The sequence below is a fragment of the Lotus japonicus genome, chromosome 5 (genome assembly GCF_012489685.1).
Source record: "Lotus japonicus ecotype B-129 chromosome 5, LjGifu_v1.2".
Classification (NCBI taxonomy): Eukaryota; Viridiplantae; Streptophyta; class Magnoliopsida; order Fabales; family Fabaceae; genus Lotus; species Lotus japonicus.
Window position 1 is genome coordinate 2,540,704 of NC_080045.1, and position 115,658 is coordinate 2,656,361.

The 115,658-nt window shown below is 35.3% G+C and overlaps 12 protein-coding genes across 15 annotated transcripts; 8 read left to right on the forward strand and 4 right to left on the reverse strand.

Annotated features, from left to right (window-relative positions):
* Positions 1–6,175: 6,175 nt before the first annotated feature.
* LOC130717400 (uncharacterized) lies at positions 6,176–6,692 on the forward strand. Its single transcript, XM_057567619.1, has 2 exons — positions 6,176–6,450; positions 6,542–6,692. The coding sequence occupies exons 1-2, from the start codon at positions 6,176–6,178 to the stop codon at positions 6,690–6,692; spliced, it is 426 nt and encodes a 141-aa protein (XP_057423602.1).
* Positions 6,693–14,144: 7,452 nt separating this feature from the next.
* LOC130718819 (protein WALLS ARE THIN 1-like) lies at positions 14,145–18,941 on the forward strand. The gene is made up of 6 exons (XM_057569446.1): positions 14,145–14,504; positions 14,679–14,741; positions 15,107–15,223; positions 15,625–16,066; positions 17,336–17,487; positions 18,445–18,941. Exons 1-6 carry the CDS (start codon positions 14,278–14,280, stop codon positions 18,635–18,637), a joined length of 1,194 nt encoding a protein of 397 aa, XP_057425429.1. The 5' UTR covers positions 14,145–14,277; the 3' UTR covers positions 18,638–18,941.
* A 9,640-nt stretch (positions 18,942–28,581) lies between these two features.
* LOC130717402 (dehydration-responsive element-binding protein 2B-like) lies at positions 28,582–29,385 on the reverse strand. Its single transcript, XM_057567622.1, has one exon. It carries the CDS (start codon positions 29,383–29,385, stop codon positions 28,582–28,584), a length of 804 nt encoding a protein of 267 aa, XP_057423605.1.
* A 2,503-nt stretch (positions 29,386–31,888) lies between these two features.
* LOC130721095 (probable GTP-binding protein OBGC2) lies at positions 31,889–37,859 on the reverse strand. 3 transcript variants are annotated; one of them, XM_057571828.1, is made up of 10 exons: positions 37,673–37,859; positions 37,123–37,565; positions 36,251–36,342; positions 35,846–35,929; positions 35,309–35,386; positions 34,687–34,887; positions 34,117–34,224; positions 33,591–33,665; positions 32,522–32,703; positions 31,889–32,383 (listed from the first exon to the last, which is right to left on the reverse strand). In XM_057571828.1, the coding sequence occupies exons 1-10, from the start codon at positions 37,756–37,758 to the stop codon at positions 32,305–32,307; spliced, it is 1,428 nt and encodes a 475-aa protein (XP_057427811.1). In that variant the 5' UTR covers positions 37,759–37,859; the 3' UTR covers positions 31,889–32,304. The 3 variants fall into 3 exon arrangements, with proteins under 3 accessions (XP_057427811.1, XP_057427812.1, XP_057427810.1); XM_057571829.1 differs by having other exon boundaries at positions 36,251–36,336; positions 37,123–37,568; XM_057571827.1 differs by having other exon boundaries at positions 37,123–37,568; positions 37,673–37,857.
* Positions 37,860–39,321: 1,462 nt separating this feature from the next.
* Positions 39,322–48,332, reverse strand: LOC130721097 (uncharacterized). The gene is made up of 7 exons (XM_057571830.1): positions 48,182–48,332; positions 46,464–46,605; positions 40,469–40,616; positions 40,313–40,388; positions 40,115–40,226; positions 39,899–39,990; positions 39,322–39,652 (listed from the first exon to the last, which is right to left on the reverse strand). Exons 1-7 carry the CDS (start codon positions 48,212–48,214, stop codon positions 39,605–39,607), a joined length of 651 nt encoding a protein of 216 aa, XP_057427813.1. The 5' UTR covers positions 48,215–48,332; the 3' UTR covers positions 39,322–39,604.
* Positions 48,333–49,436: 1,104 nt separating this feature from the next.
* Positions 49,437–50,132, forward strand: LOC130717403 (uncharacterized). The gene has a single exon (XM_057567623.1). The coding sequence runs from the start codon at positions 49,437–49,439 to the stop codon at positions 50,130–50,132; it is 696 nt and encodes a 231-aa protein (XP_057423606.1).
* A 7,933-nt stretch (positions 50,133–58,065) lies between these two features.
* Positions 58,066–59,837, forward strand: LOC130721098 (thioredoxin H-type-like). Its single transcript, XM_057571832.1, has 3 exons — positions 58,066–58,249; positions 59,163–59,285; positions 59,488–59,837. The coding sequence occupies exons 1-3, from the start codon at positions 58,160–58,162 to the stop codon at positions 59,638–59,640; spliced, it is 366 nt and encodes a 121-aa protein (XP_057427815.1). The 5' UTR covers positions 58,066–58,159; the 3' UTR covers positions 59,641–59,837.
* Positions 59,838–60,054: 217 nt separating this feature from the next.
* Positions 60,055–66,765, reverse strand: LOC130721094 (beta-galactosidase 5-like). Its single transcript, XM_057571826.1, has 18 exons — positions 66,429–66,765; positions 66,217–66,312; positions 65,894–66,006; positions 65,617–65,683; positions 65,416–65,508; positions 64,817–64,966; positions 63,997–64,085; positions 63,776–63,881; positions 63,590–63,677; positions 62,950–63,068; positions 62,675–62,839; positions 62,363–62,541; positions 62,066–62,178; positions 61,862–61,971; positions 61,613–61,723; positions 61,412–61,525; positions 60,957–61,159; positions 60,055–60,557 (listed from the first exon to the last, which is right to left on the reverse strand). Exons 1-18 carry the CDS (start codon positions 66,600–66,602, stop codon positions 60,416–60,418), a joined length of 2,232 nt encoding a protein of 743 aa, XP_057427809.1. The 5' UTR covers positions 66,603–66,765; the 3' UTR covers positions 60,055–60,415.
* A 19,341-nt stretch (positions 66,766–86,106) lies between these two features.
* On the forward strand, positions 86,107–90,803 carry LOC130720581 (BEL1-like homeodomain protein 7). Of its 2 annotated transcripts, none has more exons than XM_057571234.1 (5): positions 86,107–86,264; positions 87,575–88,504; positions 88,861–89,213; positions 89,316–89,376; positions 89,727–90,803. In XM_057571234.1, exons 2-5 carry the CDS (start codon positions 87,710–87,712, stop codon positions 90,399–90,401), a joined length of 1,884 nt encoding a protein of 627 aa, XP_057427217.1. In that variant the 5' UTR covers positions 86,107–86,264; positions 87,575–87,709; the 3' UTR covers positions 90,402–90,803. The 2 variants fall into 2 exon arrangements, with proteins under 2 accessions (XP_057427217.1, XP_057427218.1); XM_057571235.1 differs by having other exon boundaries at positions 86,112–86,264; positions 87,526–88,504.
* An 801-nt stretch (positions 90,804–91,604) lies between these two features.
* On the forward strand, positions 91,605–97,762 carry LOC130720582 (uncharacterized). Its single transcript, XM_057571236.1, has 13 exons — positions 91,605–92,087; positions 92,179–92,324; positions 92,931–93,047; positions 93,999–94,113; positions 94,616–94,753; positions 94,997–95,092; positions 95,249–95,362; positions 95,702–95,770; positions 95,947–96,017; positions 96,129–96,222; positions 96,654–96,782; positions 97,106–97,195; positions 97,372–97,762. The coding sequence occupies exons 1-13, from the start codon at positions 91,692–91,694 to the stop codon at positions 97,468–97,470; spliced, it is 1,674 nt and encodes a 557-aa protein (XP_057427219.1). The 5' UTR covers positions 91,605–91,691; the 3' UTR covers positions 97,471–97,762.
* Positions 97,763–100,958: 3,196 nt separating this feature from the next.
* Positions 100,959–103,617, forward strand: LOC130716617 (peroxidase 9). The gene is made up of 4 exons (XM_057566591.1): positions 100,959–101,413; positions 101,898–102,089; positions 102,510–102,675; positions 102,996–103,617. Exons 1-4 carry the CDS (start codon positions 101,150–101,152, stop codon positions 103,406–103,408), a joined length of 1,035 nt encoding a protein of 344 aa, XP_057422574.1. The 5' UTR covers positions 100,959–101,149; the 3' UTR covers positions 103,409–103,617.
* A 997-nt stretch (positions 103,618–104,614) lies between these two features.
* LOC130718578 (uncharacterized) lies at positions 104,615–109,091 on the forward strand. Its single transcript, XM_057569188.1, has 6 exons — positions 104,615–105,117; positions 105,764–106,035; positions 106,172–106,326; positions 106,851–107,113; positions 107,423–107,485; positions 108,111–109,091. The coding sequence occupies exons 1-6, from the start codon at positions 104,734–104,736 to the stop codon at positions 108,357–108,359; spliced, it is 1,386 nt and encodes a 461-aa protein (XP_057425171.1). The 5' UTR covers positions 104,615–104,733; the 3' UTR covers positions 108,360–109,091.
* Positions 109,092–115,658: the final 6,567 nt, after the last annotated feature.

Consider the following 115,658-nt stretch of genomic DNA (forward strand, 5'->3'; position numbering starts at 1 on the left):
TGGTATATGTCTCCTAAGGGGTTTAATGAATTGTTTTGCAAACTGCTTCTTGTGTTCTTTCTTTTTATCTTTTGATTCTTTTGTAAGTTTTCTGGGCAGCATCAGTGGTACTTCAATGTGCTCTGTTTTGTGGCTGCTCCTTTTGTCCTTTCACTTTTTATTAGAAAAAATTAAAGTACAGGTGTTGAAGTGTTGAACACAAGAATGAATTTCAACAAGACAACAATCACTACATTTAATAATAAAAAAAGGTAGATAGGTGTTGAAAGTATTTGGCCCAAGCACCAACCATTAATATCTTAAATAGCTTAAGTTAAAACAATTTAGTTTAAGGCATCAACTCTAACTACCTATCCGCCCCTTCCCTTAGTGCTTAGTCGACCTTAATTTAAGGCATCAACCCTAGCTACCTTTCAGTCCCTTCCCTTAGTTCTTAGTCGCGCTTAGTTTAAGGCATTAACCCTATCTACCTCTCTGACGCTTCCCTTAGTGCTTAGTTGCGCTTAATTTAAGGCATCAACCCTAACTACCTCTCCAACCCTTCCCTTAGTGCTTAGTCGCGCTTAGTTTAAGGCACCAACCCTAACTACCTCTCTGACCCTTCCATTAGTGATTAGTTGCTCCGAGTGTGTCATCAACCCTAACTACCTCTCTGACGCTTCCCTTAGACCTTAGTGCTTAGTTGCTTTGAGTGTGTCATCAACCCTAACTACCTCTCCGACCCTTCCCTTAGTGATTAGTTGCTCTGAGTGTGTCATCAACCCTAACTACTTTTCTGACGCTTCCCTTAGTGCTTAGTTGCTCCGAGTGTGTCATAAACCCTAACCTAACTACCTCTCCAACCCTTCCCTTAGTGATTAGTTGCTCCTAGTGTGTCCTCAGCCCTAACTACCTCTCTGACGCATCCCTTAGTGCTTAGTTGCTTCGAGTGTGTCATCAACCCTATGTACCTCTCCCACCTTTCCCTTAGTTAATAGTTGCTCTGATTGTGTCATCAACCCTATGTACCTCTCCACCCTTCCCTTAGTGATTAGTTGCTCTGAGTGTGTCATCAACCCTAACTACCTTCTAAAATATTAATATATTTTTTCTAATGAAATCTTAATGTTGTATTTATTTTCAAAATATTATATTCATTTTTGCTAATGAAATCTTAATGTTGTATTTATTTTCAAAATGTTATATTTATATTTTCTAATAGAATCTTAATGTTGTATTTATTTTCAAAATATTATACTCCCTCCGTCCCTAATTATAAGCTAAAGTTGTAAAAATCACACTTATTAAGAAAGCCTTAATTGATGCATTGGTTTTCAAAAAAAATGTACAACTTTCTATGTTTACCCCTATTTATGATAACACTTTTTCATCATTGTACTACTAATGGTGGTGCTCCACTACCAATAAATGCAAGGGTGAATATGGAAAGAAATATTAACTTTTGCAAGGTTAGCTTATATTTAGTGACACAAAAAAAGTCTCAATGTTAGCTTATAATTAGGGACGGAGGGAGTATTATTTTTTGTAATGAAATCTTAATGTTGGTATTTATGTTCAAAACATTATATTATTTTTTCTAATGAAATCTTAATGTTTGCATTTATTTTAAAAATATTTTATTTACTTTTTCTAATGAAATCTTAATGTTGTATTTATTTTCAAAATATTATATTATTTTTATCATAGATATACTGTTTGCATTTTGTTTTTCAACCATCACGTTATTTAGTTTACAATTTCAGAATAGAAACTAGAAATAGTCACTTTTCAGATTTAAATGACCATAGTATGGAGAGAATTAGGGATCTACGGCAGCCTCTCCCAATTCCTTCTACCGTTTCTTAAGAATTAGCAATGGATTTGTCAATTCAGTTCACAAAGGCAGCTTATTTGCACAAACAATCGATGAGTTAGTTTCTTCTGAGTTCATCTCCATTTTTCTTCCTTTATTCTCTCCTACTCCTTTTCAAGATTCATCATATTCACCATTGCTGTACCAGATTAAGGTTAACATTCCCCAATACTCCCCAGCATCCCAAAAGCTTCATGTTCATCATCCCAAAATCTGCTTTTATAATTGTTAAGTTCATGATTGAAAGTGGAAGCTTTATTGTGCGGTTTTTGAACAATATTACAACAAATTTACAATATGAAGAAATTAGTTCTGGAAATTGAAGTTTCGCGTTTTAGTACAAGGAGAATTAGGGGCTTATCAAGATATCAAAGGGCCTTAGAGAATAGAAAAAAACTATAAACCATACACAACATAAACAAAACCCATCTTCATCTCCCTCATCCATCTTCATCATCGAACAACAAAAAACCCAGATTTAAATTAACTAAAATAATCCAGTCTCCAGAATCTCAAACCCTGAGCTTCAATAACCAGATCTAAGCTTCATTAAACCAGAGTTCATGAGCTTCATTGAACCCATCGTGGTTGGTGGCGTAGGAGGGGCGAGATCTGCGAGAGGTATAGGATCTTGAGCTCGTCGTCGTCGCGGTCAATGCGGTGCGACTGCCGCTGGAGCGCAGCCATCGTCGACAGCCGCGGGGTTAATGCGACGATTGAAGATGGGTTACTCAGTACCCAGAGATGGAGAAGATGAAGATCTGGTACGAGGAAGAAGGAATTTGTTTGGTGTTGGTTCGGCTATGGCAGATCTAGTGGTGGTGGTGGTGGTGAGAGGGAAGAAGATAGTGGTGTTGGAGGTGGAGGAAGGAGGGGACAGTGGTTGTTGTGGGTGGTGGGTTCGTGGGGTTTTGGCTGGTGGTTGCCGTGGGATTGATGGTGGCTGGGTGGCAAGGAGGTTTCAGGGAGTGGATGAGGTTTGATTTGAAGATGGTTTGAAAGCAAGGTGAAGTTTAGTAAGAGGAAGATGAAGGAGAAAATATTAAATCATGTTTAAAGTATTGGGAATACAATAAGTTACTGAAATCTAACTAGGGTTGGTTAACCATGGGTTAAGAAAAATTATTTTCCAACTTTTTAATATTAAAATACAATAGAACGAAAAATGATAAATTAAACTAACCCACTTAAATTCTACTGGTCCACATCAGCTCATGTATCATACCCACAATCTTTCTTGTGGTATGGTAGCAAGCACCATAATAATATATCTTATACGATATGATTACTTATATCAATCGTGAGATTTTATAATTAAATTTCACAATCATATAATTACTTTATGCAAAACAAATTTGTATGTACGTATAAATATATCTAAACATAAATCATTCACTTTTAGCTCACTTGGCTTATAATTTTTTTTCCAATCCACTCACTTTCTCCTAATAATCAATTTTGTTAAAATCAAACTATATCTCAAATCAATTTTCAATTGTTGATTCAAATACACACGTAGTGTCGAAGCCTGGTGTTGGTACGTGGAACCTTCATCATGTACCAAAAGTTGCATGCATAAAAGCAATAAAGAATCACTAGTGGGTTTTTATCTTGCTGCTGCAGCTAGAGATCGATCACGGAAACGTGTCAAGAGAGAAGAGTGAGAGCACGCATATAGAGGGGAAAAGATCTTTCTAAAGGATATGCGAGGTTGTTTGGTTAAAGGCTACATCTCTTTGATCTCCCATTTCTCAAAGGCACTTCACTTGTAGTAATTTGTATTGTATCATATCCTAAAATAGCTATAGATTCTGGGTTAAAGTGGTACTTTAGAAGTTTGGAGTTTGAACTTAACGAAAATGATCAAACCTATTCTATTCTCCCAGCGCACCTAGGCTGAACATGTAATATATGCATGGGTTAAAATTTAAATGAGATGACCAAATTTATACCATGATCAAGTTCAGCTTTTCCTAGTTTCAAAAAAAAAAAAAAAAAAAAAGTTCAGCTTTTCCTCATCTCTTTTCCTCTATTTTCATGTTTTTTCTTTTGTTCTGCTACCGTTTTTTTTTTTTTTTTCTGTTTCTCTATATTACTCTCTTTGTATCTAAGGGTGGCACCCCTTGTGCCTTTATATTAATATCATACTATGGCTTATCTAAAAAAAGTTCAACTTTTGGTGTAAAATACACTCACCTCTTAAGATTTGTTAAAATGACACCTTATTTAATTTATTTCTGTCTAAATATACACTACACTCCACCCTTTTTAAGTTTTGCAATAGAATCCATTTCAAAAAAAAAGTTTTGCAATAGAATATCAGAACCTGTCACAAAAACCTTGGATAATGAATAATAGAAACAAAATTAGTGACAAATTTCATAAAAGGATAATTTTCGTTGCAAAATTCATCACTAACTTAAATCCCTCTATTTTAGTGATGAATGTTTTACAATTCCAAAATTTGTCACTAATACGTCACTAAAGAAAGTTGATTCTAGTGGCATATGCTTTCTGGCGGTCTTCTTTAGACCGCCAAAATTTGCGCTCCTTTTCAATTTGTTTTAGTTAAACTTATTAGTTTTTTACATCGCACGCGATTCGCGCAATGTCTTTTGTGGTTTGCGATCCTTTCATCCGTCAATGCCTTCTCCTTCTCATGGTGCTCTCGATCCATTTACGATTTACCATTCATTTCTTCTCAAGATCTTCAATCTGCAATATAATGGAAGTCTCTTCTATTCTTCATCTGAACTTTGCATCAATCATGGTTCTGGAGCCCATTCAAGTGAGCTAACTTCAATCTTAGGGTTTTATTCATGATTGGAAAATTGTTTATGGTAACTTGAAGGATTGAATTTAGGCTTTGATTTCTGGTAAGGGAAGCTAAACATCATAATTCTCATTCAATTTCGACTTCAATTTTCGCCCCGTCATTCTTGCACATCTCTTAGTTTTCCAGATTTTGTTGAAGATTAGCATGATTTGATTTAAGCTGATATGAGCTTGCTAGCTAGTAAAGATCCGAGGAGGAGAAGAAGAAAGTGATGCTTTCTTGAGAGTTGAGGTCTCATATATGGGTCGGGAAAGACTCTAGTTTACATGTGCGTAAAAATAACCGTCACTAATTTTTTTTTTTTTGGTAATGCATGCAAATTAAGTTTAACAAATATTTGAAATTATCGACATAATTTACACATGGAAATATATACAATCTATCGCTAAATTTATCCATTTACAAAATTTGTCACTAATTATGTGTTTCTTTGAATTTTAATTATAAGGGATTCTAATATACTGTTGCAAAAGCGGAAAGAGTGTGAAGTAAACTTTATGGGTTGTCCAAATGACCCATGAGAAAGTTTGAGTTAAATAACTCATCATCCAATCACATTGAAGATAAGTGAGTTGGAATTTCTATATTTTATTTATTAATTTAGCTCTAATGTGATTGGATGATAAGTTATTTAACCCAAACTTTCTCATTGACGTGATTTGGACAACACCAAACTTTATATATTTTATTGTTAATATTTTGTGCTAAGCAATAAATGTAACTTTTAAAAGGCATCTAAGCAATAAATTGTTTACTTGTGGGTGTTCTTAAAGGTTGTTAGAGGTTTTTGCTGTAGAGGCTGAGTTTATCCTGGCTTTTGTTGGCTTGAATAATGAATATTGTACCCACCCATTGTTGAGAGGGTTATTTCTCAACTTTATGTATTTTATATATCTTTAACTTAAAAAAAAAAGGTTGGCTTTTGTATCGTCAAAACTATCAAAAGCTAGCGTTTCAACGTCATCTTTGAGCATGAAGAGGAATAGCGCCACTGGGAAATTCAACTGATAATTGATTTGATATTTGATTCCATTTCTGATCTCCTCTTTTTCGACATTTCTATCATTGCTGTTTGGCACTGCGGCATGCAAATCTTCTTCAAACTAATTAACGACCAACATATGCGTGCAATTTGCGACTGGTTTCATATAACATTATTATTACAAACTAATAATTTGCATTAGTTGACTGCATGCAGAATTTCTTTCATTATTAAATCGGAAGAGACTAGTTGATAAATTTATGTGGTCAAAGTTAATTTACTTTACTTTGATGAAATTATGATATTCATGAGGGATTTTGTGAGTAACTTCTTTTGGCTTATTGCGTGGTGTTTATGCTCGTCGGTTCCTTGCTGGTTTATGGGAAGTGTGGAAATGGCGGTGTAATATGTGCCTTGACACTCAACCGTGGACGGTGGACCATGCGTGGAGACGGTTGTGCCTTGACCACGATGAATTCTGCACAAGTTTATTAAACCTGGTTCAATGGATAGCGATCATGCTTGGCTGAAGGTTGGTTGGAGGCTGCCACCGTCAAATTTTCTGAAATTAAACGTTGATGGGAGCTCTGCGACAAATTCTGATCAGATGGGCTGGGGAGGTGCAATTCGTGATGCTGCAGGGAATTGGATTCAAGGTTTCCAGAGTAACTCGAAGCACAATTCAACATTTGTGGCGGAGGCCATGGCTCTTCGAGATGGTCTCACTACTGCCAAGAACCATGGATCGCGCCAGCTCTTGTGTGAATCCGATTGTAACACGTTGGTTGATATTTTGAGTGACCCATACCTATTTATTCATCATGTTCAAGCTGAAATCTTACATGAGATTCACCAGCTTTTAAATCGGCAGTGGAGAGTGGATCCATCGTGATGGTAATGCTACAGCTGATTGGCTTGCTAGAAGGGGCTGTCGGGCAATCAACCAAGGAACCATGTTGCTCAACTCGCTGCCTCCGGAGTTGGAAGTTATCCTGTTGCAGGATATGTTTGGTGTAGTGTAAATTTTGTTTCTGTTTAGTTCTTTTCCGATGTATAAAAAAAATGTTTATATAATCCCAAAATGATAGTTTAAGTGCTATAAAGTGAGACATTTTTTTGAGGCCTTTTTTACGTGTTAAAAAAGAATTTAACTTAGTATTAATGCTTGGTTTTTTGGGACATTTTTAGCTTAGTTTAAAAAAAAATTGGGGTCTAAAGCCCTTGCTTGGATAGGCTTACCTTTGGTCCCGGCCCTGCTAAAAGTCATCTTATTAAGATAAGTGGATTATAAATTTTATAATTTTTTACTCCAATTTTTATAGATAACCATATTTGTTCACTAAGGTGATGTTAAATTAGGGTTGCACATGGGTTGGGTTTGATGGATTTACAGACTAATCAAGACCCGAACCGATCAAAACTGTTTGGGTTGGGTTGGGTTGGATTTTGTGAATTTTCACCTACGAATCCGAACCAACCCAATCCGACAATCTTCGGGTTGGTTTGGATGGATTGATTGGATCGTTATATTAAAATAAAAATAAATCTGAAATATTGAAAAATATTAAAAAACTAGTACTTCAAGTCTCTAACATGCGATTACATCATAAATTCATAACTACTGTCTACACACATCTATACAACAACACATAACTAAACAAGTACTTCAAGTTTTTAAATGTGACAAGTAATTACAAACAAATTAGTCTCCAAGTCTCCTAAAAATCACTTAAATAGTAGGACTCCAGGTCTCCATAAATTACATACCCTACTAGTAGGTTAGGTAAAAATTAAAATTATCAAAAATATATATTAAATAATATATTATTATTACATGATTGGATTTCGGGTTGGGTTGGATTGATTATTACAGAATCTGATATCCGATCTAAAGATGATTGTATCGTAATAAAATTCATCCGATGGACCCGTTTGCCCAATCCAACCCACATTTTACCATTGGATCGGATTGGGTTGGATGAATTTATTGGATTGACCCGGCCCATGTGCACCCCTATGTTAAATAACGATTATGAGTAACTTGGACGACCCAATCTATCTATATAATTTCTAATTATTACTTTGTATATTTAACATTTTCCAGCGCAAACAATTACAAAGATTGATAGAGAATGGTTTGTACAGGGAAGTTGCACTCCTCATTCCATTTCCAAACCTCATGCACTTCTTTTCTAAATCAATTACATTAATGCAATTCAAATCAACAATAGTGGTCATCCACACCACATTACAGAACACAACACAATGAGAGTAAGAGTGCTCCTCAAAAGCAAAATGTGTTGAGAGTCAGGCCAGAGCAGAGGCAGGGGAAGAGGAGACAACCCAGATGCTGATCATCTTTTGAAGATTCTCTCGTGCACATATAATAGTTGTCTGCAGTGTACTTATGCAACCAAAAAGGGAGAAAGCTCGTGAAAACTCAATTAAGACCACAAACTCGTTCAATAAATTGTGACGCTCTCTCCTAATAAATGACTTTTTCAAAGTTTAAACTTACGTTCTACACTTTCTTGAGAGAAAACTTCACACCTTATAATACATTCCGTTTTTCTTATAGGCTTAAATAAGTTTTTGGTCCCTAACCTTTATCAAATGCTTGGTTTTCGTCCTTCGCCGGAGCAAAGGTGGGTTTTAGTCCCTAACCTTTGCCACAAGATTTGGTTTTGGTCCCTCCGGAGCTCTGGGTCAACGCCGGAGCTCCGGTGGCCCATGTGGCATGGCCACGTCAATTTAATAAGCTGACATGGAATTTTTTTCTTTTCATTTAAATATTAAAAAAAACATAATAAAAAAAACATATATTCAGCTCTCATTTTCAACCTCCAACCCACCAGATCCGTACTCATCTTCAACCTCAGCCCCCACCACCATCTTCAGCCTCCACCCCACCAGCCCCATGCCACCGCACTCATCTTCCTCTTCTTCGTCTTCTTCTTCTTCTCACCACCGCACCATCACCCAAATCGCCTCTTCCTTTCTTGTGTTGTGTGATTCCATCTCTTGTTTCACGTTTCCTCTCCTCTGTTCCTTTCATCCGGATTCGAGATTTCTTTTCCTGGAATTATGTTTTCTTCATCTGGATTCACGATTCATCTCATGATTTGTGACTTTTTCCTCTAGGGTTCGTGATTCCTCCATTTAAGGTTCGCGATTCTGTTTCCCATCTGGTTCATGATTCTGTTTTCCATCTGGTCTCTGGTTTTGTGGTTTGTTCGAAGGTGGGGACTGTGTAGGTGGGGAAAGGGTTGGGTAACTGAGGCGGTGGTGACGTCTTTGGGCAGCGGTGGTGCGACGCGGTGGTGTGGTGCCCTTTCACGGCAGACGCGGGAGTGACGGTGGCCGGTGGTGGTTAGCGGAGGTGGTGTGATGCGGTGGTGACGTTTGGGGTTTCATGACAGAGGCGAGAGCAAGGTTTGGGTTGCGGTGATGATTCTCTAATTTCTGATCTGATTCATCTTGTTTCTCCTTCCATTAAAGAGGAAAAATGAGATTTGGCTTGTGTATGCTGTTTTTTGGCTTGCAATTGCTACTGCTGTTCTTCTTCTTCATAGTTTCTGGGTTTTCTGGATTGCTCTTGAGTTGAGAGGGTTGTTGGTGGATTGGGGTTGGATCTGTGTCTTCACTCTTCAATGCAGGGTTTGGATGAGAAGTGTGGCAGTGGGGTTGCATTATGTTGTTACTGCAGTTTTGAGAGGGAAAGAGAAGAAGAGAATGGTCGAGAAGAAGAAGAAGAACAAGGAGGAGGTAGGGTTGCATTCTGGGCTTAAGCTTTTGGCTATGGGGTTTTGAGTGTGATTGGTGAGGAGGAGAAGAAGAAGAGGAGGAGGTTGAGAGTTTTTTATTTGATTATGCTTTTTTTTATTATGTTTTTTTTAATATTTTAAATGAAAAGGAAAAAATTCCACGTCATATCATTGAGCTGACGTGGCCATGCCACATGGGCCACCGGAGCTCCGGCGTTGACCCAGAGCTCCGGAGGGACCAAAACCAAATCTTTTGGCAAAGGTTAGGGACTAAAACCCACCTTTGCTCCGGCAAGGGACGAAAACCAAGCATTTGGTAAAGGTTAGGGACCAAAAACTTATTTAAGCCTTTCTTATAATATAATGTAATTTAGCAAAGCATTGATGGGTGTAGTTTTTTTATTTTGGTTTTGGAATGATTAAAGGTCTGATATATCAATCAATTTGCCTCTTTTGTTTGAATATTGGAATGATGGTGGTCGCATTTTAGGGGAGGCAGCATGTCTGTTAAAGTGAGGAGGTTCATTTCAGGATCCAACCCGCACACATTGTGATAACTTTTGGGAGTGGGAACCTAAGTGGAAAATACTTCTTTAACTTCAATCTTTTTCTATTTCTATTTCTTCTGAAAGTGACTCAAGATTTTTCTTCTTAATTAATTAGTTAATTACCCGACATACATATAAATTAATGTAAAGAAGAGATCGTATATATATTAAAAAAGATCACGAATCCTGGTGTTGGCAGGAAGCTGCTACTCTTTTCCATACCAATGGATACCTAGTTAAAAAAGAGCAATATCATCTGATTAAACTAATTTATTGAAAGAAATTTAAGTATAAAAATTACTAATAAGTAATGTAAGAACAATGAGTAAATAATCTAAAAAACTTAAATACTAAAATAATTATTTAATATTTAATCAGTGAAAAATAATCAAGATATAGTTTAATTAGTTAAGGGAAAATTTTCTTAATTCTTGTGAAAAGAACATATTATTTACCTTACAAAAGGAAATAATTATTATACACAGAAAATTAAGAATTTAAATTATCTTTTTTCAAAATATTAAACATAATTGTTTTGTTTTATAAATTCAAGACTTGTTCAAATCACGGACATCTATTGGCAGGGGCGGACCCACGTAGGAGTGAGGGGGTTCAGTTTAACCCCCTGAAAAAAAAGAAAATTCTACTTACCCCCTTGTATTGATTTTTTTTTGAACCCCTGAAAAATTTTATTTGCACCTATGACCCCACTTACACCTCTCTCTCTCTCTCACACAATTAGAGACAGACTCACGGTCCTCTCACCCAGTCTTTCTCTCGAAATTCACAGTCTCATTAGGTCTGGCCGCACTGAAGCAGTCGAGCACGGCGCACCGCCGGCCACCAACCCACCACCACCACCGCGCGCCTCTCAAACTCTGTATCTCACGAGAGGGTAACTCTTAGTGCTCTGAGTTGCCAGCGTTGGGAATCTGCACTCAAGGAGTCAAGGTTTCTTTCTTTCTTATTTATTTTGGTATGAATGTGAATATGTGATGGTCAGATGGTGGATGTGGAGTTTAATTGAGTTGGTTTTGAATTTTGATGTTTTGTAGAGAAATGGGTTTACATATGTGTTTTTGTGCAATGCTAGTTTGAATGGTTTAGAAATTAGATTGATAGAAATAGAATGATAGTGTTCAGATTGATTGGGATTTAGAGGCACCAATTGAATGGCGAGCAACTTTTGGGTAAGAAAGTGAGGGAGGGGAGGGGTTCCAGAGAGATTGGGGAAAGGAATAAGATGATGATGGTGTGTTAGAGAGGGGACGGTTCCAGAGAGGGGGAAGGGAACACCAAATCTGGTCTTATTCTGGAGTTCCCAGTTCAGAAATGCAAAGTTTGATGTTGTGAAATTTGAGCTGTTACAGAACTACAAAATTGGTGCTATAATGGGATTGTGGACTGAGGTGATTAATTCATATTTTAGCAAGGTCATCAATAATTCAATATATATTTGTTCTCTCTCACTTCCTGGGCTATTGTTAAGAAAATTGATATGCTTTGTTACTGTTGGCGTGTGCTTCTTTCTCCCTGGGGCCCGTGAGTTTGTATTCATGTTTTTATCTTCTCTAAGATGTTGCAGCAACTATCTTGGTGCAGTTTCTCCACTACATCTTTGCTGGTTTCTTGTCAATTTCTATGCTATGCTGGCTTGCTCGCCTTATTGGAGATTGACTAGGTGTTGCTGTTTTCTTTTCTAGTTAGTTGTTGTACTAGATAGATTGGTTCTAGCTTTCTAGTCTTTTTGTTCTTGTTCTGTTTTTTCTGTTTTTGCTTTGTATCTTCCTTTGTTGTTTAACTCACTTGAGAGAGTATGTTTTCAAGATCACTTCCTTTCTAAAATATTTTCATTTTCAAAAAAAAAACAATGTCCAGAATTATGGAACATCTTATCTGCTATACAAATTTTCACAATATTGTTTTTCTTAACTTCAATGATTTCTTTTGCCGTCTTCTCTGTATACATGGGGTAATCTTCATGCTGTTAGACTTGTGTCTCATCTAATGAATCTGGGGATTGAGATTTGGGTTTCTTCATAATTCTATTATATCCATATCCAAGAGAACCTCCACTTGATTCAAATAGCTCCGAGTTCTTTTTAAAATTAAACGTGAGAGTGATTTTTCAAGTGATTTTTTTGTTAGTGTTTTTGTGCAATGTCCCAAATGTTTTTAAGTTGTTTTTAATTATATTTTTATCGATGTGCTCATTTGAAAATTTTGAACCCCCTGACCCCGGGGTCCTGGATCCGCCACTGTCTATTGGGACTAACTCTCATAATGTTGTTAAAAACAAACTCCCCACCGCCCCATGCATGAATTTAACCATAGTTATTTATTTATGGGATCGACTATGAGATCGATCATTTGAATCAGCTTGTGGAATGCCAACCTTATATATGTGAAATCATGATTATATCCTGCTTTATTTTTTCCGGTCTATATACTTCAAAAATTCTTTTTTTTCATATATACATATGTTACTAGCTTGAGGGCATACCCTACTGCATTTTTTTTCCTGGGCTTGAGGGCATAGCTCTATTGGCCTTGTTGGAACACTAGTCTCTGTTGTCACTGCATATAGGCCCCGTTTGAAAACACAGCTTAATTAAGCGCTTATAGTCATAATCACTTATAACATAAGGGCTTATTCATAAGCTATTTTAAAATATTTATTGAAATAAATTAAAAATAAGTTATATATAAGCATAAGCTCTTTTTCATAATTAAGCTATCCTGAATAGCTTATGAAAATAAGCTAAAAACAAAATATGGTAGGCCATAAGCTGTTTCCATAAGTTCTCACAAACACTGACATAAGAGCTTATGCTATCAGATAAGCTCAAATAAGCTCTTCCAAACGGGGCCATAAACTACTTGGAGGCTGCCTTTGGCTTCTCAATCTATGTACTCTTTTTCCTTTTCCAGATTTTTCCCAAGTTTTTCTGGTAAGGATTTAATAAGGCATAGTTTTAGTAGACTTGCTTCCAAGTGGTTTTTCTTTGTTTTTATGTGTTGTAATTCTTTCTTTGCTTTTTAGCTTCTCTTGCTACCCTATCTTTGTATTGGGTTGAAGTACCTCTTATACTTCATTCAATATATTTTTCCTTATAAAAAAATATTACTAGAGATCATTATTCCCGTCAAAATACTGAAAAAGAGAGCATTATTAATCTAATAATGATTACCCATTCTAGTAGAGAACTTTTTGATTTAAGTTATTAAAAAATTATTGTTTTTAGAGTATTTTTTGATTTAAGTTATTAAAAATTTATTGTTTTTAGAGTATTTTTTATGGATTCACTGCATTTCACTTTGAGAAAAAAATTTAATTACTACAACAAACTGTGCATCTTGCGGCGGTTGTAGGAGGATTTTGCGGCAGTTTGAACCCCCGCTAAATGCATCTTGTGGCGGTTGTCAAACTGCCTTCGTTATAGGCGTCGTGGTGTTTCTTGCGGAAATCGCCGTAAAATAGCATTTTGAATTTAGCGGCGGTTACAAATAAATTGATTCGCACTCAGCGGCGGTTTGAACCAACGCAAATGAGTCGTATTATAATTTTTTTATTTTTTATTTTTTGGCGGCAATTCGAACCGCCCCTATTGTTTTTCTTTTTTTAACCTCAAACACATTGAATGTGAGCTTGTGCGTTCTCCACACTTTAAACCTAAAAATATAAGTTGAAACGAGATTTTTGTGTGATAAAGCATGTCAAACCCTTATCCAACAACTTAAACTTTTAAGATAAATAATAGTATTCATAAATTACTCCCAAAAGCCTATATCCATAATTGAGGCTTTAAAATCAATCCTAGAAGATTTAGAAACATTCATATTCTCTTTGGTCCCTCTTTCTCTCCCTTTCCGTACTTGCTCAAACACACTCCTAGGTCTTCTTGGCTGAGTAGGCTCTCTCTTTATTTTCAATTTTAATCAAAGAGCATGCAGTGCGGGTTGTCCTGTCAGCCAAGCCAAGCAGGGTGGGATTAGTAAAGAATGTGGGAGACAAGCAAAAACATTACAAGGCTACCAACAGTTGACATGACTTCTTTTTAGTATCATTGTGGGCCACACCTATTGCTCTACCTCTACACTCCAATTTTTCCTTTTCACTCTCTCTCTCACTCTCATCACTATATTTATATCCCCCTTAGTAGCTTCTTCTCCTCACCACCACTTCTTACCTTAATTTCTCCTAAACTAGCTAGCTAGGCCTCAATTATTATTTGGTCAAGTTAGTTAGTTAGTTATAAATCTATAGTCACACTCACATCACACACACGTCTTCAATGGCTGATTTAGGTGGTGGCTCAGCCTCTTCCAAGAGAATATGGTGCTCTGTCCCTGAAAAACTCCAGCTCCATGGGGCAATGCTGGCCTTGCAGTTCGGCTATGCAGGGTTCCATGTGGTCTCAAGAGCTGCACTTAACATGGGTGTTAGCAAACTTGTTTTCCCTGTCTATAGGAACATCATTGCTCTGCTTCTTCTCCTTCCCTTTGCCTACTTCTTGGAAAAGTTAGTTAGTTAGTTACTTCTTTTGCAAATTCATCAACATTTAATTTCGAGGATTATATTGTGTTTCTAATAATGTCTCATTTTCCATCTAAATAGAGTCCTTAGTTATTTATCAATTTATCTAACCTACCTACCACTTGTTTTCCTCTGTTTCTTTTCAATTCCTTTTTCTAGGAAGGAGAGGCCAGCGATTACTTTGAACTTCCTCGTGCAGTTCTTTTTTCTGGCACTTGTGGGGTATGTCTAAATTATTAAACATGCATCAATTAACATTAGGCATCAACCAAAAAGTTGAAAAGAAAATTAAATAAAAACTACTCAAGTTCAACATATCAATGCATATATATACCAACGGATGTGTTAGGTGGATACATAATTGATTTTCACTAATTAGTATCTCAAAGTTTGAGTATTGGAAATAATTTCTACCAATAGAGCTGGCAGCATCACCTGAATGTGGATGTTCCTGACTTAAAGATGATTATATGTGTGATCAAACCTAAAATATTCTGTCATACATATTGCATTTAATTAAAATTAGGAAATAGACTTTAATTTAGCATGTTATCCTCTGCTAAAAAGTTTGTATTAATTAAACGCAGGATTACAGCAAACCAAGCTTTCTACTTGCTTGGCTTGGACAACACATCGCCTACCTTCGCATCAGCAATACAGAACTCTGTCCCTGCCATTACATTTCTCATGGCAGCCATATTAAGGCAAGTACTAAACTTTAACTAATCTATCACAATTACTGTTGTTATCAATATCAACAAGCTTATGTATACAATTAACATGTACTCTATTAATAGCATGTTCCATAATTCTTCCACTAATTGATTCTAAAATCAGAATTAATTCTCGAATGAAGCTTCATGGGTAGCTTCTAGTTGCCATAATTTATTCTGAGAAAAAATTAAGCTAATATAAACATGAAGTATGATACATACACACAGACACATAATGGAAAACCACAGTGTGCCAAAATCATATTAGACAAAAGCAAACTTTTCTTAGTTTTTTTGTCTTTCCACCGTTATTTTGGTTTCACATTGGTTTTCCACATGTATTGAAACATGCATATATATGATACCACTTTTGCATATGCAATTGATTTCAGGATAGAGCAAGTGCGGCTGAATAGAAAAGATGGAATTGCTAAGATAGCAGGAACAGTGTTTTGTGTTGTGGGAGCAAGTGTGATCACGCTTTACAAAGGTCCAACCATCTATAATCCATCACCAGCAGTTCCTCATGTAAATAGCAGTAGCATAACAGCGCCAGTAATTGAGGAGTCTTGGTCATTTTCATCACTGGGAGATGCAAATGGCAAGAACTGGACCCTTGGCTGCGTCTACCTCATCGGGCATTGCTTGTCTTGGTCTGCTTGGCTCGTGCTGCAAGCACCCGTCCTCAAGAAGTACCCGGCTCGCCTCTCCGTCACTTCCTACACTTGTTTCTTTGGGCTCTTGCAGTTTCTAGTCATTGCTTTGGTCGCCGAGAGAGATGCGCAAGCTTGGCTTTTCCACTCCGGTGGAGAAGCCTTCACAATCGTATATGCGGTTAGTAACTAATAGCATGTTTGAATTAGTTTCTTTTCCAAACAGATTTTAGAATGCAGAAGTTACTAAAAGAAACTTCTTTCATAGAATTGATTCTAGCATGGTAATCAATTCTAAAAGTCGTACTTAAGTTTCTTACACTTTTCCTCAAGTGAGAGCTATTTCGCCTCGAACCATTACCATCCTTATGCAGTTATGCTTAGATTTATTTTTTTAGTGCATATTTGAATACCCGGTGAAAAATTACATAGAATCAAAGTCAGATAAACAGTTGTAACTTTCCCAACTTTTGTGACGGTCCGATTTTGACACCTTCATCTTGTTTTTCAACTAGTCAAACATGCACTTAAAATAAGAAAGCTACAAGCATTATAAGTCACATATTCTCTAATATATATTATTATGTTATGAACTAACAATCTCACAAGTTTACATTGTGATCGGGCGGATCACGAGAGCGGGGCTGCTGATCGAGGAAGTGAAGCCGATGTGCTGGATTGTTGAACGGACCCCGGAGGGGCTCCTGCAAGGGACTCCAATGCCAAAGTGAGTAGGGGAATCGAGTAAAGGGGTAGCTGAAATTGGAGAGAATAACGTACCTTAGAGTGAGTGAGCTGCCCCCCTTATATACAAGTTGGAGTATTAGGGTTGGAGCCATGCAACGTCATGCATGGCTCGTACTGGTGGGTCGAGGGCCGTTGGATCCCTCTGCTCCCTCTGCGATTTGCAGTGATCCAACGGTTTAGATTGCCTAGGGGGCCCACCATCCAACCACCCTAATTCCGTAGGGTGGTTGGCTTAGGTCAACCCCTAGGTGGTGGGGTCCATGTCCTCGGGTTGGGGGTGAGCGCCGTCCCGCTCGTGGTCGAGTCCACTCAGGTGATTCCCTTCTCCTGGTCGTCCCAATTGGGCCCCACTCGGGTGATTCCCTTACCTGGTCGTCTCGCTCGGTGACACCCTTTCCCTGGTCGTCTCGCTCGGTGACACCCTTTCCCTGGTCGTCCCAGAACAGTAGCCCCCCAGCTCTAGTCCACTGAGGTAGTGGGCTAGAAGCTTCCGGTCAGGTCCTCGTGGATTTCCCTACGCCCTTTGGGTCGGTCCCTGTCAGCCCTTACCGGAACACATTGCTAATTAAGTGATTTGTATATTAATATTATGTTTGAATTATCATGAATTATTTGTATCTGATCCTGTTATTTAAAGGTTAAAAGTAGCTCTGAAATAAGAAATTAAAGTTAATTTACTTTAAATTTATGACAAAAATTGCAGGGAGTGGTGGCATCTGGAATTGCCTTTGCCGTACAGATATGGTGCATTGACAGAGGAGGCCCAGTGTTCGTGGCGGTGTATCAGCCTGTTCAGACCTTTGTTGTTGCCATTATGGCTTCCATTGCTTTAGGAGAAGAGTTCTACTTGGGCGGGTAATTAATTAGTCCCCAATTTAACCTTCTCCATCATGATATATATTTAATTTCATGAATTAAATAAGCAAGCGAGAGATAAAAGCTAATGAACCTAAAGAAACTCATAGATAAGACTGGTTTATCTACCAAGAGTGACACGTGATTTTTCTTAAGATAAGACTCATATTCGAATTTTGTGAATGAAAAATATATTGTTGAAAGAGTTGATCCCACCACAATGTGCATACTTAAAATATGCTTATAATGGGTGAAAATTGTGGGTGGTCCCGATCTAAACACTCACACTGAAATGACCTAAGTGTTTGAGTTGTCTATCGCTAAACAATTCTTTTATTCATGTAGTCATAGAATTTAAGTCGGTCAATTAAAATTGCACAACTCAAATCTTAAACTAATCTCTAGGACCTAATCTTGATTGAATATATGAATCCATCAGTTTTGATCACACATATTTTTTGATTGTGTGAATGTATGATTGACCTGATTGCGAAAACCCAAATCCAATAGTTTTGGTGGGTTGTTCTCTTGCTAAACCGTGTCTTAATCTCTATTTAACTTTGTTACTGTCCCACTCGTATTTTTTTTAATTGAGATTGCAAGATTTATTAGTGAGACAGATAATAGAAACAACACTTTATATTTCAAAACAATTTTGGCTGTATGAAAGATTAAGAAAATGATAAGAGCCATTAACGACAAATGAGCAAGAGCTGACTGAGGCAGAGTTTCTTTTCACCTTTCGGTGAGAACTGAGAAGGGTCTCATCTTTTATTGATTTCTCCAATCCAAAGGGTTAAAAAAGTTGAAGAATTATTATAAGATATTGAATGGAAGATCATGTCTCGTGTGCTTCTTTATTTATGATTGCTTTTTGCTCCCTTTTATTTAACCTTTTTCATTAAAATAACATTCCTTCTAATTTAATTGGTTCTTGCCTTTGTGTCTTTGTCATAGGATCATTGGGGCAGTGTTGATTGTAGTGGGACTTTACCTTGTCCTGTGGGGTAAAAGTGAAGAGAAGAAGATTATAAAAGAACAACTTGCTATTACATCCACTGCAGAACACAGTATCATTAGGCCTGGAAGCCAAGCCAGAGCATCAATTAATCAGCCACTCCTCTCTTCATCAATAACAGAGCATGTTTGATATGATCAAGAAATTGAAATTTCCCTGAGTTCAAAACAACAGCATCTTTTGGTGTCAAGGACAAGAAAAGAGAAGAATGAATGATACTAGTTATATATTACTAGTACCTTATGTCAGGAAGCTTGTGTGTTAATTACAATGATGAGTTTTCATCTTTTTCCTTCTTTTTATTTTCTTGTAATTCAAATGCCTTTTAATTAGTAGATCATTAAGAATGAGAGGTTTTATGGGAATGATTGTATTGGTGGATATCACTTAAAGTTGGGCCAAGAGCCAGAAATTCCATATGCTTTTATATGCTAAATTGTGGTTTGATTTGGTTTACAAAAACAAATTGTTTAAGATATTGAGATTATGATAGGATATCTGTCAGTATCAGTGCAAAGAGATGTTGATTCTCACTTTAAGATGAAGACTTAGAGTTGAGTGAATAAAACTTTTAAAGAATGTTTATTTTGCAGTTTTAATCACATTCACTTGACATATTGACTTTTCAAGACAGTTTTTTAATTAAACAAAAATGGATTGAAAAAAAAAAAAATCACTTGCATTGAACTAGTATTTAAATACACATTATGACATGGAAGGGTAAGATAGAGGGGAAATTACTGAAGCTGGAATATCCAATGTGTGTAAATTGGCCTTTTCCTCTACTTCTCTAATAAGATGCGAGAGGATCACCCCATTAGGAGACTCACCAGAATAGGGAATGATCTTCGAACTAGAAAGACCACCAGCAGCAACATTTGTGTTGATAGTTATTATTTTTTCATCAGAAAAAATTGTGTGAAAGTGTGATGGGTGGGAGGAGGAAGAGAAAGAAGAGAGGAAAAGGAAGAACGACTAAATTTGATGAAAAAGAATTTTAAAGGACTAAAACTAATTTTAAAATTACACGTGGATACGTATATTTGACTAAGGATTTCCACGTGTGCTGGTGACTGTGCTGGTGACTGGGTAAAATATATTTGAAAAATGGTTTATGACATTATAAGGACTATTTTCAATCAAAATAAAAATTCAAGGATAAAAGCTATGAATTTTTTTATAGGGACCATCTTAGATTAGTGTATTTAAGTCGACCAAAAATATATTTCTCCCATAAGTGAATAGGCCTAGCTAGTAGCTAGAATTCACTAAAGTCCAAAAGTGGAGAAACCAAATAATTAGAGCAAAATGATGACACGCAAGTGGGGGTGAAAATAGGCTAGACTGGGCTGAGTTTTGTATAAATAAGTCTAAACTGCTAAAAATATCAAAGGCCTAAGTCTTATATGTTACTTGTCGTAGAATTTTTTTCGAGGTTGGCCTGATCTATTTGAAATCCTATTATGACCTGATAGCATATTTAAAGACTCATTTCATAATAAGAATTTCTTCATGTGTTTAGTTAGCAATACTAGGCTCAGTATCTTCAAAAGCCTTTTATGCCCAATAGGATGACTTAAGTAAATTGAATTAATATAAATTTAGTTATTATCATGTTGCACCATAATTTCTCACCATGGTTTCAATATGAAGAAATTCTTTGAATTATTCAACACTAATAAGTGAAGTATACCTTTTATGGTGAGCATGACATTTCTCTTTGAACTATAGTAGTCACTGTAGGAAATAAAAGCAAAAGATATAAACGTTGAGTAGGAGCATAATGTGATGTAGTGTTGACTCACACTTAAACCGCGTGGAATTGGCAAGGTGGGAGAATATTTACAAACTTGAAAATTTGACTTTAAGTGAGAGATTGTCTTCCACTTTATAGTAAAAACAAGAGGCATTATTGAAGGTCACTAAAATAAGTGATATACTCTAAGCTTGTGGTGGAACATATTTTATTGGGAGCCACATTCAGATCGGGATCTTTCTTAGGATCAAAATGGGTAAGATATCGTAGGTTGGAGGGTCGGGATTGGATCGTAGATCCTATAAGATCCTACTAGGAATACAAATGTATACTTGATGAAATACACACACATAAAAATTCACATACATAAGGAAAATAAATCATGATTCACATCAAAATTCACACATATTGATCACCTAAGTAAAACAAGTGCAGCAAAGAGAGCCACAAAACACAGATAGGAAAAAAAAAGTCGAGGCGGTCGACGTCGGTCAATGGTGGTGAAGGTGCCTAGGTCAACGGTGGTGAGGATTGTTAGTTGGTTGAAGCTTGAAAGAGTTCAGGCAGGGTTTAGAAATTTGAACAGAAGTAAACATAATAACTAATGAAGGTGTGTTTTCATTTGCAAACATTTAATTTAATATTTATTTATAATTTCATTAAAAAATATTTTATTTTTAATTTTAATTTCATTTTACATAATATTTAAACATATCTTAGATTTAACATTATGTTATTTTATGATAGATATGTTGACCTAGAAGATGTTCGAATCCTCTGTAGCAAGAATTTGTGAATCCCTTCTCCTAATAACATTCTGACATTTGATCATATCTAGTGACTCAAACGAATTAGACAAAAAAAAATGTCAATATATTAAATAATAGTCTTTAAATTAATCAAATTGTCTAAAATAACAATATTTTATTTTTCAGTTCTTTAAGGGAGGTTCAGTTCATCTTATAATTCATGATCTTGTTGTCTCACTATTAGTTAGAAAACTTGCCGATGTCCTCCATCTGAAAACCTTAATTAATATCATTCAAAATTCAGTAAGCATGAGCAAAAACTCGGTGTTTAATGAATTCTTTAGGTGACGAATGACAAAACTCTACAACACTCTAGTAGTTACCATCGCGTAAATGGTTGGAGCTTTGTGAAGCTCTTTTTACTACTTTTTAAAAGATCCAAAATTTATTATCATAAAAAAATTGAAATCATCCCTCCCAATTAGGATTGAAAAATCAAGGCTAAGCACCAAAAATCACTAACAATCACAGAATTTAGACCTTGCTATAGAAATTTGCAATCCAAATGATCTAATGAAGAACTTACATAAAACTATCCTCTTAAATACAAGACATTTCAAAGCACTAACACACCATATAATAAAAAGAAGTTTGAATTAAAAACAGCATTGCTTCTATAACTAAAAAACTTCAAACCCTCCATAATGTTTCACCTAATTCAATGATGCTCTTTTCAAAAAAACAAAAAAAAAAATTAATGATCCTTGAGTTGTAGTTTTAAAAGCTTAAATACCACCATTAAATCTTCCTTTTCTCTTTACCAACCTCGCAATTCTTTTCTGCCTGAAGATCTGAATCTGCATTTTTTGATTTCTCTAATTCACGCAAAATAATTTTGTTACGTCTTCTAATATCATCATCATCAATTTGTTCTTCTTTTTCCCAAGACCTCTGAGCATCATCGTCAGGAAAATCTTTTGCAGATGATTTTCTATTCACGTTCCCTCTTTTCTTTTTTCCCATTCTTGTCATTTTTGAACCTTTAGGCGATGGCTTTACAAAGGTAGTATTGAGGCAATCAGAAAGAAAAATGTGGTGGCCACGGTAAAAAGTCAAAGGAGATGTCGGAAAGAGGGAGAATGAGAGGTGGTGGCTAGAGGTTGGAGCTTTCAAGGAGCAAAGCGATAAAAAAACACAAAGAACATGTTTTGGTTTGCACTCATTAGATTTAACGGTTATTTATAGTTAAATTTAGATTTTATATGATTTTTATTTTATTATTTTAACATATTTTATATTTTACATTATTTTATTGTAATTTATTTCATTTATATGCGTGGACTGGAAAAAAGGTTTGGATCCTTTATATCGGAAATCTCTAAATTTTTATTTTTAATATTATTATATACATTTATTTTAATTTTTTAATATATTTTACGTTTTATTTTTTGTTATTTTAATATATTTTAGACATAATATTATTTTATTATATTTTATTTTATTCTATACGTGTTGACAGAGACAACGATCAAATCTTCTGCAAATGGAATCTCTCCAGCCCTAATCGAAATAACATTATGGCTGTTGAATATATTATGGTTTAAGATAAATTAATATAATAAAGTAATTAATGGAACATTATCTAATTAAATAATAATATTCGGTTCGATCAAATAGTTTATAATTAAAATTAACATTTTCTTTTTTCAGTTCTTTTTGGATGATGACTCACCACTTGGACAGGGCTGTGTAAAGTCCAAGACAATTGAGGCAATTTCCTTAGATACCTTAAGTTTTAGGCCCCCAAAGAATAGTATTTATATAATATATAATACAGTACTGGAATTTGAGAGATAATAGAACAATGAAAAATTATGTCATATTAATTACAATGTGGGAACTAAGAAGTGCAACTTTACCAGTTATTAGTAGTAGTGTTTAGGGTTTAGGGTTTAGGGTTTAGTGAAGTACAATCTGCAACGACGAGGTCTGGAGGTGAACCAGGTTTGCCAAGTATGCAGGGAAGCGATTGAAACCACCACACATGCCCTGCTCACTTGCCCTAAGGTATGCGGAATTTGGTTCTTATCACCCCTGGGACTCCACATAGAGGAAGCAGAGATCCTTGACTTCAAGGGTTGGCTTGAAACACTGATGACAAGTCTGCCAGAGGAAGGCCTTCCCTGGCTTTTTTCCCTCACCTGGGCAATATGGAAGAGGAGAAATCTCTGGGTGTTTGAAGCCAAGAGCACACCACCCCATACAGTAGTTCTCCACGCTTCTCTCATGCACAGCCCAAACTCAAGCATAGAGCCACAACCAGCCGCGGCCAACGTCCCAACTCTAGCTATAGCTCCAACCCAACATTGGAAGGCCCCAGCGAGAGGCACTATAAAGGCCAACATTGATGCCTCAGTTCGAGACCCGCAAGGCACCGGTGTGGGGGCTATTTTCAGGGACCACGAAGGTGTTACCCTCGCTGCAGGGTCCAAATTTCTCTGCTCCACTCACGAACCTGCAGTTGCAGAAGCGCTAGCGTTGCGGTGGTCCCTTCTATTGGCTAAGGACCTTGGGTTCCAGGTAATCGAGATCCAAACTGATTGCCTTCAACTCTTTCAAGCCTGGTCTAGACAGGCACCCTTCAACAACTATCTGGCTACAATAGTGTAAGATTGTAAATTACTTTCTGTCCAGTTTAGGAAGTGTACTGTGACTAACTGTCGTAGGACTGTTAATGGTGTAGCTAATTTTATTGCCCATATGGCTTATGACTACCAGGATCATGTCTGGGTAGAATGTGATTCTCCTGGTACAGCGATGATGATCCAACAGGATGCTATGTTTTGTACTAGTATTGGAGTTTCTGCCTCCTAATTTATAATATTATGAACTTTCAAAAAAAAAGTAGTAGTGTTTAGTTTGCATTAACAAATTTACATTTTCTAATATCCTAATAAATATAATATATGTTATTTTTACGTTCTCAAAATTTGAATTTGTGTTTACTTATAGATGTTAGTTTTTTTATGACTTATAGATCTACAATAGTGTATAAGAAAAAGAAAATTATGACTCAATACTTTTTTTATGACTTATATTAAGTCTCTTTAAAATTATTGTAAAAAGAAAATCACATTAATATTTTCGTCTTTGGCCCCAAACATTTATACACGACCCTGTTGAAAATCTTAATATCATTCACTATTCGGTAAGTGATAAGCACATAATTGATGCACTTTATGTGTGTTTTTCTAAGCTTCATTATATACATTTTTGTGTTTAATTGTTATGACTTAGTCATGTTCTGGTCATTAGTGTTTATTTGAATTATTCATGGAAAAGTGTTTAATTCTACACTTATAGTTTATGTGACCGTTTTGCTAGAACAGGTTGAATTTGGAGCTAGAACGATGCGAATGAGGACTAAAATACATCATTATAAAGATAGAAGAAATCTCTACAACTTTCATATTCTGCCGAATTGCAGAAAATACCTCTAGCTTGGTCAGAATTGCTTTGCAGAGTTTTTGTCGCTGATCCTACGAGATTGGAACAGTTTGTACTAAATTGATCATAACATGGGCTACAAGACTCAGAATTGAGCGTGGTCAAAGGCTACGAGAATCTAACTTGATGCACTACAACTTTTATGAGTATATGGTTTGAATATTCGGCCATATACAGTGGCTCGTACAGCTCCGAAATTAGCAGACCTGTCAGCACTTTAATTGGGCCAGTTGAGCAATGAATCACTTACTCCATTGGGGCCCAGACTTGCATCGGCTGAGATTAGCTTCTGAATTAGATAAGATAATGTTTTGAAAAAAGTTGTCTTGGAGGAGAAGTTGATTATTAGTATAAGTAAGTGAGGTTTAAGCTTTTGTTAGACACATCTTATATCTCTCTCTTTTCTAGTATGAGTTTCTAAACACCTTAGTTAGTCTTATAATTTTTATTATTCTTGTGTTTGCAAATTTGGGATTATGTTCTTAATGCAAATTCGTTTTTTATCAATTTACTTCATCTCTATTTCTGAATCTATGGTTTGCTTAATTCTATCGTTTCAGAAATAAGGGTTGGTCCATGATCGCTTAGTTTGTGTTAAATCATAATTGTTTCATAATCGCTTAGTTTTTTGAACCGTGAATTGATTTTCTCTTAGTTAATTAATTATCATGAATTAGGGAAACAATAAGAAGGAATTAATATTTTATAACCAATGAAGGTTTGTTTCACTTGAATGTTATAATCCGATGACTAACGTTTTCTCTCTTCCGAATCTAATTTATTTAATTTTTGCTTTGTTACCTTGCAATCAAATCAATCCAAACCCCCTTGATTATTTGCTTTTGTTTTACTCTAATCTCAATTAATACTTCGCCGAGTCCTTGTGAGAACGATTCTGATGTTCAACACCTTGTACTACACTTAATAGCAAAAATATTTTGATACGCATCACGACAGTGCGTTAGTCAGTAAGCAAGATCAAAAACTTGAAGGTTAACGAGTTCTTTAGGGGATGGATGATGAAACTTTGCTACAACTTAGTAGTCATCATGAAGCACTTTTTTTCTTTTGGAGCTTCCAATGAGTCGAATAAAGAGAAGACGACTTGTTTTTCATTTGCACTAATTTAGTTTTTTTTAGGTACTTCATAAAATTAACAAAACAGAAAAGGAAGACACAAAAAACTAAGGAACTCCTAGACCATCCTTAAGAAGGATAGACTCTAAATCCGAGGGATGGATAACCACTACATGACACCCATGATTTCGAGAATTTGTGTTTGATAAAAGAAAAAAAGAGATTTGACGAAAGTGATTAGAGAGAGGAGATTCTGAAAATTTTAATCAATTAATTAAAAAATTGTTGATGTGACTTAATGAGAGAGTGAGTTTTTATGAAAAGTGTCTCATTGATCAGAATAAGGACTTTCTTTTATTATTTAACAGGGTTGATATCATTTAAGATTATGTTTCACAATCTTATTATGGATCCTTTACAATTTAATAAGAAACAACAAAGACTCATGGGTAGCATGGTTGTTAGCAATAAAGTTCTTCAACACGTACTTTTCACCATTTTGTATTAAAATTTGCGGAACTCTTTTTATTCCTTTTAAACTTCTTGGTAAAGGAAATTAAAATAAAGAAGACAAGAATTTCGCTTGCACTTATTTTTAACCCACTTTGTTTTTTCTTGTCGAAGGTATTCAATAGTATGTTGTGAAACTATTTCATCGCCCCATGGTCCGTACAGTAGATGGTAAGGATTTATCCAATAAGTTTTTTCATTCACTAGAGTTTGGATTTGAACTCCTCAACCTCAACCACAAACGTAAGAAACAAAGAGTCAAATCACTAAGCCACCCTAGTTGGTTCACTTGTTTACAATGCTTAATTCATAGGAGTCTTTGAAAACAAAAATAACAAAGCAAAAATTGAAAATTGGTCTAATACTTGTAATTAACGATTACTCTTATTATTAAGGAACGATTTCAATACTAATTTTTAACATGATAAACCTAGATTCTAAATCAATGTTTTGCAAATATCTTATCCCATCAAATCCAGACCTGTGCACTTGTCCATGGTCTCATCCGGAGCAAAGCTATGTCTTATTGGATATTCTATTTATCTCGGCTTTGAAATGCAACCTCATATCACTTCAAGTATTAAAGGCATACATATTTATAGTTGTTATGAGTTGTTAATACTTTGGTGTCAACAAATACATTTAAAATTTATTTTTGATTAGATTTTACTTTTCCTTATTTTAAATAAATTTTTATTTTGACATTTATTTATTATATTTTATTTTATTCTATTCAAATTGACCGTATAGTTAATATATTTTAATTTTAATATTATTTTATCTTATTTATTTTAATGTTATTTTATTTTAGCTAGGTTGATCGATCCAGCGGAAGTCCGACACATGAAATTTATCATTCTTCTAGTCATTTTAACTGAGCGGTTAATCTATTAAAATTTTTATTTTATTTATTTTAATGTTATTTTATTTTATTTTATTTGAGTTTAGCCAGGTTGATTGATCCAGCGGAAGTCCGCACCTGAAATTTATGCATTCTTCTAGTCATATTGACCGAGCGGTTAATATAGTTAAATTTTAATATTATTTTATTTATTCTAATGTTCTTTTATTTTATTTTAATTTAGCTAGTTGATCGATCCAGCGAAAGTTCGGATCCTCTCCATCTGAAGTCTATGCATACTTATTAATTAAGGGAAAGGCTGGATCGTTTGCAGCAGATGTCCGAATCCTCTGCATCTCAAATCTATACTTATTAATTGAGGAAAATGTTGAATCATCTGCAGCGGAAGTCCGGATCCTCTGCATCTGAAATTATGAATACTTCCTTTACATATGAAATTTATGCATACTTCCTGTGACTCTGAAATCTATGCATACTTATTAATTGAGGAAAAGACGTCAGATCATCTCCTGCAGAAGTCCAAATCCTCTGCAACTGAAATCTATACAAACTTATTAATAGAGGAAAAGTTTTAATCGTCTGCGGTGCATATATATCCACATTCCTACTATATTCTCGTGTATATATTTGTAGTTAAGCTAATAAAATAAGCAATAATACTATTATCCGATTAAATATTTAGTTTTATTAAATCAATCAAATGGTTTAAAGTAAACAATAATACTATTATTCAATTAAATAATTAGTTTTATTAGATCAATTCAATGGTTTAAAATAAAATTTAATATTTCCTTTTTCAATTTTTTTCAGGAGAATAAGTTCACTTCTACTACTTGCTAATTATAGCGACTCCTTCAACTTGTAACAAGTTTATGTCTCTTAACCTTATCATCATTCACAATTTAATAAGCGTGCAAGAGCAAAGACTCGAGCCATAGCAAATTCTTTTGGTTATGGATATATGATAAAACTTTGGGATACCGTGATAGTAACCCCATGCAAAAATCATCATTCACAATTTAATTAGCGCGCAAGAGCAAAGACTCGAGCCATAGCAAGTTCTTTTGGTTATGGATATATGATAAAACTATAGGACACCGTGATAGTAACCCCATGCAATATTATACGGAAGTAAGAGTGAAACATGACAAATTAGTAATGATCATGTTCTAATAACACACATAAAAATATATAGAAGCTATTTACATGCATAACACAAACTGATATTCATAACTAAACAAGTAACTAGGGGCACATTACATATTTTTCTACTATCACCCTCCCTTAACCTAATAATATAGTATTTACAATAACACCCAAAAAAACCACGACAACGGGATAGTAAAATCACCACTATATCATGGTCTATGGTCTATATGAGGTGGAAACTCTCAAGCATATATAATTATTATACAAATAATTAATATATACGCACACTCTAATATATGCTAATATATACCCCTTATAATCTTAACTTTTATATGTACTTAAGGCCAAACATAGTTATATACACACTACATATATGCTCCCTCTGATGGAAGTTATTTATTTTATGGTGTATTATGTCCTATGTTTCACTTGATCTTGATCTTGTTGCTGATGTTGATTTTGATTTTTACATGCACCATGGTGTTTGCAGCGTATCCCAAACACCCACTTCTCCGAAGTTTCCAGAAGCTGTGTAAATTCCATCATCTGCAACCACAGGAAAATCAAGAGACATGGCAGCTTCTGCCCAAATGGAATCATCAAACACGGGTGGCATGGTCTCGTTGTTCACTGTCCCGAAAAACGAACGGAACATGTCATCAGTAGTGTCCATTGCTGCTGCATTAGTGTTGTTGTTGGTCTCCAATGGAAGAAGAGGCACCACTGAGTCACTGCTATACATTGATCCATCACCAACAACATGCTGATGATGATGATGAGAAGGCATGGAGATAGCAGGGTTGTTCATCATCATGTTGCTGCTGAAATCAGAAGATGTGAGGACACTTGTAACAGCGGCATCATCAAAGTTTTGATGAATTTGAGGTTGTTGTTGATGCATTTGAGGAACAACAACCTGGTTGTTGGCGGGGGCGGTGGTGATGGTGGTGTCAGGTACAGATTGATGATGAGAATTTGCAGCGGGCACAGAGAGCTCTGGGAGATTGAGCTTGGCTTCAGAGCCGTAAAGCTTACGCGCGGCTGCATCATAAGCTAAGGCAGCTTCATGGGAGGTCTCAAATGTCCCAAGCCAGAGCCTAGCACCGCGGTTGGGCTCACGGATTTCAGCAACCCACTTCCCCCAAGTTCTCTGTCTCACGCCTTTGTAGGTGCAGCTCGCGTTCTCAGGACCTCCTTTCCCTCTCATGCAACCCTTTCTGGAACTGGCCTGCGCTGGCCTCTTCAGCTGCTTTCTCTCTTCAATTCCCATGCCTGATTTCATCATTGGTGGTGGGGACTCTTCTTCTTTCTTTCCTTCTATTCTTTACCTAAAAGAGAAATAAGCAGCTTGGCTTATTGATTATTGAAGGAATGAAGAGTGAGTGATTTAAGGTGTTTTTATAGGGAAAACAAGTGAATGTGAGTAAATACTGAACACACCAGTTTCTGAAACGTGGCCCTTAGTGGAGTTGAGCTGCTACTTGGCATGATGAACCAGGCTGATCGTGTCAACTAAGAGCCTCACTGTTGATGTCTCTTGTACACACTTGGCCTTACCATTTTGTATATATATTAACTTAGTAGCCAACTCAATATTGATTTCTCTTTACATTTTTCTTTTTTCTTTTTTCTTTTTTCTTGTTTCCTTTTAGTTTCTTTCTTTTTGTGAAATAATTTAAATGAGACCATGAATTGAATGTAGCATAAAAAAATGAAAGATAAGAAAGTCATATTTCATTTTGCTTTGTTTTTTTCCTAAGAATTAAATGTGGCCATGAATGCAGCATTGAAAAATATATGATAAAGTAGAAACTGTAAAAAGAAATTCAAACCTGTGGGGGAGAGTAAGCGGTTTTTGGATAAATGAGAGTGTTTATTTGAATTTCACTTTATTTTTCTTCATCTTTTAGTTCATTCAGATTTGGATAATGACAGTAGTAGTCATTTACTATTGGGATTTGCGGTGATGTTTGGAGGAAACGGTTGGAGATAACTACGGGCAGTGGTTTCAAAAACTGCTTATAAATGGCATATAACAATGTCACGTGGAAAGAAAACAATCCCAGGTGTTTCCAAGTGCAGGAATTGGGAATCATTAGTCAAATGAAGAGAGTGAAAAAAGGCCAAAATCAAATCCAATGGACTGGGACACTAAAAGTACCCTCACGACACATGTATCAGTTTACCAAAATTAACAAGAATTTTGCACTGCACTGCACTGCACTGCACTACACTAGCTAGTGTCTAGTGTCTTTCTTTCTTTGTTTGTTAAAGGCTAAAAATAGAAAGAAGTGCTTGCTCTAAGCATCAGTTAAGAATATCTCTCGAAACTCTAAATATAAAAGAAGTGTGCAGAACTTCCTCCAAATGCAAACACCTGTAACTAAAAGAAAATCTTATCACCATACTTTGTTTTTAGAGTGATGCATAATTTCCTCCTAAGTATTGGGTAAGTTAGTCATTAGAAAAATAAATATCCTCATAATCTTATTGATCGTGTCAAATGTAAGTTAGTCATTATAGTTAGATGAAATGTCGATAAAATTTAATCTATAAAATCTAACTTGTCCGATATTTGACACAATTAGAAATCGTCTTTTAGAGGTTAATTTGTTTGATGCTTACTTTAAAACTGAGCATTTTAGATAAATTTACAGGTGTCATTCTCATTCTCTCAAGTTCACATGAATTTCAACAACAAAAAATAATGGATTGAAAATGTGTATTTACAAGTGTTTGACAGTTCTCAAATAAAAATAATAATATATAAAAAGAACTCAACTCACTAGCGATGCACGTCATCTAGTACAATAGAGGACTACTGGTACTAGAATATACATAAAACCCCTTGCTCAAACGGTGGATGAAGAAGAGACTAGATAAGGAAGGAGCAACTGAGATATAAGCAGGGTAAATTATTCAATAATTGTATACACACAGAGGCTTTTTTCACTTATATGATAAGAGTACACAGCAATAATGAGTGTTATGCACTTATGCTTCATGGCATATGTACTCCACTTAAATTGCATAAAACAACTAGAGCAGCTCCCTTATCTCCACTAGACAAAACTCAAGCAGTGATTGAGGGTATCAGCAAGGAAAAGTTACAACTGGCTATTTGATCATTTGTCCAATTTGGGGTCCCAAAAGTGTTAGCCATGGTAGTCAAAATCCCGATTTTAATCCCTTAATTTTACGATTATGCGAGTAAATGCACCTACACGATTAAAACCTTTCAGCATAATCCTTTTTTGGCTAAAGCTGACTTTACAGGCGATTAAAATAACATAATAGCACTTTAATCTCAATTATGCGATTAAGCTCAGCTCATACTGGGACTGAGTAAGAAATATTTATGGGTCGTGTTTTATAACTTATGTGCTATAAGTATAACTTTATTCAAGTGTTTGTAATTATTTAAAGTGTTTTCAACTAACACTCCTCTGTTTCTTTTTATGTATATCAATTTTTTTTATTGCTAAACCAATCACAATGAAAGAGTTAGAGTGTGTCTCTAAAAAAGCGCGTCGGTAGCGCTCCTCTTAGGATAAATTGTACATTGTAAATTTGAATCTCCATTCTAAGGTTTATTTCCACTAAATTCCAGGTCTTCTAACCAAGCAAAGACTAGTAAGCATCATTTTACTTCTAGCAGGCAAAACTACCAAAATTGACACTAAATTCCAGGTATATGAAAACGATTAACATGTTGCACAAGGAAATATGGTTGATGTTCACAATATTGACAAGCCATATAATTTATAGCAAAATGAAGAGAAGTAAGACAGCCTTAACAGAGGCCTTTGGAGTACATAATTCAATTTTCAAAAGAGTACATTGTTTTGTTTGTCCTAATAATTTATCTATACGATTAAGACTTCAAATGAGAGAATGTATGTGAACAATTACATCATGTAAGGCATCATTATCCTACAAAATTTACCATGCCAGCATGGAGCTTGCAACCTTAGTAACATAACTTGTAGATATTACATATATCTTTTACAGTTTTATTACAAATGATGTAACTTCATGTCAGATGCTATACGCTTACTTTCTAAAACCAACTAGTAACTTTCTTGGTCTTTATTCTCTGGTAAAGTCAAAATAATATCAGAACCGATTTATGTGCAATTACCAGATATGACAAAGCATAGTATGCAAAACTCATGGTGGCACACTTAAACTATGCTTCATTAGAATCTTTGCACTTCCTTAAAGCCGCCCTTATCTCCTTTAACATCTCCTTAATCCTGATACCCTTTCTGCAAGAAACAATATGAAATTTTGACCCATGCCAATGCCGGTGCTATGAAAAGTAGGATATAAAATGTCTACTCTAACTGTCTGAACTGTAAGAGAAACATTTAAAAGTAATATGGAACAAAATGTCAAGCACTTACAGAACACTAACTCCAACAACAGAGAGAGGAAGTGGATAGTCCTCAAGTGTTCTTTCCTTCTTGTCACTTTCATCGGACAACAATTGAGCTGCAACTTCAGACTGTTCTTTCTGTTCAGAAGCTGCACCATCGTTGCCGATTCTCAGAATTTCTCGGGTCAACAATGGAAGCCTGTCCTTTACCTGAAAAGTAAGTTAAGTGAATACTTTGTTCCCTGACTTAATTTTGACAAATTAGAAGACAATAGGAAAAAGGGTGAGCCAAGGCACAATGGTAAAGTAGCTGCCCTGCACTCTAGCTGTCCATTTGTCCTAGGTCCTAGTAACCAATACAGCACCTCCCCTCCCAGGGTAATGCATTACCTATGAGTCTATGACCTATGATTTTTAAATTATGGTTGCCGTCACACTAGCATTGTGATTCTTGAAATTGCGCGAAATTGCCAATAAATGAGGCTCATGCGGCCGCAACTGTGGTTCCTATGCAGTTGCAGGCACTCGAAGAACCTCTATATTGCAGTTGCAGACTGCAATTAAAATTGTCATTTCACCCTCAATGGTCTCCACAATTACGGGAGCCTTATGCACTAACCCTCCCTTTGTTAGGATCCTAAATATCTAGGTTTAGTTTATTTTAGGAGTTTAAATTTTATTTTAGGAGTTGATCTTTTTATTTTTGTTGGGTTATCTTTTATATTAAGAGTATCTTTAAATTAAGGAGTTATCATTTATTTTTGTTAGTCTATCTTCTTTATTTCTTAGGGGTTAAGTTTATCGTTATTAGGATTAATTATAAATAGGGTTACCCTCATTAGGTTAGAATTCGATCATCATTTGAGTATTGAGTTGTAAAAGGGTTTCACCCTTGGAAGGGATTTTCCCTTGCAAGAAGGTTTACCTTTGTTTATTTTCCAGCATTTATTTTCTAGTATAAATATTAAAAAAAATACAAAAAATTATCCCTTCTCTTCCTTCACATGTGGCTGCCGTTAGGATTTTCAGATCCTAACAAATAAGAACTTAAAAGATAATAACACACAAATACAGGCTGGGAGTAGGAAACCACATACCTCTGGTAGGTCAATCTTATTTAAAACAACAATGTACGGTCGTTCAAGGTACTCAGGATTATACATGCGCAACTCCTGCAAAACAGAATAATCATGGAGAGATCATGAACAAGATTAAAGACTTGAAGAGATAAGGGGGTACACCGTACACATTACAACAAAGATAAGCTGGTATGACCACAGATTACATCCTGCACATGAATCTAACTACATTTATTGCACTACTTAACCTGCTTGTGACTCAAAATCTCAAAGGATAACAAAGGGAGAAGAAACAACAAACAACAGAGCTGTGATCATCGACAACCCAACATCTTAATAAGACTTACAAAAAGATGATTTTTAAGAGAAAACTAATCAGAGCTAAAAATTTCAGTTGTCCAAGTAAACTCCCTACTAATTGTTATTAGATTCGAGCTTTAAGGGCCTTAAATAAACAAACTACAACTTCAAGTAAAGCCTTTTAACCAACAAAAAATTCGAATCTGAATGGAAAAAAATCAATCACAAAAGCCAAAATACATACTTCTCTGACAGTTCTGTAATCATTTATAGGGTCCTCGGTGGCTGCGTCAACAACATGGACCAACAGTCGGGTCCTCCTTAGGTGCCTCAAAAAATTGCGGCCAAGACCCTGAAAGATAAAAGCTTTCATATTTAGCATCTATGTGGTTTATGACTTAAATATATTTTTGCTCCCTAGAAAGATGGTATTTTTAAAAATTAGAACGTATTTTGTATTCAATTTTAATCTCTATTTAACAACAATAGTGAGTTTTCAGTCTTCATCAAGGACTAGAAACATGTTTTTAGAAACATACTATTTTTTTAACATGTAAAAAAAATAAAACCAAAAAAAAAACTCAAATAGGGACTGATTTAAAAAAATGACATATTTTCAGAAACCAAGAACATATCTAAGCCATGATTTAAAATAGTGAGATTCAACAAGGGAAAAAAATTATATAGTGTGTTTTGGTAAACAACTTAATTAAGCGCTTATGACATTAAGCTCTGATCGCATAAGCGCATATTCATAACCTGATTTGAGAAACTTATTGAAATAAACTGAAAATAAGTTATACATATTTGATACCTTTCCCAAGTGAGCACCTTCTATAAGTCCAGGCAAATCTGCCAATGTAGCCTCAGAAGAATACATACCGGCCCCCAAACTGGGATCACCACCAAGGCGTCCAAGATTAGGCATTAAAGTTGTAAAAGGATAATCAGCAATATCAGGTTTTGCAAGTGTAATGGCTGCCAGAAGTGTTGATTTCCCAGCATTTGGAAGTCCCTACAACAAGATTAACTTGAGCTTGAGCAATTGAGTAAAAACATCTGGAGGACCTTCTAAAATGCAGTATTCAGGTATAAATAACTTTTTTACAGTAAGGGCAACAAATTTCACTTGGATTAGAAGTAAGAAAAAGTCAATATATAGTGGACCCTTGCTCGCAAAATCAAAAGAATTATTTCATACAACAAAAACTAAAAGAAGCTTTACTACACCCCACCCCAACATCTTTGACAGTCGTCAATAACTTTTTAAGCTATGGTAAAATCAATATTTCCAGAAATCTTCCATGGCATAGACATATGACACTGAAGTTCATTCACCAACACTCGAGACATAGTTATTATATAGATAGAAGTTGAAGTGTTGAACAAACCATTACTAATTAAATAAGGCATTATGCATAAGATGCAACACTTACAATTAGACCAACGTCTGCAACAACTCGTAGGATCAACTCCAACTTAACTTCCTCCCCAGGTTGACCGTGAACCAAAACCTGTAACAATTTTTAAATGACAATCTTTATCTCAAAGTAAGATAGGAACACAACTTGCTAATACACAGTGGAATCTCATTGCAACTACCTAAATGGAGAACGTTCAAATACAATTCTTTCTGGACTCAAGATAACTTTCAATTTCCTGACAACCCAAAATGAGAATTTATAACTTTAAATCACAGTCCCAAGCTCAGAGTAAACATAGAAACAAATGAGCATGCATTTTAGACGAAAAAATTTGTTTACTGATAATGTATCGCAAAAGTTAAACCAACTTTGATTAAACTGGTACGACGAGAGAAGAGCCCTGTTGATTTAGTCCTTGTATAAGGTATTCAATTTGCAAAGCGAAGATTGTAAGTTGTAAGTATAAAGGGCCACTAATTGTATCTTACCCGGGATAACAAGGGAAATATTCCAGTGCAAACATAAATACTCAATAGACTGTAACTGTACCTTATCAGATTCATCTCGCATCACATTAGTTGTCAAAGCCATCATCTTTTTCCTTTTATTCTGTGGCATTTCTAACAAGCTAATCTGGGCAGACAAAAAGTAAATTAGTTTCAGGTATCAATTACAAAAATAATAACTGAAGGAAAATGTAGGTGCCCTTATCTAAAATATGTGTGCGTGTGTGTGTAAAGTCCTTATTTAAAGAGCCGAAAAATGAAAATTTATTACATGTTTGTAAGAAATCTTTTGGTCTAATTATTCCATTGGTCACAAATCTAAAACAGCATAAATTATCGCATGCCAATGAACAGTCTACCAATGTCTTTATATGGACTAAAAGAGCAAGGCTCATTACTCAATTACCAAAGCAATAGGTTGTGAAATAATTTTAAATATGTATATTACCCCTCCTTGTCCACCCCTTGCAACAATAACTTCATCACCAGGTTGTGCTAGATCAGCTAATGTCTTCCCCCGTTTGCTTTTCACAACTGTACCTGTCACAATTATAAACTTGATAAGGAAGATCAGATTTAGTTCTTTAGAGGGTGTTCACACCAAAATGTTGTTTTCGCAATTTCCTTCACACACAAATTCTGCCATTGGAAGCAAAATCACAATAATGTCACATTTTTTTAGTTGTATTGAAAACATATTGATTCAAAATGAATGAACCAACACCATCCGAGGTGAAATTCAGATTACTTTTTGTTTCATTTTTAGTTGATATTTTCATTTCTGATCATTAAAAGGACATCTAATTTTTGTTTCCAATATATTGTGAAATAAACGGTGAAATCAAGCATGTATGCATAATGGCAAGGACTAACTACAACTTTTGTTGGAAGAAAATAAAGAGGAGGGGAGGGCTTTTAATCAAATTTCCTGATTTGGTCAAAAAATAAAGGAAGTGAGGAGAGTATGTGAAGCATTGCAATTTTTTCTCTCCTTCCCCCTCCACTTCTCTGTTTGAACCAAACACTCTAGATAGATATCAGCAACAACAACAAATTGTCTTCGATAAAATAAAACCAAACACCACCTACACTTCCTGAATTTTCAAGTGTGTCTAATAGCAAAGACTAATAGCATTTCAAAAGCTAAAATCAACTATTTGAAGAAACTTATATGACTAGCTTCTCCCATAATTGATTCTCAGGGAAAATCTATTGATCCAAACATACATGCCATAAATAGGAACTGGAGGAAACTTCAAAATGGGATTTTCATGGCAACATTGTTCAGTTCAAAACACAAGCAGACAGCACAGAACAAACCTAGAGGAACAGCGATACGCAGAGTAGGAGCAGCAAGTCCATCACGCAAGTGCGAGGTCAAGAGTCCCATTGCATCAACATTGCCACCACGCTTCGCGTTAAACCGACCCTTGTTGTGAAACTCCAGCAACGTATCCTTCGACTCATCCGCGTACACAAGCACATCCCCTCCATGGCCACCCAAAGGGAGCACGATGGAACCGTCAAAGTCCCTCTTGAAAGAACTCTTCTTCCAATTCTTCGTCTCCTTCTCCTCTTTCACCTTCTGGTTCAGCACCGCGCCGTGTCCACCGTCTCCGCCGCGAACGGTGATGACTGCGTGGTCGAAATACTTGTGAGGCTCCTTCGCCAACGCTGTGGACGGTGGAGAAGCGTTGTTGGCGCTCGTGACCCTGCATTCTACCACCACAGTTTTGCATTTAGGGTTTGGGAATTCGATTCTGCTACTGTGCGTGACAAACATAAAACGACACCGTTAGATAACAGAGAGAAGAAGCTTGAAGGAAATGAGAGAAGAGTGAGTAGAGTGATGATGGTTGATAATTGTTACCATGGTGGAAGCAATGGAGTGGAGAAGAAGCGAGTTTCCTGTAATTGGATTCTGCAGAATGAGGGTGGAGAAGTCAGAGATACCATTATCCGGAAAAAAGATAATTGAGGAAGAAGAAGATATGACTAGAGTTGAAACTTGGGCTATATTATCTTGAACTATGCCCAACAATGAATTTTCTTTTTTTGGTGGGATTGATTCCAGCATTACACACCCAATTTTATGTTGAAGTGGGTGTCGAGAAACACGCGACCCGAACCCGTTATATCCCGCTTAATCTGTGATCGAGGATTTGGACTGTCTTTCATCGGAGAAACTATTAACATGATCTTAATTGGACGACTCGCATTTTAAGTTGTATTAAGTAACTTGAAATGGTAACTCAAAATGTGAGTCTTAGAAAATAGATGGGATCAAACCGCTTAAATGAGGAATTTCCTATGTATGACGGAAGGGAATTCAAATCCATAAATGTGTTCGGTTAACATCAATTGGACTAATTGAGCAACCTTAGTTCAAAGGATAAGGGGCGTGTGAAAAATAATATTAATGTAAAAATGGAGAAATAATTTGTTACAAAAGAAAAAAAAAACATTACACTAACTCTCTTGGCTGATTTCTCTCAACCTATTTTTATGATGTTTTTTCGTTTTTTTAATAATATTTATTTTGTTCTTTCAAAAAAATTATTTTTGAGAAAACAACATGAAGGCATGTTTTTTACCGTGAAATTTGTGCACAATAATGTTTTGGGCCATATAGCACCTGGAAATGGATTCTTTACCATAAAAAATGTATGCATTCACACGGCCATTGAATCTGAGGCATCAATCTTGACCAAATCTCAATAGTATAGTTTAGATATCGTGAATGTAAGGTATTCCTGACTGGGGGTAACCTAAATTCGTAACTCCATCCAAACATATATAGTTGATGAAAAAAAGGAAAATTTAGGAAATCTCATTCCAATCTTTTTCTATTAAACTCTAATGTACAAAATGTGAAGAAAACTTTCAGAAAAAATATATATTTAATTTAGCGGATAAGCCATTGGCTCCATCACATTCACCACAATGACATGTTGGGGATATGAATCAACTCAAAGGATGACTAGGCATGTCTAAACTATAAAAGTCTCCCTAGAAGGGATGCCCACAAGCAAAAGTTTAAATGACTAGGGAGAATTGAACATTTGACCTCCTACCCATTTGTACCAACCCGCTTGGTTAAATAGAGTTATAGTTGTTGATTAAAGAGTGAAAAAATAGTTATAGTTCTCTTCTCATCAATTTCACCTCCACCCTTTAATAGGAAAATTAGTTTGAGAAGTGAAATATATGATAGATGATATGATGGGATAAGAAGAGAAAGAAAATGAGTTAAAGAGAAAGAGGGGGTGCGAATATATCAAACTTGTAGAAATATAGACGAACTCATGCTTCTTCCCACGCTTAACCAAAACTATAATAGACAAACATTGAATAATTGACACTAACACTATTTAACACTAGTATATGTTTATGGGGCAAGCTCAGTTTTAGGATTTGTTGCATTGGGGGACTATGCTCACATTGTTATGTGATGCTTGTCCTATCGACCTTTTTCTATCTAATAAAAGTTTCTAATTTCTAAAAAAATATCTTCAATAATTGATTCTAAAGTCAATTTTGGGGAGAAGCTTCCCCGCTTCAAAATTGTAAATTTCCACTCGGCACCAATTGCAATCTTCTCCATTTTCATGGAACGCTCCTACTTCAAAACCAGAAAGATCTAGATAGCCCAGTTACCCAGTACAATAATTTTATACATGAATAGCGTTAACTTTACACCAATGATCAAACCATAAATTAATCCTATGTTTGGCAACAAAGGCATAAAAAGTAATCTTGCTTCATACCCCAATTTCAGGTGGATATTTATTTAACTGCTTTCTCATCTTCTCTTAAGAAAATCCTTCAAGGAAAATGGCTGGTGCCCATCCTACAAAGAGTTAATCAAGAAATCATAACTTGAACTTGTGGACAATAGAGCAGTTACATCTCTTTTCGCACTTGTGAGTGCTTGCTTACATGCTCTCACTCGAAAAATAGATAAGCGATCAAATAGTTTCTCAGATATACAGAAATTTGTGAGAATCTAAAATGCATATGCCATGAAAAATCAGCCAACATAATGCAGCCATCAAACCCAGAAAATGATAAAGGAATATTATAAATTGCCTATTACCTTTCCAGCCTCCTGACTTAAGCACTGTCTAACTACTGTCGTCTGCTGTATCAGCCTCTCCATTGCTGTGTGGCTGGGAAGGTTAAAGTATGCTGAAAATCACCAACATGAACAAAAAAAACTTATAATTTCACACAGGTAGAACAAAGTAGGGAGATTTGCAATAAGGATTATATTAATATGCACTACGCAAGGAGTATGGTCGAGTTAACCTACCAAGAATAGCTCGATTCAATCTATCTGCAACCTGTTGACGATACTCTGGGCTAAGCAAATGAAACACTGGGGATTTCTCTGGCTCCTGATAAGCAAGAAGGGCCATAAAATCCTGCAAAACGGCCAGCTTCATATTTACTTCAACCTTAACAACACACCACAAATGCATAAACTGAATTATGTAAAAGGCAGACATACTTCAAGGTTTTGCATATATTTTTGCTCCTTTCCAAAAGGGCTCAACTTGGTCTGAGCAAATTCCAAAGCTTCTGTGCTGCCAATATCATGAGATTCTATTAAAACAAAGAAGTTTGAAGCATGTTCTCTTGGAGAAAAAATTTAATCTTATCTCACCATTTCCTAGAGCGGACAAGCTCTACAAAATGAAGGCTTAGAAGATCAAACAGCAAATCCTTATTGTTTTCTAGAATATCCTTTGCCAGCTGTTCTGTTAGCTCAATAGCCTTAAGTGCATTTCTCTCCAGTGCATAGTGAAAGATTTCTGAAGAAATAAAATTTACTGTCAAGGAGGCATTGCTAACAAATAACCTTATAGATAAATAGGAGCATTCCACAGCATAGACTTCTATAAAAGTGCAGAGGAGGGAAGGAAATATTCAAGAGAAGGAAACTTGAAATCTTAATTCAAAGGTATGAAAGAAAAAAGCATCTGCATCTGTGACAAAAAATCAGAAAAAATTGGCAAAAAGAGCAGAAGTTTCAAGTGGCATTAAAAGGAAAAAGTGATTCAGCATCCTTTAGATTGGAGGCCCAGTAATCTAATATCCATGTTTGATACAATACAAAAGAAATGCAGCATTGATTATTAAGAAAATTTGAAGTACTCGAGCAAATAAATGATAGTCACACCACAAATGTACAAGTCCGTTTACACTGAAAGACAACTATTGAAAAATAATAGGTAAATGCTGTTCTATTTTATTCCTCAGCCAAAGGCTGGTATTTATAGAGAGGATACAATTATTACTCCTTGAATTAAGGAGAGAATTACTACTCCTTGAATTAAGGAGAAAATTATTACATATAAAAAAGTCAATAATAGAATCTCTAGAATTGACTGGAAAACAATAAATACTGATATATTTTCCAACACCCCCCCTCAAGTTGGTGCATAGATATCTATCATGCCCAACTTGCCTATCAAATGCTCAAAGGTAGGTCTTGCCAAGCTCTTGGTCAGGATATCCGCAGTTTGCTGACTCGAAGTCACAAAAGGTAGACATATGATTCCAGCATCTAACTTCTCCTTTATGAAATGTCGATCAATCTCAATATGCTTGGTTCTGTCATGTTGAACTGGGTTATGAGCTATGCTAATAGCAGCTTTACTGTCGGAGTATAATTTCAATGGAAGCTCAATTTTCATCTTAAGTTCTTCTAGGACTCTATGAATCCATAATCCTTCACAAATACCTTGAGCCATAGCTCTAAACTCAGCTTCTGCACTACTTCTTGCCACAACTCCTTGTTTCTTGCTCCTCCATGTCACAAGATTACCCCAAACATAGGTACAATATCCAGAGGTTGATCTTCTATCTGTGACTGAGCCTGCCCAATCAGCATCGGTGAAGATAGACACATTTCTTTCACTAGTCTTCTTAAAAAATAAGCCTTTTCCGGGATTTCCCTTCAAATATCTCAGTATCCTATAGACTGCCTCAAGATGTTCCTCAAAAGGAGAATGCATGAACTGACTCACTGCACTAACTGAGAAAGCAATATCAGGTCGAGTGTGTGACAAATAAATCAGTTTCCCAACCAATCTTTGGTATCTTCCAGTATCAACGGGAACACTACCTTCTTCCCAAAGTTTAGCATTAGGATCCATAGGGGTATCTGCTGGACGACATCCACTCATTCCTGTTTCTTTCAATAAGTCTAGAATGTATTTCTGCTGTGAAACCACAATACCATTCTTTGATCGAGCAACCTCCATTCCAAGAAAATATCTCATGGGTCCTAAGTCCTTGATTTCAAAGTCTACTGCTAATTTCTCTTTTACTCTTGCCATTTCAACTGTATCATCTCCAGTAAGGACAATATCATCAACATAAACAATCAGGGCAGCAACTTTCCCATCATGGGAGAATTTTGTGAATAAGGTGTGGTCAGCCTGTCCTTGAGTGTACCCTTGTTTCTTCATGGACTGAGTGAATTTTTCAAACCAAGCTCTAGGGGACTGCTTTAATCCATACAAAGACCTATTTAGTTTGCATACATTTGATCCAAATTTGCTTTCAAAGCCAGGAGGAATCTCCATATATACTTCTTCTTCTAGATCACCATTAAGAAACGCATTCTTAACATCCAATTGATGTAGGGGCCAATCCAGGTTGGCAGCAAGAGATAAGAGAATTCGGACAGTGTTCAATTTTGCAACAGGAGCAAATGTCTCTGAGTAGTCTATACCATAGGTCTGAGTAAAGCCCTTCGCCACCAAGCGAGCCTTGTACCTTTCAATTGACCCATCTGAATTATACTTCACAGTAAACACCCATTTGCATCCAACTGTCTTCTTGCCATCTGGTAGTGTCATAACACTCCAAGTTTTGTTCTTTTCAAGAGCTGTCATCTCCTCAAGTACAGCTTCCCTCCACTTTGGAATTTCTAGAGCAACCTGGACATTTTTTGGAATTTCTACACTAGACAATTTTGAGGTGAAGGCAGACAGAGATGAAGACAAATTTGAATATGATATAAAATTGGAAATAGGGTGTTTAGTGCAAGATCTAACAGGTTTTCTAATGGCAACAGGATCATCTATATCAGGATACAAAATACGACTCTCAGAAACAGAGATAGACTTACCTTTCATTTTCTTAGGAGGTTGATCATTCCCCGGTTCAGATTCCTGACAGTGTTGAGATGTGGACTCATTCCTTTCTTTGTGGTGCTTTTTCACATAAACCTTCCCTTTCCAAGTCCTGTTTCCTACTTCAAATCTGTTCTCTTTAAGTGACTCATTATTTTGTGGCATTTTAATTAGATCATCATCATCCCTATTGTCAAGATTCTCATTGGTTTCTTCATGAGAAAATGTAGGCTCTGATTCCTCAAGTTCCTTACTCATAACAGGAGTAGGATCAGATAGAGTATCTTGGCCATTTTCTGTTGGTGCAGAACTATAAGTCTTAGAGCTTTGTGGTACAGGCAAAGATAATTTATTTAAAAAACTCATGTCCTCAATTTGAAACGAGTCTTCCTTTATATCCCCCCCTTGAAGATGAGTGTCATTAAAAAAAGGTTTATTTTCAAAAAACGTAACGTCCATAGTGACAAACATTTTCTTGTTTTTTGGATCAAAACATTTATACCCCTTTTGGGTTGGGGAGTATCCAACAAAAACACATTTTATAGCACGTGGTTCAAGTTTTCCAACATTTTTATGTTCATGAACAAAGGCTATGCAACCAAAGATTTTTAATGTCAAATCAGTTGAAACACGAGTACTAGGAAAACATTCTTTGAAAGTATTAATTGGAGTTTGGAAATTGAGAACTTTGGAGGGCATTCTATTAATTAAATATGCCGCTGTTAAAACAGCTTCGCCCCACAAATAGTTTGGTACTTTACTTGAGAAAAGTAATGCTCTAGCAACCTCCAATAAATGTCTATTTTTTCTTTCAGCAACTCCATTTTGTTGAGGAGTATTAGGACATGAACTTTGATGTACAATCCCATTTTTTAGGAAAAAATCATCCAAAATAGTGTTAAAATATTCTTTGCCATTATCACTTCTAAAGACTTGAATATTTGTTTGATATTGGTTCTGCACCATTGTACAAAAATCCTTTACAGCCCGACAAACATCTGATTTCCCCTTTAACAAGTACACCCAACATACTCTTGAATGGTCATCTATAAATGTGATGAACCATTTTTTAAGAGAAAGTGTACTTGTACGGTTAGGGCCCCAAACATCACTGTGAACAATAGAAAAAGGTTTTGATGGTTTATATGGCTGTATTGGAAATTGGGAACGATGATGCTTTGCAAACTCACATGCTTCACATTTAAGCAAAGAAAGGTTCTTATTATAAAATAACTTAGGAAACAAGTGTTTTAAGTAATGAAAACTAGGATGACCTAATCGTAAATGCCATAACATAACGTTGTCATCATTATTATTCAAAACAAAAAAGGATTCAAAGCAGGAACTTATTGTTTTTGGAGGTAGTTGTGATGCAGATCCAATGTCAAGGTAGTAGAGTCCTCCACTCTCCTTAGCACTGCCAATCATCTTCCCCGAGTTCAAATCCTGAAAGACACAGTGAGAACGGAAAAAATTGGTTTGACAATTTATATCTCGGGTTAATTTACTAACAGACATTAAATTACAGGATAAGTTTGGAACATGAAGGACATCGTTAAGAGTTAACACTGGAGACAACACAACTGACCCTTTACCTGCAATGGCTGAAAAAGAGCCATCTGCAATTTTTATTTTTTGATTACCTGCACATGGACTATATGAAGAAAACAAGGTGGATTCACTTGTCATGTGATCCGAGGCACCTGAATCTAATATCCAAGTATGACTGGGACTGACACTAAGACATGCAGAATTACCTTTTGTTGCTATAGAGCAAGAAGGGGTTGAAGACTCGAGGAGTTTGAGCAGTTTGTCTAGTTGTTCCGTAGTGAGCGGAAGCTGAGTCGAAGAGGATTGCTGCCCTTGATCAGAATTACTTGCTTGAAATGCACGACGACCTTTCTTCTTCCAGCTAGGAGGTTTTCCTATGAGCTTCCAACAATTTTCACGTGTGTGCCATTCGCGCTTGCAGTGATCGCACCAAGGAACTTTTTCTGACCTTTTTCCCTCGCCGAGGTTCCTAGTAGCCAGAGCAGAGCCTTCAGATTCAGAACTTCGTGGTGTCTTGCCCATCATAATTCCTTGTCGTGCCTCCTCCCTTCTGATTTCTGCAAAAGTTTCACGAAGAGTTGGCAATGGTATTTTTCCTAAAACTCGACCCCTTACCTCATCAAGGTCTGTATTTAGCCCAGCAAGAAACATGAAGACACGATCATTTTCTTGCCTCTTGAGAAACAGAACACTATCTTCTGTACACCTCCAATTGTCATCATAACAGAGATCTAATTCTTGCCACAGGGTCAACAACTCATTGTAATAAGCAGTTACACTCCTGTCACCTTGTTTAGCCTGCCATAACTTTGATTTTAAACCAAAAATTTGGGAGGAGTTTTGAATATCAGAGTATGTTTCCTTAACAGCTTCCCACACATCCTTTGCAGAAGGCAAAAACATGTAAGGCTTACCTATTCCAGTTTCCATAGAGCTTACCAACCAAGCAATAATCAAGGAGTTTTCAGATTTCCATTGTTTGTAACGAGGGTCTCCGCTTGTTGGTTCAGCTACTGCTCCTGTTAAAAAACCAAGCTTCCCTTTGCTATCCAATACCAAGCGAACGGTTTGGGCCCATTCATTATAGTTCTTCCCATTCATCTTAGGAATATTGACCTTGAGGGAGTATGAGGAACCCTCTTGGTCATTGCAACCTATATTGACATTACTGTCACCATAAACACTGTTGTTTCTGTTTTCATTGTTGCCGTCATTACCGCCACTGTTTGTGACGAACTTTGGTGTGCCATCTCCACGACCACCACCATTACCGCGGCCACCGCCGTCTCCTTTGCCACCGCCATCACCGCTGTTGACGCCCGAGTCAAGTGATTGTTCGCCGTGGTTGGCTGTGGATCCGGTGTAGGCCTCTGCTATGGAGGGCCACCTATTGCGACCTGCCATAGGAGGCTAAATGGGTATGTGAAACGGGTCGGGGAAGGAAATAGGTTGATCAGACTAGCTGTGGAAAGCTCTACAGTAGAAGTCCCAACCTAGGGCTCTTGATACCATGTCAAATAACCACTTAACCCAAAAGCTTAAGCTCTTGGGTAAGGGCCACTTTAATGGTTTTATATTATATTCTAACACGCCCCCTCACGCAAGAGCCCTTTGGGCTTGAAGCGTGGATAAATGCACAGGCCCACCTACCATGTGCTTAATTAAATTCCACTTTTTAATTAGAAAGTGAGGGGAGCAAGGATCGAACTCTAGACCTCTCGGTCATAGAGACTCTGATACCATATTGAAAAATAATAGGTAAATGCTGTTCTATTTTATTCCTCAGCCAAAGGCTGGTATTTATAGAGAGGATACAATTATTACTCCTTGAATTAAGGAGAGAATTACTACTCCTTGAATTAAGGAGAAAATTATTACATATAAAAAAGTCAATAATAGAATCTCTAGAATTGACTGGAAAACAATAAATACTGATATATTTTCCAACAACAACAATATACCTACTTTTTCTTTTCTCCATGTTTTCCAAATAATCTGCAGGCTTCTTAATCCCAGTGCATGAAATGAATGATTCCACTGACTCTTCATAGCAATTATGTATAAGATATGACAGAACAATATTGGGGATGTCTTTTTCATTAATAGCCTGTAAATACATTCACACACATGTAGTCAAAATATGGAAGGAGCTTAGTTACTAAAGCTATGACAAGAGAATAAAAGTAACCAGGAAATTCTGATAGTAACCATATATCCAACAGCTCTGTTGGGATTAGCGATTCTGCATGAGCCCAATCTCAGTTATTTTTAACCTCTAAAAAACAGAAAAAACTTCAAAAATCAGACCTAAAAAGGAAATGCTTGACATAGTTATCGATAGCGTGCGATAGCGCCGTCGCGTAGCGTAGCGGACCCCTGCCGCGATGGGATCGCGGCCACGAAATCCCGCTATTCGCGGCCAATAGCGGCCTTCCCTTGTATGGGATTTCATTTTTGAAATCATTTTATGTCACATAGGCAATGTTGTTAAAATTACTATCTTGATGGTGAGATTGATCTCAGATCCAAGGACTGCTTCAAATGTAGGATTGGAACTGTAGGATCGCATGCAAGATCGTAATCTTACGGGTAAAATTGTGGATTGAGGATCCGTCTAATCACGATCTTAGGGGTAAGGCCCAATCTCTCAATCACTGTTATTCCTGGTTTGGCTTCGCAACTTCGAAGCTCATCAACCTTCCTTCTGCACACAGCAAGTTCAAACCCTCTGAGATCCTGCTCTGTGTGTTTTGGACATCTGGTGGTTTTAGGTTCAGGGGCTTTATTCTGTGTTTGGATGGTTATGTAATTTTTAATTACTTATTGTTCTGTTCAACTTTAATTATGTGATTAAGTGCGTCCGTTACCTATTTTCGACTTTAATTATGTCATTTGGAGATCATTTTCCTTGTCTATGTGATTTTCTATGTATATGTTAGGTATAATTTTGCATGTCTAGTAGCTTACTATCGGGCCTACGATCGTAAAATTCTACGATCTTTCACCCGCCCCCCTCCCAATTAAAGGTCCATGTCTTGACAACATTGACAGAAGTAAGCAAAAAAAATGGACCCCCGGTAACAACAAAGCCTAATTACCTTGAGTTCCTAGAAATTGAAAAAATAACAAGAGTTTATTTCTCTATGATAATGACATCTTGCAAACATGATATTTACATCATAGAAGAACATTTATCCATGGACCATACCCGCCGCATTCAATCAGCAATACCATCACAACACCCAAAATATGCGTCTAAAACGCATTAAATAATATAAATCCTAGCAAGAGTAAAAAAAAGGTAACATACAGTATAACAAGGCAGAGTGGCTGTACAAGAATGCACAAGCAATTAAGAAATCATAATTTCACTGAATTTCAGACACATGAACCACAATCAATTCATCAAATAAACTAGAAGTGCAACTAAATACTCGAATCAAGGCATTCTAGGGCACGAAAATTGGAACCCTATTATCACAGAACGAGTAAGCGAGAGAGAAAAACAAATTGAAATTGAACAAAATGCAGTGATATGATGACATTGATAGAGTAACAAACACCGTCGAATAAGCAAGTAAATTTACAGCAAAAGGAACAGTGGTTTGTAAAAGAGTGAAAGAGAAGAATCGAAGTGAAGCGCAAATGGGTAAACATGAGAGAAGAAGAAGTAAGGAACATACGATCTTCTCGTATTGACGAGGATCAGGTTCCATGGTTGTCAATGTCAGGTGTGGATTGGGATTGGGATCCTCTGAGGAGCAAAGGCGAATGAAAATGTAAGAAGCAGTGACTGAACACACACAAGAAGAAGATAAAAAAAATAAGAAGGGGGTTTTATTATATGGTGGTTACGTCTTACGTGTATCCCTCAATGTCTCAAACAATGATGGGCTTCAATTGTGTTTAGTCTTTGATGTAATTATTCTTTCATAATAAATTCATCATGTCACCATGAATGAAGCAATTAGCAAATATTGTAGGTTGGTTTAAAAAAAAAACAATATTGTAGGTTCAAATAATGCAATATGAAATCATCTCAATCTTGTTAGATGATCGATCCTTCCTCTATTTCTAATTAATGAATTATTCAGTTTTTTTTAACGTATGAATTAAAAAAACGTTTTAGTTTTAAAAACTGTTTTTGAAAATAGTTCTCAATATATATTAGTTTTTAAAACTAAATTATCAAAATAGTTAAAAGATATTTTTTGTTTTTAAACTAAAAGTAGTATTTCCAAATAATCTCCTTTCAGCTTTCTTTTAAAATAATAATTTTTTGAAATGATGAAACAAACATTTTTTTTTGAAACATAGATGAAACAAACATAAAAATGAAAAAATGTGATTTTTTCTAAAAAAAAATGTTGAAACAAATGCACCCTAAAGTAGTTTTTCCAAATAATCTCTTTCAATTTTTTAAAATAAAGATTTTTTGAAAAGCTGAAACAAACATAAAAATGGAAAAAAAATTGATTTTTCGAAAAAAAAGTTGAAGCAAATGCACCCTAAAATAGATTTTTCAAATAGTCTGCTTTTAGTTTTTTTTAAATAATGATTTTTTGAAAAGCTGAAACAAACACAAAAATGATTTTTAATTGAAAAAAGTGATTTTTTAAAAATAAGCTGAAACAAACACGCTCTAAAGTAGTTTTTCCAAAATCCGTTTTCAGCTTTATTAAAATAATGATTTTTTGAAAAGCTTAAACAAACATAAAAATGATTTCTTAAATGAAAAGTGATTTTTCTAAATATAACCTTAAACAAATGGACTCAAATTGGCTCTTTTGTCATTACTTAAAAAATAATTTTTACTGTTGAAAAAATAATTGATTTTACTTTAAGTTATTTTGAAAAGTATAAATTTATTTAAGTTTCTCAACAAATATAATAAGAATTTCTCACTTTTGGACAGTGCCTTCTTTCCAAGCGCTGTGGATGTCGCTCCTGCAGGAGCAGCAACCCGAGGTGGTAGCGTTGGCTCAGACGTTGATATATCAGATTTGGGAGGTGAGGAACAGGGTTGTGTTTCGTCATGGCAGGATGGTGGTTTCAGAGGTTCTTGACCGCGTCAAGGGGATGGTAACAACATGTCCTACCAGAGTCCGTGAGGGGGCACCGACGAGTATGGCTGTGTGGCGGAGACCTCCAGAGCGAGTTGTCAAGCTGAATTTTGATGCTTCTTTTAGGGACGGCAAGGTGGCTGGCTTGGGTATGATAGCACGTAACCATCAGGGGGACATCATGGCAGCAGCTACCTCCTATCCGGTGCCCATTTTTTCATCTCTTTTGGCGGAGGCGTGTGGATTGAGGTGGACGATGCAGTTGGCGACTGAGCTTGGCTTTAGGCGAGTTTGTTTAGAGACAGATTGTCTCCAGTTATTCCAGTGGTGGCAGAAGGAGGCCGTGGGTCGATCCTATTTAGATAATATTATTAGAGATTGTCGTTCTTATGTTTCGTTTTTTGATTTATTTTCATTGTCTTTTGTTAGACGTTCTGGTAACGCAGTAGCAGACTTTTTGGCCAGGAATGCTTCTACCTATGCGGATTGTGTATGGGTGGAAGAAGCCCCTGATGCCGTTATTGGCTTGATAAACTTGGATGTAATTGCTTCAAGGCCGTCTGGCCCTTAATAATATTCATGTTTAGTTTCAAAAAAAAAAAAAAAGAAGTGATCTTAAACTGTCTGGATATAATTTCAAATATATATGAAGGGCATTTTTGTCCATGTAAATTTTCCGAGGGTGTTCCGTTCTGTTCCCTTTTGTTCCACCATTTTTCACGGAACCAGATTGGTATGTTTCAGGAGCTTTTTGTCATGTTCTTTTTCATCTTAAAAGCACAACAAACATAGAACGAAACTCATATATCATGTTCTGTTCCCTTCACATTTGTCTACCAAACGCTACCAGAGTGAATTTGTCTTGCTGAATCAAGAGTCTAGCCTTTTATAGTGAGGTTAAACTCTAATCTAAGTTATTACATCATGAGTCTTATAATTGTCTAATAAGCCTCATGCTTGGTTTGGCTCAAACCCATACTCTTGTCGTGTTCCTAAAGGGGGCTCACATCGTTATCCAAAGACCCCCAACTGGGGTGCCAACTGCAGGACGTGTCGCTCTAATCAGTCAACATGCTCACACGACACCAAGTTCGAAGAGCATAGAGCGAAATGCGTTTCTATCGAAGCTTGCCAAGTTTCCCTCACCGGTCCATTTGTATAACTTGGCTGCGAATAATTGTACGTACGTGTAAACAGAATTTGTACTTTTTGTAAAAGAAAATAGAATGAATACTCAGAATAAAATTGAAATCCCTATATATATAATATACGTGGGCATAACGCCGTGGCACCGTCCAGCACTCCAGCGTCCGAATCAAGACGTATGAGAATGTGTCACTAATGAACGTGGACAAACATAACTGTATAATGGGTATTACGCGTTACCTGATTTTTATATAACGTATTTTAAAATGTCCCAAATATTAATGGTTTTCACGTCAAATTCCACTTCATACGTGATTCATAGTCCAGTATTTATTTCATTGATAAATTATTTTAAACTAGTGTTTTTTTACCCGCGCGTTGCACGGGGAATATGTCTATTGTATTTGATACATCGATTCATATTTTAAATTATAAATATTTAAGATGCTAAGAATGTAAGAATAATCATAATAAAGATGTAGATATTTAAAGAGCACAAATTTTGAAAAACACAGAAGTTAATAAACCAAAAGCTTTAATTTTTGCATATGTGAGGTATAACTGAATTTTGTTTGTGAAGATGTATACTCGTGTTGCATAAAGGGTAATGCTTTTGTGTTTTAGATATATAACAATACATAAATATATAATTATTTTTTAAATTATTAAAAATACACTTAAGTTATAGAAAATGAATTTTTTTTTTTTAACTCGTACAAATTTTCATTTTCATGTAAAATGTTTCTCCCCGTGAGATCTCGTAACTCTAATTTGTTAGCACTAATAAATTCATGTCATAATTTTATAGTACATATGTATTAATATTTTGTATTCCTCTTACTTTTCTTATTATCAAATTATTATAGTTATATACTTATATAAATATACACTCTTAAAATTTTGAAAATAATACTAAAGTTAATTATATTAAATTTATTCTATTAAAATAATATCAATTAATTAATTTAGAATATAATGATTGTATAAAAAAAGTATAATGATACTTTTTATATAAAACAAAATCTCACGTAGATAGCATTATAGTACTTTAAAATTAAAACATACAATTGAAAATTATACACAAATACAAACAACAACCACTTTTAGGTTTCATAGCAGACTTAAATGCAAATCATCTTACTCAATGGATTCTCATTTATCAGAGAAACAAAATCTTATAAATTTCATAAATCAATATAGAAGGGGAAATTCTAGTGTTTTTTTACCCGCGCGTTGCACGGGGAATATGTCTATCGTATTTGATACATCAGTCAATTATTTGATTATTTAAAATATATTAAACAACATATGAAATAGAAGGGTCTCAAATGCTAAGCAAAGTGGACCAAAAGACTTGTCATCTAAGCCTGATTGAGATCAAGATGACATCGTTTCACATTCTTCATGAACATGAAAACAATGACACAAATAATAGATATAAGGAATCACCAATAAAGCAAACGATAAACACATATTATGGAAAAAAAAGGATGTGATAGTAATACTAATCAGGATTGTAAAAGATAAATCATAAAGTATGACATCATTTTGTGTTTATACCAAGTCATCCAAGTTTGAGTCAATATTGCAAGGTACCTACAAAATTTATGAAATATATCGGAATTTTTTTTGGTTTGTTTGCTCTGTCCTGTTTTCTTTCCGGCACTTTCTAGGTTTTCCTATCTTTATGTCTTTGGGTTTCTTCTATTTGGTTTTTGTCTGGCTCGATCTTTGGGTGTACTTTCGGGTTTTTTCCGCCGGTGTTGGTTGGTTTGTATTTCCTGCTTAAGAGTTTGCTCTCAAGCCTTTTGATATTTTATATATATATATATATATATATATATATATATATATATATATATATATTTATCTTTCAAAAAAAAAGTTTGACTTTTTTATTAGTAGTTTGTCAACACTACTTTAGTTGCATATAATAATAAAATGTGTAAGAAATATATATTGATTCGTTTACTTGAAATTTGTCTTCTAAAGGAGAAGAGTCGAAATATATAGGGAGTTTATGATGTTTTATAGTATATCAAGTAACAATTTTGTGTCTAAGGGTGACGACTGTCCTATTACCACAACGTGATTCCACCCTTAGTACATTCATTTAAAAATTATTCTTTTTTTGAAAATGGAAGAAATAGCACGTGATTCTTTTTCAAAAAATTCAACGTGTCAATACATTAGATAACAACTGTGATTCTGTTACATATTTAATTTTAAAAAAAAGTGATTATTAAACAATAGATGAAATATAAGAGTCTGAAATGCTAAGGAAAGTGGACAAAAAAGAATCACCAATAAAGTAGATGATAAATACATATTAATCATGGAAAAAAAAGAACGTGATAGTAGCACAAATCTGAATTGTGAAAGATAAATCATAAAGTATGACCTCATTTTTTTTATTTCAAGTCATCCATGTTTGAGCCAATATTGCAGGGTGCCTACAAAATTTAAGATATATATCAGACTTTGTACATACTTGTTTTAATCAATAAAGAATTATTTCATTGAAAGGGAAAATAGAACGAACCTTAAACCGACAATAATATTTTTGCATCAGATGTTCATCAACTTATAAGATGTCATAGACATCATGTTAACAATGAAATAAAGTTAGGTCACTTAGAAGTCAGTTTGTATTAAAAAAACTATTAAGATAAAAAATTAAACTAACCACTCATATGTTCTCAAAAACTTCTTGGTAGACAACATTGCGCTTGGAGTTTGAAACTACCCCTTGTTTATCCTCTAGTGTTTATTACCCGTGCGTTGCACGGCAAATTGATTGTTGGAGTTGACATTAATAAAAAATATAACAAAATGTGATGAGTATAGAGAAATACGTGTGGTATAGAGTAAATTATATAAGTTGTTTGTATGAGAGCTGTGATAGTAGAGAAAGAATGACGTAGATTCTCTCCCATCGTTGGGTTAAATAGAGAATAAGAGAGGGAATTAGTTTGCCATGAATCGACATTTAAATAAAAATAAAAATATCAAAATATAAAAACAATGATAGGCTTACTAAATTAATAAGATTACTCCCTCCCAATAACCAAAAAAATTAATAAGATTACAATTGGAAAGCTAAAAAAATTGATCAAACTTTGTTCTATGTCTACTCAAAATGAGAAGATTGAAAAAATACATTGGACCCACAAAATTTGCCCCTTTATCTCTCATCCCTTGCCAATCAAACACACTAACTCCTATCTCTCTCTCTCTCCTCTATTTCTCTCTTCTCTTTCACTACCATATCAAACAAAGCATTAGAGAACCTAGTTGAATAGTTTAGCAAGACTATAACAAAATGGCATAGGAGTTCTTGAAAAATAATTTTAAAATTTCTTTAAATTATTTTTCAAATCTTGTCCAATATAGCTTTTGTTTGAAAGTAACATATCCACTTCATTAGCATTCTTTGTGTGCAATCACCCTCCTCTCTCTCTGTCTCTCTATTCTCCTGCCTACAACTCATTTCCTTCTTCTAGCTTCTCATACCTTATTTCAAGTAGTGCCTTGATTTCTTTAAGGCATTTGATTCAAATTAGCCTAATTGAACCAACCAAAACACATAAAGAATAAAATTAAAAACAGACACATAAGTAGCTTCAAACCAATACATTAATCTTATGAATCAAATGCTAGACATAAAGAACTTTTAACTAAAAGGATTCATTCTCCTACCTCAGAAATTAAAAGCATTAAGCCACATGCTTTTCCTTCCCAAACTCTATCTCGAGCCTTTAATGTACTTCAACAATTCTTCTCTAATTTTTTTTTAAATCTCCTGCATTCTTCATTCCTTAGCATAGTCTGAGAAAACAAATCATAATATGTCTTAGATCAAGAAAATCATTTCAACCTACAATATTATATCAAGAAACTGATTTTGGAGCAACACGCGTAGGTAGATTGGCGGAACCATCACCTATAACCCGAGTCAAAATAAGATTAGACATAAACAAAACTATGCAAAGAAGGAATTTGAAGAGGAAAAGGGAGAATGCTCACCACCAATTGAGTCATGAAACGTGACAAAGAGGGGAGTCGAAGCCATCATTATAAATTTAGTAAGGAGTAGTAGTAAATCTTCTTTCAAAATATAATTTATTTAAATCTTAGATAATTAGGGAAAATCTTTTAAAATTCAGGTTTCAAGATAAAATAGCACAACATAAGAGAGGCTATCTAACAAATTGACAATAAAAACAAAACAAAATCTTTAAAAAATATTTAATAAAAATACGATAAAAATTGGGATTTTTTTTAGAGTATTAATTAATTTAAGATAAAAATAAACAACCTAAATCCTAATTGATTTATACTCTAAAAATAACTTTAAAATAGAATAAAATATTTCTTGTAGAATCACATACAAAGGAGAATAAAAAAACATAAAAAACAAATCAAAATATTGCAAAATTCCATATAGAATATAAAATGGACTCACTATCCATGGCTTCCAAAGAATCTATTTTGGTGGAATATCTATAAAAAAAACCTGAAGAAAAGAATTTGAAATTAGCATGGCAAGTGATGAACGAAATTGACCTTGAAGTCAAACATGAGTGAATGAAAGTTAAAGGTAAAGTAAAATAAAATTGAAAAAAACCATAACATATTATGCAAGCAAATGAAGAAAATAATTTGAAACCTCCATCTGCAACCTTCCCAATCAGTCCAAAGCAGCAAATCAGAGGGATGCGATTGCAAGTCGATGGCAAAGTGGTTCCGTTGAGAGATGAGACGATTTTGTGGGGGTGGTTCCGTTCAGTTGAGAGATGAGATGAAAATTGCATGGAGGAGATGAATTCCAAGGAGGAGATAGTGGAGGTAGGCAGGGTTTTAAGAGGGTTTTTGCTGATGGGATGTATTATTGATTTAAATCACTTATCACATATTTTATATTAAGATAAAATCATGAAATAAACAACATAAATCTTAATCAAATCTAAAATTAAAAAATGTACCAAATAAATATAGATAAAAACTATCAAAATCTAGCAAATCACAATAAAATCTCATAAAATCAGGAATTAATTAAAAATCCGAAAATTCAATAAAAATACCATAAAAAAATAAATAATAATATAAATTAAGATAAAATACAGAAATAAACAACATAAATCCTAATCAAATCTAAAATTTAAAAATGTACTAAATAAAAATAGATAAAAACTATCAAAATCTAGCAAATCACAATAAAAACTCATAAAATCCGGAATTAATTAAAAATCCGAAAATTCAATAAAAATACCATAAAAATTAATTAATACTCTAAAAATAAATCAAAAATAAATTAAGATAAAATCAAGAAATAAAAAACCTAAATCCTAATCAAATCTAAAATTTAAAAATGTATTTTTTTATTAAGGAGAAATAAGGTAAGGAAAAATCAGGGCACATGTGGCAAGTGGGGCCAAGGAGAAATAGCTTACATGTAAAATATTAGGTGAGAATTAATCTGGGAGCGACACGTCATTAACTTGGCATGTGAGAGCGACACGTCATGCTAGAAGTTGTTCTTTTCTAATATATATAAAATTTAAAAATGTTCTAAATAAATATAGATAAAAACTATCAAAATCTAGCAAATCACAATAAAAACTCATAAAACCCGAAATTAATTAAAAATCCGAAAATTCAATAAAAATACCATAAAAAATAATTAATACTCTAAAAATAAATAATAATATAAATTAAGATAAAATACAAAAATAAACAACATAAACCCTAATCAAATCTAAAATTTAAAAATTTACTAAATAAAAATAGATAAAAACTATCAAAATCTAGCAAATCACAATAAAAACTCATAAAATCCGGAATTAATTAAAAATCCGAAAATTCAATAAAAATACCATAAAAATTAATTAATACTCTAAAAATAAATCAAAAATAAATTAAGATAAAATCAAGAAATAAAAAACCTAAATCCTAATCAAATCTAAAATTTAAAAATGTATTTTTTTATTAAGGAGAAATAAGGTAAGTAAAAATCAGGGCACATGTGGCAAGTGGAGCCAAGGAGAAAGAGCTTACATGTAAAATATTATGTGAGAATTAATCTGGGAGCGACACGTCACTAACTTGACCCGTGAGAGCGACACGTCATGCTAGAAGTTGTTCTTTTCTAATATATATAGATAGATTTGAATCAAAATGTATAATAATATTTCTAGCTAGTTTTTATATAAAAGCATTTATTTATCATCAGTGTCAACAAAATTTTGAAAGTATTATCAGTATCAATTTTTTTTACAGCATTATCAGCATCAAACCGTAACTTAATATATTTAGTTTTCTATATATATATATATATATATATATATATATATATATATATATATGCCTACAATGGTATGCTTTTAAGTTAAGTTATTGATAAGAACAGTTCATTTTTATATATATTTTCATATAAAAAATATTTTCTCTTTTACGTCCTTTGACGCAAAAATCAACTCTTTAGATTCATTGAATAAATGATGTATGTGAATTGTGATCATTAATAATGACCACATACATCATTTATTCAATGAATCTAAAGAGCTAATTTTGATTATAATGGCTATGTTTGGCATGTCATTTCAGCTAGCTTATAACTTATTTGACTAGCTTAAAGCTTATTTGACTAGCTTAAAAGCTCTATAAAAATGTTTGGTGAATGAGCTTATTTCAGTAGCTTAAAGATTTAAGCTATAAGTTATCTCAGGTAGCTTAAAGCTTAAAACTTATAGCTTATTAAATATATTCTCATTTTTATCCTTATTATTTTATCAAAATTTCACCTTTAGCCTTATATGTTTTTACTAAACCTATTTACCTACTCATTTTCCGATGTACCAAGAAAAAAACTTATTTATTTATCAGTTATCACACTTGTCTCATATGTACATCGTTCCCGCTCAGAAATAATTACTACTTCAGAATAAAATAAATAATTTTATATTACAAATTACAAATTATTTGTTTTATTCTATTTAATTTAATAAAAATATAGAAAATTAAATAAGTAAAAATTAATATTATATTTTTAAGATGATAAATAATTTGAGTGAAATTAAAATTATTTGCTTTTCAGCTATCAGCTTTCAGCTAGCTTCTCAGCTTTCAGCTTTCAGCTAGCTTTTCAGCTGTATCAGCTAAACGTGTCAAACATAACCAATAGTGATCGGATGGTGTATTTTATTATATTTTAAAAACCAATCTTAATGACTAAGTTTTTTCCAAACCGATAAATGTTTAAATTTAATATTAAATAAATATTATTATACATTATTTTTTGCCACGTGACTCGCATGGTTCTACATGTCTTGCCTATAAAAAGCGTTGGTCCTCAACCTGCAGAGACCATCATATTGTCGTCGTAAAGGCTAAGCAAACCAGAGAGATTCATTCAAACCCAAAACCCATTCATTCATTCATTCCGAATCGGACATGGCGGCGGAAGAGGGAACGGTCATCGGCGTCCACACCGTCGAAGCATGGAAGGAGCATCTCGAGAAGGGAAACGTCTCCAAGAAACTCGTAAGTAACCAACCGATTCCGATTCCATTCATTCGCTTTCAACTCCATACTCATACTCCCTTAATCACTGTTTCTTTATCAATACTTCTAGATCTTTTTCTTTTTATTCATGAATCTAGACTCACGTTGTGTCCAGGTGCATTCCCTTTTCCGATTAGGATCCCCTCAACTGAAGGGTGTTCAATTGATGAAATTTAATTTCAAAATTGCAAACTTTTTGTTTTTTTAAATTAATCCGTGGATGTGGGTATTTCAGTTCTGGAAACAATTGCTAAGGATCGAAATCTTTTGTTACTGTTGAATAGGGTTTGGTCAGAATTATTAGACTTTGCTTCAATTTTTTGTTGTTATGATGTTTGACTTTGAGATTTTGGGTGCATGTTCTTGTTTTCCTATTGCTTATGTGAAATTGGGCTTTCAAAACTATTGCTTATGTGACTGTGACCCCTTGTGCTGTTGTGATCAGTTTCAATTCTATTTTGCAATTATTTCATTGGTGAAAGTGATAGTCTTAGCTTAGGGTTTTCTTAAATTTGTGATCAATTTCATGTTTGGATGGTATGATTTGTACCCTTCTTTATGCTTAGTTGCTCAGGAAAAATTGTATTGTTTTTAAGTTAGATGAAGTTTCATATACTGTGACCACCTTGTGCTGTTGTGATCAGTTTCAATTCAATTTGTGCCATTATTTCATTGGTGAAAGGGACAGTTTTGTTTAGGGTTTTGTTAAAATTGTGATCAATTTATTCATACCCTTCTTTATGTTTATTTGCTCAGGATTTTTTTTTGTTAAGTTTCATATGTTTCTTTTGGTGTTTCATTTTGATTGCTGCTGTTAATCCACACAAATTTACAAGATTTTTGATAGCTTAGACAATGTTCTGATGGAAAATTGCATTACATTATGTAACAGATTGTGGTTGACTTTACTGCTTCCTGGTGTGGTCCTTGCCGTTTCATTGCACCAATTCTGGCTGAGATTGCTAAGAAGTTACCACATGTTGTCTTCCTCAAGGTGGATGTGGATGAGTTGAAGGTAAGCATATCCGAATCTATGCTAACACATTATTTAGTGCATGTTTGGAGACTCTTTAGCAACTGATTTTGAACTTTGATTCTGGTGAAAGAGAAGCTAATCCGAACATGCTATATATACTCTTACTCTTAAGGCCCATGTGGGCTATTTTCTTTAACAAATTCACCAAATATTAATTCTACAATCACATTGATGTCTTCAGACTGTTGCTGAGGAATGGAATGTTGAGGCCATGCCAACCTTCCTCTTCTTGAAAGAAGGCAAGGCAGTGGACAAGGTTGTGGGTGCTAAGAAGGAAGAGCTGCAACTCACAATAACCAAGCATGCTGAAGCTCCTGGAACTTCTACTGCTTGAACTATCATATGAAGATCAAGAATAATAACATTTAGAGTCAGTTACTCAGTTTGCATGTTTCCATTACAGCTATGGTGTTTGCGAAATGTGAGTGTAGGTGAAGAATAAATTGTTGCATTGTGGTACTTCAAATGACTATTTATTATGAGATATTTGTACAATTAAGATATTTTATTGATAATGGTTGCTTTGGTTGATGATGATTGTCGACAACAATAAAGATAATTTGATGATTAAAAATTACAACCACCGATCCTAGCATGAGTAGAAATTGGTTACTTGAGTTAGTTGAGTATGAGGGTGTTCAGACAAATAGCTTAACTAAGCGTCTATTTATATGCTTATTTATAAGCTAATTTGATAAGTTTATTGAAATAAACTCAAAATAGGTTATAGATAAGTTATAAATGTCTGTTTATAAGCATATCACATAAATTTAACTCTTCCAAAAGTGATCTATATAGAATGCATACATCTTAACTTTGTAATTTTCTCTTTTTTCAAGTAGATACACTGATGACACTCAAGCCCAAAAAGTAGGCTTAAAATCAACTTGTTCACCCCTTTTGTATCAAACTATCAATCACTCTTGTTCTACATCTTGATACCAGATCAAGAATAGGATTAACTATCAATCGCAAAGTAAATAAATAATAACTTCCTCAAATTCATATACCAATGCAAATAGAAGCCACATATAATTTCACAGGTGGACAAAATGTACTATTCTTCATGCTTCCTGTCCATCTCCATTTGGCTACTCATTCATGTCCGTTCAGTTCTCTGAACTGTGTTTACTAGCAGGAATGTGTACTGTCCTCTTTACCAAAGATATTTTCTCAGGATTCCCACCTAATTCCTCAAAAACCACAATTAAGTTCCTTGTTGGCTTTAACCAAGACCTTGGAACATGGTACCTACAAAATTCCAAACAGAAAATGGGTGAGTTTGTTTGGATAACAGTTTAGACTTAGTATAATGTAAACAAACTTTCAGATATGATAATGAGTATCTAAACATAGCCTAAGTCTACTCATCATTTGTGAGGAAAATGATTGTATTGTTATCAGTCCTCTTATGTAAAGATAGAGTAATGCTAATCACACAACAAAAAATCAAATATACAAAACAGCACACCCCTCTGCACACCATTGTATGACACAAGACACTGGCAAACACACTACACAATTCAATGGCTCTGAACAGAAGGGTGTGTAATTTTACCACAAACATTCAAGTGAGTAGCCTTTTCCTCAATTTAAGGTAGTAATGTTGAAGTTAAATCTTTTGAAAAAAAAGAAAAGAAAAAACAGTACCATCGTTGGGTAGGTTGTCCACAACCAAGTTGGCACTTTGGCTCTCGGTATGTCCCCGCATAGCTGCAAGGTTTACAATCACCCTTTGCATAAACCATCCAATACCTTCCTATGCTCTGTCCATTGATCCATACTTGACCCTTTCCCATGCTTCCCAAGTCCAAAGCCAATGGTTCATTTCCCACAGGTGCATTGAAATAAGCCTGAATTTTCCAAGTTCATGGGAAAGTTTCATTATAAACTGCAGTAGAGGTTTTTATGTCATAAACAAGTAACTGGTTTTACCGGATCAGGATCTTCTCATGTGCAAACTCTCGTGTTTTATCATGTTAAAATTGTGAATATATCTCTCTTCATATGTATTAAATAGGTGAGATCTCTTAAATATTTATGAAGAGAGATAAACACGATATTTCACTTAACAATGACATGAGAGGATCCTTACTCGTTCTTACCCTGTGCCATTTCAGCTGTTGCAGACTTTGAGAAGCTAGTGACTCTCTGACCCAATCAACAGATGAAACCCCATTTGGAGACACCAAATTCATAGCCTCTCCTTTTAGGCCAACCTGTTTGTGAAGATAATAAGATATCATAGTTAGAAAGAAGGATTTCAATCCTATGTAAGCAAGAAGTTATATTTGTGTGAATCATACCTGGTATGACCATTTCTGCCATGTCAAATCTTTCTGTCCATGATCAAGACCTTGGAGCAAAACTGGACCAGTGATACCTGTCTTCCATGCTTCGAAATGGTATCCAACATTCTAACAAAAGAAGGAAAAGTGCAAAAGCAATCAAAGATCATAGCAACATATTTGTCAACTGCCAAGTATGTTCAAACACTTGAAGCAGTTCAAAGGGATGATCTAGTTCAACTTGGAGTTACAAGCTAAGGTACTAACAGGCAATCCAACAGCTACACTAAGAAGTGCTATTTTATTAGTTCCAGCACGTAGGTTGACAGGGCCATTAAATGTGAAACTTCTATCTTCCCTTGTCCCGAACGCAGAGCCTGAAAAAGGAAATAGGAATCATATCATCTTGGTGAAACATACACAGATTCATCAATGTAGTACAAACATAAGAGCTACCAAGTTTAGACATACCTGAAAATTTCCCATTAATAAAAACATGCACAGCATGACCTGCAGAGTGCACACTAATGCTAGGCTTGTTGTGCCCTCCTCGAAGAAACGACTCTGATGAACTTATCTCAACACTGTGGCATTCAAATCACAAATCAGTAAGATTTCAACTGCTGGGAAGTGAGAACTGAGAAGGTAAGAGAATACAAGCTAGTGACCAAGAGTTTCATCAATTTGAATAAAACAGAAAAATTACTCTAGGCTTTGAATTCATTTGATTGCTGTATCAAGCTAGAGGATATTTACAAAGTAACTCACCTAGTTATGTACCACAGATAATCACTAGTGTCTCTGGTAGCGTTTATCTGGTCTATAAGTCCTGAAGCTGTAATCCTTGAACTTTCCTCTAGAGAAGTTATATCTTCATCATAGGTCTCCCATGAGAACAACCTAGAATTGCTAGGAAGCATTTGTATCTGTGAAGCTTGAAACCTCACCTTCATGAAAACAATAACAATCCAATCAATAACTTGATGCATCGGGAAATGCTGATAAGAAATATTCGATGGAACAAGACCTTCCATCGCGATTAATCAAAATAGCATAAAAGGTTCCTTTAAATAATCTTACTCTTGCGGTGTTAAATACATCTGTTTTGCAATCTGGGAGGATGCTTATGGACCAAGGAGGCAAGTCATAGTGCTTGTTTTTGAAGGTCACTCTTGCAGCAGAGTTTGAATGGAAGTTTGCTAGAAAAGCTGCGCATGTTCCGGTTCCTGAGGAGAATACATAAGCCTGGAAGATAGAAAGACATGGATCATTCATCATTGTTTTCACCTTGAAGGTAGTTTTCCTTAAAGTAAGCCACTAGAAAAGGGTTGTGCTTTATATCAGAGGCAACTAACCTGCTCATAGGTACCTAAGGATGTAACAGTAGGATCTGAAGAAACCAAAGCATGTTCACATTGTTTAATAGCTTTGTGAAGGTCCTTCAAGTGACCATATTTAGGTTCTCTGAGCAAACCTGAAGTCAGTAAAGCATTAAATTACAACCTGCCAATATGGGTGAAGATGAATGCTGCGCATGTAATGAAACACTTCTACAATTGATTCTGAAGCCAGAATCAATTTTGAGGAGAAGTTTCTAGGTTTCAGAATTGATACTGATGAAAGAGAAGCTAATCCAAACATAATAAGAATATTAGACAAAACTATCTTCAACTCTAAAACAGAAGTTTCTAGGTTTCAAAATTGATTCTGATGAAAGAGAAGTTAATCCAAACATACTAAGAATATTTGACAGAACTATCTTATGCCAATTTTGATATATATCTGAAAGAAAAGGATTATAATAATTAATTTGGTTCAATTGCCAAGTATGCATCAATACTTTCTTCATTGCTTAGTTGTCATTTAAGACAAAGTTATAGGTCAGTAAATTATATCAGTAATGTTATCCATATTGCCTAGTGAGCCCTTGGTGCAAACAAAGTGATCACGGAATCTTAATCTTCTCACGATGTTTTGATAGTACAATTATCTTACCGTATTCATCAATTGGTGCATCATAGTCATAGCTTGTAGTAACGAATGGGCCTCCTGCTGATCTTCCAAAATTTGTTCCTCCATGATACTATCATTTTTCATTATCACATGATTAATACTCATTTAACAAACTAAGGCAATGTATGTTTTGTTTAATTGAGAAACAAATTATTGAAGGTGACCAACCATGTAATAATTGAAATATGAGCCACCCTTTTGTATGAAACGAGCAACTGCAAATGCTAGATCCTCAACTGGTCGCTGATAAATTGGGCCACCAAATTCTGTAAACCTAATAGCCAAAAGATAGAAGAGAAAAGAATAACAAAAGTGTAAAGGAATCAAAATTCAGACAGCATCTGTAGTTTCACAACCAGCTCCAAAAACAATACTATAGTATAGCTTACCAGCCACTCCAAGCTTCAGTCCAAAGTTTTGGTTTGTATGGTTTATTTGGAGAGAAATCATCACAGTAAAAACCATTACATGCATTTATCTGTGGTTAAGAATTGGATGAATCATAATGAGCTCTTAATAAATATCTAATGACTATTACATATTGTTTGGTTGGAAGGAGACAGAATGAGAGTAACTCTTCTAAAGCTGTTTTGTTTGTATCAAACTGTCTGAGGAGAGGAAAAGAGTGGGGAGAACAATGGAGAGGGCCAAACTGGTATTTATAGGTAAATGAATTACGCGACAAACGGTGTATTTGGATTTCAATTATTTATCCTTAAACAAACTTCTAACACTTTCCAAAACATTGAAATTAGACGCAAAAATTTGAGGGTGAAGTGACGTGCAACAGCCTCAGAAAGCAAAATGCGGCATCGGCATCCCTAGGCTGTGAATGTGGAAGGGACTATGGAGGTCAGTTGGTGCTCAACCGAACTAAACTGAAAACCAAACATGCCCTACTTCATTGGAATTGAAAGTTCTTTCAAGTTGAAAACAACTGAAATATAAACACACATTAAAATAGCCTAAATTTCCTGACTCATTTTGAAAGTGTTTTAAAAGTGAAGTCTTAAAAAGTAAAATTTATTTTAAAATTCTCCCATTCCCTTATGAACCAAACAACGAGAGGATTATTTCACCTCCCCTTCTTCTTATCCTGTCCTTTCAACCAAACACAACATTAAAGAAACAGGAATACTATTACTGAAGGAAATCCTCAATAGTAGTGTAAACAACTGAGTCTGTAGCCAAGAACTTGAGAAGTCTCACCACTGGATCTGGGGCATCATCTTCCTTGCACATCACCCAGGGGACTCCCGTACCCAATCCAACAGCCATCTTTGCAGCCCAGTTTATGTATTTATAATCAGCAGGTGCCAGTGCCCTTCCCTTGCCTAGTAGCTTGAACTCATTCTCAATCTAGAAATTACAGCACAAATTGAGATAAGATTAAGATTTTATCTTGAACCAGTGATTTGTTACTATGAATTTGGGAGTGCCAGATCCACTCCTGAGTTGTTTTTTTTATCTGGGAACATCAAAATTTCACTTTTATATCATGTTTGGATAAACTTATTTCTTCTCATAATCAATTTTGATAGGCAGAAGCTACTCACGGAAACTCCTCCCAATAATTTATTCTGAATTAAGAATCAATGTATGTTTGAGAATGAGTCTGATCACCGCGTTTTCTCTCCAGATCCATGTCTAGTGGAAGCAACAATATGTAGAGTTTGCCCAAACTTACATTGGATAGAGTCTGTGCATGACTCATTTCCAAACATACACTCAATTGTAGAAGGATTCATGTGGAGACAATTTTTGAATAACACTTCAGTTATAGGACAAAGGTGAAAGGAACAGCCTACTTGAGCAAGAATGATTGGACCACCCTGAGATTGAAATAGCTTTTCATTCTTCATCATCTGGACAATTTTTTGAGTGAAGCCTTGCATTGCTGCCTAAAGTTCAAAATATGCAACAAGAATTTCATTATTTCTCTGGTCACTTACACCATTCAATAATTGAGCAGAGAGACTCAGAAGAGAAATCTTAAATTACTGTTCAACCTTGAAAGGGCCATTATCTGTTCTGAAACTGATGCCAGGAACATACTTCAACCAAACAGGAAATCCTCTACACCATGAAAGAATGTGGTTGGAAATCACAACAACAAGCACTAATCCCAAGAAACTAAACATTAAATTTTAAGGACATAAAGAATATGATCTTTATAGCATGCTTGGATCAATCAATTCTGACATTCAAAAACTACTCACAGAAACATGTGATTAGAATTGATTTTGCTTGGGAGTGAAAAATAAGAAAAGTTAAAGCTGCACTTACCCAAAGTTCCACTCAGCACAAACATATGGTCCAATTCGAAGATGTACATAGAGCCCCACTTTCTGCACTGTCTTAATGAACCGTACCAAATCGTATCTTCCTTCAAAGTTGTACTGCCCCCCAACATAACAGAAAATGAGAAGAGAAAAAAAAAAAGTGTGAGCCTGTGAGGCCACTTGAGAATTTCAAACTAATAGCAAGTTTAGATCCTTAGAATCAATTCTGGGATCCAGAAGCTACTCAAGCAGAAGCTTCTTCCCAGAATTGATCTTGCATTTAGAATCAATTGCAGAAGGATGAAGATCTAGAGTCTAGAGTAGTACATTGCCAGGAGATGGTTCATGAACATTCCAGAAGACATAAGTGTCTATGACATCTAGGCCTCCATGTTTGGCTTTCTGAATCAGATCCTCCCACATCTACAATATCAACATTAACAACACACATTTCAAGAAAACAGAATTCAGAAACACAAGTATCAATTCCCAAGGAAAAGGCAAAAAGTGAAGCAAAAAGGGTGTGAAAAAAAACACACTTCAGGGGTGCTTCTGGGGTAGTGAATGGAGCCAGAGATGAGGATCCTTCTTTGGCCATTGATGACAATGGCTTTCTTGTCGTAGGTGACACTGCAGTGGATCAGCTCAGAACACACGAACAAGACTGTGAAGAAGAACAGTGTGAGAAGCTTGGAAACTGAGGTGGTTTCCATGGCTTCTTCTTCTTCTTCTTCTTCTTCTTCTTCTTCTTCTTCTTCTTCTTCTTCTTCTTCTTCTTCTTCTTCTCAGTTCTCAGTCTAGCAGAAGTGAATTAATGGAGGGAAAGTTTTTAAAAGATAAATAAAAGACAGAGACAGAGGTATGTGTAATGGGCTCTATATATTTTATATTTGAGCCTTTGAATCTGATCTAAAACTCTGCTTGTCATCATTGTGATTGTCTTGTGTGTGATTCTTCCATACGTGTCAGGTAATTTCTATCTAACTATTTTTTTGTTTTGATTTCATGTTAGGATATTTGGACAGTTTCTTAGAGCATATTTGGTGAATGTTCAGATACCAAACAACCAACAGAAAACCACGTTGAGTTAAAATCACAGTGACTAAAAGTAATTTTCGTTAGTTTTTATTTTTGTCCGTTCACCGTAATTTGATTCATCATATGCAGTTGAACACGAGGCTCTTCATAGTCTGATGGCTCATGAGGGAGTTAGAAGTTCACTATTTACATTGGGCAATAAAGCCAATGAATGAGTGAGTCATTTCAATTATAAACGGTTCAATCATTGTTTATCCTTCCATTGTCATTCACAGTTATATACTTCAACACTCCCCTTCAAATGTGAATCCCGTACTCTTTCATATTTCTTTCTTTCCCCCTCTTTTTTACTCCCCTCGAACACTTCACTTCGCACATTCTTATTTCGATCATTGGAACTCAACATGACTACGAGAGTTGGAGTGGCACAACGAAACATAAAAGTATAAAACTCTTCATAGTTTGTTGGCTCATGAAAGAGTTGAGAATCCACCATCCATATATAGCATAGAGCACAAGTGATTTGGACATTTTCCTTATACATTCACCACAACTTTAAGACAATAGGTGAGGGAGTTTTTCCACTTATATACTACTATTCAACCTTTGCTTATCCTTTCAATATGTGAATTATTTCAATTTTTTTGTCTTGACCAAGGTATCCCCACAGCCGACAGCCGTGAGACTAATCTCCCGCCTCACGGTCAGCGCATCAAGCGGTAGGGGGCTGGACAATGAGTTTTTTCTATTTCATTTGTTCACACTTGTATGCTTTAACAAAAAATGTCTCATAATTAATTCTTGTTATAAGCTATAATATCATGATTGCATCACCTTATTTTTTCTTAGTATCAATTGATACATTTAAAAACTAATAGCGTGTTTGAAAATTCTTCTACAATTAATTTTGTTGGGTTTAATTTTTGGGAATCTTCTCCGAATGGTTTTTAGGTTTTAAAATTAATTGTAAAAAAATAGAAGCTTATCCAAACATGTTATTTCAAATGCTTCTTCATAGAGTTGATTAAAGTAATTGGTGATAATTGTAATTAGTGAAAATAAAAATGATGGTATAAGTGATGGTATAAATGCAAGAAAATGATATAAATTATTTTAAATTTTTGAAACAACAAAATATTTGAAATGGATATTATAGAAATCAAAGCTTATTTATTGCATGAAGCCTTCAACTTTACAACAACAACAATTCATACCAACAACGCTTTAGTCAAAAAAAAAAAAAAAGGAAATTGGAAAAGGGGTAATGAAGAAGATCATGATTATGTCGTCCTCAATCCTCATTTTTCACGTTACAGCTTGCTTTCAGTTCAAGTGTTAAACAGTGGAAAATTTCAATTTTGAAGTCTAGGCTTTATGGGTAAAGAAAAGTTAATGTGAATGTTTGATCAAAGTGCATATCTAATGTCGACGTAGCTATTTAGAATATGATTTTTTTTAATCTTTGAAATTTACACTAGTTTTTTTGGGTTAAATATGATTTTAGTTCCTATGAAATAAGGGTGAATTGCATCTGATCCTCAAAATAAATTCATAGTTTTTAGTCTCCAATATTATTAAAATAAGTGAAGTTAGTCAATGTCATACTTTTTATTGCGATTTTTGTGTATTGACTGCAATTTTTAAGCGTCACAAATTGTTTATTTTGTTTTAGCGGCGGTTTAAATCGCCACAAAATGAACTAATGAACTAATTTCACTCATCTCATTAATTGGGGACTAAAAGTTATAAAATATTTTTAAAAGAACAAATTTAATTTGCTCATATTCTATAGAGGACTAAAAAACATATTTAACTTTTTTTTCACTCTGAACAAATTTAGTTAACATTTCTATACTTTGGATGTGCTTTTTCTTTTGGAAAATATTGAATATGCTTTTTCTTTTTCTATCCCTCCAAAATAGATTCCTCTAGAACTTTAGATTAAGAACTTTTTGCTACTTACGTTATAAAATTCCAAACATTTTCATCTTTGAATAAAAGGCTACATTACTAGCAGACCGTGCACCATACCATTTTGGTTGCGCGCATGTGCTGTATGTAGACCCATGGTATATATCATTCTCACATGCTTTGCATTATTGTATAGAGGAATGAAATTCATGAATTTGGGAGATGAATGGATATGATATAGTTGGGGTAAATTATATTCCACTGAACTCTCTTGACGTTTATTGTTATCAGATACTTATAATTATCATTATTTTATTGGAGACATATATCGATATTTCTTGAGATTTACCAATGTTTTATAGACCTCGCATATGATTTAAATAAATGTTAGAAAGTGTATTGTTGTTATTTCCTCTGTTCTATCGATTCCCACAGTGACAAATTTATAACTTCTATGCGTGTCTGTTCTGCACGTTCGAGATGCCCTTGTCTTGTGGGATTTCTTTAGGTCAATCCTGTCAGGTACGTTTAAAAGGTAGGTATCTTCCTTATGAAGTGAGTGATGATATTTAATATTTGTGATCTCATGGTTTTAATTTAATAGGTGGCGGCGGCGGTGGAGGTGATGGTGAAGGTAGTCGTGGTGGCGGTGGAGGGGTGGTGGTGACGGTGGCGCGGTGGTACGCTGGTGGTGATGGTGATGAAGTTACATGTTTTAATTTTGAAACTAAAATCCATAATCACAAAACCATATTTCGTGGTTTTAAAAAATAGGCAAAAACGATTTTGAAATTCAGTAAAAATTTACTTCAACTTTATTTTTACCGAACACATTATATTTTCAAATTTCCATTTAAAAACCAAAAACTGAAAACTGACAATCACTCGAACAACCCCTAACTTAATTACACAATGAGCCAATGAGAATCAGTCGTAGTTGTAAAATGTGATTACTTAAACCTTACTTTAGGAGAGACTTTTGACCTTCATCACACTCGTGTCGAAAGTAATTTAAAAAATATATAATTAAAAATAAACTTAATATATTTCTCAAAAAATAAACAAACTTAATATATGAAGCTGAAGGATATATTTTAACCAAATCACTTCATTTCATTTTTTCTCTATTTAGCTTGGAAGTCCAAATTCCAGTAATATTGATGATCATCATGGGTTAGGCTTTTCTTATTAGTAGTTTGTCTTTGCCTTTTCTTCTTTCGACAATATGGCAGCTAGTAGTGTAGTGGTTACTATTGATGTAATGTAGTAATATAGTAGTATTAGGATGGCACACAGATATAGTAGAGTTTTGAGTATCTCAGGAAACGAATAAAAGAAACGATGTTTGTTAGTAATAAGAAGAACACCATATATTGATGTTGTTTGGTGCACCACCCCCAAATTTTCAATAAATGTTGACCTTTGTTTTCGTCCAAATCTGAGGCATCTCTTATCAAGGTTCCTTTAATATCTATATTAGCTGGCATCACGTTTTTGTCTAGCTAACCCAGTAACTCTTCTAATTAGAAAATTAAGTCCTAATTAACAAACATTGGCAGATATCAATGACAATTCACAGCCTTCTTCCTACTCAAGAGGGATTGGTTGTAACTGAGTGGGTTAGTGTAGTGACTTAAAAACTATTTTTAAATTCAGGATTTGTTTGATTATAGTTTTTAAAGTCGTTTTCTGTTTTTAAAAACTACAAAATTAAAATTTTGTTTGTCACAATTTTTTTTAAAATAATTTTCATATTCAGTTTTAAAAATTAAAATACCATAAGAGTTCAAATATGTTTTTTTTTTTTAGTTTTCAAATTAAAACTTTTTAATGTTAAAAAACATCTCATTCAAACAAATTTTATTTTTTTAACCAATAGTTTTCAAAAATAGTTTTTAATTTTTTTTTAAATACAAAAAATCATAACTTCAATCAAACAGACCCACAAAAAACTGTTTTTTAAAAGAAAAGAAGCAAAAATTGTTTGAATGAAATATTTTGTACCATTTAAAAAATTTTAATTTGAAAACTAAAAACAGGAACATAAAACTTCTCTAAGTTTTTCTAATATTTTAGTTTTAAAAATTGAAAACAGATTTTTTTTTCAAAAACAGTTTCTGGAAACAGGTTGGGACAAACAAATTTTAATTAATTTTTTTAAAATAGAAAACAGTTTTCAAAAACTATCACCAAACAAGCCCTAAAGCTACAATCAAACAAACCTTTTATTTTTCCTTTTTAAATTTGTCATGTTCAGTCTCAAATCTCTCTCCCTTCTATTAAAATTTCTCTTATTCCCTTTGGGTCATATATTTAAAGAGGCAAATTCTGTAGTAGATGCTCTAGCTAAGCATGGTTTGGATCTGTTGGGTCCTCTTTCTGGATAATTCAGCTTTTGTTAGATAATGTCTCGGCAATCTCAGACTGAAACTGACCTCGTTGAACCAAGAAAAATCGGACTGTAGCGTCCGCCCCGAACCACCCGACTGCACCAAAAAGGCCACAGTTTGTTCGGTTTCGGATCGAGCTGGGTCGGGCCTTTTTGGACAACTTTAATTCATATAATAAATAAACATTTTAAAAAAATTAATATTCTGCATATCTTACAACTCTTTTTCTTTAATTAGCCACTAGCTTGTTAATCTCCTTAGTGACCCCTTACACCATGATAATAATCCTGATTAAATTTTAACCATTGTATTATTTAATATTGTAAATCAAACGATTAAAAGCTATATAAGGATGCAGCTTTAATTTTGTAGTAATTAATAAAACAAATCAAGTCATTCTCATAATAATTTACTTGGTGTTTTGCCTTCTCATTTTCATAAAAGCTAGTAGTACCCAAAAGAAATTATCTACTTTAAACACATCTTTAAAAAAATTAAATCTCATCTTCATATTTTGATGAATAATTTCTTCTCAACCACAACATTCTTAAAAAATGCAAACTACCATTTGTCATTTAATACGTGTTCCGGATTCTACTTTAAAAAAGAAAGGTTGAATAAACCAACCCTCTACCGACGCCTGTGTTTTGGTTTGTCGGCATAAGAAAAAGTTAACATGCTGAAATTCAAGATCTGAGCCATCTACTTACAGAACATGCCATGTGTATCAATTATTAAGTGTAATATGTTAGTGTTGGACTGTTGTTAGTTAAGAGGTTCCCTAATTAAAGAGCTAAAAAAAAGGTTTACATCTCTACATGGGAAGCCTCTTTATCATTGTACTATAACTCTATAAGAGATAATAATCCAAATTATTACTACATGTCAGAGTAAATTTAGATTTTCTATGGTCTTTCCGAATGCGACTAATAAATCATCATAACATCTTAGACTTAGATTTAATAAGTTATTTTTTACTTAAATAAATCGTAGCTATTGATTTTGAAAATCAAGGATTTATGAGAGGCGGAGACAAACTTTAAGGTTTCTCTGCCTTTTCGAACTGGTGAGTGCTCTGCCTTTCGATCTGTTGCGTGCTCTACCCCTTCGTTCCGCTGCGTGCTCTGCCTCCTCCTCGGCATAGGCGACATCGCTGCTATGAGCGAGTGTCGCCGGTAAGTCTCTTGGCTTGCCTGAACTGTGATAGCTTGCTAAGGCCAGTTCCGGGAGCGTGGTGGCCTTGTTGTGCGGCGGCGTCTTCCTCCTTCCCCCATGGAGTCAAAGCCACTGTTGTCTTCTGTCCGTTCTTGCTGCGATGTGGATTTGGGTCTGGTTCTAGCCTCGCCATTGGCACTTCCATCGCTGCTGCGTCTTGCAACACGTCGTCGTTGGTGAGCCTCTTTGCTTGCCTTGACCTGTGCTAGCATGTTGAGGCCATCCGAGTCTGTGGTGGCGGTGTAGTGCGACGGCGGCGTCCCTATTTCCCTTCGCTCGGAGTATCACCCCTGTTTAGAACACTGCTCGTGGCTCCTCAGATCTGTTGATTTCGGCGTCCTTCCTCAGATTTGAAGCTTTCAGGATGCTTATTTGATGTTTTATCCTTCACCGTTTTGCAACTTTGATGTCGGTGGCAGATGAAGAGCTTCTTTCGATATGCTTTTGAGGTGTTGCGCGGTGGAGTTTTACTGAAGGCTCGATGCAGACTAGGTTGGCGGTCTTGATGCTTCTTGAGTCATCGGTGGTGATTTGGTATCCTGGGCTTAGTACCGTGGTGCTTTTGGTCGATAGTTTGTGCGTTGTTGCATTTCTAGTGCCGAGATGTGACTCCATTTTTGTTGGGTTATGTGACTTTTGTCACAGTTTGGGTCCCCGACGGATGTCTGTCTCGTAGGTTTTTTGATCTGAGCTTGTTCTCATGATCACTGGGTAGCAGTTTTAACTTATGCTTTATAGCATTGGATGATTATTTGTACTATCGACCTTTTATATCTATATATATATATAACTTTTGTTTAAAAAAAAATTGAAGGCGACCACAATAAAAATATAAAAACATATATTTTTTTTTACTTTAACCTCTCACCAGGATTTCATTTTGTTAACTCTTTGTTTCATTGTGAAATAAATAAATTCAACATATTCATATAAACTGTGAACCCGGAACATTGGGTATGCAACATAGGCATAGACATATCAAAACATATACACATTGCTCTACTCCAAGACCAAGAGTTGTAGTTCTCTCCAGGCAAAGGTTGAGAGATGGGAGAAATACCAAAATTATCAGACGAATGTAAGAGGAAAGGGTTGAAAGCCCAGCTCGGCACCTCCATTATATATTTGATTTTACTTATTGTTTTTGTCAACGGATCATAATTTCATAAATCACGGCCCAACAGTTCAGTTGTTTGGGACTAATACCACCAAAATTTTATTCCCTTGATGGGCATGTAGTATTTGGGCAAAGAATCTCAACCTAATGGACCTGTCTCATTTGGGCCATCATGTAAGCAAAATGATTATAATCAGCAGCAACTAGATTAACATAGAACTAATGACATATAGGTTCACAAGAAAAACATAGAACATGAGAAAATAATTATGCTAAACTTGTATATTAGATTAGAGTCTGCAGCTTGATTCAGACCAATTTTCGGTTGTTTTCTTGTTTTTTTAGTTTCATTATCCAAATAAAAAAATTGTGACAACTTTGTACTTGGTTAGATTATTTTGTGATCTAGTTTAGATCCCCTGGCAGACGGAAGTCCTTATGCACGTGTGGGTTATAGATCCTGAGTAGAGATGACAGGAAAACCCAAACCCGCGGGGCTCAGCCCGAACCCGCCCCGAAATTGTGTGCGAAACCCGATTTCTTTGGGTTCGGGTTCGGGTTTGGGTTTCACCTAAATTTTAAAACATGTTTGGGTTTGGGTGTGGGATTGATTAAACCCACACCCAAACCCAAACCCAAACCCAAAGCCGAAGTCTTATGCATGTAATTATCAACCCTTATATATATATATACTATTAAAGCTACTAAGTAGAAGCTTTTTTTTAAGTTACTAAGTAGGCTTATATTCATGAACTATATTTTTCATTTGTATTGGAATGATAATGAGGTTTAATCAGCTTATGTTCATGTTGTTCTCTTATGTACATGTTGTTTCCGGGTTGATATTTTTGATTTTTTGTCGGTTCGGTACTCACATTGGGTTTTGGGTTTGGGTTCGGGTAACCCAAAACCCAGGGATTTGGGTTTGTGTTTAACTTTTGCACCCATATTGAATTCGGGTTTGGGTTTGGGTGTAAAGTTTGGGTTTGGGTGTGGGAATAGCCAAACCCGCACCCACGGGGCCCATTGGCCATTGCCAACCCTAATCCTGAGCTCAATTTCTCTCTGGTTGCTAACCTTGTCTCCTTGGGCCTTTGTTAACTTGTTTTATGTCGGGTTTAATATAACTTGGACCAGTTGACCCAAAAATAAACATGTGAAAAAGAACGTGTGTTTCTCCAAGAAATATTTTACATGTTAAGTGCGCTCATGTTCTGGCCGACTCAATTAACCATAAGGTTTAATATTGTCCAGATAGTTAAAAGGCTTCACAATAAAGTGGACACCATAACAATTGGTTGGAACGGCCAAAACGATGATTTGTCCCGTCTAGTAGTTAGCCACGTGAGTTGATCAAAGTCGACATACTTATTAAATAATTATTGCAAGATCACTCAAACGTAACGATTGTCGGAATCCCTACAAAAAAGTTTCATTAATGCTCGGCGCCACAAGCCCACAATAATAGATCTTACAATGCCTATAAATACATATTTGATAATTCATTTATGTAAGTGTAACTCATTTTTGATATCTGAATATTCTTTTAAGGCTTTGAGATTCTTCTCTCATTGATCTCGAAGCTGACTTGAGTGTTGAAGTACATTTTACAAGTACACCCTCCGTCGTTCTCCATCAAGCTCCATCATGGACATAGCTATCACCACCAGAGTGTTCATTCTACATCTATTATTCAAATATCACATTGCTCGAAGATCCATTTCTGGAAGACCACCTCTATCGTAAATTTGAACTTTAGTTTTATGATAACTTTTTTATAAATACTAACAAATAACTTTATAATATTTATAAGGATATATAAATAAAAAATTAAAAGTATGAATATATTTAATACTAAGGTTTCATTAATTTCTTTTTAATTATAATTTTTCTATTCCATCTGTTCACTATTTTGAGTTTTTTTTTTCATATTTATCTGTCAACAGACTCAACACTTTTGTAAGAGTAAAATACATTCACTCTTTCAAGATTTGTTAAAATGACACTCCATCTCATTGTTATTTAAGATATACACTACACCCCACCCCTTTTAAGTTTTACAACAAAATATCAAAATCTGTTACAAAATCCTTTAGATAATGAATAATAGACACAAAGTTACTGACAAATTTTATAGAGGGATGATTTTCATTGCAAAAATCGTCACTAATTTAAATCCCTCTATTTTATCGACAAAATATTTTTCCATCTGCAAAACTCGTCACTAATAAGTGCAAAGTTTAACAAGTATTTTAAATTATCAAAGAAATTCAGAGGTAGAAATATAATCTGTCGCTATAGTCAGATTTAAATTAGTGATGACTTTTGCGACAAAACATCTCTTTACAAAATCTGTCATTAGTTATGTCTCTGTTATTTGGATTTTGAAATGAATTCTGATTCCGTCGCAAAAGTTGAAAGGGGTTGAGTGAAGTGTACATTTTAGATGAGAATGATGTGAAGTGTCATTTTGACAAATATTGAGAGGAGTATACTCTTAACTTAAAATAATTCTTAATCATGATATGAAAATTGAAGGGTCAAAATTAATAAATGAAGTAACATATTAAAAAACAAAAACATTAATGCATTTGTTAATACATGTGTTAAAATCTTAAAAGGGATACATGTATAAAACAATTCTTTTATCTTCTCATCAAAATTGATTTATTTCACAAAAACTCACTGAGGTAACGAAGAAGGGGAAAGAAGAAGGGGAAACAAGTACACTTGAAGAGCACAATAAAATAAATAGTTGTATATTGCGTTCTTCTGAAAGCGTCCTTCCTTCTCAATGCCCATCCAATGCATTCTTTTATCCGTCTTTTTAGTTGTAAACCCGATAATGTGGATACAAAACTATCCCCTTTTCCCTTGAGATCAATTACCCTTCCAAATGATTTATCATATATAGAGTCAGTATATATTTTTGTTGGAAGAGAGATTAATTAATGAGATGTTTTTCAAAAGGAAAGTTCAATTATAATCAATAGAGAGGGGGCTAAAAAATCAAGTGGATGGGAACCTACCTTCATTAAAGTCAAGGGAGCATACGAAAAGCCAGAACCGAAAAGAAAACATTTATGGGCAGGCGCAAGGATAAATTAATGGCCCTGAGAAAAGCATACTCTTCCAAAAATCGGATATGGTATATTTGTAGGTTTTTGCAGCAGGGGAATGGATACACTACTTTAAAACAATTTTTTATTTAAGTAATTATTTATCATTAATTTGATTTGAAGTGTGAAAAATTTTAAAACTAAAATATAAATATGCACATATATATACTTAGGCTAAAAAACACTTTTCGCCCCTGATATTTCAAGTTTGTGTAAATTCTGCCCTTATTCTATTTTTGTCGATGTTTCTACCCCTCATGTTTTCAAACAATGCACCGTCTACCCCTCCATCAGTCAGATGTTAAAAAACTAACATAATGAGCTGATTTGGCTTTTTTTTTTAAATATTTTTTGGACCTACCACGTGAAAATTACAAGGGAAATTGAAAAAATGGGGCATGGGAGATTCAAACTCAAGACCTATAAGTAGCAAAACATGCATTTAACCAGTTCAGTTACATACATAATTGATATATACCTCAAGCAAATTTAATTTATATCATTTCCTTGATCATCATCAACTTCATATACTCCTATTCATCTCTACAATCCACTCATGAACCTCTCCTGAGAAAGCCTGACTGACAGAGGGATAGACGGTGCACTGTTTGAAAACTTGAGGGGTAGAAACGTCGACAAAAATAGAGTAGGAGCATAATTTGCACAAACTTAAAACATCAGGGGCCAAAAATGCTTTTTATATTATTCTACAAACAAATCCATTAAGAGTGGTCTTTTATTTAGAAGGTTGACCTGTGCTAGCTAAGGAAAAATTTAGGGTTTTACACAAATACACATGCCTTCCATTTACATATAATAAAGATTTGACGTATATTCTTATGTATTCCTACTTTACTTTTTTAGAGTAACGAGTTTTGAGTGTGTGCCTCTTGGGACTTGGTAAATGGATATATTTTAGAAAAGAGAGTCGGTTTGAGTCTTGACCAATATGAGGCAACTAGTATGTATACCCGTGCCGATGCACGGGGGACATATTTCTAAGTATATAATAATTTTCTTTTAATATATAAAATTATTTATTTTGTATAAATGAAAAGTAAATGTAAATATTATTTTTTTATTTGATTAATTTGTTTATGATATAATAATATAATAAATGATATGATTTTTTTTTCTTTTATTTTCGTTTTTCCTATCTCCAAATATAAGTTTACACAATTTATAATTTATAAAAATTGATAGAAAATATGGATTACATATTAAGTTACATTTTTTTACACTATATCATTGTGATTTTCTAAACTCTAAATAAATACGGATGGGTAAAAAAAAAATTAAAGATGCAATAATAATTATCTTATATAAAATACTATAATATATTTATCAAAAATCAAGAACATTTAACGAAAAATCGCAATAGATATATCTGGTGGGAAAACATCACATTCCAGTAAAACGTACAAAATTGTTGGATTTAATATCCAATCTATCTAATTGTTAGCCACCGAGAAAAATAAAAAACACAACTGCAAAATTTCAATAACTGACTTTTGGTTGGAGAAATTAATTCGTTCATGACTCCAATATGAATAACGTGTGGATCATTTTTATGAATTTCAAACCAAATATAATGATTCTCTCTAAGGTTATTCGCTTTGATGAATTTTTTCTATCGCTTCTTCAAGGTGCACTCAGACTCTCTCCTTGGGTTCCAAACCAATTCAAAGTAAAATCTCATATTTTTTGATCTCGTTGAACCAAATTGTAATGCTTCTCTATATCTACCCCTAAAATATTTAAAAAGTCTAGAAAAAGTTAAAAAATTATATTAAAACATTTTCAATTAGTTTCAACTTGAAGGTATTTTCATACTAAATGTTCCTCTTCGTATCATAATTTTTTTATACCCCAACAAATTTTGACTATATATTTTCTATCCCCGTGTCACAAATTGTTCTCTCTCTCTCTCTCTCTCTCTCTCTCTCTCTCTCTCTCTCTCTCTCTCTCTCTCTCTCTCTCTCTCTCTCTCTCTCTCTCTCTCTCTCTCTCTCTCTCTCTCTCTCTCTCTCTCTCTCACATGTATAAAGGACTTGTTATTTCAACAACTTGTTCATTTGGAATCTGAATTAACTTATGTTGTGAGATTGTTATGTTGATGCTTAGAAAACTTGAATTTAGCGACTCAATAATTTATTTTACTTTCTCATCGAAAAACCTAAACATAAAAAAAAAAAGCTATATATGTTCATTTATTCTAGTTGTCGTCAAAATTTCATATTTATATATATATATATACATTTAAACTTATGAAAAAAATTATAAAATTATATTGTTTGTTATTTTCAACTTGAAAATATTTTAATATAAATGTTCTTTCCCATGGAATCTATATTTTCACAATCAAATTAAAATGGTTTTGTATATCTACTTTTAAAGTTATTTAAAAGTACGGAAAAAGTACTAAGATTTTATTAAAACACTAGTATCTTTTACCCGTGCGATGCACGGGGATATTCATTTTTTTTTATGACGTAAAATTTTAAAATATTTATTATTGTTGTTATATGTATTAAAAGATAATGGACATTGATATTAATATCACCCACACCTATCATTATCATCCCCAATGTGTATCACAATTTAAAGTGTGTTACATTTTCACTACCGCTACACATTAGGGTGGTTGGTATTAATAAGAATGCGTGTAGTATTTTTAATAATGTCCAAAGATAATTTACAAATTAATAAAGGATATAGTTTAATTTTCGATATTAGAACTTATTAATTTGTAAATATTTTTTCATGATAAATGTGTTAGTTTTTGTCTTGCAAAAAAGAAATTATTATATATATATGTATATATATATATATGTATATATATATACATATATATATATATGTTTTTCATCCTTATTTATGTTAATCAATAAACATATAAAAAGAAATCTAAGAAAAAAAAAGGGAGTAAAAAAAAGAAAGAGAAAATGAAAATACATAAGCGTTTTAAGCTAGGCAAATTTGATGTGCATTTAGGTAATTTTCATATAGATTTTTATTTTTTGTTTCATGTAGAATGAAAGTAACTTTTTCCTAAGAGAGATAACCTCACAATGATATGGATGTTTTCGACTCGAACATGATTTCCTTCAAAGAAAGACGTCTTATCCAAGAAGAAAGTAATTTTCATTTTTTTGTGTGGAGATAACAGTAGTTTTCATTAGAATAATTGTTGATTGAGCACAAAAACATTAAAAAAATGGAAAATATAAATAGGTTTTGACTCGGGAAGGTTTAAACCAAGTCCTAGTATTGTGACTCGTGAAATACATGGAGATACTCATTTTTGTTTATAATGTGTATTTTTTCATATTCTTAGTTATTTTTATAGATTTACTAAAATAAGAATCATGAATTAAAACAATACAATTCTTTTTAAATATAAAAATTGTTGAATCTGCTTCACACCGGTGCTGTCATGCCTGAAGCCGATGAGTTTAGTGGATGTCCTTGGAAGTTTATGCATCTTGGAGTTATGGCGGATTTGTTTTGCGTTTTTTTAAGCCAATAAAAGGTTTTTACTTAGATATCCATATAACTTTACTATGGAGTATGTATATGAATCTCACATAGAAAAGAAGAGCTTACCTAGAACAAATTGGCGCCCTTGACTGACTAAATCCCAAAATAATTTTGCATTTGGTATTTTCATCATTGCACCTTGAATTAATCTTAGTTGCAAGGTTTCTAATATGCTTCCACCAAACATGGTTCCTTTCAACTGTGTACCCAACCTCGAACTTCATCATCATCATCGCAAGTTTTTGGTCTTACACGGATGAACTATCACAACTAAAATTTCTTCGTTATTTTCTTGGCTTAAGACACCACCACCTGGTCTGCGTATAAGTCTCAAAGTGTACACACCAGTTGATTGCCTCTGCAATTTTCATTATAATTTTAACAAAATAAACCTAATGATTTAGGAGAGTCTAAAAAATTTAATATAATCAATGTATGAAAAAGACCCACGCCGAATCGTGTAGCGCAACATCTATATGCCTATTTGTCTATCCATCCCTTTCACTTTCTATTAATCCACTTTTTTTCAACTAAATGCTCATTAACATCTAACATAAAAAAAAGATAAAGATTAATATTAAACTACAATGTGGAGCATGCAATGCTTCTGTTGTATGAGAAGTAACCTAGCAAGTATTAGTCATTAGCAAAACCCGTTTTGCTAGATTTTTTTTAACTGTTTGGCTAGGTTTTGGTTAGGTCTGCAGAATCTTAGAGGGTATTTTTTGACTGGTTTTGCTTTTTGGATCCCCTCCGAGGAGGGTGAATATCATGTATATCTCCTCATCTTTATTTCAATACATTTTGACTTTCAAAAAAAGTATTAGTCATTAGCGGTTGTCTGAATTTTAGGAAGTGGTATAAAATCATATTTTGCTCCATAGATTGTGTCACTTGTAGTCTCTTTAACTTTAGAGATGCCCATTAAAGTAATCTTGTATTTATACTTTGTGACTCTACATTTCTTAGTAGATGTTTGAACCATAAAATTATGAATCATATAAACTTGTCCTTCACACAATGTGTCACTAAACTGTGCTATTTGACTCCGGCCAAAGGTTGCATGGATCTTCGAGCGCCGTTTTATTTTCAAAATAAAAATTTCCAATCATAAAAATTCATGGTTTTGTATGGTAAAAATAAATAGTTTGATTAGGTACCATGAGAGTGGAAAAAAATATTAAAACATAACACATGTTCATCGATTAAGAGCAACTTAATACTATTAACAACTTGAGGTTTTTTGAAATCTCTTATTTCCCACACATGGAGCACACGAACTCTGAAATATCAGATACCTTATGCAAAATTTGGGCCATCAAAAAGAAGATATTTTGTTAGGTGTTTCGATTTTACATGATGAAATCAAGTTGAAAATCATCATGAAAAAAAAAATGTTAGAACACATATAAACATTCTAGGCTAGTAAATCAATAGTTACCCCTTGAATATATGTACCTGAGAAAATAGCTTGAACCTTGAGCTTTTGAAAAAACAAAAGCAAATACATAAACAAAGATTATGTGAATAACACATGTTGAATGAGTATTGACACTTATTTATATACTTGTAGAGAGAAGGGTTAGCGAGAGTATTATTTTGGTAAGATGTTATTTAATATTAAGTTTGTCTTTTTAAATTTCATACCTCATAAGAAATAAATAATAATAAATTTATTTAAAATATTTTGAAATTAATAGTAAAACTCTATAGAATGACATTGATGAAGGAAGTTCAAGAGGAAGAGATATGAGAGTTTTTTTTTATTGAATGACCTTTAACTTTTAAGGTTTTTTTTAACTCACTTTTAAGGTTTATTATTAATATTAATTATTAGTTGATTAATGTTTCAATAACTATAAAATAATAATATGTGTCTCATAGAATTCCTAATCTCAAGCGGTTAAAACTATAAAGACGAAGAAATGAATTCAAATTGAAACCGAAAGTTAGTATTTAAATAAAATTTAATATATTTATATTATGGTTGAGTTATAACATAAAAAATTAAGATTCAAAAAATTTAAGTTGAATTTCATTGGTCCTTCAATTTCAGTCAAAAAAATTAAGGATTTCATTTCAATAGGAAAATGAACAAAAAAATGAGGTACACTCAACCAATAGAGTTGATATTTATCAACAAAAAAAACCAATAGAGTTGATAGATAAAAGAAATAAGAAGGCAGAACAAAACCAAAAATTGAAAAATAATGTAAAATTAGTGCATTCGTAGTGCAAGTGACACTAAAAATGACAAAAATAAATTAAACCTAACGTATTCGAAGAGAAGAAGGACGATGAAGATGACAACACTGTATAAAGTGAAATAAAATAAAGATGACTTTCATTCAGTAGACCAAGTTGACAATCAAACAATTAAAAAGTACAAAAGATGTAAGAAACTTACATATTTTCAAGATAGTATATTGGAAGAACGGTAACAATAGCAGTAAAACCTAAAAGAAGAAAAAATTGAAATGAAATCAATTAAATGTAAAATAAGAACAAAGACTTCATTTTATTAGATTAGAAGAAAAGAAAATCAGTTAGTTGATTTAGTTGATAATGAAAATGAAAAGAAAAGTAAGAAACTTACATTAACTAAAGATTGATCTGTCAAAGAAATGGAAATAACATCATAAAATTGTGCATGAAAAAAAATGAAACACAATAAGAGAAATGATAAAGAAGAAAACATAATAGAAGTTAAGAAAATATCATAGTAATTTTATTAATCCATAGAGAACTCTTACCGGATGGACGATGATGATGGAGAAGACCATTAATGCCTAAAGAATGAAAACTCATGAAGAAGAAGAAGTGACTGATAAAAAAGAATAGATGAAGTAGAAAATTTTCTAACCTGACAAAATATCTTCTTATGTAGGGGATGATGCTTTTAGAGAATTCAAATGAGAGAGATTTCTTCCATAGGAATAGAGGTTCTGGAGATCAAGATGGGAAAGATGAAAGGAATCTGAAAGTGGAATGGAAATGTGTTTCATATATGAGAGAAAAAGGAAGAGACTCTTGCTATTTTTGTAACCACATTCAAGAGTTACAAAAGCAATAAAGAAAACAACCAAGAATGTCAAAAGGTTTCTCAAAGGGTTTTGTAAGAAAATGATGTACGGTTAGGATTAGAAACAATCAACGGTCAAGATTGATTTTATAATTAATTATTCACAAATTTACATATATGCCCATGAAAAAATATTCACTCATGTGCATTGATTTATTGAATTACTATCTTACCCTCAAAGTTGCAAAAACTCTTCCTTTATATAGTTTATAGATAGATAGATAGATAGATAGATAACTATATATATATTTTTTTTAAGAAAGGGTCCTTTGAAAACATTTTTTTTTCGAGCTGATAACATCTACATGGAGCTAACTCATTCAGCGAAGTTTTTTCCATCCACAAAAGAATTAAGCATGTACCACTTGAACTAACCACTCGTTGAGCGTTAGTTCAATAACTATATATATGCATCCATCTAATAATTTTTTAGATGTCAACTGAACTAGATATTTATATAAGAGCATCTTCAATGCTAGTTCTTATTTTTTAGTTTTTAGCACTATTCATATGGGCCCGTATTGCCACATGTGTTAAAGTAACTCTCAAGCAATTTTGCTCCAACCATGAGTTCTTAGTTCTTAGTTCTTACCACTATTCATTTGGTCTCACCAACCACATTATTTATACTTTTTATTTTTTCATAAAGTAATAAAACAAAACTCATAAAGTAATAAAGTGATTTGAATGAGAGATAAATAATTAATATTTTAAGCTAATAACTCAAAAAGCAAAACTTCTTATATAAGAACTGAGTTCTTATTTTTAAGAACTAAAGAGTCAATGTCAGCACTTTCAATGGTAAAGTTCTTAGTTCTTAGTTCTTAACTAAAAAATAAGAACTAAGGACCTTGCATTGGAGATGCTCTAACTAGTAAACATGAGATTAATCTCTCACTCCACTATGAGTGCACTTAGATGTAGCAAACTGATCAATAATGAACTTTTTTTTTTTATTTACTAGAGTTGAGAATCAAACTTTTAAATCACTTATTTAATGAATAAAGTGTTGAATACTCCAACTAATAACTAACAAAACATGTACATGATAGTTTTTTTTCTCAAAAGTATTTTATAATAACATTACATGAGGTAATAAATCCAACAAGTTCGAGCATATTTATAGTTAGATTTATTAAACATTTAGTCAATTAATTGTTTGATCATTAAGTAGTATTGTGTATAGAGAAGTATTTGTTCGAAGAGACTTATCATGTTTAATTATATATAATCTTATGACCGGCTGAATGTAAGATTTTTTTTTCTATTAATAATGTAAGATTAAATTTCATGGATTAAAAACCACCGATTGAATATTTAAAAAAAACTTATGATTATGTAATCACTCTATTAATTACTTATTAGGTTACAACATAGAAGTTAGAAGTCAAGAACCACACACGTATTGAAGCGTGATTTTGTCACCTTCACCTACTTCGAATAGCGAATCCAGGCAACGTTGATATTCCACCATTTTTAATTTATAAGAAAGAGACACATTCTGGTATGTGTTGATATTGTTCATCCTAACAGAAGATAGATGAGAGAGAGAGAGAGAGAGAGATTAGTATATAGAATGATTTATGCGTCAAGTTAAGAGTATTTTTAAGGCAAAGAGAGGGTTACAACTTACAGGTCCACCAACTGGTGGTTATAGCGTTTGAACACTTCCAAGCAAACAACCAGTCAACCACCCTCTTAACTCTTCTCTTCTCTTTGCTTTGCTACCTTATGTTATGTTGCTACACCCTTCTATTCTATTCTATTCTATTTTCTGCCGTTTATCACACGTGATTATTTCATCCATGGTTGACACTTACAATTGCTTAGGATTTTGTGTATGTTTGGATATAAGTGTTTATGAATATAGATTTATTATTTTGCAATTGTTGTAAAAAATGTCTATTTTGTAATGGGACCGAATAACACTTTTTTTTGGTACAAGGGGACCGAATAATACTTATTAAAACTTATTTAATTATTTTTTTAGTAGAAAAATTTCAGTAAATTAATGTTTTTTTATCTGTATCCAAACCCAGTTCTAAATCGCCAAATATGTAATCGAAGCAAATATATCCAATTAATTGATTTATAAATAATAAATAATGATTTTAAATTCATTTTTATGTAACTATTTTACTTTCATAATAATAATAATAATACTAATGTTTTAAATTAACACAGATTTTAATGATAATTAATCTTTAAGTGGTGTAAAGGGAATAAATTAATAGTATGTAAATTAAGAGCCTTTTATTTTTATTTTTCTTTATTATTTACAAAGTACCAAATTGTTTTAACTGAGTTTTCTATTTTCAAATATCTACATAAAAATACGTACGTGTTAACATCTGTTTCACCCATGCCAATGTATATCCAATTATAGCATAATTTTGGATTTTTTATTTTTATTTTGAATTTAGCAAATGAAAATCCTCCAACTGTAATGAAATTAGCCGCATTTTATTTTCTAGAATTCAAAGCATATATATATATATATTTTAAATTAAGCTTCAATATATATTAAACACATGAAAGCAAAGAAGCAAATACATCAGCATTCACCATAAGAACCACATACGGCAGAACCTCCTCCACTCACACCGTATCAACATAGGTGGATGCGTTCCGAACTAGAAAATTCGCTACACATAATTACTTGTACTCTCACAAAAGAAAAACTAAAAGAATCAAAGTATATGAGATTAATTTAATAGTAATAAATAAATAAGTAGTTGGCGTGGAGGAGTAAACAATTTGTTTGATTAATTAATTAAGTGGTATATGTTTTTCCTGATTGGTTGGTGCTGTTGTTCCAAAGATAATTTGAAAACTTATATGTCTTGGGATTGCCACTTGTCTGGTCTTCCCCCACACTGTGGATTCTTGTCTCTGTAATTTTCACTCTTACCCTCTTTCCCTTCTTTGCTTCTTCTCCCTCTTCCTCCTGCACTGTCTTTCAGGTACTACTTCTCTTTTCTTTCATCTCTTCACTCTCCCTTTTGTCTTCTTCTTTCTGTGTTTTGTGTTTGCTGATGTGAAAAATCATTAAAAAAAATAAGGATAAGATTATGATGATGATGCTGATGATGATGTAGTACTGTTGTTTGTGGTAGTAGATGATGCTTCTCTTTGTCAGTTCCTACTCTCTTTTTAACAAGAGGGGTGGTGGGATTTTCATGATTAAAAGCAGAATTTAGGATGCTATAGTTTTTGTGGAATGGACAAAAAATATGTTAACTTTGCTTAAGAAGTGTTCAGATTTTAACTCATGATGATGGTGTTCTGTTTTTGATTGATTGGTTCTTCCTGTTAGAGAGGTTGTTCAAGTTTTCAGCTTTACCAAAGGCAAACTTTTTGTCTTTATGTTCTGAGACTGGGGTGGTGTGTCTTGAGCTCCCACTATAGGGTTTGAACTACAGGGTTGAATTATGGGAGTTTTTGCTGTGTTCCTAGTTTTGGGATTTTGTTTGGTTTCAGGGTTGTCTGCATCACTTTCTGCTACCTTGTACCTCCATCTTTGTCTGCGTTGCAACTACGAAACGCTGCAAGCAGTGGGAAAAAAAGAGGAAAAGAAAAAGATCTTGGCTGTAGCATAAAGTAGAGAGCAAATCTGTCTTTCATTCAAATGAACCATTTATTCTTCATTTTTCTTTTCTGCATCTCAAGTTTCAAGCCTATATATAAGCTTACAGGATTAGGATCCTCCCATGTCACATGACACTGTTAAGAGGGTCTCACGTATTTAATAGATACAGGTAGACACAAAATTTCAACATGGCACCGTCACTATCATGTGCAATTTCCACAGCAGATGATCCTGATCGATATGTTATAACTACAAGACTTGTTTGGAATGGTGGTAGTCTCGTTGATCGATAGAGTTCGGTCTTGAACTTTGGAAAGAGAGTTAAATTTTGTTATTGTGCATTTTCCTCAAGGTCCCTCTGTTGGGATTGGGAGGAACATAAAAAAATCCAAAATCAAAGACTCTGATTAATTAATCATGTCCTTTGAAGGTTAAAACCAATGTTTTGTAGTTAATGGTTGAAGCAGCATTGTTATTGTCAAATTATTATACTTGTGTGTATTTGGATATAGTGTGTCTCTGATATTGCATATGATCTGGTGTTTTTGCTTTATTGTTTTTTCAAATTAAGGCCTTCATTAACTTTGTTCCTCCATTTGCATTATTTTAATTCAGTTTACGTTTGATGTTATAAGGTTTCAGATTGAGCACCATCCTTAATCCCCAAATAAAATCTTGTTGCAGAGGTAGCTTTATATATTTTGCTCCGCATCACTACTGGTTCCTCAAACATAAGGGGTGAAGGACATTTCCAGCTGAACTAAATCTATTGTAAAGGGACCAGAAAAAAGCTTCTCATTTGGAATTGCCAATCTTACCATGTATCCGAATCAAGCCTTTTCTTCCGGATCCTATGCGGAAATGTTGTCTGGGAGTTCTATGTTGCCTCATAACTACAGTGAATCTGTTGGAGGACAAAATGAGTTGAAGTTCATGGCATCCATGGGTGATAATATGACAATTCAGCCTATGGAAGAGCATTCTAATGCTGGTGCTGGAGATTCGCATGTTATTTCAAGGACACAATTGGGTCTTGTAGACATTGAGCAGCAAAATGTGCAGGGCCAGGGCTTGTCTCTTAGCCTTGGGACTGTGATGCAATCTGTCCCTTCCTTTCAGTATCAGTATCCCGGTTCCGGTTTCACATCACTAATGAGTTCTCAAATTCCAAACTTAAAGGGGACTGAAGATGAGGCCAACCTACATAAGGAACTGAGAAATGCTGAATGCATGACACCTGTATCTTCTGGAGGCTTTCACAAAAGGGAAGATTTCTATAATCCACACCAGTCTGATCCATACCTTCACGGAGCAGCGGGTTTCTCCGCCAACAATGTCATGAACTCGCAATACCTTAAGGTAGCACAGGAGTTGCTTGATGAAATAGTTAATGTCCGAAAGCCTTTGAAGCCGACTGGATTGGAAAAACAGCAAAGCTTTCGCGACATTGGTTTGGATGGCTCCAAAGATTCTGATGGAAAATCTACCAGTCAATCTATGCAAATGTCTTCGGGCCCCAATGGTTCTACTGCAAACTCTTCATGTGAGCTATCACCTGCCGAACGACAGCATCTGTTGGACAAGAAGACAAAACTTTTGTCCATGTTGGATGAGGTAAAACTGTAGACTCTATTATTGAATTATACAGTCCTTTTCTACTCCTTTGATATAATTACCCTGGTTTGACCCCAGTTATCATATAGTTTGTTTTCCTAGTTTGTGTTAAATATTCAAACATCTAAGAAGCCTTTAACAGCTTAGAAAGTGTTTGGTTCTGCGGTTAGGATCCCCATAATTACTTCTAGAGAGAAACCGCGAAATGTAGCTTCTGAGGTTGCTTTTGTATTATGTGTTCACCACCAATCATAACACTATTAATAAGCTTTGGGGGATAATTAGTCCTGAACAATTCTTACATCTTTTGGTTCTAGACTAACTCTTGTTCTTTTATTCTTTTGGTGTATTCATAGGTAGACAAAAGATACCGACAGTACTGCCATCAGATGCAGATTGTGGTATCGTCTTTCGATATGGTATCTGGGTGCGGAGCGGCGGAACCATACACCGCACTAGCCTTGCGCACAATTTCTCGTCATTTTCGCTGTTTGCGTGATGCTATCAGCGGCCAGATACAAGTGACTCAAAGGAGCCTTGGAGAACAGGAGGGAATACCCCGTCTTCGCAATGTGGATCAGAAGCTCAGACAACAAAAGGCCCTTCAGCAACTTGGTGTCATGCGACAAGCTTGGAGACCTCAAAGGGGACTTCCCGAAAACTCTGTTTCCATACTCCGTGCATGGCTGTTTGAGCATTTCCTCAACCCGTAGGTCCCTTGTACTCAATTTTTTCTATCAATGGTGTTAGAATAAATGATTCTGAATAAGTTTATTCTAATCATTGTTTTTCAAATTTCATTTGGTACCAGTTATCCAAAGGATTCTGAGAAAATTATGCTGGCTAGGCAAACAGGCTTAAGCAGAAACCAGGTACAATAATTGATGTTTTTCTAAACTGCGCACTATTTTGTCACAATCTGAGATTTTAGTATTGTACCATGTTTTCTAATCTTAGTTCGTGTGTGAGGGAACCTTAGAATCAATTCTTATTGAGTTTATTCACTTTTGGATGAGAAAGCCAGAGAGTAGCTTCTGCACGTTGAACATAGTCAATTGTGTAATTTTACAACTGGATTTTACAACATTATCATCCTACATAAAACACTTTTTCCTATAAATATATCTTAACATATATCACTTCACATTCAACTCACTTTTACCATAATCAATTTTTCCGCAATCAATTGTGATAGCGCTGATCCAAACACATTTCTTATCAGGTGGCAAATTGGTTCATTAATGCAAGGGTGCGTCTTTGGAAGCCAATGGTTGAAGAAATGTACAAAGAAGAATTTGGTGATTCTGAGATGAGCAGCAGCAACCTTTTATCAGAAAACACACCCAAAGCTTCAAGAGAGGATGTTCAAGTGTCTGGCAATAAAAGGGAAGAGTCTCAGGACAAGTTAACAACTATTGATAGTCTTCAACAACAGGGCCAGATTCATGGGTTGAAATTGGATCATGCTTCTTCCACTGCAGAATTGGATAGAGGGATCCAAAGTGGTGATGATCATGGGACAAATGTCATGGATTTTAGAACTGGTAAATTGCACGGTGATCAAAGGTTTAACATGAACAATAGCCCCTATTCAAGTGCACCTATGCAAATCACCCACAATGGTGATGGCTGCATAATGGCTTCTACTCCTGCAACATATGATTTAGCTGATTTGGGTAACTTTTCAACTGTGGGTGGTCATGTTTCCCTTGCATTGGAGTTGAGGAACTCTGAAAATAATGGATTTGGAGTGTCCAATGATGACACATATAAAAGACATGATCAAACATTGGCTTCTTCACAAGAGAATGATATGCTAGAGTATCATTTCACAGACTCTGGAAAGCAACAACACAAGTTTGGCAATCCTCATCTGCTACACGAGTTCGTTGTCTGAATGCATGTTTGGAAATCCTTGTATAACTCATTTGAAGTCAAAGTCAATTCTAGTGAGAAGCTTCTGTGAGTATTTCTTGGTGCCGGAATTGATTCTGAGGAAAAAGAAGTTAATCCAAACATATATTGAATTGAAGAAAAATTTAGGGAACTCTAGAAATGTATGTGACCCTTGTTGCTCATTCTTGTTGTCTACAGTTTATAAAACGATGTAAATCATGGACCGTACAAAATATACACGTAGGTATGTGTAGATAGTGTCTTGTACTATTGTGGATGATTGGTTGTATGTGCAGGCAATTTTGTAAGGACGAGGTACACATCTTGTCATCATAATGAATAAGGAATCTTGTGAAAAATGTAATATGTACCATCTTCTGAATGCATTGACTCTCAGACTACACATTATTAGTTTGTCTTTCATGAATGACGATGCTAGTGCTACTCATAACATCCCAAATTAACTTTTGGAAGCATCCATCTACAATTGGTGAGATTATAGGTGACACCTTGGTTTAAAATAAACTCATATCACCCAAGCTTAATTTTTCTCTTCAGCCCTTCTAATTTCTGCTGGGTTGGGCTCCATTTCTAGGTAGAGAAATACCCAAAATTTCAAGCCCATAAGTTATGGAGGGTGAGAAATTAGTCTCATACACGAGTATTGTTTTGGGTATTATTCATCTTCTGACTTCTCATAGTAAGCTTCATAGCTTTGTTGTTCGGCTGGTAGAAAATGATCTGTGTTGTGTTTTGAGACACTCTTGTCCTCCTATTTTGGTCATAATGGAGCTTAATTGACTAGCTAATGTGTTTTTACTTCTCATGTCAAGGAGTTATTATATGTTAAAATCTTGATGTCTCATATGTGTTTGTGATATTTAGTTGCTGAACTTTTGTTGTTGCACATCACAGAATCTTGTAAGTTAGGAACTCCGACTCCGACTCGGGCAATGACTAAAACCATGTTATTTCTCTAATCACGGAGATTAAAACATCACTTTACTTGGATGAGGGACTAAACCAAATCTCATTCATATTATAGGGACTGAAAGCTTATTTAACCCATTTATCAAATATCAACACTTTAGATTTACCCCTAAGCAAGTATCCAAATTTAAATCCTAGACCAAGGGTACATTGCCACATGTCTCACCCAAGTCGATTGTGATACACTCTACTTGGCCCCATGACAAACGCAATCCATAATAATCCTTCAGAAATCAAAAAATAGAAGAAGAAGAAGAAGAAAAAAAGAAAGAGTTCTGAAAAACAGAAAAGCTAAGCAGAGATGAGCTTATGCCCGTACGGTTCCGTCATTCAACCACCGCCACTAACTCAACAACAACAACACCGCCACTATCCAATCCCTCTTCTTCGCCATCCTTTACTATGCCGCTCAACCCCTCTCTTTCTCACTCCCAATCACACCCTCATCTCCTCCACCACAACCACCACCACCTCCGTTCTGCACCGCGACCTCGGAGCTGAACTCGCCGCCCCTGACTCCAACGACGCCGTTTCAAACCCCGCAACTGAGTTGCTGGACGCACCACCGCAGCAGCAAAATGAAGAAGAAGAACCAGCTCCGCAACCGCAAGTAACGAGGTTCAGAAAGAAGAAAGAAGAACAGCAAGACAACGGAGACACCTTCGATAACCGTTACAAGCTCCGTAATGGAAGGGAGGTCCGTTCTGTTTGTTCCCTTCCTCTCCCTTCAGTTTTCAATTTCATTCTTCGGTTTCGGTTTCTTATGAATTCGCTATTTTTCTCTTCAGGTTTTGGAAGAGAAAGCGTACCTTGTCGGCGTTGAGTGGAAGGGTGATGATGTTGAGGACTCTTTTGGTGTGCAAGAATCTCTGAGTGAATTGGCACAGTTAGCTGACACTGCTGGATTGTTGGTTGTTGGCTCTACTCACCAGAAGTATAACTATAACCACTCATGTTCATTTGTTATCATTGTTCAATTCTCTTAACATGTAATTTACTCTATGGTAATAGGTTTACAGAAGTGCGCTGTTATTGCATCTATCTAATTGTTATCTATGGAAGTTGAATGTTCGAAAGTGATTCAATTGATGTCTGTTGATGTTGCAAGCAAAAAGTGGTATGCAGCAGCACCACAACAGACATCAATTGAATCACTTTCGAACATTCAACTTCCATAGATAATAATTAGATGCAATCATAGCACACTTTTAGTGCACCTATTGCTGTAGAGTAAATTAAATGTCAAGAGAGTTGAACAATGATGCTCTTTATTTTAATTGAAAAAGAGCATGTTCATATTTGCATACGTTGTTGAGCTATATGTTGTTGCTTTCTCTTTATACTAATTTACAGATTTCGTTAAAAACTGTTGTTGCTTTGCATTAGACAATAATGTTGACAGTATATAAACAAGCAATCCTATCCTTCTTTGAGAAATTTTAATCGCTAGATAGTATTGTTGGTTCCTTTTTTTTCCTCCCCTTTTGGGGATAACATATTGTTAGTTGACTAAATTTCTGAGATGGTATAAATGGTACAGGCTTGCTTCTCCAAACCCTAGGACGTACATTGGCTCCGGCAAGGTTTCTGAAATTAAGAGTGCAATTCATGGGTTGGATGTTGAAACTGTAATCTTTGATGATGAGTTGTCAGCTGGGTATGGGCCCCCCACTTTTTTTTTTCTGTCTCACATTTATGCCATCCAAATGCATACATCCTGTCCATGCTACCATTTAGTTTGTTGACATTTGATTGTTTCATTTACTGAGCCTGAGAGTGCTTTGTCTCCCGAACCAACCATAAAAGGGTTGTAAAAAATAGATTAATTAGATATTTTTGCTGGCTTTGATTGGAAATAATTGGAATCAAAATAATATTTCTGTCCATTTAGAAGAAGGTTGCTGTGGAGGTGTTGATTTCTGTTATACTTGTAAGTGATTATGATGATTACGAAACTTCTGATATTTTAGCATAAAGGTAGTCGGCTAGCATAAACTAAGACCAGGGCTTTTTATGGGTGAGTTAAGCACCAAAGGATTGAGTATTGAGGGATTAGTGTATTTATGGTACAAAAGATCAATTTGCAAGCTTTTGGAGAGGTATTAAGCGGTCAATTGGGGGATGCTTGGAGCTGTGAGCGGCTCCTGTGAAATTTTGATTTTGGGATGATTGAGTTCAAGGGGAAGTCAATCAATGAAATTCAGGTTTTGATTTTGTGGAGTTAATCTGATCTGTTAAGGTAAGAAAATCAAGAAACAGAAAAGTAGCTAAAAAGAAGAAAAAATAAATGATTTGATCCAGGCAACCATAGTTAGATTATAGGAGGATAACTGGAAGCAGATATTAAAGATTATGACTTGTAAGATGTCTGAGATCATGAAAACTGCCTCAAATCAAAACTGAACCCTAAAAACTGTGATAATTTTGATATTGAAGCGTAATGGTTTCATGATATGAGTGCATTCCGCATAATTGTTATAATTGTACTCTGTTTTTTTGTTCACCTTATTTTAGGCAACTGAACCAAAATTCATTTTATAATCACATTGTTTCATAAGGAACACCACTCTAGAGCTTACATAAAATTACTGACCCCTGCTAATTCTAGGCAATTGCGCAACTTGGAAAAGATTTTTGGTGGAGATGTGAGAGTTTGTGATCGAACTGCTCTTATCCTTGATATATTCAATCAGCGAGCAGCCACACATGAAGCATCTTTACAGGCAATTATGAATTAAAGGGGGGTTTCTCTAGTACCCTTTGTTTTTAATAGGGTATCAGTGTCCCTAATAATTAGTGATCAATATTTGGGCAAGTGATCCACTTAGTTGACATATAAATGCAACAAAGTTCTTCATGTGGTTTTTTTATTTTTGTATTATCGTTTAATCCCAATATTTAATTTTAATAAAAATAATTAGTTGATCGTTTACATTAAAAATACTTTTATATGTGTGAAGGAAATTTAAGATTGGGATTGAATAAAATAATAAAATATGAAAGTCTATGGACAGAAATAATAGATGGTATTTAAATTTCAATTAGGGGGGCATGTTGACTAATTTTTCTAGAGCTACTGGTACCCTTAGAGAAGCAAAAGGTACTGAAGAATCCTCCAAATTAGGAACTTTTATTTTCTATTTCATGTTATTATGAAAACCAGCTTTGGCAAATAGGAGAAATTAAACCCCTTTTCTGATAACCTAAAAGTGTTTCTGTATCTAGGTTTCATTAGCACAAATGGAATACCAACTTCCTCGTCTAACAAAAATGTGGACTCATCTTGAGCGTCAAGCAGGAGGAAAGGTCAAGGGTATGGGTGAAAAACAAATTGAAGTGGACAAACGTATTTTGCGTAACCAAGTAAGTAAATAGTCTCATACAATTATTGTTGAAGTTATCAGCTTCTCTGTGAAAATCAATGGCATTTGATTGGATAAGTGTGCCATATACTAGTGCCCTATTATCAAATCGACACATTGTATATCTGTTACTAACCAAACTGTTATACACATTATGCATTTCTGTAGAAGTTTTCTGTTATTTCTGTTTTACTTTGGGAATCTTAGTTCCTCTAAGAAATATCTAATGCCTGGGCTCTGACAGATTGGTGTTCTCAAGAAAGAACTAGAATCCGTCAGGAAACATCGAAAGCAGTACCGTAACAGGCGTTTTTCAATTCCTGTGCCAGTGGTATCCTTGGTTAGTTTACAATTATATTGACGCTATTTTTTATTAGGCTGATATTGCCTTTGCATCTTAACATATATGGTAATGTTTGCCATATAAACGATCTTTCTGTTGTATTGTTTTTTTTTTGGTTTGATAATGAGATATGCTTACTTGACAACGTTGTAGGTTGGTTACACAAATGCTGGTAAGAGTACGCTTTTGAATCAATTAACTGGAGCAGATGTTCTTGCCGAGGATAAATTATTTGCAACTTTAGATCCAACTACGAGGAGGGTACAGGTCAGTCAAAATTTACCTGGAGGATTTCCCATTTTTATTCACAAACTATTCATTGTCTTTATTTTATTCACAAACTTATTCGTAATGAGACTCAGATCTCATCTTCATTTTTTATATTTTTTTTATGAATAAAGAACTAGCCCAAGACCTTAAAATCGGCCTTTGCCTTGCAGCATAATCATTTCCTATGTTTACAGTGTAGTGTGGCTGTGGGATGGATACAACTCTTGGTTGTTTTTATTTTTTTAGAGTTAGTATGCAGGAAAATGAGTCTTGTGCAGCCAGTTTAGGTTATAGTTACTTTAACATGATGCGCTTTGTTCATTTGTTGTGATCCAGATGAAGAATGGAAAGGAGTTTCTCCTAACAGACACTGTTGGTTTTATTCAGAAGTTGCCTACAACACTAGTAAGAAAGATAGCTGTATTGCGATTAATGATGCTTTCGATGTTTGATGAAAATTATGCTATTGATAGTTTGAGTTATTTCTTTATTTTCTATCAAATTAACAAGTTGCTATGAAGCTTAGGCCCAAACTTTGAAATAATGACCAAACAGTATTATCATTTTTCTGCTTTCTGTAGGTTGCTGCCTTCAGAGCTACGCTGGAGGAGATATCAGAGTCATCACTTTTGGTGCATGTGGTTGATATCAGGTTATATATCAGTAGAACTACTGGGATGAACTTTATCTTCGGAGAAAAGGAATTTTGCACGACTAGTGGTTGACCTACAACATATCTCATTAATTATTTGTAACTTTGCAGTCACCCCCTGGCTGAGCAACAGATAAATGCTGTGGACAAAGTTCTCTCAGAACTAGATGTATCACCAATTCCAAGATTGATGGTCTGGAACAAGGTATTGGAGAATAGTTTTATTGGTTTCTCTATTCTTAAATAGTATATTGAGTTAGCCATCTTCCTTTATATTGTTAATTTGTATAGATATTAATACCCTTGGATTGGACCTAGAGGATATATTGATATTTAATAGATACCCTATCATTTAAGATTGGAATCATTAGATATTGGGACTTAACCAAAATGCTTTAAAATCAATTCCAGGGTTATAGACTGCTTTTGGATCAAAATTGGTTCTCTTTATTATCATTTACTTGATTATCAGTTTCTCAAAGGAATTAATTTCTTCTGTTAGAATTGACTCAAACTATGATGTTGATTCTATTTCTTTTTATGTTAGTCACTCTGTTTGTTGATTCTTAATTTTTTCTCCTCCATCAAAAAACTTTATAGCAATTGAACATTCTGGTATATCTTCTTATGGGGCAGGTTGATAAGGCTAGTGATCCTCAGAAAATCAGACTTGATGCTGAAAAAAGAGAAGATGTTATATGCATATCTGCTCTAACTGGCGAAGGGTTACAAGAATTCTGTAATGCAGTTCAAGACAAACTAAAGGTACAAAGTTGAAGCCAACCTTAAACATATTTTAAAATACACCTTTTTATTTTTTTTATAGCATGTAGTCCATTTGTTAGAGGGCGATCCTCGGTGCAACGGTAAGGTTGCCGCCATGTGACTTTGCGGTCATAGGTTCGAGCCGTGAAATCAGGCTCTTGCGAAATGCAAGGTAAGACGGCTTACATTAGATCCACTAAGTGGATCCAGCCGCTCCCTGGACCTCGCGCATACCGGGAGCTTTATAGCACCGGTTTGCCCTTTATGTAGTCCATTTGTTAGAACTACTCACATTTGCTAATCAAAATTTTATTATTCTTTAGGACTCCATGGTATGGGTAGAGGCTTTGTTACCATTTGAAAATGGGGACCTTCTCAGCACCATACACCAGGTTGGAATGGTTGAGAAAACTGTAAGTAGATACCCACCCTTCCTTGCCCATGAATCAATTACCACCGTTGATCAAAATCTGGAACTAGAATTTAATTTTTCTTTTAAATTAGCAGATTCCACATTGCTTATCAGATCATGGTTTTCCTAATTGTTATTGTCAAACTTGCTGACCTTTAACTTTTGATTCATATATAGGAATATACAGAGCAAGGGACATATATCAAAGCTCATGTGCCCCTACGTTTTGCAAGATTGCTTACACCCATGAGGCAAATGTGTGTATCACGACCTTAACATAAGCATATAAATTTTATGTTACACTTCCATAATTATTTGCCATTAGGTAATGTAGAAAATGTAATATAGTTTTGCATCATTTATGTTTGAAGTCATGGGTGAGGGAAACGAGAAATAGTAGCTTGCAGCATAACATGTCTCATAAAGTTGTACATATATGTATGTATGTAACCATTGGAGTCATTCTCAAGCCCTTGAAAATGGAGACTCTATTGAAGGATGGCAATGCGACTGCAGTTTGCCATAACATATCTTTGCTTTGTCTTTATACAATATTTAGTTATTAACACCATAATCTGTGAAATTGCTAAGATATTAGCATTTTATCACATTCAAATAGAAAACTCAATACTTATCAGCAATAATCCATGAAAGGCGATCTGGTGTGGTTTAATTCTTCTAGGAGACTATTTATTATATATGAATCAGATAAATTTCACACACTTATGTGAAAAAAAAGGGGGAAACTATATTTACAAATTTACAAATTAAAAAATAAAAGGATATTCTACTATCACCTTGGCCTTATTTTCAAAGAGACGGTAGAAGATAGCAACTGGATAAATATAAAGCCATTAGATGGTAACAGTTTTGATAATGTGCAAATATTTGCAAGAGGATTAAGAGTGTGCTTGGATAAACAATTTAATTAAGAGCTTATGACAATAGGTCTTTATCGCATAAGCACTTATTCATAAGCTAATTTGAGAAACTTATTGAAATAAGCTGAAAATAGGTTATAGAGAAGTATAAGCTCTTCTTCGTGAGCAAATTTGAACTACTTATAGGTCATAAACTATTTGCATAAGCTTTCACATACTTGCATACATGCTTATGTTATAAGATAAACTCAAATAAGATTTTCAAAACAAGGCCTAACTATAACATTCAAATTTCGAAGTTAGTAATTTTTAATGATTGGTCATACCTCAATTTCTTCTTTAAACATAACAAATTAAGTAAATTAGGTTAACATAGATGACCAATTAATGTTAGTATATAGTATATACTACTATATACTAAGTAAACTCCAAGCCGATAAAAAAAAACTAAGTAAAGTCCAAGTTTAATCTATTGACATGTATGCTTGAGCTGATTACTTTTATTCTTTTTTACGTTTTTTTATAAGGAAATATTAGTTGTTAATTGTTAGTAAATTAGTTCATTTGTCACGATTTGAACCCTGACCCTTCACCCTGCAATCCCTTCATTTTCCTTAACTCACCAAGTGAGTTACCTTGCCCCACTTATTCTTTTTAGGCTTAATTACAACTTTGGTCCCCGATGTTTACCAATGCCACGATTTTGGTCCCCCACCTAATTTAATTACATGGATGGTCCCCGACGTTGTAGGTCGTGTGCAACGTTAGTCCTACCGTTTATTTCTTAATGGAGGATGCTTACGTGGACGTCTAGTTGGAGAGAAAAAGGAGATCTGAGAAGAGAGGGAAGCACGTGAGTATCACGTGAACCTTATATGAACTCATTATACCTAAATCTGAAACCCTAGGGATCTAAATCGCGTTACCTTCTTCGTTCCAGGGAGGTCAGGGGTTTGGGTATAATGGGTTCAGATAAGGGTCACGTGATACTCACGTGCTTCCCTCTCTCCTCATACCTCCTTTCTCTCTCCAACTGGACGTCCACGTAAACCTCCTCCATTAAGAAATAAACGGTATGACTAACGTTGCACACGGCCTACAACGTCGGGGACCATCCATGTAATTAAATTAGGTGGGGACCAAAATCGTGGCATTGGTAAACGTCGGGGACCAAAGTTGCAATTAAGCCTTCTTTTTAAGTAAATAATTCTTCCAGCATACAATAAAAATTGTGGCATCAGTAATTTATTTAAACATTGAAAAAGAAATCTCTGACTTTTCTGAATGTAAATAGAATCAAAAGTGAAAGTGATATCATGTAATTATCATGTGAAAGCAAGCTCAGCAGTTTGCTTGGACTCTAACAAAAACAAAATTGTACTCATATTCAGTTCAGCCATTGAGCCTCTTCTTGTTTACCTTATTCTACACATGGAGCCATTTTTATCTGTCTTTCCTTTTATCTCAAGAAGAAACCACAAAAAGAAGGAGAACAAAAAAAAGGAAAGGAGGTAACACAAACAGAATCATCTTAACGCGGTTTCTGCATATATATAGATGAAGACATTTTTCAAGTTTCTGTTTTTTCAACACGTAAAATGACATCAGAGATGGGTGTCCATGTGCCAGATAGACACACTACTTCTTTCAGCTTGAATAACAATGCTCAAAAAGAGAAATAAAGGAATCGAGCCAAATTCAATTCCTAACCTTGCTCCCCAAAATGGCACCCCTTTGCCCCAAAAACAAAGGTTGCTTTTCCGAGTGAAATGATAGGTGCTTGTACATTCCCTTTTAATGTGTAAGCCTTTGACAAGGTTCAATTTTCATTTCTCAGTAGAAAGTGGCAACTTTGTGCAATACTTTTAACCTTATCATAGTACATTATCTTTATTTTTAAGCCTAACCCATACAATAGGTTTGGTTTCAATATCTTAGAATCATTTTTTTTGCTAAAAAATCCTACTCTTATTATGTGTTTGGATGGACACTTATATCTCCTAGAATCATTTCACCCTCTGCATAAGTTAATCTCAAGGCAACTTTGGATCAACGTTGTCATACTTTGGTAAAAGTGAGTTGAAAATGAAATGATTTACAGTTGGATCTATTTATGAAAAAACTTATATGTAAAGGGAAAATGATGTGTAGACATCTGCATAGTGCAGACATCTAACAAACACCCAATGTGAGAAAGGAAGAGAAGAGAGAGAATTAGTTGATGTGATATATGTAAGAAGATAGAAATAGAGAGAAAAATGAGGTTGTCTAAAAAAAAAGAGAGAAATGAGGTGTGTTTGGTGTTTTCACTGTTTGTATGTTCAAGTAACGCAAAATTGATTTTAGGACTAACATCAATTCTTCAAGATGACTCTCAAATATCTATATTGCCATCCGAAAGTATTTTACTCAATGAAAATTGATTCCGAGGTTCACCCAAACACACACTCAATAGCTTCTTCCATAATTACTTATGTCCCTAATGTGCTAACCTAAGTTTCCAATATAGAAATCTACAGGGTTTTCCAAAGAGGTTTAAATTTAGCTTATGAATGCCATAACAATACTTTAAACAGAACAAAGTTGCTGAGTGAAGTGAGTTATTAATCATTGGAAATCAATAAAGTAGGTATTAACAAATTCGTAACTTGTAAACACATAAGTACATACTTTATCTCAATCATTGGTTGTGATTATAAATTTATAATTATCATTTAGACCTCTTTTTTTTTGGTACAATCATTTAAACCTCTAATAAACCGTAACCCAGACTTTACAGCAGTTAAACTTACATAAATAATTTTTGACTGTTTTGATCTGGTCCAGGAGCAGGTAATAGTACCAGAATCACTTTCAAAACTGAACACACTGCATCAGGGGAAGTACAGAGGCAAAACATGTTGATCCTTGAAACAGTCATCACTTGCCTCCCAAATTAGGTGATTTGGTAAAGAGAGTAGGTAGTTTAATTTGATCCTTTAAGCAGTATATATATCAAAACAATCCAACCCAAGTGAACATACATACAAACAATCATCCAAACAAGCTCTTAAACTCAATTGCCACTTGTCACCATGACTCCTTTCATCAAAGTTTCTCTTGCAATAGCTTTTCTCTCAGTTACACTCTCTCAAGCTCACCCTGATGGCTTCCATTTTGGCTGGGGTGGTCGTGGTGGAACTGGAGGAATGTCTTTTGGTCTCTCTCCTCAATTCTATCAGTTTTCATGCCCTCAAGCTAATGACATTGTCATGTCAGTGTTGGAGAAGGCCATTTCTAAGGACATGAGGATGGCTGCTTCTCTTCTCAGACTTCACTTTCATGACTGCTTTGTGCAGGTAAAAGGCCTAGTGAAAACAATAACAATAATGTTAAATAAAGTCAAGTTCATTGCAAGAACAAAAAAAGATGTTCATTTCATGAGGAATTTACATTGCCAGTACACGAAACTATTAACATGTTTGATTCCAGGGTGAAATGTGTTTTTATCTTTGTTGAGCTGTTTTCTAGTTTTGATTGTTTACAATTGTTGAATTGCTTCATTTTCTCTAGCATGCACATGTTCAACAAAAAAATATTCACTTCATGAGGAGTTTACAAGAAACTATTAGCATGTTTGGTTGCACAGTGGGATGTTCTAGAAATCCTAGTTTCTAGTAACTCTTTGATTTTGTGCAATTCGTGAAATCAAACACGTTGTATCTTTCTTAAGCTGTTTTGTACTAGTTTAGATTGTTTACAATTGTTGAATTGCTTTAGGTTCTTTAGCATGCACATTTTCAAGGTTCTAAATTTTCTTTTTCCTCTTCTTTTTAACAACAGGGTTGTGATGCATCAATTTTGTTGGATGATAGTGCGACAATTGTTAGTGAGAAAAATGCAGGACCTAACAAAAATTCTGTCAGAGGTTATAAAGTGATTGATGAGATCAAGTCCAAGTTGGAAGAAGCATGTCCTCTTACTGTCTCCTGTGCTGACATTGTTGCCCTTGCTGCCAGGGGATCCACTATTCTAGTAAGAAAAACACACCCACTTGGCACTTGGCACTTGTCTCAAATTGATACAACCCAATATTTTCTACTTTGCATGTTAGAGTATAGATAGATAGGTATTTAACACAATGAACATAAATTAATCTTAATCATATAATCATAATGGATGGTCAAGATTATATTCAAGTAAAACAATATTGAATATTCATATATGGTTGGCTAACAATAAAAATAATTTTTCTATGAAAACTTTTCTCCAATCCCGATTTTTAAACACTCAAACAGTATCCACAACCTACGGTACTCTTTCTTTCTTCAAATTTGGGTGTGAGGTGCCTAACAAACATTATTGCTTCTCTTGTTAGATATGTTCCCATTTAACACACACATAAACACATTATCCATTTGCATGATTTAAAACTCATTTATTTTTCTGAAACAGAGTGGAGGACCTAACTGGGAGCTCCCATTAGGCAGGAGAGACTCAAAAACTGCAAGCCTCAGAGGTGCAAACAAGAACATTCCCCCACCAAATGCCACCATTGAAAGTCTCCTAACGTTTTTCAAGCGTCAAGGCCTTGATGAAGTAGACCTCGTTGCCCTCTCAGGTGGAATTTCAACTTTTTATGCCATATTATTCTACTTGTGTTTGAGAAAACTTATTTAAGTTTATCTTATAGCATAAACTCTTATTCAAATGTTTAGATAAGTTTATAAAAGTAGTTACGATCTAACTATATGTTGTTTTGAGCTTATTTTTATAAGTTGTTCATATTAGCTTAGGGATACATACATACAAGCTATTTTGAGATGATTTCATTAAACTTCTCAAATTAGTGGGTTATGTGATAAGAGGTTATCGACGTAAACGCTTAACTAACTTGTTTATCCGAACGCACCTTGACTCACATTTTAACTTGTTGGCAAGGTGCCCATACCATTGGGGTGGCAAGATGTGCAACATTCAAGCAGAGACTGTACAACCACAATGGAAACAACCAACCAGATGAGAATCTAGAAAAGTCCTTTTACTCCGGTTTGAAGACAGTGTGCCCAAAATCAGGTGGTGACAACCTGATATCTCCCTTGGACTTTGGCTCCCCGAGAATGTTTGACAACACCTACTTCAAGCTCATACTCGGAGGAAAAGGTCTTCTCAATTCAGATGAAGTGCTTCTCACAGGGAGTGTTAAGGAGACTCGTGAACTGGTCAAGAAATATGCACAAGATGAGGCACTCTTCTTTGAGCAATTTGCCTTGTCCATGATCAAGATGGGGAACCTTCGTCCTCTCACTGGATTTAATGGTGAAGTTAGGAAGAATTGTCACCGAGTTAATTAATTAATAAGATAAGCCTATATATGTTGCTACATTATCATACTAGCTAGGCATTGATGAAGTGTTATGTTTTGCTTATTTTAGACTAATTGTGTTGCTTCTAAGCTCAGTGTTAGTGTGTTATGAAGGTTTGAATAATGATGTTTCTATGTTACTTTGATAAGCTTATTGCTGTTGAAAGTTGAAGTCAAATGCTGCAAGAAATTAAAATATGTCTGTAGCTAAAAAGCTGCTCTCCTTCTATAATGATATGATTAAAAAAGGTGAATTGCGAATTTTCATCCTATTCTTAGATGAGGGTCATGAATCATATACACACAACTCAAAGCAAGTAATGCTAAGGGATATAACTTTTTTTTTAAGTGAAGAGTTCATTTGTGTTTTACATTCCAATTTCAATAAGTTACAAGTGGATAAAAAACAACTTCTACAATAATCTTATCCCACTAACGTGAAGTTCACTATATAGATTTCAATACGCCATTAAACTCGATCACAGATCACATCTAATGGAATATTATTGATAGTAAAATCATTTTTAATAAGATCTTTCAATGTTCTTTTTGCTTCCATCTACCATTTTTTGAGAGAAAATTTTTGTAGAATACAAGGGTCATTACTCCCTCCCTCACAAATAAAACATTTACTTTTCACTTTTTATTTTTAAAAAATATTAAGTTGTGAATAACTTACCCTAAAACGAAATGTGGCATCATTAGAAGTGAGGTATTAGCTACTCTTATAGCACTGAACAAATTTTCCTTTGTGTTTGAGTTTGTAAACATGATACTTTCTCTTCAGTCATTATTCTCAAAGATATTGATTTGACCGATATTTATGCTACTAAAGACATGTGTTTCCCTAGTTGTTGCACGATTTGCAACTCCAACATAGAATGATAAAAGTTTTTTACACTCAAAAGTCAGTTAGTTTCTTTGTTAATTTTGAGGGTTTTAGTATAACCTTGTCGGTTTCTTATCATGATTCAGGTGAACGCATTAACTTCTCAGCTTAAGTGAGCATGTTTGTTCTCATTTTACTAATGTATTTGTATTTGTATGACGAAATCACTCATGGAGATTTAATCTTACATGTTATGGTTCGGCAACTTTAGGTATTTATCCCAACATGATTTTTTAAAAAAATCAAAATTATATTAATGATGATATTATGGTCATGAACTAATATAAAACTAGAGTCATTTGTACACCTAAGCCACAGTTTAGTTATATAGTTTGGAGAGCTATGAATCTGAATCTGAATCTGAATCTGAGGGATAAGATGAAGATGAATAATAGTAGTTGAATTCAATTCAATTGATCATCACAATGGCGAGGCATTCGCCGGCGTGGTTGACGGCAATGCCGAAGAACTGGTTTCCCCTGCTAGTGCTAGCGGCGGTCTTGTCTCTCTCAACCGTCACCCTCCTCTTCATCCGAACCACTTCCGATTCCTGCAACGCTTCTCAGCCTCATCCCGAGCTTCATGTTCCGCCGTCGCCGGAACCGTCCCTGGAGTTCATGAAGTCGAAGCGGGTTCTGATGGTCTCGCACGAACTCTCTCTCTCCGGCGGTCCTCTGCTGCTCATGGAGTTGGCGTTTCTGTTGCGCGGTGTCGGCTCCGACGTCGTTTGGATCACCAACCAGAAGCCTCTGCAATCTGACGACATTGTGTACAGTTTGGAGAATAAGATGTTGGACAGAGGGGTGCAGGTAGACGTAGTAGTTCTTTCTATCTATTCATCTCAATCACATTTGCTGTTGTTGTGAATAACTGTATTGTATGGTGCTTTCAAATTTGCACATTCATTCAATGTATGAGAAGTTTGAATGCAAGTTACAACCATTTTAGATTGAACAAGTGTGGAAAGTGTAATGTTTTGTTGACGTATCTTTTTCACCGGAAAAAAATGAGTGATATGATATGTGATGTGACAGGAAATGCAGAGAGATAGGAAGAAAAATGCGTGGAAATGAGATAAGAGAGAAAGTGAAGTGCGAGTGAATCATTACTGTTTAAATTACCGTTGTATTGTGACAATTTTTTGGAAATTGGGGATAAATGAAGCTGACGCATAGACATTTCCAGCAGAGTGGACAAAAAATTTAATGAGAAATTTGAATACTAGAATTTTAGATTAAACATATGGCAGAAGTGTGTTAAATTACGGTTGCATTCATGGTTGTGGTTGTGTCACAACATTTGATATAGCTGAAAATTGTGGATAAATGTGGTTGATGCATTCATAATTACGGTTAAGAAACAGCAGAGAGGACAAGAGTTTTAATCTTTGCCGGTTGTTGCTAAGTGGAATTTAAAACTATTGAGAACTTAGAAGCAATATTTGGCATTTTATAGGTTTTGGCTGCAAGAGGCAAAGAGGCTGTGGATACGGCTCTTAAGGCGGACCTAGTGATTCTGAACACTGCTGTGGCCGGGAAGTGGCTTGATGCGGTTCTCAAGGAAAAAGTTTCGGAGGTTCTTCCAAAGGTTTTGTGGTGGATTCATGAAATGCGAGGGCATTATTTCAAAATGGAATATGTTAAGCACCTCCCTTTTGTTGCAGGTGCAATGATCGATTCCCATACCACCGCAGAGTACTGGAAGAATAGGACTAGGGAGCGTTTAGGGTATGCTTTTCTTGGTTGTGATTTTCAATGTTTTTGCCGCTAGTTTTGAATAATGTAACCTTGGCCACACTGTGCCCTGCAACTGCAATTTAATGCTTTCTATCATGTTATTAAGTGTTTTGGTTGGATTTTGTAGGATTAAAATGCCTGAAACTTATGTTGTGCATCTTGGAAATAGCAAGGAGCTAATGGAGGTTGCGGAAGATGGTGTAGCAAAGAGGGTTCTTCGTGAGCATGTCCGACAATCTCTTGGATTGAGAAATGATGATCTACTTTTTGCCATCATAAATAGTATGATCTCTTCCTTGATGTTTTCTACCCTCACTCATTAACTATGCCAATGTAATTCGTTGGATGTGTTTAGGATGTGTTTGCTTTTGTTGAGAAGGGGAACATGGTTGTAGGCACAAGGAAGAGATGTAAAATTAGTAATTTCCTTCACTTCCGGAGTTACGGTTCTAACATAGATAATTTGTCTTTAGCAGCACTTGTTATGGAATAACCTGATCCATCTGTCTGTCGATTATAGTTTTTCTTATTGCAATCTGGATTAGATAGCTACTCATAATCATAAAATTCCCTTGTGTATGTGAATTGAGAGAGCCTAGGGTCAGCGATGAAGTAGGGATAGGCAAGAAAGGAGATTGTGATGATTCCACAAATTATCACTTTCTCTTTATGTAATTCATCACAAAATTCAATGGTTGAAGTGCATACCAATTTAACCCTCTCCTTTGGTATATATCCCTTTGATTCATTTTGACAATCCTTTTTGCCGGTCTATATTTTGAGCATCAAGGGTGATATAATTGCAGGTGTTTCACGTGGTAAAGGGCAAGATCTATTTCTTCGGTCCTTTTATGAAAGTTTGCTACTCATCCAAGAGAAGAAACTGCAGGTTCCATCTTTGCATGCTGTAGTTGTAGGGAGTGATATGAGTGCACAGACAAAGTTTGAAATGGAGTTACGTAATTTTGTCATAGAGAAAAAAATCCAGGACCGTGTTCACTTTGTTAACAAAACTCTGGCAGTGGCTCCCTACCTTGCTTCTATTGATGTTCTGGTTCAGAATTCTCAGGTATCTTCTCATAATATACCATGCTAAGATGTGCATTAAACAAATTACGTTTTACATTCTATCATCTCGTTTTACATTCTTATTTTGATTTGTTTCTAGCTTCCATAAAGTATTAATGAAAAGTTCAGTGAGGGACTCAAGATAGATTACATAATGGTTACTAGTCCAGTAGTCCCCTGTCTAAAGTTTCACACCTCATAGCCTTCTTGAAACAATCAACGAGTTTTGCCTCAGCCTTCTTTATTTTGTTCACGAAATACATGAATTGTTCTGGTAAATTATTTCTAAATCTTCTTCTCTTCATATTAGGCACGGGGAGAATGCTTTGGGAGGATAACCATTGAAGCAATGGCATTTCGCTTGCCTGTACTTGTAAGTATAAGTTTCCTTGACAATATGCCTTTTCCTGTCTTATCTTTTTTTTTTGTAATGTTTACTTTCCTCTAGTTTTGCTCATCAGTTGTTTAGGTCCGGTTTGCTGCATATGCTGCTTTCTTTCTTTATTCATTTCTCATAAATCTCTGTGATGTTACTGTTTTATCTTTTATTTCATTTTTCATCCAGCACACATGCAATCACTTGCTCTTCAATTAAAAAGAAAGGAAGAATAAAGAAGTTATTTAAATTTTCATTGGTCTTCGTGCAGTATTAATTCAAGCATCAAGATGCCTTTTCAATAGCCATTTTTCTTTCCATGCCAAGATTATTGGAATCAGAGCTGAAGTGCTGTTTTGATTTTACAATTTTGCTTGTTCAAGACAGAATTATTTTGTCTTGAAAACCTGAAATGAAATACACAACTAATTCATACTTCGATAAATTTTGCCTGTCATAGGATACATCTTGTGTTTCTTTGCAAACTTAGTTTAGCACTCTCTGACTATTTAATCAAGGCTAGGTAATTGCAATACAAGACATTTTATTTTGAAAATCTTTATGCATGTTATCATGTCTTATTTTGTTGTAACAATTTTTTTATGATTAACAATAATCCCAGGGAACTGCGGCTGGGGGCACTGTGGAGATTGTGGTAAACAGGACAACTGGTTTACTGCATCCTGTTGGAAAAGAAGGTGTGACACCTCTTGCAAATAACATTGTGAATTTGGCAACTCATGTTGAGAGAAGGCTGACAATGGGAAAGAAAGGATACGAGAGAGTGAAGGAGAGATTTCTAGAGCCCCATATGGCGAATAGAATCGCATTGGTTCTGAAGGAAGTGTTACGGAAGGGTAGACACAATTAAATTAACCACAGCTTAAGCATACTGTTTTAAAGCTGTAAACTAATTCTACAGGGAAAGGAGAATGGATTGGTGAGAGTGAATGAGAAATTGGTCTATGTATACTGTTGTAAGGGACCGGATCCTCTCCAGTGACAAGACGAATGGATCCTCTCCTGGGTTCTGATATGATAGCTTTCCTTGTTATGGACTCCTCGTGACATGATGGACAGTTGCAGCATCTTCTTGGTACAGATTGGCAGTTCCATCCAACTACAAAATCGAAACTCTTTTCTACAGGTCAGGTTAAAAGTTTCATCTTCCTGTCTGTGATGGATAATAGATTGACTCAAGTAGATGCAAGCAAAATCTTCCACATGCAATGACCAAGCCAAGTATTACACCTTGTATGAAGACATGATTCACAGAACTTAGCATTATGTTAAATTATTCACCCCAAATGAAGAGCATTCAAAGACCCTGATATCAAGTAACTCTCCTCTCCACTATTTTGAAATGTAAGTCTAGCAGGCTAAAAGCCATCGATGATTTTATGGTACTTCATCAACAGAATAAATAGGATAGCCATAGTCCTGCAAGCTTGTAGTTTAGTCACTTTTGGGTGATATTGATGGCAGATGTGCAATTTCTCACCATCATACATTTCTCTTCCAATTCAAGTAATGTTAACTCCTACGTTATCCTCCCCTTTAAACTCAACTTATATATTGTCTTATAATCAATTTCTTTTTACTACTGTATATTTGTTGGGAAACTGTGGCAGTCCGTCTCAACATATGACTTTTATTGAGTTTGAATTTATGTTATCACCCTTATCCGGATTCTAGTTTGCCTACCATCTGGACAAATATCTTGTTGGCATCTTATATTCAATTTGCTGCGATATTAGATGCTAATGTGTACTGCCAGAAAGAAAACTACATAATTAAGAAATTTGTATACCTGCATAAATAGGCAAAAAGAAAAAGAAGGGTATCAGCTTTTAAGTTCAACAGATGAATGCAACTCCTACAAAAGATGATGAGTTCGTTTGACTAATTAACCGAAATATGATGGCTTATTTTAAATTTAATAAGTATATTTCTATTGCGCAGATTGTGAGGTGAAAGATTAGTTAATTTCACAATAATCGGTTATGGAATGCATTAATTTTTTTATTTAGAATCACTTTGAAAAACAATTACTTCACTACTATCAGTTTCCAATTGTGATTGCATCATAAGGTAACCTTGCTAATACACTACAGTACATTGTATGTAAATTTAAATAGGTCTCTCTACAATTACTTCACTACTATCAGTCTCTTTACAAGAACCAAAGTACTTCTCCTCCACGTATCTAGGATTTGTCTAGATTTCAAAATCTCATTGAACAATCAAGCCAACTAATACCTTAGTCTCTGGACTGGGCGAGACATAAAGAAGATTATGTCCCGCCCAAAATGAACAATAAACCATTGAAGATAGCCATGGCGGGAAGTGCGACACAACGAGCTTCTTCGCCCTCCCTTAGATGATGGACCCACAAGCCAGCTGGAAGATTCCTTTGGATTTGTCTTATATGTACAGGGATTTGGGCCCTGATTGTCAGGCCCAAATTTAGGAAAAGTCCATGTCATGACTTTACCCTCTATAAAAGGGAAGGTCATCAGCTTGTACAACTTAACCTTTAAAAACATTTAATGAGAATATTCCTTTTGTGATATTTTTAGTACTCTGCTAGGGTTTACTTTCTGTCAGTTTCCGACGTCAGATCTCCCTAGTACGGAACATTGGCGCCGTCTGTGGGTCTTACTTTGATCTACTACTTGACATAGAAGGTGCGTTTTAAGATCCATGGAAACTCGTTCGTGTGGTGTGGGCCGCCGCGATCATCGCCGGAGGGGTGGTCGTCACGGCGGCCGCGGCGGTGGACGGTACAACAACCGCGAAGTACCTCAAGAGCCGGAGCAAGAGGCTTCTTCGGCGGGGGTTCACTCGGTGGCGCAGTCACCGGTCTCGTTGGTGAATGCAGCTCCAGGAAGACCTTCAGATCTGATAGCTAGATCAGATCCAGGAGTCAGGCGACGATCAGCGCCGCCTGAGTACGTAAATCTGGATGACCTCAAAACCAGCGTTCCGAGAAAAGTGCCAGAGGTGGTGACGGGAATCACTCCGGCGGCCTTGCAACAAATGTTGGACACTTTGCAAAAAGTACAAAGCCAGAACGAGCAGTTGCAAGCCCAGGTACAGTACTTAACTCAACGACAAGACTATAAGCAAGAACAACGGCTCGAGGCCGAAGACGTTGTTGAATTCCAGCCTTTTGTTCCCGCCATCACACGGGTGGGCATACCAAAACATCTGCAAACGATGGCATTAGACGCCTTTTCAGGCGACTCAGACCCTATGGAACACTTGCGTTATTTTAACACGAAAATGGTTATTGGAGGAGCAACAGATGAGGTGAAGTGTAGGTTGTTACCATCAACATTCAAAGGGATGGCGATGCAATGGTTCATCCGTCAACCGCCCTTCTCCATTGACAATTTTACTGATTTGTCCACAAAGTTTTTAACTCAATTCTCCGCCAATAAAACTACCAAGGCAACCATGTTTGATCTTATCAGCATACATCAACAGCCAGGGGAGAAGCTCAAGAGTTACATGGCGCGATTTAGTAAAATGGCGGTTCAACTGGAGGAGGACAATCCGGATGTTTGCTTGGCGTCTTTCAAAAATGGTCTTCGTGCGGGTGACTTGAATCGGGACTTGACGAGGCGACCAGCAAAAGACATGATGGACCTTCGTGCTCGTGTTCAGGAATTCATATTAATTGAGCAGGATGATCAGAAAAAACAAGAAAGAGAGGAAGGACGCAAGCAAGCCCATTCCGGCGGGGTTTCGCAGGATAAACCTAAGGCAGGGAAGGAAACCAGGGTAGCACAAACCCCCCGTGTACCAAGACCGGGACCATATCAAAACTCCAAACCAGGATTTCAAAATACATGGCACCGTAATTCTCAAGGTCCCGCTGCAGCCACAACTGGTCAGCATGGTACTACGCCAGCTCCAGTTCCACTTACAAAGTTAAATGCGCCCTTAAGCACCATTTTAAGGGCCGTTGGGCAGACAAATGTTGTGCAGTACCCGCCACCACCGCGGCGACCGCCAGCTAATGTAGATACCAATAGGTGGTGCGAGTACCACAAAGCGTTGGGGCATACGACGGATAATTGTTGGAATTTGAGGCGGGAAATTGATCGATTGATTAAGGCTGGTCATCTGGCAAACTTCGTTAAAGACACAGCAACGCCAGAAGTCGCTAGGATCACCCAAGGAGACAAAGGCAAAGGCAAGGAGATAGTGGAGGAGTTGGGCGATCCTGTTGGGGAATGTTCATCTATTGCAGGAGGATTTGGCGGGGGTGCAATTTCAAGTAAGGCTAGAAAGCGCTATGTGGCGGCAGTACACTCAGTACATGAGGCAAGCGAAAGCGAGTGTTGGGTGAATCACTCCCCTATCATATTCACTCCTCAGGATTTTGCGCACGTGATTCCCCATGACAACGACCCAATTGTGGTAACAATCAGGGTTAACAATTATGTCACGAAGAAAGTATTTTTAGACCAGGGGTCTTCGGCGGATATCATTTATGGAGATGCCTTTGATCGCCTGGGGCTAAAAGAGTCAGACTTGAGGCCGTATAAAGGAACCTTGGTAGGGTTTACAGGGGACCGTGTCACTGTTCGAGGATATGTGGAAATACCAACTGCTTTTGGCGAAGGAGAGTTTGTAAAGAAATTTCAAGTGAAGTACTTAGTCCTGGCGTGCAGAGCCAACTACAATGTACTCTTGGGACGTGACACCCTCAACAAGCTATGTGCGGTCATTTCGACAGCTCATTTGACTGTTAAATATCCAGCCTGCAATGGAAAGGTTGGGGTATTACATGTGGACCAAAATGCAGCAAGAGAATGTTATCTAAGAAGTGTGGCGCTTTATGGGCGTAAGGCCGCCAAAGAAAGTCACAGAATCACAGAAATCTTTCCGCAAGAGGGGTTCAGTTTGGATCCAAGAGACGATGCTGATGATTTCCGCCCACAACCTCTGGAAGAAACCAAGCAAGTGCAAATTAAGGATAAAATTTTAAAGATTGGCAGCAGTTTGACAAAGGAGCAAGAGGAAAGGTTGATCACCCTGCTGGGTGATAATTTGGATCTCTTTGCATGGACCATCAATGATGTACCAGGGATTGACCCCAATGTGATCACTCACAAATTGGCTATTCGACCAGGGGCGACCCCAGTCATCCAGCCAAGGCGGAGAATGAGTGATGAAAAGAATAAGGCAGTACAATTAGAGACCGAGAAACTAATCAAGGCCCGCTTCATCCGTGAGGTGCAGTACCCGACATGGCTCGCCAACGTTGTGATGGTCAAGAAATCCAATGGGAAGTGGCGAATGTGCACGGACTACACAAGCTTGAACAAAGTGTCCTAAAGATTCATATCCACTTCCCAATGTCGATAAGCTTGTGGATGGAGCGTCGGGGAATGAACTTTTAAGTCTCATGGATGCTTATTCGGGCTACAATCAAATCATGATGCATCCATCGGATGAAGAGAGTACAACATTTATGACCAATCAGGCGAATTACTGTTACAAGGCAATGCCTTTTGGATTGAAGAATGCAGGAGCTACGTACCAACGGCTCATGGATAAAATCTTTTCAAAACAAGTGGGCAGGAATATGGAGGTATATGTGGACGACATGATCGTAAAGTCCGCCAGGGCCAGTGATCATGGCGGCGATCTTAAGGAAGCGTTTACTCAATTAAGAACATATCAAATGAAGTTGAATCCTGAGAAGTGTTCTTTTGGGATCCAGGGAGGAAAGTTCTTGGGATTCATGTTGACATCGAGAGGAATAGAAGTGAATCCTGATAAGGGAAGGGCGATCTTAGAGATGAAAAGCCCAACAAGTGTCAAAGAAGTTCAGCGTTTGACAGGACGAATGGCCGCCTTGTCACGTTTCTTGCCAATAGCGGGTGACAAAGCGGCCCCATTCTTCACATGCTTAAAAAAGAATTCAAAGTTTCAGTGGACAGAGGAATGCGAACAAGCTTTTACCAAATTAAAGGAATCATTGGCCACATTGCCAGTACTTTCCAAGCCAACACCAGGCTTTCCATTAGTGCTCTATCTAGCAGTTACTGACAAGGCGGTGAGTACAGTGTTGCTCCAAGAAGAGGGCGAAAAAAAGCAGAAAGTTATATATTTCGTGAGCCATACTTTACAGGGGGCAGATTTGCGGTACCAAAAAATTGAAAAGGCTGCATTGGCGATTTTGAAAACTGCGAGGCGCCTTAGGCCTTATTTCCAAAGTTTCCAAGTTAAAGTTAAAACTGATGTTCCCTTAAGACAAGTACTTCAGAAGCCCGATTTGTCAGGACGATTGGTTAGCTGGTCAGTGGAATTGTCAGAATATGATATACAATATGAGCCAAGGGGCCAAGTCACAGTTCAAAGTTTGATCGACTTCGTGGCGGAATTAACACCCACGGAAGGCGAGAAGACTCGAGGAGAATGGGTCCTATCTGTGGATGGATCCTCTAATAAGACTGGAAGTGGGGCTGGGATAACAATTGAAAGTCCAGACAAAATGATCATTGAACAGTCTCTAAAGTTCGAGTTCAAGGCGAGCAACAATCAATCTGAGTATGAGGCTTTGATTGCCGGCTTAAGGCTAGCCATTGAGCTGGGGGTACAAAAGTTATTTATCAAGGGAGATTCGCAGTTAGTGGTTAAACAGGTGAAAGGCGAGTACCAAGTAAAGGATCCGCAACTTTCCAAATACTTGGAAGTGGTACACAGATTGATGATGGAGGTCAAAGAAATTAAGATAGAACATGTCCCGAGGGGCCAAAATGAGAGGGCCGATGTGTTAGCAAAATTGGCGAGCACAGGGAGATTGGGCAATTACCAAACAGTCATTCAGGAAACCCTGCCTCGCCCGAGCATTGATTTGGTAGAAATAAAGTTGAAAGCAGTCAATTCAGTAATTGAAGGCGAGCCTTCTTGGATGGAGTCAATCAAAATCTTCCTAGAAAACCCTCCAAAGGATGACGATGTGAACACAAGAGCGAAACGAAGGGAAGCCAGTTTTTACACAGTGGTGGATGGTGAGTTGTATCGGCGGGGAATTATGTCTCCTATGCTCAAATGCGTTGACACCAAGAACGCCCATGGAATAATGGCGGAAGTCCATGAAGGTGTTTGTTCAAGCCATATAGGCGGGAAATCCTTGGCGGTGAAAATTGTGAGAGCTGGATTTTATTGGCCGACAATGAAGAAGGACTGTCTTGAGTATGTTAAGAAATGTGAAAAATGCCAAGTCTTCTCTGACTTGCACAAGGCTCCGCCAGAAGAGTTAACAACCATGATGGCGCCTTGGCCATTTGCTATGTGGGGGGTAGACATTTTGGGACCATTCCCAGTAGCGAAGGCACAAATGAAATATATCATCGTGGCGGTTGATTACTTCACTAAGTGGATAGAAGCTGAGGCAGTGGCAACAATCACGGCCGCCAAGGTCAGGAGCTTCTTATGGCGAAGGATTGTTTGTAGATTTGGGGTCCCCATGGCATTAGTAATGGATAACGGAACACAATTCACAAGTAGTGTTACCCGGGAATTTTGTACAGAAATGGGAATCGAGATGCGATTTGCCTCTGTAGAACATCCACAAACCAATGGGCAGGCTGAATCGGCTAACAAGGTTATCCTGAAAGGTTTAAAGAAGAAACTGGATGAAGCAAAAGGGCTTTGGGCGGAGGAACTACCAGGCGTTCTTTGGGCATACAACACCACTGAACAGACAAGCACAAAGGAAACCCCGTATCGTTTAACTTATGGGACCGACGCCATGCTCCCAGTGGAAATTGAAAACCAAAATTGGCGAGTGGCTCGGTTTAATGAGAATGACAACGGGGAAAATTTGATAGCAAATCTAGTCATGCTGCCCGAGGAACAACGTGAGGCTCACATAAGGAATGAGGCGGGAAAAGTGAAGGTTGCAAGAAAATTCTCAACGAAAGTAGTGCCAAGAAAAATGAGGGTAGGAGACTTAGTGCTCCGAAAAAACACAATACCCGATAAACACAACAAACTTTCACCCAACTGGGGCGGGCCTTACAGGATTATAGGCGATGTTGGAGGAGGAGCTTATAAGTTGGAACAACTAAATGGCCAAAAGGTTCCACGAACATGGAACGCCTCTCATCTAAAGCAGTATTTTAGTTAAGAGAAACAACCAAAGGTG

Coding starts and splice junctions, on each gene's coding strand:
- LOC130717400 (XM_057567619.1), top strand. CDS start 6,176: ATGGATAGCGATCATGCTTGGCTGAAGGTTGGTTGGAGGCTGCCACCG. Junction 6,451..6,541: donor TGTGAATCCGATTGTAACAC/GTTGGTTGATAT, acceptor TTAAATCGGCAG/TGGAGAGTGGATCCATCGTG.
- LOC130718819 (XM_057569446.1), top strand. CDS start 14,278: ATGGCTGATTTAGGTGGTGGCTCAGCCTCTTCCAAGAGAATATGGTGC. Junction 14,742..15,106: donor TTTTTTCTGGCACTTGTGGG/GTATGTCTAAAT, acceptor AATTAAACGCAG/GATTACAGCAAACCAAGCTT. Junction 17,488..18,444: donor GAAGAGTTCTACTTGGGCGG/GTAATTAATTAG, acceptor TCTTTGTCATAG/GATCATTGGGGCAGTGTTGA.
- LOC130717402 (XM_057567622.1), bottom strand. CDS start 29,385: ATGGGAATTGAAGAGAGAAAGCAGCTGAAGAGGCCAGCGCAGGCCAGT.
- LOC130721095 (XM_057571827.1), bottom strand. CDS start 37,758: ATGGTATCTCTGACTTCTCCACCCTCATTCTGCAGAATCCAATTACAG. Junction 35,387..35,845: donor TGCGAGATGAATCTGATAAG/GTACAGTTACAG, acceptor AAATTGTTACAG/GTTTTGGTTCACGGTCAACC. Junction 32,704..33,590: donor ATAAGATTGACCTACCAGAG/GTATGTGGTTTC, acceptor CTTACTTTTCAG/GTAAAGGACAGGCTTCCATT.
- LOC130721097 (XM_057571830.1), bottom strand. CDS start 48,214: ATGGAACCTGATCCTCGTCAATACGAGAAGATC. Junction 40,617..46,463: donor AAACATGGAGAAAAGAAAAA/GTAGGTATATTG, acceptor TTATTTCTTCAG/AAATCTTTCACTATGCACTG. Junction 39,991..40,114: donor ATTGAATCGAGCTATTCTTG/GTAGGTTAACTC, acceptor GGTGATTTTCAG/CATACTTTAACCTTCCCAGC.
- LOC130717403 (XM_057567623.1), top strand. CDS start 49,437: ATGTCGCTCCTGCAGGAGCAGCAACCCGAGGTGGTAGCGTTGGCTCAG.
- LOC130721098 (XM_057571832.1), top strand. CDS start 58,160: ATGGCGGCGGAAGAGGGAACGGTCATCGGCGTCCACACCGTCGAAGCA. Junction 58,250..59,162: donor GAAACGTCTCCAAGAAACTC/GTAAGTAACCAA, acceptor ATTATGTAACAG/ATTGTGGTTGACTTTACTGC. Junction 59,286..59,487: donor TGGATGTGGATGAGTTGAAG/GTAAGCATATCC, acceptor TGATGTCTTCAG/ACTGTTGCTGAGGAATGGAA.
- LOC130721094 (XM_057571826.1), bottom strand. CDS start 66,602: ATGGAAACCACCTCAGTTTCCAAGCTTCTCACACTGTTCTTCTTCACA. Junction 64,086..64,816: donor ATGATGCCCCAGATCCAGTG/GTGAGACTTCTC, acceptor TCTTAACCACAG/ATAAATGCATGTAATGGTTT. Junction 62,840..62,949: donor CCTTAGGTACCTATGAGCAG/GTTAGTTGCCTC, acceptor TCTATCTTCCAG/GCTTATGTATTCTCCTCAGG.
- LOC130720581 (XM_057571234.1), top strand. CDS start 87,710: ATGTATCCGAATCAAGCCTTTTCTTCCGGATCCTATGCGGAAATGTTG. Junction 89,214..89,315: donor TTTGAGCATTTCCTCAACCC/GTAGGTCCCTTG, acceptor ATTTGGTACCAG/TTATCCAAAGGATTCTGAGA. Junction 89,377..89,726: donor CAGGCTTAAGCAGAAACCAG/GTACAATAATTG, acceptor ATTTCTTATCAG/GTGGCAAATTGGTTCATTAA.
- LOC130720582 (XM_057571236.1), top strand. CDS start 91,692: ATGAGCTTATGCCCGTACGGTTCCGTCATTCAACCACCGCCACTAACT. Junction 92,325..92,930: donor GTTGGCTCTACTCACCAGAA/GTATAACTATAA, acceptor TAAATGGTACAG/GCTTGCTTCTCCAAACCCTA. Junction 93,048..93,998: donor GATGATGAGTTGTCAGCTGG/GTATGGGCCCCC, acceptor TGCTAATTCTAG/GCAATTGCGCAACTTGGAAA.
- LOC130716617 (XM_057566591.1), top strand. CDS start 101,150: ATGACTCCTTTCATCAAAGTTTCTCTTGCAATAGCTTTTCTCTCAGTT. Junction 102,090..102,509: donor CCAGGGGATCCACTATTCTA/GTAAGAAAAACA, acceptor TTTCTGAAACAG/AGTGGAGGACCTAACTGGGA. Junction 102,676..102,995: donor AGACCTCGTTGCCCTCTCAG/GTGGAATTTCAA, acceptor CTTGTTGGCAAG/GTGCCCATACCATTGGGGTG.
- LOC130718578 (XM_057569188.1), top strand. CDS start 104,734: ATGGCGAGGCATTCGCCGGCGTGGTTGACGGCAATGCCGAAGAACTGG. Junction 106,036..106,171: donor AGGACTAGGGAGCGTTTAGG/GTATGCTTTTCT, acceptor TGGATTTTGTAG/GATTAAAATGCCTGAAACTT. Junction 107,114..107,422: donor TTCTGGTTCAGAATTCTCAG/GTATCTTCTCAT, acceptor TCTTCATATTAG/GCACGGGGAGAATGCTTTGG.